The sequence below is a fragment of the Lacerta agilis genome, chromosome 13 (genome assembly GCF_009819535.1).
Source record: "Lacerta agilis isolate rLacAgi1 chromosome 13, rLacAgi1.pri, whole genome shotgun sequence".
NCBI lineage: Eukaryota > Metazoa > Chordata > Lepidosauria > Squamata > Lacertidae > Lacerta > Lacerta agilis.
The window spans coordinates 25,359,895-25,485,084 of NC_046324.1; the positions used below are offsets into that span (position 1 = coordinate 25,359,895).

The 125,190-nt window shown below is 46.1% G+C and overlaps 3 protein-coding genes and 1 long non-coding RNA gene across 5 annotated transcripts; 3 read left to right on the forward strand and 1 right to left on the reverse strand.

Annotated features, from left to right (window-relative positions):
• The first annotated feature begins 8,543 nt into the window (after positions 1-8,543).
• On the forward strand, positions 8,544-81,276 carry CORO2B (coronin 2B). The gene is made up of 12 exons (XM_033167229.1): positions 8,544-8,829; positions 48,858-49,058; positions 66,497-66,613; positions 70,503-70,652; positions 70,939-71,103; positions 73,145-73,261; positions 73,954-74,058; positions 75,567-75,663; positions 76,846-76,958; positions 79,141-79,231; positions 79,896-80,035; positions 80,950-81,276. Exons 1-12 carry the CDS (start codon positions 8,815-8,817, stop codon positions 81,085-81,087), a joined length of 1,449 nt encoding a protein of 482 aa, XP_033023120.1. The 5' UTR covers positions 8,544-8,814; the 3' UTR covers positions 81,088-81,276.
• Positions 81,277-84,785: 3,509 nt separating this feature from the next.
• Positions 84,786-110,913, reverse strand: ANP32A (acidic nuclear phosphoprotein 32 family member A). 2 transcript variants are annotated; one of them, XM_033167315.1, is made up of 7 exons: positions 110,860-110,913; positions 92,846-92,995; positions 90,700-90,822; positions 88,842-89,040; positions 87,849-87,946; positions 87,575-87,635; positions 84,786-86,374 (listed from the first exon to the last, which is right to left on the reverse strand). In XM_033167315.1, exons 1-7 carry the CDS (start codon positions 110,896-110,898, stop codon positions 86,307-86,309), a joined length of 738 nt encoding a protein of 245 aa, XP_033023206.1. In that variant the 5' UTR covers positions 110,899-110,913; the 3' UTR covers positions 84,786-86,306. The 2 variants fall into 2 exon arrangements, with proteins under 2 accessions (XP_033023206.1, XP_033023205.1); XM_033167314.1 differs by lacking the exon at positions 110,860-110,913 and adding an exon at positions 104,097-104,266.
• LOC117056717 lies at positions 101,879-102,509 on the forward strand. Its single transcript, XR_004427752.1, has 2 exons — positions 101,879-101,965; positions 102,092-102,509. It is a non-coding gene; the product is annotated as an uncharacterized LOC117056717 (long non-coding RNA).
• Positions 110,914-112,639: 1,726 nt separating the features above from the next.
• On the forward strand, positions 112,640-123,764 carry LOC117056714. Its single transcript, XM_033167313.1, is given in 6 exon segments — positions 112,640-112,782; positions 120,450-120,487; positions 121,830-121,896; positions 122,206-123,436; positions 123,438-123,522; positions 123,524-123,764. Coding segments are annotated over 6 exon segments (1,656 nt in total). The 5' UTR covers positions 112,640-112,673; the 3' UTR covers positions 123,650-123,764.
• Positions 123,765-125,190: the final 1,426 nt, after the last annotated feature.

Consider the following 125,190-nt stretch of genomic DNA (forward strand, 5'->3'; position numbering starts at 1 on the left):
TAAGAGAGGTCTTCCTAGTGTTTAGTCACAATATCCTTTCTTGTTAATTGAATCCCTTGGTTTGGGTCCTGCCCTCTGGAGCAGAAAAAAACAACAAGCTCGCTCCATCTTCCACGTGACAGCCCTTCAGATGTTGGAAGAGATGGCTCGCATTTCACCTCTCAGGCTTCTCTTCTCCAGGATAAACATGCCCAAGTAAACCATTCCTCATAGAAGGCTCAGTTTCCAAACCCTTGATCATCTTGGTTGCCCTCCTATGTACAGACGTTTGGAGAAACTGTCACACAAACTGTGGCGTTCATATGCATACAGACACACAAACATTTTATATGTGGTCTTAAATTCTTCGCTTTATTTTTAAAAATATGTTTTCATTGCTTTGGGAAGCTCCTGTGATCTTGTCTATTGTTTCTCATATGCCTTCTCACTTGTTTTCGTTGGCTCAGTGTAAGGCAAGCTTCCTGTGTTCCTTTGTCATGTAGATATCAAAGACATGGCAGTCCCTGCCTGAAGGACATAAGCAGAGCCTGCTGGATCAGACAGATGGCCCATCTAGTCCAGCATCCTGTTCTCACAGGGTCCAACCAGATGTTCATGGGAAACCCATAAGGCTGAGCAGCACAGGAGCACAAGAGCCCTCTACCCTCCTGTGGTTTCCGGAAACTGGTGCACAGAAGCAATACTATCAATCAATAACAATTTATTCGACCGTCAGTCAGAACACAATCATCCATACAAATTTTAAAACCTGAGACAACTCAGAGGGGTTTACACTAGAACATACACTAAAAGTAAATTATACATAAAAACCCATATCGATACCATCAATTTTGACCTTACGCTGTTTAAGGGCCAAAAAAGAAATTTGGCCACCTCAAAAGTTGTGGTGCCAGTAAAATTATTCAGCAAAAACGAAACCTGACATTCTCCATCTACCAGGCTAAGGTGGCCTAAGAGTGGAGCTATCAGTTTCTGTCTAAGGGCAACATAAAATGGGCAGGTCAGGAGAATGTGTTTGGTTGATTCAACCTTTCCAGAGGCACAGGGACAGACTCTCAGAGCATATGGGACTCCCTTATATCTTCCCAACAAGACCTCTGTTTCCAGGACATTTAACCTTGCTGCTGTGAGGAGTCTGCGATATTCCACATATTGGATTTTCACCAGGTAAGGGGCTGGTGAATTCCGGAAGATCTGCTCCCCCAAAAACATCCCTGGTTTCACACAAGCAATGTCCTCTTGTCTTGCAATGTCCCTCAGTCTTTGAGAGATCACAGCTTTGGCATGAGAGAATGTCATGGACTCCAGAAAGAGCTGTGACAGTCCGCAAGTCTGCACTTCGTTTAAAATCTCTTTTTCCCACATAGATTGGAAGGCATCCCTTAGTATCAGGGGTGCCATGCCTACCGGGTTAAAACAAAGTTAAAGCCATAGCCAAAGCTTGGTCTTTAGGGCCACATATCGAAAGGCTTGCCAACCCACTTCTAATCTCATGACTGCACCCGCTACAGACGGGGGAATCCTGAGAATAGCTCTGAGAAATCGAGTTTGGACAGCTTCCAATCTAAGAAAGTCCCTGCGTGTTCCCAAAGATATGCCCGCCAACATAAGAAGAAGAACTTTCATTTGAAAGAGCCTCAATGCAGGCAAACCTTGTCGGCTCTTCACCTATTCCTTCTAAATGGGGCAGTTAAGTCTGACTACCCAGCTGAAGCAATACTAGAGCATAGCCTTTGTGGCTACTAGCCATTGATAGCCTTCTCCTCCACGAACTTGTCCAATCCTCCTTTAAAGCCTTCCAAGTTGGTAGCCATCACTGCCTCCTTTGGAGCGAGTTCCATAGTTTAGCTCTGTGGTCTATGGAGAAGTCCTTTCTTTTATCTGTCCCGAATCTTCCAACATTCAGTTTCATTGGATATCCATGAGTTCTGGTGTTATGGAGAGAGGGAGAACAACTCCATCTGCGCCGTGCATTATTTTATAAATTTCTATCGTGCCACCTCTTTGCTCACCTTTTGTCTAAGCTATAAAATCCCAAACTCTGCAACATTTCCCCTTAGGAGAGTTGCTCCATCCCTTCGGTCATTTTTGTTTGCCCTTTCCTGAACCTTTTCTAACTCTGCAATATCCTTTTGGGAGTGAGGTGGCCAGAGCTGTGCATAGTATTCTATGTGCTGTCACACCATATATTTGCATAACGGCATTATGATGTCAGCAGTTTTGTTTTCGATTCCTTTCCAAAGATCCCCTAGCATGGGGTTTGCTTTGATAGAAAAGCTGGCCATCCCAGAGCAAGAGACAGGACTTTCCAAATGGGCAGAGAGGAATGCTTGGCTGCTCAGGCCTCGGGTTCACAACCCTTCAGTAAGCCAGGTGGCCAATGAATGCCTGGGGGCAGGGGTGTCTTCCACCTGGGCTTGCAAGTTACACAGCCAAATATTGCAGGATGCGAAGGACATTTTCCAACAGAAGGTAAATCCCCAAATTGGACCTGAATGCAAATCCTAGGAGACAGACAGACAGACAGACAGACAGACAGACAGACAGACAGGAGAATGACACTCATGAGAATGAGAAACTCATGAGAATGACAAACATGACAATGACCATTCAGAAGCAACAGAGGCTTTGCTATGAACTTAAAACTCCTCAGGGCAGGAGCCTTTAGACATCAACGTACATAAGCACGTCTATTATATGCTAATTCATACGTACAGAACCAAAGTTTAGAATTTAAATGTCAAAGCAGGCAAGCAGGCTAATTCTCCATCCAGCTAAATTCTTCAATTAATTTGCACCCCAGATTACTTCCTCTTAGGTGCCCCCAAACCTTCTCAATTAGTTTCCCAACAGATCCTGTTCCAAATGAATTCAATTCCCGTTGCCCCCAGTAACCATTAATTATCATTCATTAGTCCTATTCATTCCCCACCCCCCAATATTTCAATATAAAGTCACCTTGAAGCAATTCATTTCCCAAATTAAAACCCTACCCAGTAAACCCCCCACCCAAATCTAAAAGCATGTTCCTTTGACATTCCTTTGACAGTCAGGGCACTTACAAAAAAGAGCTAGGATACAACCCTCTTAAGCCCATTCCTAGCAATGTCTCCGAGAGGCAGCCTTGACCTGGATATTAAGACAGGCGTGGATCAAAGTGATCACCTGGCATGGCCCCCATGCTTTGAGAATCTCAGCAGCAGAGGCCATTGAGGTTTCCCTCTGAGCTTCTCTACAGATAAATCCAATTAGAGAGCCATAAGAGGGAGCTGTAGGCAGCCCCCTTCTCCCCTCGGCAGCCAGGGTGCTTGAGACCCACATTGCTTTGCAAAGGGGTATTTAGTGCAATGCAGTCCGAGGAGATTTGGTGTCGCTGCAGATTTCTGCTCAGGCGCGGTTGTCTGGTTTGCCAGGAGGGGACACACAGCAGATGCCAAAAACTGGATTAATTTCAGCGGCGGCAGTGGCGGCAGCAACATGCTTAAAAGTGCAGCTCAGGACTCCTAATCTGCACACACAGTCCTGGCTGGATTTCATCATTCCTGCAAGGCTACAGCAGCAGCCTTCCCCAGCCTGGTGCCCTCCAGATGTTCTGGACTCCAATTCCCATCAGACCCAACTGTAGGATGGCAGGGCTGATGGGAGAGGCGAAGCAATCCCATCAAAACATTAAAACACCCTCAATTAAAATGTGCACCAAAACAAGCCTGTCCAAACAGCACAACAGGTAAGACAACAATTTAAGCAGGTGGTTTAAGCCAGAAAACCAAAGGGATGTTTACCTAAACAGGTGTGTCTTCAAGGGTCGGCGGAATGTCAATACTGATGGGGACTTTTCGATTTCAGCAAGGAAAGCATTCTGCATAACTGGTGCCACCACGTTTTTGCAATTGATTTTACCTTCTAGGTGGGCAACATTTCGAGGTTGACGAGCCCCATCTGCCCCTCATTAAACTGAGGACCAAATCAGTTTTCTCTCCAATCTCTAACTAAGGGCCCTGTACCTTTGTGTATCAGGTTCACCAGTTCTTGAAATATTGAGGATAATGGGAAGTGGTGCCGCATGGTGTAGCCACTAGATGCCCACTGTTATCCTCACAACAACCCTGTGAGGTAGGTTAGGTTGAGAGAATGTCATCTAGTGAGTATCATGGCCAAGCGGGGATTTGAACTCTGGTCTCCCTGGTCCAGGTTCAGCACTCTGACCACTACACCTCTGGTTCCTGCCCCTGACTCCATCCCCAAAGTGGTCTCAGTCCCACTGTGCCAAACACAATGCAATGCAAGCTCCCCTTTCTGAAGATCACAAACCCATCATGGCTTTCACAAAAAGAGTTGTCGTCATCTGATATTTCTTTCTCTCCCCCACCCCCCAAAGAAAAAGAAAGACAAGAAAGTAGTTTTCTTGACATTCCTTCCCTACCAGATCCAGGCAGATTTTATGAAATGCCTCAGCTCAGCAAGGATACACTTGGACCGTCTCCTTATGGAAAAAATACCCCTTTGTTTGCTGGCAAACTGAGGAGGGATTGAACGGACAGACAGAAAGGATTTCAATTTAATTTTATTATTTTCTGCCCTCAGGCACTTCAGAATTTAGCACTGACAGTAATAATAATGAAACCATTGTTCGTTTTTATCAGAGGTATTTGTAAATAGATGGGCAATTGCCAGCAATCACCATACCAGACAATGTTCATTTAGCAAGAAAAGAAAAAGAAGCCCTGGAAATGCCCACTTTACAATCGCTCTAGTTGACCTGGCGTGGCCTTGAATGTACTGGCTGGATCCTAACAGAAAGGGCATCAAGATAGCTGATACTATGAGCCAGTGTGATGTAGCAGTTAGGGCAGGGTAGTCCAACACGTGGCCCTCAAGTCGCATGTGGCCCTCAAGGCCTTTTTTTGGCAGCCCTCAACAACATTTGATGACACACACACACACCCCTTACACTGCCTTTCTGAGGCCAGATAAGTGAGGTGCTGGCGGGCTTTGGGAAGGAGGCATGAGGGCTCTGACAGGGTCTTAAGAGTTCTCCCTCCTCCTTCCCCTGTCCTAGTACTGGTAAGTGCTTTCCCAGCTGTAGGAAGGAGGTGGGAAGGCTCTAGGACCCTGCTAGAGCCTTATGCCTCCTTCCCAAAGCCCAGCACCTCACTTTGCCAGCCTACGGTAGGCAACACAAGGGCTGGGGGAGTGCCAAATGTTGGTCTTCCTCTCCACTTCCCCAATGTGCAGCCTGAGGGTTCCACGTCGACGTATTCCTGTGGCCCACTTGGCATGAAAACTTGGACCGCTGTGGGTTAGGGTGTTGGATTCGGACCTGGGAGGCTGGGGTTCAAGTGCCCACTCAGCCATGATGCTTGCTGGGTCACCTTGGGCCAATCACCATCTCTCAGCCTACCTCACAGGTGGTTGTGAAGATAATGCAGAGGGGGGTGGGAAGAGCCGTGTATGCCACCTCGGAGGAAAGGTAAGATATAAAACCAATCAATCAACCAACCTCCCCTAAGACCTTCATCTGGAGCTCCATAGAATCACAGAATTGTAGAGTTGGAAGGGACCTCGAGGGTCATCTAGTCCAACCCCCTGCAATGCAGGAATCACAACTAAAGAGTTCCTGGCAGACAGCCAAGCAACGTGTTTCAAAACCTCCAGTGAAGGAGAGTCCACCACCTCTCGTTGGAGTCCATTCCACTGTCGAATAGCTCTTACCTTCAGAAAGATCTCTTTGACATATGAGGCTGTGAGAAAGATGGGTGGGATACTACTACTACTACTATTATTATTATTATTATTATTATTATTATTATTATTATTATTATTATTATTATTATTATTATATTTTACCTTACTCACCCAGGAGTTCATTCTCTTTGGGAGCAATAATCACAAATGAAATGAATTTGGGAGGGAGAATGTCAAGTAAAATGGCCTATCTGGAATTTATTCCCTCCCCCCCCAAAAAAAAATTATCCCAATTCATGTTCATTTAATTTGACAATTCTGGCAGTGGCAAGGGCCATGGATCAGTGGAAGGGCACCTGCTTGGCTTGCAGAAGGTCCCAGCATCTCCGGGTAGGACTCCTGGCAAAGACTCTTTGGCTGAAACCCTGCAGAGTTGTTGCCAGCAACAACTGTTGATGGTGCTGAGCTAGATAGACCCATAATCTGACTCCGTATAAAGCAGTGTCTCACAGTGGTGGCCCCCCATCTGGCTTCTCCAGTAGCAGGGGCAGCTGAGCAAAGGTTCTCCCTGTGCCACTCACCACTGCTTAGCAGGGTCCAGGATCTCCCAGCCCAGCTGGTGGAGCAGCAGTCCCAGCTTTGACCTCAAAGCTACCTTGCCGATGATCCGTCTTTGCAAATATCCTGCAAGGTGCCAGCGGAGTAATTGAGCTCCGCCAGGTGCTGCCCGGAAGAGACGCACATCACATTCCCCGGCGGAACTGATGCTCTGATAACGCGCAAAAAAGAACACAGCTTGTACTTTTCTAAAGTTGGCACGAGTGATTCCTCCAAGTTTTTCTCGGGATTGCTATCTTGCAAACTCAAGAGGCCCTCTCCTCTCTCAGTCCATGACTTTGGAACCTTACAGAGATGTCAAGTTGAACAGTCTCTCTACTCAATGGGTTCAACAGCCACGGTTATCCCTGGACCAGAAAAGTTTGGCCATATTGTTCATGCATTGGCTACTTCAAGGCTGGATTGCTGCAATGCAAGGGCTTCCCTTGCAGTTAGTGCAGAATGGTGCAACGCGATTACTGATAGGAGTGGGATCTTCTCAGCCTACCTGTGCTCAGAGATCTGCACTGGTTGACAGTTTGCTACTGGGCCAAGTTCAAAGTGTTATAATTAGTCTATAAAGCCCTTAATAACTTGGGACCAGTTTACCTACAAGATCTCCTTACCCCCCAAATATGCCCCCTCAACTGCTTCTATTTATTGATGGAACTGGCCCTGTTACAGGTGCCACATAATACCCTTCCTGTTTTTTAATAAGTCAATCATTCTTAAACTTTGGAACTCCCTGCCTCTTGATGTCAGGCAGGCGCCTTCACTGGACACTTCTCACCACCTGCTAAAAACATTTCTGTTTAGCAAGCCAACCAAGATACTTGGAAATTTGATGTGACTTTTAATTATTATTTTTAGTCTATTGTTATTTCAACTTTTTGGAAGGCTTAAATCATTGATGTTGACTCTTCTTCTCTAAAATTATATTATCGGTTTATCCTTTTGGAAACCTCTTTGAGGTTTTGTGTTGTTTTACAAATAAGCAGTGCATACATTTTATGAAAATAAAATAAAATAAAATACTCAGAAACAAAAGCTTCAGGAAGTAACTGTCCGGACCGGTGAGCAGAACTCCTCGGAGCCATTCTACCCTTTGCAAACCATTCAGGTCTGAAACTTAAAAGAGAGAAGCTGGATTAGACTAAGGATTTGATGCCCTTTTCTGGGATCCTGGTTGCGATACGGTGCCTGGGAGAGATGCACCAGCAGAGCATGAGGGCAAAAAGCCACCCCCCACTGTTTGTTCCACATTGACTTTTCAGAGGTATACAATACCTGTCCTTGGAGGTTCCATTGATCTGCAGCTTGGCTCCCTCCAGATGTTTTAAAGCAGAACTCCCATCAGAACCAGCCAGAAACGGTGTATAGCAGCCTCCAGATGTTTTGTGCTGCATGCTGGCTGGGGCTCATAGGAGCTGAAGTTGAAAACAGCTGGAGGGCAATGCATTGAGGGAGTCTGCTATAGATAATCCCTTCTCCATGACTGTGTCCATTTCTAATCAGACCACAAGGATATGCATGTGTAGTCAAGGCTGGGAGGGTTGCCAGCTTTTAAAGTGTCGGACCAGGACCTAGGAAGCTAGGGTTCAAATTCCTGCTCACTGGGTGACTTCAAGGCCAGTCACTGCTGCTCAGCCTAGCCTACCTCATAAGGTTGTTGTGGGGATTAAATGAGAAGGGGTGAGCTATGTGCACCACCTTGAGGTCCTTGGAGAAAAAGGTGGGATATAAAGGTGACATATAAATGCAACAAACAAACAAACACACCCCGCCCGGCTCCAGGATTTGGGGAGCAGATGTGCCCCACCCTCAGCCTTGGCACTGAAACTTGTGGGTGGCTTGTTCCTTCCTCCCTCCCTTTCTGAAACTGCATCAGTTTTATTCTTCCATCCAACTGCATCCACCGAGGCCAGTCTGGGCCTTTGTGGCAACCCTTTGAAGAGCATCCTCGACTCCCTCTGCCCAGATATTTGGTCCATCAAGAGTTAAGAGGAGTGTGTCGCAGGGGAGGCTGAATGTCGACCCCCCCCCCCGCCCTCCTGGGCTGCAGCTTCTAGCTGTCCCCCTGGAGTTTCATTTTGCTGGTTTCTCTCTCTCTTTCTCCGCTCCCCCCACCCCACCCCCGGCTTGGCTCTAACCCCCCTTTTCTTTCTTCCTGCCTCTCTTCCTGCAGAGGAGGCTCCGTCCCTTCTTAGAGCACAGGCGGGCAGAGACACACGCACACCCCGGAATAAACTAAGGGCAGCTTAACCAGATTGTGCCAAAGGGGAGGGGAGGGGGAGGGGTGGTCCTTTGCTCTTCCTGTAACCACTGACGCTGATTCCTCTGCAGGGGAAAATCCAGAGGCGGTTTCTCCGAGCCACCCCGCCCGCGTGCGCTCTCTCTCTCTCTCTCTCCTCTCTCTCTCTCTCTCTCTCTCTCTCTCTCTCTCTCAGGAGGGGGGGGGGGAATAGCAGCGCCCTCCCGCTTCCCCGCTTGCCTGCTGGAGAGCTGCCTCACTCTTCCTAGACAACTTTCTGCATGACTGTCTCTAAGGTAAGGACCTGCCTTCCCTTGCCTCGGCTGTCATCCAGAGGTGGTGGTGAGGGTGGGGGGCTCTCTCCGTCAGCTCAGCGCCCGTGGCTGGGGTCCTCCCGGCGGCTGCCTGCCCGGGATGGGGGGTCCCTAGCAGAGGCGCCTTCCCCGCCGGAAGACCGGCCTCCAGGTCCAGAGCTGGCATTGGGTGCCTCGTGATTTTCTGCAGCTCTTTTTTTGCGGGGTTTTCTTTTTTTTAATTGCAAAATCAGGAAGGGTCTTGGGCCAGTTTTTTCCCCCAGGGAAAGCCCCCCCCCCCGTGTGAGCAAGCGAGGTGGTGTCAGTTGGGCTTCCTTGCATCAGCAGAGCTTGCGAGCGCCTTTGCACAGGGGGAGATTGTGCAGTAGATATACTGCATTTTTAACCCTTTCGGAAGCAGCCAGCGTGCCCGCTCCACAGTGGCGGCAGCTGTTGCCCGGTGTGGTATGTGCGTTTATGCTGTGTGCAAGACTTCTTTGCTGCTCTCTCCGTTTGGCTTCCCGTGGTTGCTGTGACACGTCCCGCTTTGGCTTTGCGTTAGCCCAGCAAGGGAAGGGAAAGCTCCCTGCTCTCCAAGTTTTGCTTCTGGCGGAGATCAAGCGCCTTTTCCCCATTCCTGAGAGAGCGGTTGTTTTTTTTAATATAAAAAAGCCTTCTGGATAAGATGCTTGGGGAGCCCTACAGGTGGCTGTTAGGGAAGGAAGTCTAATGGGGGGGGGGTGACATGAAAGAGGGAGGGCAAGGGAGTCTACCCTGGGATGGAGCAGCCTCTCACAGTTTAAACTAGCCTTGCCCAATCCTCCTGCTTCATTGGCACAAGTGTAAAACCTGCTCAGCTTTACATGCCAGTCAAACAATTAACCGCAGATACTTGGAGGTGAGTTCAAAATCCAGCCTTCCTGAGTTATAACCAGGGAGCCCCCCTGACCTCAGTTGATCAAAACTGCAAAATGGGATCATTCAGGGTTCTTATGATTGACGCAAGGATTGTACAGAACAAAATAAAAGAGAAAATTCTTTCCAGTAGCACCTTAGAGACCAACTAAGTTTGTTCTTGGTATGAGCTTTCGTGTGCATGCACACTTCTTCAGCAAGGATTGTAGATCAGCACACTGAGTTCCAAAATGTCTTAAGCAGTAACCTGTCGTTTCAAGGATGGTTCTGAGTTACAGTACTTTTAAATGTGTTTCGTGTTGCTGTACGCTACCTTGATGTTTTGTGTATAGATTAGTATAGAAATACTTCTATAAATAAAGACGAATAGTGTATCCCTCAAAATCTTAGGTTTCTTGGAGTCAGATCCCTTAACCTGGAAGAGGTTGCCTACATGTGTGGAATGAGAAAGCAGGGAAGGGAATTTGAAGGGAGATGACCCAGAGGTCCCTGCTTGCTGGTGAGACTTTGCAAAGCCATACCATACAAAGGAGCCAGTTTCAGTCTTGGGGATTTTTTGTCACTTTCTTTGAGAGCGTGTGGTCTCTCCTCCCTGTTTATCAGGCTGAGAATTCCATTTTCCTCTTAAGTGAAAAGTTTTGCTTGGTGTTTTGGTCTGACTGTTTACTGGTGTCTGTGGCTTTCCCCCCAACATGATATGAGAGAGGCCAGGTTAGCTGGGGAATTAGACAAAGCTCTCTCAAATTTGACAGCCTTTACAGTTCCAGTTACAGGTAGGTAGCCATGTTGGTCTGCCATAGTCAAAACAAAATAAAATAAAGAATTCCTTCCAGTAGCACCTTAGAGACCAACTAAGTTTGTTCTTGGTATGAGCTTTCGTGTGCATGCACACTTCTTCAGATAGATTCTTCTTCTGAAGAAGTGTGCATGCACACGAAAGCTCATACCAAGAACAAACTTAGTTGGTCTCTAAGGTGCTACTGGAAGGAATCTTTTATTTTATTTTGTTTAGCCTTTACAGTGTCAGCAACCCTCTGGCCTCGTGCTTCGGCATAACTCTAGGAACACCTACTGAATTTAGTAGTTTTGTAGTCTTCTCTTCCGTTTTGCAGAGCTCTGCCCTTGCAAGTTGAGAGCCCTGCAAAGCAGTACCCAGCAAGGGACAAAGAGCAGCTACTACCCTGCCATGTGCTCCGGGAAAGTGTTTTGCACATGCACAGAGGCCTCTGTAGGTCAGGAAGAGGAAACCTGTCCCTTTTTATTCCTTTGCATTTCTACCCACACAGCATCACCGATTCTCAAAGTGTGATACACTGCTGGATGTTCTCAGCTGGGCAATACTTTTTGTTGCCGTGAGACACAGTGCAAGTGGGCAGGTACTGTAGAATAGGAATAGGAATAATTTATTATTGGCCAAGTACATTTTCCAACATACTTGGAATTTGTTTCGGCTACATTGCAATGTAAACATACAGACACTGTTCCTCTCACAATACAAAGAAGTAAAGAAACCCCATGAGGGGACCCAGGTGGCGCTGTGGGTTAAACCACTAAGCCTAGGGCTCGCTGATCAGAAGGTCGGCAGTTCGAATCCCTGCCACGGGGTGAGCTCCCGTTGCTCGGTCCCAGCTCCTGCCCACCTAGCAGTTCGAAAGCACGTCAAAGTGCAAGTAGATAAATAGGGACCGCTCCAGCGGGAAGGTAAACGGTGTTTCCGTGCGCTGCTCTGGTTCGCCAGAAGCAGCTTTGTCATGCTGGCCACATGACCCGGAAGCTGTCTACGGACAAACACCGGCTCCCTCGGCCTATAGAGCGAGATGAGCGCCGCAACCCCAGAGTCGGACATGACTGGACCTGATGGTCAGGGGTCCCTTTACCTTTACCTTTAAAGAAACCCCACCCATATTTTACCTCCCCTTAAGCTATACAACTACGAATTTAACAATTTAATGGCACAAGGGAAAAAACTATTCTTGTGCCTGGCCGATTTTGTATATGAAGTCCTGTAGCGACGTCCAGATGGAAGTAAATCAAGCAGATGATGACCGGGATGTAAAGGATCTGCTACAATTCTCTCTGCTCTCTTCCTTACTCGGGTAGCATAAATTGTCTCTATTGAAGGCAAGCTAACACCAATTACCCTTTCTGCAATTCTTACAGCTCGTTGGAGCTTTTTCTTGTCTCTCTTAGAGGCTGTACCGTACCAAGCTGTTATAGAATTACAGAGAACAGTTTCAATGATGCCTCTGTAGAATTGAATCAACACTTCCTGGGACAATTTAAATTTCCTTAGTTGACGCAGGAAATACAGCCTCTGGTGGACCTTTTTAATAATACTATTGATGTTGCTTGACCAATTTAAGTTATAAGAAATTATGGAGCCCAGGAACTTAAAGAACAGGGGAAGCATTCATCTGTGATCCCATCGTGTCCAGGTTCCTTCAGCATCTTTTCTGTATATGAGAGACAGGGAGAACCTGGATGTTGGGGGGTGTCTGAGTCGTACGTTCTGCCCACGCTCTGCTTCTTTTCATCTAAGTACTGTATGGAAGCTGTGACGCGCCCTGCTGGCCAGCCTCAGTCTGGTGCCCTCCAGATATTTGGAACTAAAACTCCCAACAGCCCCAGCCATCATGGGTCCCTGTGGCTGATGGGAGCTGTAGTCCAAAAACATCTGGAGGGCACCAACTATGGGGAGGTGGTGCCATGCCTGCCATTGCAGACATTTTATGCTGCTGTTATGCTATCCATTCAATGAGGTTCCTGCAGGTGAACTTCCTGGGCAGCTGAGCTCAACGTTTCACAGTCCTGTAATGAAGCAAATTAGACTTCTCTGCAAATGAAGGCCTTGTTTCCTTTCCAGTGAGGCTTCCATTTACAATGCAGTAGGCCTGCAGCTTACACAGGGGTTACATTTTGGAGATCATATCTGAAGCCAAAATTGCATATAGCCAAAACCTACTGGGTTCAATGGCGGGTGGGATTGCCAAAGTCATTTTCAATTTTTGTTTTTTGTTTTTTGTTACCCACATAAAGTTAAACGCATGCAAATTGCGGGCTTAGTGTACCAATATGAACCCCCTCAGGAGAAATTTAACAGTTTGGCTTCTACCTATTTACTTTTTTTCATTTCTTTTTTAAAAGAGTTTACCCTGCTCATGTTCTCCCCGCCCCCTTCTTTCAAAAAATGCTTTGCAAGCATTAACTACTTCCTCTCTTGTAAGATCATCTGTAGGCATATTTTCTTGTTCTTTGGGCCCAAAGGTGATCCTTTCATTTTCCACAATCTCATTACTCCTCACATCTAATCCAAACATTAAAATGTAAGAACTGAAGCTTTTTTCTGAAGTGTGATGAAAGCACTCGCTTTATCTTCGCACAGCTTTATCTTCTATGCTTTGGTGTCTGTTAAGTTCCTTAAGTTGATGCAAATTATTAACTTGCACTTTCTTGGGTTAATTTTGACAGTTACCGCCAGTCTGGTCATATGCATGTTTCCTTGGGAGCAAGTCTCACTGCTACATAGTATGTATGGCATTCTTAAGGGGTTAAAAAGGATTGCACTTCTGCAGTCAAATGGGTGTGTAGTTTAGTATCAGGCACACAAGGTGACTCCACCTTGGAATCTTTATTTTCACTTAAAAAAACAACAACCAAGTATCTAGACCTTATGATTGAGAAACTTGAAAATGGGAGAGTGCCATCCAGAGAAGTCAAAGAATCTAGAAAGAAGCTAAGCAGGTATTTTGGTGGGTTCTGGAGTGGGGAAGTCTTTTAACACTTTATAAAGCTCTTTCCTCTTCCCTAGCAGAGAACACCTGAGAGGTGACCACACCGAGTTAAAACTGTTAAGATGTCACCTATGATTAATCCTACCTTGACCTGGTACTGATAACACACAGATGCTAAAAATAGGAGGAATCTCTCAACAGAGAGGGTACTTCTATTGATGAAGCTCATTAGAAGAAATCTCCCAAGTTAAAAATGGAAACAGCCTTGTGAGATTGTCACTTAAACTGGTGGTGTATGTGTGTTCGATGGTGAGCGGGGTTTACCAGAAGAGCAAAACAGCCAGATTATTAGTAAAAACAATTAAAACATTAAAAAAAACCCAACACACTTAAACCAGCAATAAACTAAAAACACATCCGCGTTCTAAATATCTGGATAGGCTTGTCTAAACAAAAATGTTTTCAGTAGGTGCCGAACAGAGTACAGTGAAGGCACCTACCTGATGTCAAGAGGCAGGGGGTTCCAAAGTGTGGGTGCTTCCATATAGATTTCTTGCAATGGAGAAAGGATAGAGAAGGGAAGCTCATACCCTCCAACATTTCTATGATGGAAATAGGGACGTTCTATTTAATAATAATAATAATAATAGTTTTATTTATAACCCGCTCATCTGCCCCAGCCACTCTGGGTGGCTTCCAACATATATTAAAACATATTAAAACATTAAACATTAAAAACTTCCCTATACAGGGCTGCCTTCAGGTGTCTTTTAAAGGTTGTATAGTTACTTACAGTATCTTCTTGCCTCGGGGAGTCGCATGACTCCATACCCTCCAACATTTCTCTGATGAAAATAGGGACATCAATAAGAGGAATATTCAATAAGTGATGTAATATGTGTGGTGTGTTGGAGGTCAGGTGGCGGCCATCACCTACCTCGTAGGGGTATCCCTTTAAAGGGATCCGGTGGTCGTGGATCCTGTCCAATGCCCTGCTAGTGGCTAGGGCCATGGCACAACCCCCGGTGACGTCAGGGGAAGCTACCAGTTGAATTTGCATCAACAAGCTCCTCCCACTGGTTGTTAACTCTAAAGTGACTCCCCCCATCCCGCGGGGTGGAGTCTGGTGTTGCGCTCTTACCCAATGCCTAAGCCAATACCACTCACACGCCGTAACCAGTAAAGTTGTGGCCTTATTTTACCCATTAACCTAAAATCATGTGCCTGTGTGTTTTATTTACTCCACGCGGGTGATGGGTCATTGACTCGCAAACTGGGACTGTCCCAGGGGGGGGTAAGGAACACTTGGAAGGTCTGGGAGCTTGGGGGTTCACAAAACGCCTGTCCTAGACTTTGCCTTTTCAGTGCTGGGGTTCAGCCACTGGTACAGATGAAACCGGCTTCTGATTGGGACTCCTTTGGCCTGATTCTGCATTCAGGCTCTTCTAATATTCTTGTTTTGGGGGAAAGGGGCACCAATTGCTCTTCCCCAGTCAGCAAAATGTTCCAGTCGGGACAGCTCGCGAGCTGCAGGGAGACCCACCCAGGGATGACGTCCTACGGAGCAGAGTAGGAATGGTATCAGAAATAGGAAGAAGGTTATCAGCAGTGCTCTACCTGGTTTGATACTGGCCGGGGTGGGGCAGGGAAAAGCATCCCATGTGGGTAGGAAATGCATCCAGAGAAGCTGGATGTGCTACCTAAAATGTGCCCCACTAGCGGCATTGATCCATCAATGTTTAACTACTCATTGATCCATTAAAACTGCACCATAAAAAGACCTGCGGTAAATGGCATCCCATTCTTTGGAATGCCAGCTTTCCCCTTTCCTCTTCTTATTATGTAAGATGGGCATGTATGGAGAAAGGTGTTTTGCCAATGCGTAGTTAAACTATAGGGACGCAGGTGGCGCTGAGGTCTAAACCACTGAGCCTAGGGCTTGCTGATCAGAAGGTTGGCGGTTCGAATCCTCGATGGGGTGAGCTCCCGTTGCTCGGTCCTTGCTCCTGCCAACCTAGCAGTTCAACAGCACGTCAAAGTGCAAGTAGATAAATAGGTACCGCTCCGGCGGGAAGGTAAACAGCGTTTCCGTGTGCTGCTCTGGTTCGCCAGAAGCGGCTTAGTCATGCTGGCCACATGACCCAGAAGCTATAGGCTGGCTCCCTCGGCCAGCAAAGCGAGATGAGCGCCGCAACCCCAGAGTCGTCCGCAACTGGACCTAATGATCAGGGGTACCTTTACCTTTACCCTAGTTTAACTATGGAACTCACTCCCACAGGAAGCAGTGATGGCCACCAACTTGGATGGTTTTAAAAGAGAGTTAGACAAAGTCATGGAGGGGAGGGCTATCCATAGCTACTAGCCATGCTGGCTGTGCTCTCCCTCCACTGTTGAAGGCAGCAATGCTTCTGAATACTAGTTGCTGGAAACCACAGGAGGGGAGGGTGATCTTGTGCTCGAATCCTGCTTGTGGGTCTCCCAGTGGCATCTGGTTGGCCACTGTGAGAAGAGGATGCCTGACTAGATGGGCCATTGGCCTGATCCAGTAGGCTCTTCGTATGTTCTTATAGTGGGGAACCATGGTTTGCTCACTGACCCAAAGTTGTCAATGGGAAGGACCATGGCTCATTGGCAGAACATCTGCTTGCATGCAAAAGACCCTGGGTTCAAACTCCTGCATTTCCAGGTAAGGCTGGGAGAAACCCCTGCCTGAAACCCCAGAGAGCTGCTGCCAGTCAGTGTAGACAATACTGAGCTAGATGGACCAATGATCTATCGCAGCCTAATGGAGCTCCCTATATATTGCAATGAGCAGAACAGTGGAATGGGAAGCGATGGGGTTACTTTTTGTTCTTGTACAGGGGGGAAAACCCAAATACACAAGACTGAGTCAGAAATGTATGGAGCGCCTTCTCGGCAAATTAAGATAGCGGGCAGAGGTATGTGTTGATGTATCAGTTTCTCTGAGTTTCTTGTTTTTCCAGTTCATTTCACACCATTTCTGTATTAATTAACAAACTTTTAAAGAGTGTTTTTATATGCATTTCTCCACCATATGCATTTTTGCAAGCAATGTACTCCCCCCCTCCTGCATTTTTTGTGCAGACTTTCTTCTAAAGACAGTTACCCTGATCTGTCGCTCTTTAACACTTTCAGAAGTCTGTAGGAGAAGTGAGGTCCAGCCCTTTGCTTATTTGCTTAAGGGGTGCACCATATATTGGATCTCTCTTTCAGGAGGAAGAAGAGGGAGTTAGTCCTTCAGGAACTACAAAGCAGCCTGCATAACAGCTCTGAAAACTCACCTGGTGCTGCACCCATTCCAGAGCCCTCCCATTACTCCACCACTCTGCTTACTTCTCTGATTCCTCCTGGCAGTGCTTGCTTGCACTTTTGATTTTGTGACTGGGTGTAGTGATATACCTTATAAATAGAAAAGTCAGCCCATACAGTAAATTTCAGCTGGTGCTTCTATATAGCTCTACATTGTGTCAGCTTTGGAAAGTTTGCATTCTAAGCTTTGGATGTGCAATTTAACTTCTTTTGCTGATACGTCTAACGACTAGTCCAGACTCCAGTTCCCATCAGCCCCAGCATCATATGGTCCAAAACATCTGGAAGGCACCAGGAGGGTAGAATAGTCACTTCTCCAGAGTTTCCCTAGCTACATTCTCATGTTTGCATCACATCTTCCATACCTGGCTTTTATATTCCTCTGTCGTGGCTGTGAGGATTATTATTGGGTGCACATCACCTGTGCCTTGTAGACTGAAAGACCAGAGCAAGGCAGCTTGGGGGATATTAGGGCATACCAGCAGACCTAACGTGAGCATGGTCAGATTTGCAGACAGCACCCCTTCTGTACAAAATAGTACACTCTTCTTCTTCTTCTTCTTCTTCTTCTTCTTCTTCTTCTTCTTCTTCTTCTTCTCCTCCTCCTCCTCCCATCATATATCCGTACATATCTCAGTTGTCTGAGGGGATGGCTCTGAGCTTGGGGGACCTGGTACAGTTCTCCACTCGTTGCCCCTCTTTCATCAGTCCTGACTGACCCATTGTAACTTGTCAAATAATAGGCACAGTGTCTCCCTCCCATTCAGGCTGATCAGGCCTTTTCCTACACAGCCTTTGGGCATGGGGGTGGGGTGGACAAAGATCTCTGGGTAATCCTGCACCTTTCAAATATGTTGAGAAGGATATACTCCAAGGACCCCTCCAGACTAGTGGGTGGGGTTTTGGGGGGTGCAATCCGCAGCATGTCATTGTTGACGTTCTTCCTCCTTCCTTGGAGGTTTTTAAACAGAAGTTGGCCACCTGTCATAGATGCTTTAGCTGAGATTCCTGCATTGCAGGGGGTTGGACTAGATGGCCCTTGGGGACCCTTCCAACCCTGCAGTTCTATGATTGAATAAGAGGGCATCTGGGGTGGGTTTATACTGGACCATCCACACATCAATCCACTTTACTGGTAGCTATGTGAATCGTTCCCCATTGTTACCATGTTATTGCACTATAGTGGGACAACAGACAAACTGCAGAACATTTGTAGCATACAAATTTATAGGATGGAAATCTGGAACTATACTTGACGATCAGATAACGTTGATAGTCTTTGCTTGGACTTTGTTATTTCAACTCATGAGCAACTATTTATTCTACATGCCTGTTTTATAGTTTTGCTTCTCATAATTTAATTTTCATCTGTTGTTATAATTGCTCTTTGTTTTATATACATTATAAAATGAAATAATGATAATAATTACTCCTCCTCCCTGCCCTCCCCCAGTTACAGGATTTTAGCAGGGAACTATGGGATGTGCACTGAATGGAAACAAAGTACAGTAGTGTGTCTGCCCTGAATCTTTTGCAGGCACAACTAGTATTGAAAGCAGGATCATGTTATCACATCCTCAATACTGTCATGAGCACAAATCATCCATAAAAAATCATCACCATAAAAAAGGAGGCCAGGAGGAGAGGCCCTGATTCAGCGGGCATTTGGTTCTCCCTACACCTTCCTGAGTGGAATATTTCACGGGAAATGATGCTGTTTCTTTCTCTCCCTCAGTCTGTCCAGACTTTGTCATAAGCTGCTTTGTGTAGAAATGGCGGAGAGGGGGGGAAGACAGCACCAGTTGGGGACGAACAGGTCGTTCTAATCCTCAAGTGAAGAGAACAGAAAATGGATTCAGACTAGCAGATGTCAGTTTCTAGCTCCTGCACATGACTAATGCAAGCTAAGGGTACATTCCATGCAGGAGACGGCATGAATTCATGTGTTGTCATGGGTAATGGGCATGCATGCACATCTCTCCCAGTGCGTCTCGCAAGCCTCTAAATTGCTGATAGAGTTTTTGTGTATCTGTTGTTTTCTGCTCCGCTGCCCATGGAAAGGGATTCTCCAGGTGTTTGGGGAGGGTTCTCGAGGGACTGACCCCCCCATAAGCATAACTCTGTCCTGCTTATTTTCTCCTCCTTTAAAGTGGCTTGTAAATGGAAAGTAGTGATGGGCCTTTGTTGAGGTGAAGTGTTTCATTTCTCAAGCAATTTTGAATGCACATGTTCTGCTGTGAAACTGATGATGAGTGGATGTTAAGTTCCACTAAGATCAGCCTTCCTCTACCTACTGCCTTCCAGATGTGCTGGGCTACAACTCCCTTCAGCCCCAGCCAACATGCCTGGGAGTTGTAGTCCAACATATCTGGAAGGCAGCGGGTGGGGGGAATGCCTGCCCTAAAAGTACAGTGGAAGTGTATTCATTAAATGAGGAATAATTTGTGGACGTGCTGTGAAGAGCGATCTGGCCTCCAGCTCTCTGTTGCCAGCCCCAAACAAATGCTTTGCATGATCAGAGTTGCCGCAGCTGTAAGCTGATGTATGAGTGGCAGATGTGATAAGAACGTATGAAGTTCCCGGCTGGATCAGGCCACATTGGGGGCTCATCTGGTCCAGCATCCTGTTCTCACAGTGGTCAACCAGATGCCCCAATGGGAAGCCTTCAAGCGGGACCTGAACCCAAGAGCCCTCTCCCCTCTGTGGTTTCCAGCTAGCGGCATTCAGAAGCATTGCTGCCTCCAACCAAGCAGGCAGAGCATAGTAACCATTGATAACCTTCTCCACCATAAATTGGTCTAATCCGCTTTTAAACCCATCACTGCCTCCTGTGGGAGAGGGCTCCATAGAACGGTATTCTGCATGAAGATGTGCTTTCTTTTATATCTCCTGAATCTCCCAATGTTCATCTTCATTGGATACCCACGAGTTCCAGTGTTATAAGAGAAGGAGGAAAACTTTTCTCTAGCTACTTTCTCCATGCCATGCATAATTTCCTATGTTTCTATCATGTCACCTCTTACTTACCTTCCCTCTAAACTAGAAAAAGTCCCAAACTGCAAACATTCCATCTCCTTGATCTTTCGGTTGCCCTTTTCTGAACTTTTCCAAACTCAACAATATCCTTTTTGAGGTGAGGCGACCAGAACCATATACAGTACAGTGGTACCTCTGGTTACGTACTTAATTCGCTCTGGAGGCCCGTTCTTAACCTGAAACCTGAAACTGTTCTTACCTGAAGCACCATTTTAGCTAGTGGGACCTCCCGCTGCCGCTGCGCCGCCAGAGCACAATTTCTGTTCTTAACCTGAAGCGTTATTTCTGGGTTAGCAGAGTATGTAACCTGAAGCGCATGTAACCTGAGGTACCACTGTATTCCAAATAGCAACCCAGTCAGATGGGTGGGTTATAAGAAATATTAATATTACTAGTATTATTGTTAATCATTTTATTAAATTTTTTAATAATTTTAAATAGAATTTTATTAAAAATTCTATTTAGAATACTCATTTAAACATCCTTAAAATATCAGTGACTTCCCTTCTCCTTCCATGGTTCATTTTGCATATCATAAATCCCTGCATATTTTACATAAACTAAACCATTCACCATTCCATTATTACATCCATCATAACTTATTTACACTGTTGAATTTATCTTAATGCTGCCAACATTTTCAAGTGTGCACAATTTCCCTCCATATATTTCATAAACATTTTCCAACCTTCTCTAAATGTATGTATGGGCGGGTTATAAGAAATATTATTATTATTATGTCACAACATAGCGTATAATAGCATTCAGATACTTTTATTTTCAATTCCTTTTGTAAAGATCCCTAGCACATAATTTGCCTTTTTCACTGGGTGGACATCTTCATCAAGCTATGGACTATGACCCCGAGGCCTTGTTCCTGACTTGGGGCTGGGAATCCCATTTTTCCCGTTTTTGTTTTGGTTGTTGCCACTTCTGACACACCCAGCTCTCCAGCAAGTCTGGTGGCCATTCTCTATCCTGTTGCCCCGGCAGCGATTCCAGCGACTCGCCAGACTGAGTCTTTCTGAGGGATCTTTGGAGCAGCAGATCATTGGTGCAGTTTGTCAAACCACTTCTATTTAAAAAGAGAAAGGAATGGAGAAGCTCCTCAAAGGAAAAGGCCATTTTTCTTCCTGCTCACACCGCCTGGTGCTCAGCTGCTAAACGTATCAAGGCAGAAGTTGTTCTTGGTTCAGCGTGGGGCTCACCAGCCCTCAGCTGGGCCTCTAGAAGATTCTTCTATCTGTGGTCCACCGTTGACACTTGAGCTGAATAATGGCCATCTCCTGTTGAGGCACACAATAAATACACAAACAGAAGCGAACTTGGATGTTAAATTTGGGAGAGGCAGTGCTTGGCTGAAATCGCAGAGCTGTTTGTATAGTGCAGTCATTCACAGGCTGGGTTCCGTTCAGCCGGAAAAGATGCCCTTTGTAATACTAGCCAATGTTTTAACTTTACAGAGCGAATCTCGGTAGAGACCAGGATAAGGCGGGTCTGTACTCAGCCTCCTTGTCTGCAATACAGTTGCCAGCATCTGTGAAGCCAGCACAGGGGGTTGGTTGAGCATGCAAAATGCTGGCTTCTCCTGTTACCAGGCCGTTGGCTCAATCTGTCCTGTGACTGTATGGCCACACTCACACCAAACATTTAAAGCGCTACGGTACCACTCCAAACAGCCATGGCTTCTTACAAGAATCGTAGGAGCTGTAGTTTGTTAAGGGTGCTGTTAGGACGCCCCTGTTCCCCTCCCAAAGCTACAATTCCCAGACTCAGAGGAGCCAACTCCTAAGGGCCGATGTCCCTTCACCCCCCCCCCAATACAAAAATTGAGGGGGCTGGCTCCCCCTCAAAGTTGATGAGCATTGCCATTCAAATAGGGTGTCTGTGTTCCGCATCTTGTGATCGATTATATGGGATGGGCCTTACCTGCCCCCCTATATGTTATTTATGTTGACACCCCCGCCCAGAGTGGTTTAACAATCAATCCTTCTTTCCATGGAACTCTGGGAATTGTAGCTTTGTAACGCGGGTGGTGCTGTGGGTTAAACCACAGAGCCTAGGGCTTGCCGATCAGAAGGTCGGCGGTTTGAATCCCCGCGACAGGGTGAGCTCCCGTTGCTCAGTCCCACCTCCTGCCCACCTAGCAGTTCGAAAACACGTCAAAGTGCAAGTACATAAATAGGTACCACTCTGGCGGGAAGGTAAACGGCGTTTCCATGCACTGCTCTGGTTCACCAGGAGTGGCTTAGCCATGCTGGCCACATGACCTGGAAGCAGTACACCGGCTCCCTCAGCCAGTAAAGTGAGATGAGCACCACAACCCCAGAGTCGTCTGCGACTGAACCTAATGGTCAGGGGTCCCTTTACCCTTTACCTTTAAGGGGAATAGGGGTGTCCTAAGAACTCTCAGCACCCTTAACAAACTACAGCACCCAGAATTCTTTGGGGGAAGTCATGATTGTTTCAAAAGATATCATGGTACTTTAAATGTACGGTGTTCATATAGCCTAAATGCCGTATGTGCTGGCTGGGGCTGATGGGAGTTGTAGTCGAAAACATCTGGAGGGCACCAGGTTGGGGAAGGCTGAAATATCCAGACTTGCAGGGGGGTCTCTAGGGTCATTCCTACCACCTGTTACCTGAAGACTGAATCAGGGCTTTCTACTTGCAAAGAGCATAGTTGAACTATGGAACTTAAACCCACAAGAAACAGTGATGGCCATCAACCTAAAGGTAAAGGGACCCCTGACCATTAGCCAGCAATCTAGGTGGCTTTAAAAGAGGATTAGTGGAGGAGAGGGCTATCAATGGTTACTAGCCACGATTATGCTCTGCATCCACACTCGGAGGTATTAGTGCTTCTGAAAACCAGTTGCTGGAAGTGACAGGAGGGGAGAGTGCCCTTGTGCTCAAATTCTGCTTGCAGGTTTCTCGAATCCCACAGGCATCTAGCTGACTCCTGTGAGAACAGGATGCTACACCGGATGGGCCATTGGCCTGACCCAGCACACTCTTCTTATGTTCTTAAAGCAAGTATTCTGTCCTTGAGCTGTGGCTCCTCCTCAGTAGCAGGGGACCCAGTTTGTGTGTGTGTGTGTGTGTGTGTGTGTGTAACATGCGCACAACGGGCCAATCTCTGGACCTCCTGGCGCATCTCTTGCAAAAGCATCATCAGCCTTGCTGCTGAAGGCAAAATTAAATCAATGAGTAGTTGATGTGCATTTGTGTGCGTGCGCATGAGGTGTGTTGCCATAGGAACTGGGTTGCAGAGCACCCTAATTAACTCTGTCATGAACCTCATGCAACAAGGTTAGGAGGGCAGTTGCCGCAGGGGGGTGGGCAGGAGATACATGAGTCTGCAGCACAAATGGGGTGGGGGGGAGATAGCTTTTCCCAGATACGTCTTGTGGGAGGGGGAGATTCCTGGCCTTCCGCTGCTCACCGTTCTTGCTAGAAATAATGGCCTGTCTTTGATGTATTTATTTTCCCACATTCCTTTCCCACATTTCTTCCAACACGGAACTCGAAGCAGCGTACGCATTTCTATATTTCCATGTTCGCATTTCAGTTTCCCCCTGTTTATTGCATTCCTGCCCCACTTTTTCCTCCAGTCAGTTCATTTGCAGTTCTCTCCCTCCCACCCTCATTTTATGCTCACAAGAACCCTGCGAGGTAGATTAGGGTGAGAAGTATCAGCTGGCTAAAAAGATCATCACCCAGGGAGCTTCACAGCTCCCATTGGGATTTGAACCAGGGCCCCAGAGTCCAGCACTCAAACCACTATTTAAAAGGGGAGGGGGAATGGAAATTGCAAGAAAGGAGGTTCTGACTAAACAGTAGGAAGAGCTTCCTGGTGGTAAGAGCTGGTGGATTTCCAAAAGGCAGAGTTTTGTCCTGGATCTTAGGCAAGTCAATTGAAAAAGTGTGTTTTGGGGGTTTCCTAAAAATCCCCCAAACTCATGGCCACCTCATGAGAAGAGAAGACTCCCTGGAAAAGACCCTGATGTTGGGAAAGATGGAGGGCACAAGGAGAAGGGGACGACAGAGGATGAGATGGTTGGACAGTGTTCTCGAAGTGACTGGCATGAGTTTGGCCAAACTTCGGGAGGCAGTGGAGGATAGGGGTGCCTGGCGTGCTCTGGTCCATGGGGTCATGAAGAGTCGGACATGACTGAACGACTGAACGACTGAACAACAACAACAACAACAACAAACCTCAACACCTTTCATGGTGTCCTGGTTTTTACTTTTTTGAAATATAGCAACCCTAAGTGGAATGGACTCCCTCAGAAGGTGGTGGACTCTACTTCATTGGAAGGTTTTCAACGGAGGTTGGGTGGTCATCTGTTGGGGATTCTTTAGTTGCATTTCCTGCATTGCAGGGGGTTGGACTAGATGACTCTCGGGGATCCCTCCCAATTCTAAAATTCTGTGATGCAGGCCTGTTTGCTCATTTCCAGTGGGCCTTACATGGACTGCATGTCTTCAGGGCGAAGCTGGAGAATGCTTGCCAGGGTGTTGTTTCGCAAGCCCTGCAGCAGAGCTGGCTGTGTCTGCCCATAAACTGGCAATGGAAGTGGCACCCACACCCTGTGCCCGTCTCATAGCCAGCTTGGCACAGGAAGTGGGGAATCTGTTCACTGGGTGCCAGTGGAGTGATGGAACCAGCCTCGTCAAAATGGGCACCTGTGCCTTGGTGTATTAAGAAAACAATAGAAACATCTGCCCCCTCCACACACAAAAAAGAAAGGGGGGGAGAGCCCACTATGCAGTTGTCCTCTTCCTGCTCCTTTTTGAGTTCCTAAACTGGGATACTTCTTTCCCATCCCCCCACAATCTTTGTATTACATTAAGGATTAGAATATCTTGAGTTGTAAAGTACAGTAAGCCTATTTGGCTACATCCAAATGCATTTGCAAGGGTGTAGATCTAGCTCATTCCTATTTCAGGGATCATTCCAACCCTGCATGCACACCATTCATTTAAATCACATGACTTTAAGGAGGATATTGACAAGCTGGAGCATGTGCAGAGGAGGGTGACCAAGATGATCAAGAGTCTGGAAGCCAAGCCTTGTGAGGAACGGTGGAGGGACTTGGGGGTGTTTGGCTTGAGAGAAGATAGTGATCTCCATCTTCAGATATCCGAAGGGTTGTCACGTGGAAGATGGAGCAAGCTTGCTTTTTGCTGCTCCAAAGGGTGGGTCCTGAACCAATGGGTTCAAATGACAAGAAAGGAAATTCTGACTAAACTTCCCGACAGAGCCATTTGTCAGTCGAATGGACAAGCCTTGGAAGGTGGTGCACTCTCCCTCACTAGAGGTTGTTAAGCAGAGGTTGGATGGCCATCTGCATTGCAAGGGGTTGCACTAGATGATACCAGATGCAGGAAACCACAGTGAGGGGAGAGAGGTCTTGTGTTTGAATCTCACAGACATCATGTTGGCCACTGTAAGAACAGGATGCTGGACTTGATGGGCCACTGGCCTGATCCAGCAGGCTCTTCTTATGTTCTTGGTTTTTAAAAATCCCGCTATTCAGCTGAAAAAGGTTCTCAAGTAGCTTATGCATATCCATGAGAGAGAGCCTACCCTCAATCTATTTGAGATTGTTTGTCTCAAGATGATATGTACCCAGTACTAATATTTGCCTTCTAATATTCCCTCTGGAGTGAAATATTAAAGAGGGAACTGGGTAACTTACAAAGCAGAATAACAAACCAGAGCCAGCCTCCTGCAATGTGGATCTTGTTGTCTTCTTTTAATATTTAAATGGTTGCAGATCATGAGAGCAACACACATCGGCCTGCCCAAAGGACTTTGCACCCTTATAAACCTGCATAGTTCCCCTCTGCCGAAAGAAACATCTTCACGAAGATGGGATGACTAGTCAATATCAGCCCATGACTGGGGAGGCTAGTTCCTTAGCCCCATGAAGGCCCATAGATGGTATCTGGCGTTTGCCCAGGAATCGGGGCCTCTCTCCCTCAGGCTGAAGGAAGGAGTGAGGGAGCTTGAAAATAATATTTTCCACCATCTCTGTCTCAAGCTGTATACATGTTTTATTGTATAAAAGGTAGAAAGATTACAGTGAACTGCTGGAGCTGTAAATGCCTGTCAGACTTTGAAAAGCTGGTCTGACTGCATCAAGTTCATAAATTTTGTTGAATTAATTAAACTAAACAGTTTTAATTGGGTTTTGAACAAATGTTGAAATAATTGTTTGAAATTTCATTGTGCTATTGTCTTCCATAGTGTGTCGTGCAAACTGCTGTTCTGAATAATGCTATTTGTAGAGTAGGGGGAGCTGGGGAACCCAAGGGGCAGTGATCCAAAAGAGTTTGCTCCTTCTGAATCTATTGCCCTTTAGTTCTGTGTAGACCCTGAATTCCGGCCTGATGAGAGAAATAAATCCCCCCCCCCGCACTGTTCATGACTTTATGGACCTCTTTAGTTGTATATTTTTCTAATCTAAAAAGCCGCCACGCTTAGATCAGCCTTTGCCAACCTGGTGCCTTCCAGATGTTTTGGACTACACGTCTCCTGAGCCCCAGCCTGCATGACCATGCGCTTATCTGCCCCAGCATCATGATCAGTGTTCGAAACTCCCATTGTTCTAGGCACATTTTGTGACAGGGAATTTCATTAGCATGAGCAGTTTCTGAGCTCTGGGCGCAGTACTGCACCTAAGATTTCAGATTAAAACTGCAGAGTGGAAGGAAAGGAGGAGCTTTTTCTGCCTCCCCACTTCCAGCTGCTCTCTGAAGACTGGAGAAGAGACCCTCTTAAGAATATTAGTGGGTGGGCAGGAGAAGGACTAGACCATGTGAAAAATGAACATAATACTTTAGCTTCAGTTCATTCATTTTCAGCTTTGTATTCTTGTTATAAAAAAGGCATGCCTAGACATTCCGTTGTTGCGCCCGTAACCTAGGTTTAAGGTGCCATTTAGCTCCTAGCTTTCATATCTCAATTTCTAACACAGATTATAGTGCAAAGTATCTGGAGGGCATGAGCCTTGCTTAAGCAATGGCTTGCTGGACCCTGGGGTTCCACATCTTCTGCTTGCTCTGCCCTAGAATTGCTATCAGGTCATCCTGAAACCTTCGCAATCCGTTTTCACAGGTTGATCTTTCAAAGAACATCACAGCTGCACCAGGGGTCTCTTCTTTTTCCTTGCGGGGTGGTGTGCATGATGCTGGTGGCCTCAGGGCTCTGTCTGGGGGCAGGGCGGGTTTCTACAGCAGATAGAGGGGGCAGTTGCATCAGGTCCACCCAGAGAGTCGGTTGCCTTTGCCCAGGCGTCTCCCATCTGTCGTTCAAGGTCGCAGCATCAGATGGTGGAGACGCGGGCATTGTTGCGCAGACTGCAGAGCCAGCTTGGCGTGGGTAGAGTCACGTCGGCTTCCTGCCGACAGAGCATCTGGCTGTCTGTCACATCAGGAATGGTGGGGGTTTCCTCCCCCTCCTCCTCTGCTGGGGCATTGGAGGCTGCCAAAGGATGCTTAATTGCTAAAAGGAGATACAGTGCAGCTCAGCGCTGTCTGGAAACAACAGAATACTCCACCCAGCAATCTCTGCTGTGTGATGACTCTCTCTGCTTACTCTGTGGCATTGGGGAAAGACCTTTGAAGCTCTCTACAAGGCCCCTTTTCATCCATTCATATCCTCCGGAGTTCAAAGACCCTGGTAAGCCCAGGAACTGGAACTCTGCTGCCCCAGACCAGGCAGGTATAGTCCGCCTCTGCCACTTAATGGATCCAAATGGTTTCCCAGAGTGGCTGGGGAGACCCGGCCAGATGGGCGGGGTATAAATAATAAATTATTATTATTATTATTGGTAGGGGATGCTTTATCCCATGTTGATGGCCTTTCAGCTGATTCCCTGATGGCCCGCTGGAATGTGGAGAATGTGGAGTTAACCAGGGCTATTGACTGTTTGGCTCCGAAGTGCCCTCTCCGATTGCATGGAGCCCAGACAGCCCCGTGGTTTTCCACGGATTTGAGGGCGATGAAACAATCATTGAGTGCCAGTGGCAGATAACTCATTCTGAAGCTGACTGGACACGGGTTAGAGCTGAATGTTGAGCCTACCAAGTGGCGGTAGCGATGGCGAAGAAGACTTTCTTCACCACCTCTATTGCATGTGCAGAAAACAGCAGCAGGAGACTTTTTAAGGTGGTTCGCAATCTAGCGGAACCACCTGCTCCATCGGGGCCAATACGGGCCACACGATCTTCTGCAATGATTTTGCAAAGTTTTTTGGAGATAAAGTCGCTCAGATTCGGGAAGTAGTAGACTCCACCATGGGAGCAGGGCCAGGGCAGGAGAGTGCTAGAGTCCTGTCTAGTCAAGTTGCGTGGGATCAATTCCAATCTGTTACCTCCGAGGATGTGGACAGGCTGCTTGGACCACCTGTCTCCTTGATCCTTGCCCATCCTGGCTTATAAAAGCTAGCCGGGAAGGGCTGGGCGATGGGCTTAGCGGGGTGGTGAACGCTTCTCTCTGTGAGGGAGCCTTCCCAGACCTGCTGAAAGAGGCAGTTATTAAGCCGCTTCTTAAAAAACCATCTTTAGATGCGGCCAATATGGCCAACTATTGCCCAGTCTCAAATCTTCCATTCTTGGGCATGGTGATTGAGCGAGTGGTTGCTGAACAACTCCTACGCCCCGCCCTTCCTACGCCACTGATGGTGGGTGTTGGGGAGAGAGGCCCCTTCCAGAGGACCTGTTTATTGAGCATCCATCCTGATCTGCTTGTGGGAAGGTTAGAAGATACTGTACTGTAGCCAGCAAATTTCATCCCATACTTTCCAATGCATTGACCTGCCCCATTGCTTAGTGCAAAAAGTCGGATATTTTGAGGAAGACTTCAGAGTAGATGTTGATCCCTGTGACACTCTTAAGCAACTTTAGCTGTGATTCCTGCATTGCAGGGGGTTGGACTTGATGACCCTTGGGGTCGCTTCCAACTCTACAGTTCTATGTTTCTATAAGTGCCATCCGGCAAGCTATGTTTTCTTTTCTTTTCTTTTCTTTTCTTTTGGAGGGAGACAAATCCAGTAGCCCTGAGTTGTGCCTCTTTCCACACTGGCTCTCCATCACTCATCTCTCTTAAGTGGCAGGCATAACCTGAATTCAATACACGCAGATAAGCCATCGGTTTGCATCCACCTCCCCTGGGCTTTCGCTGCTGCTTCCCTCTCTGCTCCATCGGCTCCCACCCCTCCCCCGATGGTGATGAGATAATCCTTCTGGAACGGTTTGCCCTGCCCGCCATGTCAAGCCAAGTGAAACAACAACAACAACATCAACACACACACACACACACACACACACACACACACTTACTTTTTATTCGATTTCTTACTCCACCCCCTGCAGCCTTCCCTGTTCCCTGATCAGCTTATAACATAAGCATGGGACAAAAGCAGGCTGGAAGGAGCTTTTCACAATCAGTATGAATGCAACTCCCGTCACCCAGCGAGCGACGGACGAAGTGGGCAACAATCTGCCTTGCCTGGCAATAGGAGAGGACCCATGACTTGTTGCTGGCTCCAAATCTAGCCAGAGGGAAAATGTCTCCATGGGAGAGCTGTGCCAATTTGGGGAGGAGGGCCAGTTATTGGCCTGGAAGGTGACGGTTTTGCAGTGAATTTATCCCTTAAACATAAGGCAAATTGGAAGACTTTGCTACGAAACCTGGCTGGCTGGCATGCATGCCCCCTTGATCTTCCACTTCATGGAGCTCCATGGGAATGGAGAATTGCCCTTTTCCCACCCTGAGAATATTATCCTTTGTCCACCCGGGTTGGTGAGAATTCCTGTTGCCTGCCAGCTGAGGCCTTTGTATACTTAGGTCTTTTCAAACCAGGTTTTTTGATCTCTCTTCAGTGCAGCCACAGTGAAGTGAGGCTGACAGAATTCAGAGCATCCCAAAGGCAGCCGTGTTTGGTGCCTCGCCCAATGCAAAAGGCCAAAGTGACTTGGATTTGTGAAGCCAACCTCTGTGCTACTTTTTCCCATTGATGACAGCAAAATTTGACAGGGTTGTGTGTGTGTGGGGAGGGATAATAGCTTGCCCTTCATAGCCTCTTTGTGGATATTTTCATCCTTATGTACACCAGTGTGGTTTAGCGGTTAGCACATCAGACTAGGACCTGGGAGAGATCAGGGTTTGAATCCCCACTTGGCCATGACCTTGGGCCAGGCACTGTCTTTTGGCCTGACCTACCTCACAGGGTTGTTGTGGGAATTAGGTGAGGAGGGGAAGAACAATGGACCCTGCAGTGGCCTCCTTGGCAAAAAGGGTGGGATACAAATGCAATAAACAAATGAAGTGCATAAGGTTCTAGAATAAGGGCAACCAATGCAGTTGGCGTGGACATCTTTGGCCTGTCAGTATGGCCAGAGAAGGTGCAGACAATACAGCCAAGCTTGACAGCGACTGAGGGGAATTGTAATCCAATATACGGTACCAGGAGACCAACAGGTTAAGAACAGAAGAAAAGTCTGCTGGATCAGGCCAATGGTCCATGTAGTCTAGCATCCTGTTCTCACAGTGGCCAACCAGAGGCCTGTGGGAAGCCCTCAAGCAAGATTCAAGCCCAAGAACCCTCTCCCCTCCTGTGGTTTCCAGCAACTGGTATTCAGAATCATACTGCCTCCAACTGTGGAGAAAGAACAGTAACCCTCAATGTTTCTCTCCTCCATGAATTTGTCCAATCCTCTTTTAAAGCCACCCAAGCAGCTGGCGGCCATCACTGCCTCCTTATGGAGTGAGTTCCATAGATTAACTACGCACTGCGTAAGGCTTTCCTTTTGTGGGAATGTTTAGGAATGTGGATGAGTATATATTATTTTATATATATCATCCCAGCTTGTGTGAGCAAGCTCCAAACTTAGCAGAGTTACATTCCCTTTTAAAACACAGCAGAAAACGGTTGCATAGGCTTGCTAAAGCCTCTATAAGAAATATATATTCCTGGTATATTCCCCTTCTTCCCTCTTAAAAGCAAAGACACAATACAGTACTGATTATAAGATATAAAAGTTTACTTACAGTAATCGTCTATGAGATACAGTACAGGCTCAAAGAGGCAGATAAGCTTAGATAAATCTATTTACATGTGGTGAAGCTGCTTCCATAGGGGAACAGGCTTCACCTCTGCTTCTCTCAGCTGCAAGCTGAGAGAGAGCATCCTGCTTCTTCAAACGACGAGGCAAAAAGGAGAGATCTTTGGGATCTTGTTCCCAGGTAAGACCACACTTACTTCTGGTTCCTGTAACTCAGTCCAGGTAAACAGGAAGTTAAGCCTGGAGGACTGAGTTACCTTCATGTCCACTCTAGCAGTGTTGGGTTTGGCTGCTCTGTGTTTACATCCCACACCTTTCTCAGTTCTGACTCTTCCACCATTCAGCTTCATTTATGTCAACAAGTTCTAGGTTTATGACGGAGAGGTGTGCAAACTGTTCTCCATCCATGTTCTCTGTGCCATACATAATTTTATAAACTTCCATCATGACAACTCTTACTCACGGGCTTTTCTCTAAGCAAAGAAAGTCCCAAACGCTGCAGGCTTTCCTCAGAGGGGAGTCACTCCATTCCCTTGATCATTTTGGTTGTCCTTTTCGGAACCTCTTCTAATTCTGCAATATCCTTTTTGAGGTGAAGTAAGACAAATGGCCATGCTTGGCTGGGACTGAAGGGGGTTGTGGTCCAATATGTCAGGGAAAGGCTGGTTTAAGCTCCAGCCCTGTTCTTAACTGGCTTCAAGAGGGAGTGGTTATTGTATGCTTCCATGTTAGACTCACAGAATCATAAATTGTAGGCTTGGAAGGGACTCAAAGGGTTATCTAGTTCAACCGCCTGCAATGCAGGAGTCACAACTAAAGAATTTTGGCAACCCACTGCAAATCTCTTCAACCCCAGCAGTTTTACATAGCAATTAATATAGTTCTCTTTCCCCCATCAAAATTAGGAAATGTCCCTTTGCACAAGATGCAAATATATATATTTGTTCGGAAGTCCCATTCAGCCATGTCAATGTAACATCTCTTGCTGCTGCTGCTTCTTTTTTTTAAGTGGCTAATTAGTTTCTTCCTGTTCATTTGCCTTGCTGTGGTCTTCCTGACTTGTTGCTAATTAGTCAGTTTCTCTTCCTTGCTCAGGGTAGGGGACCTTAATTACTGGTTTCCTCTTTTGCAGCCAGAACAATTGCTTGCTAATTCAATGTATTTTATTTTGTAAAATTGCACTCATTTAAAAGGGGGGGGGTATTGCTGCAAGGAAGAAGCAAATAATTAAAGCTAACCCCCCACCCCCATGGAACAGGAACTGACTAATTAAGGGAAATTTGGAAATGCTGCAACAATTGCATAATAAGAAGCAACTAAATATCTACGGTAACTTAATGGAAAGGGGTAGGCAGAGAACTACTAATTAAAGCAATAATAACCCTGAAAAGTCTCAATAGCAATTTGGGCAGATAATTGTGTTTGAATTAAACTAATACAATCACCACTACCCAGGTCGGGAAAATGATGAAAAGTCAATGTGGGAAAAGAGGGGCGGGCAGTGATTGTTAGAGATGGCTAGTTCAGATGACAACCTTGAGTTAGGTTAAGAAGAAATGTCACTAGATCCAGGGACAGTCCACATTTATAGTGGTCTGTTCTGACCTCTTTTTCTGAATGTGACATGGACCATTCACAACGTAGGGATATTATTCACAACTGTGAGCAGGGCAGGGGGGTGGGGTAGGTGAAGACAAACTACAGTTAAATATAATGTTCGCTCCTGCTCCTGTTCAGGTTGCAGAGAAAAAGCAACTTGGTTCCTGAAATTCATTCTGATTGTGCAGATAAAACATGACTGATAGAATTCTACAGGATGTGGCATTAGTGTGTGAAAACAGTCAAGATCCAATGATCCTCGGGCATGACGGAGATGTCAGGTGCCATCCTGGTGCCCAGGCATCTTCACTTGTTCGCAAGGGGTCAATAGGTAAAGGTAAAGGGGCCCCTGACCATCAGGTCCTGTCGTGTCCGACTCTGGGGTTGTGGCGTTCATCTCGCTCTATAGGCCAAGGGAGCCGGCGTTTGTCCGCAGACAGCTTCCAGGTCATATGGCCAGCATGACAAAGCTGCTTCTAGTGAACCAGAGCAGCGCACGGAAACGCCGTTTACCTTCCCGCTGGAGCGGTCCCTATTTATCTACTTGCACTTTGATGTGCTTTCGAACTGCTAGGTGGGCAGGAGCTGGGACCGAGCAACAGGAGCTCACCCCGTGGCAGGGATTTGAACTGCCGACCTTCTGATCAGCAAACCCAGGTGCAAAATCCACCTGGTGCCTGGCTAATTTCGAACACTGGTTTTCACTCTACTGTGGTCTTTTAAGTCAGCCCTCCACAGCTGCAGGGGCAGGAGGCAAAAAACCTGGCTTCAGCCCTAGCCAGCAGCACTCCCTTGGCCAGAAGAAAGGTGATGATGGGCGCCCGCATCCTTGTAAGGAGCAATATCTGTGACACGCAATAGAGCAATGCACAATCATCATCATTATTAGTAGTAGTATTAGTATTATTATTAATTTATTTATACCCTGCCCATCTGGCTGGGTTCCCCCAGCCACCCTGGGCAGCTCTCAACAGAATACCAACAACAACAATAAAAAGCGATAAAATGTCAAACATTAAAAACCTCCCTAAACAGGGTTGCCTTCAGATGTCTTCTAAAAGTCAGATAGTTGTTTATTTCCTTGACATCTGATGGGAGGGCATTCCACAAGGTGGGCACCACTACCAAGAAGGCCCTCTGCCTGGTCCCCTGTAGCTTCACTTTTCACAATAAAACAAGGCCTACACATTGCCTTGAAACAGCTGTATAGAAGGCAATTAATAAATCAGTAATCACGGTGATAACGACAGTAATAAGCATCTGAAGCAGCATGATCTTAAACTGTCAGTTACACCCTCAGGATTGAGTAGCACCCTCTTACACCAGTGCAGCAAAATGGAACAGGAAAAGAAAATCCCCTGCTCTTGTGACCCCCGTGTGCAAGTGGGACTCTGCCAGCACAAAGGAGGGAAACGGGTGGAGCTGCTGGACTGTGTGGTGAGACAGAGTGGATTTCTGACTGCCTTCTCCCCACCTCCTCCCGAAGGTGACCAAATGCTACGCTGTTCTATTCTGAGTGATGGCCACAACAATCTGAGGGTTTTAGCTCAAGCAGGAGTTCACGGCAAACTTTGAGGGCCCAGCGAAGCAGAGTCAGGTGAGACAGAGCCCAGATTTCTGTGAGGCTGAGCAAGGTTAGGCCAGACAAAGTCCAGCTTCTTCTGATGAAGCAAAGTAACTACTGTAAAGCAAGGCAGGTACCGGTATTTAGGATGCAGGTAGCACCCTGGACAGCTCCTGAAAGAGCTCAAGCCCAAGACTCCCAAGAGCAAGTCTCAAATATTGCTTCAGCAACACACAGTCCCAGGTTGAGCCTTAAACAGAGCTGAAGTTATCCTCTGCCTGGTCAGCTAAAGAGGTGTGGCCTGCTTCGATACCTGTTGACTCTTACGGATGCAGAGGAGCAGGAATTTCACTGGGGTTTCTGTGCTTGGCTCTTTGGGAATCTCTTGTGCTGGAGCTACTGGGGCCACGGAGGACATCCAAGGCCATGTCTGATGCCCATACACTCTCCCAGTTTGATACCTCCTCTGCATCCACAGCCTCTTCTTCTGAAGATGGTGAATTGGACTGCAGGGTTATGACATATAACCTCATTGGAGGTTTTTAGAAAGAGGTCAGAGATTCTTCAGATATGATTTCTGCATTGTGGGGCAGGGGCTCTTGTGCTCGGGTCCTGCTTACAGGTTTCCTGCAGGCATCTCATTCGCCATGTGAGAATAGGATGCTGGGCTACATGGGCCATTGGACTGGTCTAGCAGGCTTTCTAGATGTTCTTAAGGCACCTTCCTTTTTCTCACTGGCACCTCTAGTCTAACAGGGGTTTAAAACAATGCAAAAACCTGCCGGCTCATTTGCCCAAAGCTGAAAATGGGGTGATCTTAGATGCAATGAGCAAATATTCCTTTCCCAGCTGCTTTCAATTCGGTCAATTCCAGGATTGATTTGGTACCTGCCTGTGGCTTTATTAACTCGCAAAAGCATGATAAATGTTCCGTTCCTCTCCATTTTGTAATCTGCACAGCTTTTAAAGCCAGAAGGAGGGCTTCGTAAGCTGTGCTTTCTGCAAGTCTGCGTACCTGAGAACTAGAGAGAGACCCGTGCTGTTCTGAGGTTGCTAATGGTTCCAGTTCTGGTGGTTCTTTCTGCCGGAATTGCTTCCCAACCTGTTTGAAAAGGGAAGTGGGTGGCAGTGGTGCACAATTACAACACTGAAGTAGTCGCTGAAAAGCTGTCTCTCACCCAGGATAATAATGCAGTAGGATTGAGAGCAATTTCTGCCTGCTGGGAGGCAGAGTTGGCTCCGCAGGCTCCTTAAGAGCTTGCAGGCTTTGGCTTCGCTTCCCTGCCGATAAATCTGATTCAGCTAATGTGACATTTCCCTACAAAATGGCATTTGACAAGGTAGGGTGGGGCTCATTCAGCACTCACCATCTGATCTAGAGAGCCAGCATGCATCAGTTGGGCTGTTCATGTCTTGGAAGGCCCATGGGCAAGTGCTTCTCCATGGGCCCTGCTCCCTTACTGGGTCTACTTTCCTACCACCATTATCTCCACCTGTTCCTCTTCTTCCTCATCACTGCTGTCACTCACTTGCTTGTCAGCCAGGCAGAGGATCAAGGAGTGAACAAGCAGCGGCATCTCTTGCTCATATGATCTGGGCTAAGCCTGGTTGTCAAAAAGAAAGCTTTTGATTGGCCTAGCCCCCTAGCCGCCCTGGTCCCACAGGCTCCGTGCCCTTCCCAGTTTTTTTATTAAACAACCTTTGTTGTTGTTTGGTTGGAGGGAGGTTTTTTAAGGGTTGCAGCCTGCTTTGTATCTGTGTGTTATTTTTTGCGATGGTGCAGGTGTTTTGCCTGCCGCTAAAGGAGTGTCTCTGCATATTGTCAGTTTTTCTTCTCTGAAATGGTTACTTTGTGGTGCCCATGACATTTTCTTAGATTTCCAAATATGTGCCTAGGCCTAAAAAGTTTGCTGTAGTAGGAAGCCATGCCAGCATCTCTGTTGTTGCAGCAGTTCTTCTAATCTACAGGTCCGTGTGCCAAGATTTGACTGTTCTCGCAGCCTGCTTTAATTGGAAGCACAAGGCATTGATTGGTCTCAATTATTTTTGGTGGTGTTTGGAAGGTCTCTCCTTCCAGGGAACACTGGAGAGGAGCTGGCTACTCTTTAGAACATGAATCCCCACATTCTACACCTTCCTTTCTTTTCACACAGGATGCCATTGGTATAAGAAAGAGCAAAGGAAAGAAAATGCTGTTAAGCTGAACACAGAGGCTGTTCCCTGCTGAGGATGCAAAAAGCATCCTCTGTGCTTTAAAAAGCAGCTTCTGCTCCCAAGAGCTTGCAACTGACCTGAACCCTAGAGGGGCCTTTTGGGGTTTCATCAGTGCAAGGGCTTTTCACAAGGGGGATTTTTTTAAACAAAACAAAAACTCACAGGGTTTTATGAACTCACTAAGCTGTTTAGCAGCTGGCTCCAGACAATGAAATACTTACAGACAGTTGCCAGCTTTGGACCAGGAGAGCATCTGTGCCTTAAGTTAATGAGCCTTAGCCATGTCTTGTCTTAAGACTGGAGTTCAGTCTGAATGACCCACTGTCTCCAACCCCCAACCCTATAATCCAGTTAATAGAAATGGGTGGCTAGGAAAATGCCCAACAAGTGTGCATTCTCCCCTACCTTGCAATGCCGATAATCACATAATCATATAATTGTAGAGTTGAAAGGGATCACAAGAGTCATCTAGTCCAACTCCCTGCAATGCAGGAATATTTTCCCCAACATGGGGCTTGAACCCATGACTGTGAGATTAAGAGTCTCATGCTCTACTGTCTGAGCTAATCGTACCAGGACTGTACACTTCTTTTTGAAATATTAAGCAATTTGTAAATGCCCACACACACACAGAGAGAGAGCGAGAGATGAGAGATGATAGAGATAGATAGATAGATAGATAGATAGATAGACAGACAGACAGACAGACAGACAGACAGACAGACATCTATAGAAAGAGCTGCCTGTCTTCCACTCCAGAAGTGGTCAGGGACTTATTTCACAACATGGGCTATGATGTCATCTCCTGAGATGCTCCTTGCCAATCTTCTGCATGCCAAATGAATAAACTTTTCTCAGAGAGAAACCCATCAAATAGGCTCAGCAGAGGAAGAGGCAGGTTACATCAGAAGGCATGGGTCAGGGCTGAAGTGGCAATGGCCATTTTTGTTTGTTTGTTTTAAAAATCTCCACGTCCCTTTATGACGACCAACCAGAATGTCCCAAGCATTGGGGTCTGCCAAAATGCAAACGATAAGACAATCAAAACTTCTAAAATCAATTCCAGGACAGACACAGACCAGGCAAGTGTTGGACTAGGACCTCAAATCCCCCACTCAGCCATAAAGCTCAATGGGTGTGACCTTGGGCCAGTCACTGCCTCTCAGCCAAACCTACCTCACAGGGTTGTTGTGGGGATTAAACGAGGAGGGGGAGGAACCATGCATGCCAAGGAGCTCAAGGTGGGATATAAATGCAATGAAATAACAAACAGAGGTGGAGCCTGCCTAATATTTAATGGGAGGAAATCGCAAAGGGTAGGAGGTGCCACAACACTAAAAAAAAAAAAAAACCACTATGGCATTTTGTCCAGGACAGGTACAATCTGTGCTGTGTGAGTATTTAAGACCTCAGTGGCTGTGGTGTTGTGAATGTTACGGCAGAAACAACCGTGGGACGGCATGCCTCACCCATCCCTCTCGGTCACTCTCTGCTGAACATCACAGCAAATGTGACTTTTGCAAGGGAGGGTTATTGAGCGCCCCCACCATCCGCCTCCATTGGCTTAGCGGGTCAATCGATATCCCCCAATGTCACTCCGAGACGAGGCTGACCTTCCTCTTGAATGGAAAGTGGCTGGGATCCATTTCCACGGCCTGCGCGGGAGATGCCCTCCAAACTTGTCAAGCCCTCTCCTCTGCAGACCCAGACAGACCTCTCAGACTCAAAGGCCCCCCCCCCTTGGTTCAACGGAGCCGGGCTCTGCTTTCCGTCCCCCTCCCTCTCTTGCTTTAGGAATCGGATTGCACGCCCTTTGCTTGCCTTGCAAGGAAGGCTGCCCATTGCGGGAAAGCACTCTGTCTGGCGCAATGAATAATTGAAGCGGTATAGATTCCTTAAAGTGCTTTTCTGGAGGGTGGGGAGGCCTTTGTGGCGAGGTGGCAGCCGCCTGGCTCTTTCTGCCTGAAAGGTTTCGGTGGAGAGCACCGCAGTGAGTCGTGCTGTCTGTCCCACAGGCTGGAAGGTGAGCTGCCTGCCTGCCTGTTTAAAACGGGCAGATGCTCCGAGTTTCTTTTTTAATTTGCCTTCCCAGACAAATCCAGAAGCTGCAGTGTGTCCCCAGGGCTATGGTTCTGTCAATATCCAAAGCCGCCTCCCCACCCACCCCGACTGGTGTGTTATTGTGGGTTTCTTGTACAACATGTTCCTGACACAATAACAATGCATTAGCGGTGAATTTATTCTGCTTTATTAGTTGATCTCTGATGTTTCCCCAGTTATGCTACCATGTTACTGTTGTCTGGAGGGGCTATCAAAAGTCAGCCAATCCCAACTCACTCTCAGAACATATGTAGTTTCATATAATTGTAGAATTATGGAGCTGGAAGGGACCCTGAGGATCACCTAGTCCAATCTAGTGCAGGAATATGCAGTTGCCCCATATGGGGATTGAACCTGCAACCTTGGTGTTATCAGCACCATGCTCTAACCAACTGAGCTATTGTTCCAGTTATGGGATTTCAACAGGAAGTTACAGAATATACACTAGCTGGAAAAGAAGCAGTATGACCAAAGTGGTTAGAGTGTCGGACTAGGAGCTGGGAGACCAGGGTTCAAATCCTGCACTCAGCGGTGAAGGTGACCTTGGGCCACTCTCAGCCTAACCAACCTCACTGGGTTGTTGTTATAGGGGTTAAATGGGGACAGGGAGGACCATGTCCACCACATTAAGCTCCTTGGAGAAAAAGTAGGGATATAAATGCAATAAAGAAGTAATAAATAAACATTTTACAGGCACAAACAGTTTTGGAAGCAGAATTGCATTTGAGCACCTTGATAGCATCATAAATGCTCAATAAAAAGAATACCTGGAGGGGAACTCAGTACTTGGGACATGGTTACCTGAGCGAAGGCACCTTCTTCCCTCCTTACATGAATATTCCGTGGGATCTACAGACTTGTTGTTCCATCAGACTGGTTGTTCCATCAGCTGCATTGTGTCTATCTTGCCCCCACTGAAGAACTGGAGTCTTCTCCATTGTGGTGCCCAGCTTTTGGAAGCCCCTCTTGCTTGAAGTATGGCAGGTGCCAAGCACAACAATAACAGTTGTTGTTGTTGTTGTTGATGATGATATGCTGCCAATCTGACTGGGTTGCCCCTGGGCAGCTTCTAGCAAATGAAAACATCAAACCCAATAAAACATCAAAGATTAAAAAAAAAAAAAAAACTTCCCATACAGGGCTACCTTCAGATGTTTTCTAAAAGTTGTGTAGTTCTTTATCTCTTTGACATCTGATTCAAGGGCATTTCACAGGGAAGGGTCGAGGTCATTTAGGGCTTTAGAGGTCAACACCAGCACTTTGAATTGTGCTCAGAAATGTCCTGGGAGCAAATGTACGGTAGATCTTTGAGGACCAGTGTTGTTATATGGTCCTGGCAGTTGCTCCCAGTCGCCAATCTGGTAGCCGCATTCTGGATTAGTTGTAGTTTCTGAGTCACCTTCAAAGGTAGCCCCACGTGGAGCACATTGCCTCTGAAACATAGGAAGCTGCCTTATACAGAATCTGACCCTCGGCAGACCTAGGCTTGTCTATACTGACTGGCAGCGAGGGCTCTCCAGGATTTCAGGTAGTGAGTCTTTTCCAGGAATGCACCAGGAATTGAACCTGGGAGCTTTTGCATGCAGGGCAGATGTTCTGCCACTGAGCTATGGCCTTTCCCTGCAGGAGTGAACAAAGGGAGGGACTCGCTGCTGCAGAGCATGAGGGGATGGAATGATACCAATTCTGGGGGCTGCCAGGGGCCCTTTTGCTGAAACCAGCCTGTGGGGTGTGGCTTCTTACATGGCACTGGATGAAGCAGCAGCATGGTGGTTGTTGCTGCAGCGCATCCTCCAACAGTATCTCTCCTGGGTCCAGACTGCTGGAAGATTCTGAACAGAGAAAAGAAAATCCACCAACTTGGATGGCTTTAAAAGAGGGTGAGATGAATTCATGGAGGAGAGGGCTAACCATGGTTGCTAGCTGCAGTGGCTATGCTCTCCCTCCATGGTTGAGACAGCAACACTTCTGAATCCCAGACGCTGGAAGCCACAAGATGGGAGAGAATTGTTTTTGAATCCTGTGTTTTGAATCCTGTGCCACCCAGCAACCCCCAGGCCACCCTAAGGTCCCCTGTGGCACCTGGTGCACCCCTCCCCTCCCCCGCCCCTGCCTTCCTATGCTACTGCTTGCTCCTTTCCCACAGGCATCTGGTTGGCCACTGTGAGAACAGGATGCTAGACTCGATGGGCCATGGGCCTGATTCACCAGGGCTCTTCATATGTTTTTATTAAGGGGAATCAGGCCTGCTGAGACAACTCCCAACAGCTGCAGCTCTTGCCAAGCTGAACAGAAGAAGCTGCCTTGGACAGAGTCAGATCCTTGCACCAGCCAGCAGCAAATTGTCTCCATATTCAAAGCTCTCCAGAAAAGAAAAGCTTCTCTCTCTCTCTCTAACGTGTGGTGTATTCACAGTCCTCCCCATTGCCCTTTCCACCTTCCTCTGGTCATCCAGAAAGCTGAAGAATGCAGTGTGCAACAATATAATCTGTGCCAGTGTTTCCTTGTTGGCAAGAAGGAAATGGTAAGAAAGTATTAGCTGGAGAGAGAGAGAGAGAGAGAGAGAGAGAGAGAGAGAGAGAATAAGTGTTGTAAGGCCACAAACATCCCTTAATTAACATTCCTGAGTTCTGAGGTGTTTCTTCGGAAACAAAGCACTCTGGACTCTCTCTCTCTCTCTCTCTCTCTCTCTCTCTCTCTCTCTCTCGTCCAAGCCAAAAATGAGCCAGGATCCCAGAAAAGAAGGCCTTGTGATGTGCCTTCAATGTGGAAAACGGCTGTTCCTCTTGGGAAATGGAGAAGGGGCAAAAAGGACAGAAACACCTCCCAATCTCACCAGAAAGTCTGGCTGGAAAACTCAGTGCAAGGAGGCGAGCGATAAATTGTACTATCATGCCACCTCCAGAATGTCCACATATTATCAGAAGTATGTTTATCACGACTGAAAAGCCCCAGAAGTCGGCCAGGTACCAGATGGCAATTCTTAAAATATCAATGGGTGTTAATATAATCTCATTCCATTAAAAGAATCCATGGAAACCTTCTCTGTTGGGGTTGTGGGGAAGTTGGGGGGCCTTGAAGTGAAACAACAAAATCTTATAAAAGGGAGTAAGATTACACTGTGGGCTGTGAATGGAGATATTTCATGCCGAGTCTGTTCTGGTTGTGGGATCTCAGGTTGCCTCCAAACTGGCACTGTTTTGAAGGAGACACTCAAGCACATACCAGAAATGTGGGGGATGTACAATCAAAATGGGGTGGCACAAATCCATGTCTTTAAACAATCCAATTCTTAAAAAAAAACCCAGACTTTTTGCAAAGAACAGTGATGGAGCAATGCATTGAAAAGTGTGGGATGAACAGGTGATTGATGAGAAGACTTATAAAGAAATCGGAATGAATGCCCATCATCATAAATCAAATCAAGAGGAATGCTCAATAAAGATAGGACATTGTCTAACCTCAACGTAAGCTCTGTGAAAGCAAATCAAGATGAATGATGCCCAAGAATCAGGCTGTCTAAAGAAACCCTCAGCAAAATGATCTTTGAGGTTCCTCTCCCACCTTTCCCCCTACCTTATATTTCACCCTGTACATACATCAGCCTTCTCCAACCTGGTGCCTTCCAGATGTTTTGGACTACAACTCCCAGACACCATGACTGAGGAATGCTGCTAAAGAGTAAACAGCTTGCTCTGGGTGTGTGCAACTGCCACATTCTGTATTGGGTGCCAAAATACATGTCTCAGCGTTTGGAAGTTTCTAGTCCATAATGACACCGGGAAAATGAGCTGGAGAAAGTGTGGACAGTGCCTGTTGAGCTCTTGGGGCTGTGCAGACTTGATTCTGTTCAGCTTCTTGACCTTTCTAATGTTTCGCAGAAATAAGCTATGCATAATTTTTAAGGGAGGCTTTTAATGTTTAATAGATTATTGCATTTTAATGTTCTGTTGGAAGCCGCCCAGAGTGGCTGGGGAAACCCAGCCAGATGGGCGGGGTATAAATAAATTATTATTATTATTATTATTATTATTATTATTATTATTATTATTATTATATTTGCTTCATATGCATAAACTCTTCAGGTTGCACAATCAGAGGCTTTTCTTGGCGTGCATTTTGGATGTGCAGAAAGTGAATCAGTCCAGCCCTGCCTCACAAGTGGCCAAGAATCCTGGTGGGGAGGTGGCAACAGGCAGAACTGGAAGGCTTCTATGGAGTTCTGCCTTCAGGCTCCTTGCTGTACATTCATATTTTTCTTATATAACGGGGTGGCACTGGAGAGAACAGCTTAGAAATCTGCCAGCCTGATGGAGCTCCTTTGTCCTCAGGCCCCTGCTGACTCACTGATGACAACTGACTTAAATGTCCTACTTCATAAAACTCCTCTGTGTCAAGTAAGGACAGCTTCCTCCCAGGATGGTATTACTGATGCATGGTGTGATTTGGGAAATGTTTGCAGCTGAAACATGGCAGGCAAGGAAGCTCCCACTTTTGCCTCCTCCTGGCCACCAGAGAGTGCCTCAGAATCTCAGTTACTTTGGAACAGAATTTGGGGTTTTTTTAATTTAAAAAAATGCAGACCTGACACGCCCAAGGGCATGTGAAGAAACAAAGTACAGCTCCCATATTTGCAAAGAAAGGAGCATTTTAGCAGATTCAGCTTGCCGTGGATGGGTAAGAAATGTGATTGGGTTGCTTGGTTCTATAATTTCCAGCCTGCCTTTCCAAATTAAGCTATTTTTATGATGATTTGCAACAGTGGATACAAGCCCTGTGTTGTTTCCAGCAACTGGAAGACTCAAGACCAGACCTTATATTCTGTGGCTTCCCAGACTGCACCCTGAACCCAGCTGCTGGTAAAAAAAAGGAGTTCCAGGAATTGCTTACTCACAAGTAGGCACCTTACTCATGAGTCACATGACAACTCTGGGTTGGAAGGTGCATGTTGTGCCATCACTTTGGAGCCTGCGTTCTTGAAGACAGAGGGGTGGCTTCAGTTCATCCTCTGACAGCTCTAAGGCTTCTTCAGCAAATCTCCTGCTAGAGGGACCTCCCATGGGATCCTCAGCCACTGGTCCAAGTGGAAGCTCTGCCTCTACCCAAGGCCTTTGACCTCTTGTCTGGTTTGTCCTCCATGGACTCAACAATACATGTGGAAAGTATCTAGAGGTCTTAACAGACCACAAGCTTAACTTGAGCCAACATTGTGGTGCAACGGCAAAGAAAACTAATGCAATTCTAGGCTGCATCATCAGAATAGTGACCAAATCAAAGGAAGTCATAGTTTCATTCTATTCTGCCTTGGTCAGACCAGACCTGCAGTAATAGGTCCAGTTCTGTGCACCACAATTTAAGATGGATATTGACAAGCTGGAACGTTTACAGAAGAGGGCGACCAAGATGATCAAAGGTCTGAAAACCCAGTGTTATGAAGAACTGTTGAGGGAGTTGGGTATGCTTAGCTTGCGTAAGAGAAGACTGAGGTTGATTTGGGAACCATTTTCAAATCTCTGAAGAGCTGTCACATGGAAAATAGGGCAAGCTTGTTTTCTGCTGTTCCAGAGGGTAGGACCCAAACCAATGGACTCAAAGGTGGTGAACTCTCCTTTATTGGAGGCTTTTAAGCAGAGGTTTGGTGACCACCTGCTAGAGATTCTTTAACTGTGATTCCTGCATTGCAGGGGGTTGGAATAGGTTGCCCTTGTGGTCCCTTCCAGTCCTACAATTCTATGATTCTATGACTTGGTGTCAGGCATCAGGTCAGGTCGAGGCATAACAGGTGGGTGGCAAGCCACCAGTGGCCTGGGCAGAGCCATGCTCCGTTCACCTTGGGAGTGCAACAGGTTTACAAGGCAATGTGGATGAAGTTGCTGAATGATGAGCAACTTTTGTTCATTCCCCCCTCTCCCCATGACAAGTTGCTTGTTTTCTGGGCAAGGAGGGGGCCTGTGTTGGCTCCAGGGTTGCAACAATATAGGCCAGGTGTTTCAGCACCATGGAGAGCTCTGAGGGAGCCACTTGCTCCAGCAGAGCCTAGAGGACCAGAGCCTCTGTCTCCCATCTGTTGCTCCTAAGCTTTGTGAGGACAGCAATCCTTAATGGGCCAACCCTCTGGTCTACAGATGGGCATTTCTTCTGTGCTTCCTGGCCTTCCACCTGGCACATATTCTGTGCCATGGAGTAGACTAAGAGACCAATGGATTCAAATGACAAGAAAGGAGATTCTAACTCAACATGGGGAAGAACTTCCTGACAGTAAGTGCTGTTTGATAGTGGAACAAGCTCCCTCAGAAAGCGATGGACTCTCTTTCAAATGAAGCTTTTAGGTAAAGGTTCAATAACCATCTGTCAGGGATTATTTAGCTATGATTCCTGGATTGCTCCTGAATTGGAGGAGAGTTGCAGTCCCTTCCAACTCTACAATTCTGTGATTTTATGAACATGAAGAAGCTGCTGATCTGGAGTCAGGTGTTTCCATAGCGCTTTGGGCAGCTGACCTCCCCCCCCCCCCCCAAAAAAAAACACACACACACATATATGCACTCCAAGCACTTAACTGGATGGAAGTGGTTCGTGGAATCCCTGGTGTTACACTACCGATGTGACTTTCTTCAAGAGTCTCTACCACCACCTCTGCCACCACTCAGTTAGTTTTAGAAACTTGATTCCTGCCACCAAAGAGCTGGGAAACCTGTGAGTCAGCTCAGACCTTTGAGCACGAAAAGCTGAACAAAACAGGCTGTCAGAATTTGAGCTACTTCATATGCAAGGCAAAGGAGGAAGCAGAGGAAATTGCTTTTGATATTATAATTTTTCTGAATGTGGATAAGACAGGCTTGGAATGCACCATTCATGAGGCTGGATTCAGCAAAATCAGGGGATAAATAGTGCTACATTACAATGGACTTAAGATTCTTGACATGCAGTTAGCCTGCTCCTAGACAAAGTAGTGTATAAAAATGGTAAAAATTTGACTCAGAAATATCACCATAGTGTAGAACTGACTCTACTCTCTTACACTATCGTTAATGCAACGAAATCCTTCTTTGTTGACTTCATCAGACGAGTGATAAATGGATAGAAGAGGGAACTATATTCCCCCCTGCCACTTCTCCCAAGTGATGTTGCATAAATGAATTTGTTTCTGCATATCCATAATAAACAAATGCATAAGGCATGGAAGTCTGCCAGTCTTTAATGTGCCACAAGGCTCTATTGTTTAAACTCCATGTAAAGGTAAAGGGACCCCTGACCATTAAGTCCAGTCACGTCCGACTCTGGGGTTGCGGCACTCATCTCGTGTTACTGGCCGAGGGAGCCGGCGTACAGCTTCCGGGTCATGTGGCCAGCATGACTAAGCCACTTCTGGCGAACCAGAGCAGCGCACGGAAACGCCATTTACCTTCCCGCCAGAGCGGTACCTATTTATCTACATGCACTTTGATGTGCTTTTGAACTGCTAGGTGGGCAGGAGCTGGGACTGAGCAACAGGAGCTCACCCTGTCGCAGGAATTCGAACCGCCGACCTTCTGATCGGCAATCCCTAGGCTCTGTGGTTTAACCCACAGCGCCATCCGCGCATCATTATTTTGAAAGCACCTAACAGTCTCCTAATAGGTAATTAGTGATTTTAATTTAAGAAGTGATTAAAGTGCAATGACTAAGTCCTCTGTTGTGAGTGTACAAGCAGCGTGTACTCTGGACTACCCCCTCCCTCCCCCCAAAAAATCCTTATTTTTGCTGTTATTCCCAAGACCCTGAGAATTTTCTGAAAAGTCTAAGTGGTGAACCCAAATATTTCGCAGGTTAGAAGCAAATCAGTACAGATTGTCTTATCTTTCCTCATTTATCCTGGAGTCTCCTGTAGTCTTGGCAATGCAAGACTGAAGCCCCATCAATCTCTTCCACAGGGAGACCTCCTCTGGCTTCTGACCTTTGGCTTTCAAGCTTACCTCTTCCCCCATATGGACTAGAACAGGCATAGGCAAACTCAGTCCTCCAGATGTTTTGGGACTACAATTCCCATCACCCCTGACCATTGGCCCTGTTAGCTAGGGATGATGGGAGTTGTAGTTCCAAAACATCTGGAGGGCCGAGTTTGCCTATGCCTGGACTAGAATCTTGCTGAGTTCTATACTGATCATACTGACTTTGGGAGTTTCACAAAGCAGTTGCAGCACTTGAAGGCACAGCCATTGTGTGGGTTTGTGCATGGACTTCCTTGGATGGAGGCTGCTCTTCCTTTCAGCAATTCTTTGATTCTTTTTACCATGGTGTGTGTGTGTGTGTGTGTGTGTTGGAATCATGAGTCACTCCCCAAAGTCTTGGAAACTGCTGGCTCGATGTGTGAGAGCCTCTGTCCTGAGACTCTCACATGACGCCAAGAACCCTTTTTGTGCAGGATGAACTTTCTTCCCATTCAGCCCCTAAAAGGGCCATTCATCTCTGGCTGCTCCAAGGGACTGAGTCTCCTGCTGTTTCTGCCATACTGAGCAGCCTTCCAGGGGACCCGGTGCAAAAGTCACATCCAGCTGCAGCTGCAATCTTGCCTTTCCCAGCTTATGGCAGGCGCAGAAGCTTCAGAGTTGTTTACAGGAAATACAGAGGGGCGAGGAAGGGCCCCCTCTCCGCAACCCTCCTCCCTCCCCTTTCTCCCTGCTCTGACAAATTCACATGGATTGCTTATGGATGACTTCCGCTCTTTAGAATGGAAATCTGGGAGAGAGCTTGGCTGGGTGACCGAATGCATGGCTGTGTATGTGTACATGAGACCACACATAATAAAAAGAGGGAATGAACTGCAGGCTCCTTGCTATCAGCTTTGCAGGTCAAGTGGCTGCATTGGCCGGCATTCTGAATATATACATTCACAATATATATGCGGGTGGCGCTGTGGTGTAAACCACTGAGCCTTGGGCTTGCCGACCGGAAGGTCAACAGTTCAAATCCCCGCAACGGGGCGAGCTCCTGTTGTTTGGTCCCAGCTCCTGCCAACCTAGCAGTTTGAAAGCATGTCAAAGTGCAAGTAGATAAATAGGTACCGCCCTGGCGGGAAGGCTCCCTCGGCCAGTAAAGCGAGATGAGCGCCGCTACCCCAGAGTTGTTTGTGACTGGACTTAACTGTCAGGGGTCCTTTACCTTTATATATATATAATTGTGAATTCCACTTCCCACCCCATACCCATTGGCTTGAGGTACATCTTTGCGAGAAGAAAATGATATGGAGTAAACCCTTCACAAACCTGGAACAGAGTCCGTAAGATGGTTAGATGGCATCTTGTACTCCTCCTCCCAGCAACTGCTGCAGCCAAGTTGGTGCCAAACGTATTGCTCTGCTTTCCTTTGGACCACATCAGTGAGGCTGAGAAAGAGATCTTGTTGTCTGGGTAGCCCAGGTCCTCTATACAGTACATATTACCAAGGCTTGTACTCCATTGTCTCTCAAGACAGACTCATGCCAATAACAATTACACCCCACCCCAATCTCAATGACACCCGAACAGATTTGGCTTCCCGATTAGTCACAGCTCTTTGGACCCCAGCAAAGAGCAAGGATGTCTCTGCGTCTCCAGCTTCCAGCCTGCTTCCAGCTCACTCACTCACACCACTTTGGTCATATTTCTCCTACCTGGTAGTTAAATAAGGGGTGTGTGTGGAAGAAATGCCCTCCCATTAGCCTGGATGGTACTATCCCCTAGTTTTAGCTCTTGCAACCTAGCTCATTTTTTGGGGATGCTGAAGAGGACTCTTAAGTAGCCAGTTAACATCTTACATTGTCTTACAAAGAGTAGCCTAAACTCCGTCCCTCCCTGCATCTGGTGGGATTGTTGTTCTTGGCAGACATGCAGGCTTGCTCTCTGGTGGGCAGCCGAGCTGTGAGTTTCAGCAGGATGTGGAGCCTGGTTTATTCTCCCCAAAGGCTGGGATCTGGCTGACACTAGATTCCCATAGACCAGAGGTTGGGAACCTCAGGCTCTGGGGGCCAAATGCAGCACTTCAGGACTCCCTATCCTGTGTGCCCCTCACAGGCCCTGTGCTGCACACTCCTTGGGGGCATTTGGCCTGACTGGGGAGTGTCTTTGAACTCTGACACAATCGCCCTTGCTTGACTGGATGAAGGCTGCAGAGATTTGTGCATGGCTGAAATATAAGAGTCCCGCCTGTTGCTCTATCTCCTTTTTGCCTCCAACAAAACCCACTATTGACTCTGGCATGTGGCCCCCAGGAAGGGTCCCCATGAAGGAATGTGGCCCTTGGCTCCACACCCCTGAGACAGGCTGTGGTCTGACCTTTCTGGTATTATTTAGGGTGGCTCGGTGCAAAAGGGAGGGTGTACTTCTGTATCTTGTTGGGTCTCCCTTGTAGCCTTTCTGCTTTAAGTGTGGGAGCCTGAGACACCCATTGTAAAAGGTGGCATTGCTACAAAAAAACCCAAAAAACACTCTATGTTTCCCCCTTTGTAGATGTCATGGCGGCCGCAGTATCGCAGCTCCAAGTTTCGAAACGTCTATGGCAAAGTGGCCAACCGAGAGCACTGCTTTGACGGGATCCCAATCACCAAGAATGTCCATGACAACCACTTCTGTGCAGTGAATACGAAGTTCCTTGCCATAGTAACGGAAAGTGCCGGAGGGGGCTCCTTTCTTGTCATTCCACTGGAACAAGTAAGCGACTCTTTGTTTGATTATGATCAGCAGCGCTACATGCCTCCACAATCTCCGAGCGTTGAGAGACTCTAGGGTTTCCAAAAGCTTACCACGGTTCTGTTTCCTTTGGAAGGAAGGTCAGAGGAGATTGTGGGGTCTTCAAGATAGATGATTTCATTTACACATATATACAACCTTAGCATCAGATGGAGGGGCTCACAGAATTAACACCTCAACAGATCTTGCTTCTCCTTGAGTTGCAGATTTGGATCCAGCACTGAACAAGCAGGTCTCTGTGTCTCCAGCTTCCAGCCTGCTTCCAGTTTAGCTCTCTCACACCTCACTGGTTAGTGTTCTCCTAGCAGCTAGTAGCTAGATGAGGGAGTGGAAGAAAGGCCCATCCGCTTGCCCTTTGGCACACAACAGCCTCTTTGGTTATGCTAATCCATTTAACTAGTCAGCCACAATTTTTGCCAAACAAAAGGACTGGTTTGCCAACTTTGCTTCCATATATTCTACCCCCCCCCCCACAAATATAGGATCCCATGAATTGGAAGGGACTTAGGGCATCATCCAGACCAGACATAGGCAAACTTCAGCCCTGCAGATGTTTGGGACTAGAATTCCCATCATCCCTAGCTAACAGGACCAGTGGTCAGGGGTGATGGGAATTGTAGTCCCAAACATCTGGAGAGCCAGAGAGTTTGTCTATGCCTGATCCAGACTGATCCCCCAATGCATATCATCATCATTATTGCTTAACAAGCTTATGTTAACCCCAGTTTATTGTCCTTCAAACATGGGGGAGGGACTTTCTTTGTTTTGCCTTCTGTTCTCCAGCTGTTGCCAACGGCAACTCAAGTGCAGAATCTTTCTGCATGGGAAAAAGTGGAACCAGCATCTTGAAAACATAAAACATTGGGGGGGGAATATTGCACCCCCACATTTTCCTGCAAATGATTGCATGTGCTGACTTTGCCCTGTGGGATTTCCCTAAGATGCTTGTGTGGATTTTAAAAATTAAACATGAAAGTCTGGGTTATAAAATTTTAAACACTGAGTAATTTTAAACCGACTTCCTGGAAATGGGCCTCAGGGAGGATGCAGGGGCACCTGTCAGTCATATTTATTTATGGTCCAAGGCTCTCAGGCAATGCTATAATAATTGCTATTGGGTTCAGGGTGTGGCTACAGTTTAGACAGATGGAAATGGGCTTGATTCCCTTTCCGTGTAAAGGTGTTGGAGAGAGATTGATGCTGTGAACCAGCACTGCATTCACCCACAATCAATAGTGTGTGTATGTGTGTGAAAGAGACACATGGGGGGGGGAGAAAGAAAGAAAGAGAGATAGAGAGAGCCAGTGTGGTGTAGTGGTTAAGAGCGGTAGACTCGTAATCTGGGGAACCGGGTTCGCATCCCCACTCCTCCACATGCAGCTGCTGGGTGACCTTGGGCAAGTCACACTTCTCTGAAGTCTCTCAGCCCCACTCACCTCACAGAGTGTTTGTTGTGGGGGAGGAAGGGAAAGGAGAATGTTAGCCACTTTGAGACTCCTTCGGGTAGTGAAAAGCGGGATATCAAATCCAACCTCTTCTTCTTCCTAGAGCTGATAAGCCCATCAGACTCTACTGGCTGGTCTGAATCTAAAAACAGCCAAATATAGCCCTGGTGGGGGTGTTCTTTGTCCCATTTCAGCTGGGACTGTGCACCTTTCCAGGTGCCCTGCTTATCAAACATTCATCCTGACCTATTTGCAAAACATTTGCAGGGAAATTAGATGATGTTAGTTATTCATTGAGCATCTAGCCTCTATTGTTTGCAGAGAAGTTACACAATGTTACATTAACAGTGCACATTCCCATCACTTCCCATATCATAAAAAAATCCAGTGTGTGTGTGTGTGTGTGTGTGAGAGAGAGAGAGAGAGAGAGAGAGAGAGACAGAGAGAGAGAGAGAGAGAAATAATTTGCCCCAGGGTGCCAAATCAGGGTTACAACCTAAATTTGCTGGATACCAGGGTTGGACTGGATGGCCCTTGTGGTCTCTTCCAACTCTGATTCTATGATTATTTCGAGGCAGTGCACACCTATGTTTGTGGAACTGCAAACCTTTCCAATCATGTGTTACTCCAGTCAAATCCCACATATTTGTGTAGCTTGGTGTAAATTAATTTGTAGCCTGGGGGGAGTACCACGGCGTGGAGAACCGTAGACTGTCCCCGGGACAGGTGAGGGTGCTGATCCCTTATTTTCAAATCCGAAACTTGACAGCTATGGTTCAAATCATCACTTGGCCATGAAGCTCGCTGAGTGACCTTGGGGGTTGTTGTGGGGAGTCAAGAAAAAGGGGAAGAAAACCCTGTGTGCCACTTTTAGCTCCTTGGAGAAAAAGGTGAACTTTCAATGCAATAAATAAATAAATAAATAGAGCCTTCTTTTGCACAGTGAGTTTTCGCCAGTGCAACTGCTGTTGTGCAACATTAAAGCTCACCCTTCCACTTGTGTTAGCAGACAGAGAATGCTGGATTAAGTTCATGTTCTGGAAGCACCCGACATCTTTGCCATGACATTAGCTATCAGTTATCCATCTGGTTTTCCATTGTCTGTGTCAAACAGCCATCACAATGTAATACACAAAAACAAGACAGTCCAAGAGTCGGGGTCCTCCAGATGGCCTTTCTCTTCAGATTTCATCCTGATTTGCATGCTGAACGTTTAGGTGGCAGTTAGATCATATCCAGCCTTCAGAGAGTATTTGTTCCGATTTGTTTGCAGGGAGGTTATATGACAACGAACATTTGTCCTGCATTCATTCTGATTTGCTTGCAGGTGTTTATGCCTTGTCACTGGCCATTCACTCAACCTGCATTTTTCAAAGCATTTCCCTACCCATAAAAATCTTATGTGTGGATGTGAACACCTTAATCCACTTTAAACCTGGAAACCAGAAGTTCCATTATGTGACTGAATCACTCCCACAGAACACAGGGTCTGGAGGTGACCTATGTTAAACATGTAACATTTCAGAAATGCAGATGGTCAAAACATGGAATTGTAAAGCTTTCCTCCCAATTTGTTTAGGGCTTAGAACAATCGTCCTGGCAGTCGACATGGATTTGCATAAAAAGCAGTCCATAACTTTCTCACTGCTGGTGTATGTGAAGCTACCCTACAGGCAACAAACCAATCTACATTCATAGAGTCGTAGAATTGTAGAGTTGGAAGGGACACAAAGGGTCATCCGGTCCAAGTGGCCAGCAGCCATCTAATTTTGAAATCAACTGAATGACCACCTAAACAATTCTGGGATGAATGCATTGCTTCAAATCAGCCATGCTAGATCCAGCCCAATTGCCTTCTCAATCCAGCCCGCGGATGGTGCAGGAATCAGTGTGTTTTTACATGAGTAGAATGTGTGCTTTTATTTAAAATGCATCTCTGGGTTATTTGTGGGGTATAGGAATTCGTTCATCCCCCCCCCCAAAAAAAATAGTCCGGTCCACCACATGGTCTGAGGGACGGTGGACCGGCCCACGGCTGAAAAAGGTTGCTAGTCCAATGCATCTGAAGGGCACCAGGTTGAGGAAGACTGATGTCCTCTGTCCCTGCAGCCCCTGCCTGCGTGAACTTTTAATTCCACCTGAGACACATTTGCAATTGGACTGTGCTAGCCCACCACTGTCCATAAATTGTACTGATGGGCTGCCAGACTCCGCCCCTAACCCCACCCACTCATGTACAGGGAGTGGCCTTATGTGCATCTGTGAAATGGTGGAGGGAACAAGGTATTTGAATTCACTTGCAGAAGGGCCATAGTTCTGTGCAAAGTCCCAGATTCAATCTTTGGTACTTCTAGGTAGGGCTAGGAATGTCTTGTAGACAGTATTGAGGTATTTGGAGCAATGGGTCTGACTTGGTATATATAATGCAGCTTCCTAGGTTTCTAGTTGCTGGAGCCAGATAAAATCAGGGGCGCACCTTGCTGCATTTGCATAATTAACAGGTGGGTTGGGAGAACAAAGGAGGATTGGATTAGTTTCTTTGCAATCAGCTGGAGTCTTTTGAAATGAACAGACCCCTAATTAATATGCTTCTATATTTAGCAGAAATAAATTGAGGTAGCCTAGAAACTACCGAGAGCAGCCGCTTCAGCTCAGGAGCCTAAAGTCCTTGCTGTGATATTCTGGCGAGCTTTTATTAAAATGACTTTCTTCCCCCTCATCCAGTACATTGCCTTCTCTCGGGGGACATATGTTCCCCTGCTGGCAGATCAGAAATCTTAGCTACTTATGATAAAAAAAAACCTGCTTCCCTGTTCTTACTGGAAGCCAGAAAAACTCCCACTCAGCAGACTGCAAGGCAGCTATTGGGGGGTGGGGGTAGAGGGAGGCCCACATGAGAAGTCTGGGAGAGAAAATGCGAGCTGCAAGAGACCTGCCAATTCCTAAACCTAGACACAGCCAGGATCAAGAATGAGAAGAAGGGAGATTGGGAATCTACTGCAGTAGGCTGCTGAGCGTTTCAGTTTTCGGGCAAGATCCAGTTTCACAGCAGGAAATTCAGGTTGCAGAATGTTAGGTGATTGGGAGGATAAACGATAGAATGTAAGAAAAGCCTGCTAGGTCAGGTCAAAGGGAGCCCAACTAGTCCAACATCCTGTTCTCACAGTGGCCAACCATTTGCCTGTAGGAAACCCACAAGCAGGATCTGAGGTTTCCGGCAACTGGTATTCAGGAGGCAGAGCATAGCCACCATGGCCAATAGCCACTGAGAGCCTTTTCCGTGAATTTGTGCAATCCCCTTTTAAAGCCATCCAAGTTGCTAGCCACCACTGCTTCTTGCGGGAGTGAGTTCCATAGTTTAATCCTGCAGAGATTTCCTGCAACAAACCTGACTCCCCCTACCTCCAATTGGCTTTTTTGGGAAAGTGATTCAAAACTGTGCAGCAAAGTGTGGAATGGCACTTGCCTTGATGCAACCTCACCTGACCTGCCGCGCAAGCAGCCCAGAACGAATGCTGATGAAATAGTCAATGTCATCTCATCTCCCTGCAAAGAAAGCAGTGCATGCATTCCCATTTACCAGCATCCAGTGTGTTCCCACCACTGGTTTGGGAAGTGATTTAACATTACGCCAGCTGCAATCCATATCTGCCTTGTATCTATCTTGTCTTATGAAATGCTCGGTTTCAATGTTTTTCCCCACCCCACCCCACCCCACCCCAAAAAAACCCAGCTTTGATCTGAGTTGAGGAAAAGAATGACCTGTCTGCATTTTAAGATGGTAATCTGTACACAGCCCAATTCAGGTTGAATTCTCCGTGAAACTGCTCAACAGCAGCAATAAGGAAACAAGTTTGCTCTCCTGAATTAGACTGCTGAAATGAAGGAAGCTTGGTTGAGGGGGGAACAGGAGCGGAGTTCTGTCTTCAAGGGTATGAGCTCTGTTCAATTCTGATCCACAAACGAAACTTCTCTGGTTCAGAAAGTGCTATGAGGCATCCCTGTTCTTTAATTCTATCTGTAGGCCTTTTGCACCTGGCTCAGGGTTGTACCATTGTGGAGTGTTGGGGGGAAACAAATCAGACAAGCATGAGAAGACATTTGGTATGAATTTCCCAAGGAGAAAAGGATGTATGAGGAGAAAATACTCCCCTGGGTTGCAACTGTTTAAGCCCTGAGGGATTTCATTAGAACATAAGAAGAAGAGTTTGGATTTGATATCCCGCTTTCCACTACCCGAAGGAGTCTCAAAGCAGCTAACATTCTCCTTTCCCTTCCTCCCCCACAACAAACACTCTGTGAGGTGAGTGGGGCTGAGAGACTTCAAGAAGTGTGACTAGCCCAAGGTCACCCAGCAGCTGCATGTGGAGGAGCGGAGACGCAAACCTGGTTCCCCAGATTATGAGTCTACCACTCTTAACCACTACACCACACTGCACTACACCATCAAGAAGAGTCTGCAGGATTGGACCAATGGCCCACCTCGTTCAGCATCCTGTTCTCATGGCGGCCAAGCATGTACTTGTGGGAAACCAGGAAGCAGGATCTGAGCCCAAGAGCCCTCTCCCCTCCTGCGGTTTCCAGCAACTGGTTTTCAGAAGCATTGCTACCTCCAACTGTGGAGACAGAGCGATGGCATCCTGCGATTAGACATCGATAACCCTCTCCTCCATGAATTTATCCAATCCTCTTCTAAAGCCATCTAGGTTGGTGGTCATCCCTGCCACCTGAGAACTGGATCCTTTGCCTAGAATCAGATGGAAAAGGCACCTCAGTGAAATTATCCGGGGGGAACTCAAGACACCATCTTCTTCTAAGAGAAGGCTAAAACAACCAGAAGTCATTGTTCTGTCTTCTGATGGCGGCACTGAAATTAGCAAGTTGCATCAGCGGTGAGGGAACGAGGCCAGCGAGAAAGAGAGAGGCAGCATACTCGTTGAGATCTCGTAACTTGAGATTTCAGGCAGGGCAGCGGGGGGGGGGGAGCAGTGGCAGAGAAGTGAAAGCAGGGTGCCCCCTCAAGCTCGGCAGTGCCCCCCCATTTCCTAAGCATAAAGGCCCATTTCATTTCCCCAATTAACTCCCCCGATGAACCTCTTCCTAAGCTGCCGTCTTTAATTGGGTTGACTACAGATGGAGGGAAGTACAATCAGCGTTCTAATTGTGAGACGCAGCTTGATTCTGATTAATATTCCAAAAACAAGGTACATGAGCTGCAGTTGGGAGTGACTCTCCTGTCTCTTTGCCACTGAATCTCAACTCCAGGGCCATTAATATACCGGTAGCACTTTAGTATCATCTTTTGTTGTTAACCCCTTGTGGTCAGAACAGAGCATCCATCTTGATCATTAGGATGTCCCAAGCATCTTTGACTATTTGTACATGGAGATGACATCACATGATGCTCATTCAGATCTCCATAGGGAGAACCAAACTTGTTGGCCCTTCGCTTTAAAAGCAAACCATTGGTTCACTGTGCAATTTGTTGCCCCAATGCAGAGTTTGGTTCTAGGCTACACTCCCAGAAAGACACTTGAATGTACCATTTGGGGGTTCTGGAGCAATGCTTGTAAACACTTAGAACCATAGTATTGTAGAGTTGAAAGTGATCCCAAGGGTCATCTAGTCCAACCCCCTGCAATGCAGGAATCTCAGCTAACGCATCCATGACAATTGAGCATCCTGTTCTCACAGGCGTCAGCCAGATGCCACAGATTCAGAGTGCATACCTGGAGAAGAATGTTTCTTTTCAATCAGCCTTTGGCATTTCTATCTCCTCAGAAGTCACAGCACCAGAGGAGCCCATAATGCCACCACCTTTCCAGTCTTAAGACATTATAGACACCAGCTCAGATGCCATAATAGACACAGGAACTTCCTTTGTAGCAGGGCAGCCAGTCAAAAGAGGCATGATCATAGCCATTGATTGTACAAGTCCTTCCTTGATGCGTTTGTTTGTCGGATGGCTTCATCAGGGTTGGCATACATCCTGGTCATTACCATGATTTCAAAGGTGGAAGTGACATTCAGAGAGAATTTCTGAAAGGTGGCACTGTGTCCTGTATCTTAGGCAAGTCAATTCAAAAATCATATTTCTGTTGTTGTTGGTTTTTAAAAAAGCCAAACACTTTCAGGTTTTCCTTTAAAAAAGCTCAACAATTTTGGGGATGTCCTGGTGCAACTTTTTGAAATATGGCATCCCTAGCTTCATGCTTGAATTTTCATTTTCTGGTTAACACCAGGAAAGGCTAATGGTGGAAAGTGTTCTACTGGTGCCCAGCTGAGTCACTGGAGAAGAGATGGCTTTGCGTGCAGACTATGTTCTTGGCTTGAGGCAGCTAATTACGTTCCATCGTGGTGGGGGAAATTGGAGGGAGGGAAGGGCTGTTGCTGAGAGGCAGGTCAGCTGCTTTGCATGCAGAACTTCCCAGGTCCAATCCCCAACAGCATCTCAGGGACTGAACCTGGGAATGTCCCCTCCCTGAAATCCTGGGCAGCCACATGTCTAGTCAGTGTAGACATTACATAGCTAGATGAACTGGTGGTCTCTGTATAAATCAGCTCCCTCTGTTTCTGATGTGCATCCTATCAGCTTTCACATGCTTGCTCCTTGCCTCTGAACAAAATCTTCAGCCCCTCTTTTCAGAGACACGTTGGTTCACGTGCCCCAAATGTCTTAATTGCCCCACAAATTCAGATCTTGGAATCAGCATTTTGGAGCCATGGAGAGATTTGAAAGGATCCTGCAATTAGCTATGTACTCTCTGTGGACTGTTTGACCTCTTCCATCCTGTTTTAATGTGTAGGCAGTGCTATTAATAACACACCCAGATGGGATTATATTTGCGGCAAGCTGAGTCAAATTTGGTGCAACGAAGAAGTCGTGTGCCCCCCTTCCAGTCTCAAACATTCCGTATCTCACTTTTAAAACGGTTTTTTTTTTAATTTTAAAAAATGCATTTTATATCCCACCTTTTTCCTCCAAGGAAATCAAGATAGCGTACGTGGTTTTCCCCTTCCTCATTTAATCCCCACAATGACCCTGTGAGGTAGGCTAAGCTGAGAGGCAGTGAATGGCCCAGAGTCACCCAGCGAGCTTCATGGCTGAGTGGAGATTTAAAACCCAGTCTCCTAGGTCTAACACTCTAACCACTATGTCACACTATCATGATACAAACTGCCTTACACATGGCATTCAGGCAGCAGGTGCTACTCTTGCCCTTCTGACTGCAAAAGCAAAGTGAAATATGTCAGTTGACCCCCATGTCAGAAGGCCAGACAAACTGAAACGAGTCTGTTAGCCTTGGTTACTGAATTGCGAGGGGGTGAGACTAAATGCCCCTTCAGCTCCCTTCCAAGTCCATGATTCTATGAGTCACGTCACCACTGAAAGGTGTGGCAGTTCTTCTTTAGTCTCACAGATAAGAAAAACAGACTGATGGCAACTTAGAGGTTGTTGTGAGGGAGAATCATAGAATAATAAAAGAATTGCAGAGTCGGAAGAGACCCCAAGGATCATCTCGTCCAACCTACTTCAATGCAGGAATACGCAGCTGTCCCATACGGGGATCGAACCTGCAACCTTTTCAGCACTACTCTCTAACCAACAGAGCTATCCAGGCTGTCAAAGGCGAAATTAGATTGGGGAAATTAGAATATTTTAGGCAGCAGCATGCAAAGAGAAACAGGGTCTGTCTTGAGCATGTAGGCTGAATGACTGACAAGTGGGGATCCATTTGGATGACTGACGTCCACCCACGCAAGCAGCTCAGCACTAGGAGCTGGAGGCAGAGGGGCATTTTTTGACGACATTTTGTAGCATAAAATGTGCCATCTGGGTAAGAGAGGGGGATTGCTTTAACTTCTCAAGGTATGGCTTGTCTGTGCCAAGTGATGTCAAAGATAATTTTGTGTGCGTCCAATGAGGGTTTCCATAGCAACATTTAGCATTTAGACGGATGGAGTGGGTACCCAGAATGGTTGTCATTATGGAAAGAAAGAGAAAAAGAAAACCTGGCTGTTAAGTGAGAGCATTTTGTTTTTAACCATTTTAGTCTCCTTCCCATACAAGGGGGGTGGGGGGTAGAGGGAAACACAACCCTAACCTGTGGTCAATGTGATGTACAAACCATCACTGAAGAAGCATAATGGTAATTAATGGGATCACATGTTATGTTGCAAACCATGTGTGGAACGTCAGCATGCCTTACAGGGGGTCACTAATGTCTTTGGCCCCAAGGTCACATTTGGAATTTGGAGACCACCCTCTCCAATTCCTTCTCCAACACAGCACCCTCGCCAGGTCATGTTCTCTCGCAGACTAAAAGAGAGGAAGCACAATCCACTGACTCAGCTTCTCCAAGAAGTCTGGGTAGAAGTTAGAGCCAATAGAGTTTGCTTGATTTTACATGAGATTCTTCTCCCCCTCCTAAGAGGCGACATGATAGCCGTCTTCAGATACATGGAAGCTTGTTTTCTGCTTCTCCAAAAAGAGAGAATCCAAGCCAACAGATTCAAATGACAAGGAAAAGAGATTCCGGCTAAACATTTGGAAGAATTTCCGGAGGGTACAAGCTGTTCAGAAGTGGAATGGATGACCTTGGAAGGAGGTGGACTCTCCCTAGTCAGAGGTTTTTAGGCAGAGATTAGGTGGTCACCTGTCAAGGATTCTTTATTCCTGCATTGCAGGATGTTGGACTAGATGACCCTTGGGGTCCCTTCCAACTCTACAGTTCTATGATCTGCCTGAGATGCCATGTGAGCCACAGCCTTGGGCCTCTGGCTGTGTCAGGCTGGCCAAGTGGGTTTCCTGGTGGGGGGGCAGGGATGCCACTCCATTGTGCTGGGATGGGCATGACCTTTCCCATAGGGCGAGGAAGATTCTTCCCCTGCTCTTCCTGTTGGAGCTGTTCCTGAAATTTAACAAAGGTCAATTGTTCCCAGCACAGCTGCTGAAGAAATGAAGCTCTATCTCCTATTGCTGCTGTGGCTCCATAGAAAAAGAGGCTACAAGTTTAGAAGATGTTTTACATACACTGCTCCCCTCAGTCACTAAATTCTGGGGGGGGGGGTGATTTTAAAGCCTTTTTGAAAAGCTAAAATGCTCTTTGCCAACTTGGTGCCTGCCAGATGTTTGGGACTATAATTCCTATTGGCCCCCAGATGGATGGGAGTTCTAGCCCAAAGCATCCAGGGGGGTATTTTAAACTTGAAACCAAAGTTCCAAATTTGAATTTTGCAACAGAGTTCTCCAGCCAACCATGGTGTTCAAAGGTGTGTCTACGTAAAGTACACAAGCAAGAAATGCATATATTCATGGAAATAGCACACAAAGTTGCATTATATTAGGAGGAAATCTTTTGCAAAAAAAAAAAATGTGTACATTGGGAGAAGTTTGCTGATGAGTTTTCATAAGGACCTCTTTTAAAAGGGGAGAGGGAGGGGAAACAGATGTGGAGAAGCAGGAAACTGAATATCAGGTGGGGGGGGGAGAAACTGCAAAAATCTGAAATGGAGAGCTCGGACCAATTCCTAATCCTAGCCCACTACCTTTTAAATACCCCTTATCAAGATCCCTCTCCTTTTAATCATATTTGCTAAGAGGGGCTTGGGCACAATTGTCCAAGTTTAGCAACACACACACAAACACCCACCCATCTTGACATTCCAAGAGGAAGAACTGCATGTCCAGGAAAGCAAGAAATAAAAATGGACTGAAATGCAGCAAGGAGGTGTGTGGCTAGTGAAGGCACGCCCTCTTTCCTTCTCGCACCATCTCTGTAGTGCCTGCACAATTGAAGGGCTTGTTCTGCATGAAATGGTCCAAAGCGATTCCTCCTGGGTGTGCCGAGGAAGTCAGCCTGATATGTTCCATGAGCTTCAGTTTCCGTCGCCTGCTGCCATTGGCCTCCTTCCGTTGCTGCTATGCTCCTAAGAGAATAGGAGAAGAGAAACAGAACATAGGAAGATCCCTGCTTGATTAGGCCACTGGGGGCCATCCAGTCCAGCATCTTTTTCTCACAGTAGCTGGCCGGATGCCTCAAGGGGAAGCCCATAAGCAGCACCTGAGTGCAACAGCAATGCTCTCCCCACTTGTGAACCCCAGCCAGTGGCATTCAGAGGCATTTGCTGCCTGCAATCAGTAGGAGTCCTTTGCACAGTGCCTAATTAAGCTCTGAAACTCACTGCCGCAGGAGGCCGGAGTGGCCACTGACTTGGGTGACTTTAAAAGGAAGATGAGACAAATTCATGGAGGAGGAGGAGGAGGAAACCATCCATGGCTACTAGCCGTGATGGCTATGCTTTGCCACCGCAGGTGCAGCAGCAATGCTTCTGAATACCAGTTGCTGGAAATGCCAGGAGGGGAGAGGATGTTCTTGTGCTCAAATCCTACTTGTGGGCATCCGTCTGCGGGCATCTGGTCAGCCCCTTTGAGGACAGGATGCTGGACTAAATGGGCCATTGGCCTGATCCAGCAGGTTCTCCTTATGGTCTTAAGGAAAACGTCTTGTGGAGGAGAGGAGTCTTGGGTGGCTGATATTTATTAGGGTTGTACCAAAAGCATCTGTCCAGCCTCTTTGCAGCAGGGCTGGAAGGTGGCTGTGGCTCTAAGCCAGGGGTGGCTAACTCCAAGTTTGGGTCCTTGTTTGGCCCCCAGGCAAACTCTTCTGCCCTTACCCAAGGCAGAACCAATTTTCATGAGCTGAACTGGGGTGGTGCTGCTGCTAGCTTCTTCAGCTGGTTTGCATGGATCAAATTAGGAGGGAGGGGCTGCCTTCCTGTGTGTGTGTGCAACCTGTTTCTGTGTGTGCCTAGTTGGCTCCCATTTCTCCATTTAAAATGCCAGTAGATCCATCTTGCCATTTCCCCTCGTCTGCCCCCTGTTTAGTCTGAATAACACACAATATTTTATTCATTTAGATATACATTTGTTCTCTTTACTTATTCTGTTTGAAAGCATGACCAGCATTTTTAAATGGGCACAAACTGCTCCAGAAACATTCCCCAGAAGGGAGGGAGCTCATGACGTCGTAGACAACAGCCAATCTATGCTGTACACAGCCAACTTTGGCTGAAAATTTGCTGAGCTTCTTTTCTCTACACAGGTGGGGGTCCAGTCCACTTGTCAAGGTTGTCCCATGCTGGGGGGAGCTGCAGAGTTGGTCATCTAGGCCAAGAAGCTTCTTCAGCTCTGCAGCCTGATGCAACAAACCCACTTTTGTTTTTTAAGGGCTATCTGTGGTTTGGAAGGTGACAGGGAAATAAATGCATTGAAAAGTGTGGGGTGGAGGAATGATTAACAAGAAGATGGATCGGAATGAATGTTCAATATAGACTGGATTTAATCTCACCTCTGCTCTGCATAAGCTTTGTACAGGCAAACCAGGTTGGATACCCAATAAGCTAGCCTGGAGGATCCCTTTGTGTTTACTTTGGCCCTGATTCTGCTGCTCTCTGCAAGAAGGAGAAGCTTAGACTCCTTCCTCCTGTGTCCGTTTGCCAGGCTCTGCAGCGAAGCTTCCTTCCAAGGCAGTAGCAAGGCAGCTGCAGAGCATCTTGAGAGAGAAAGAACAGATGGATGTAGGCTTCTGCTTTCCTTTCTGATGGACACAAGTCATGAAATAGCAAAAAGGTCTCTCCCCCCCCCCCTTGCAGCTGCACTTGGAGCCCAGTGGAGGTCTGGAAAATAATGTGCAGAATTTCAGGGCTGCTGGAAGCCAGGTGGCGGTGGTTTGCTGCTTTCCGGCAAAGGCTCCCTCTGCCCCTGCCGATCAGGTACTGCAGGAAAGAGGCTCGCAGGATAAAGAAGGACTTGCTTTGATGTGTCCTGAAATCTCCCAGCATGCAGCAGCAGCATCACTGAATGTCCACGACTTCTAGTATTAAATTAATAAGCAAACTTCAATACAAAGTGCTTAGTTTTCTCTCATGCGGCTTCCATTTGTGGATCATCATCTCCACTCCCTAATAAAATGGAATTAGCTTGTTAAGGGAGCAAGCGACAGAGGGGAATGAAGGTCAACGAAATGTGCCAAATGTTTTCCTGCAACGACGCAGTCAAAGTAACTTGTTTAATCCTTTAAAAGCAAGCTGAATTCTGCACCAGGGAGCCAATGTCTCATGTCCACTGCACTGCACCCTTGGGGACCTGTGGTGTTGTTCACACAGGCCTGCCCTTGTCATTCTGGAGTGGCTCCTAAACCAAAGCATCTCTGAGAGAAACGAGCATCTGCAAGAGGTTGGGGGTCCTCTTGGCCAGGGTTTGGATTTAGGTTGCTTGGCAGCGGACCTGACAGGCCACATGGTAGACGGGCTAATCTCTCGCCCCTTATCTCTGCTCCCCCATCTGCCAGGCATGTCCTCCTGTGTGACCTTGAATGCCTCATTTTAGGGGCAGGGAATGAAAAGCACAGACATCCTCAGCTAGCAACTATTTTAGCCTCTGCTGGGCTCTGCAGCACTTTCCTGCACTAGATTGAAAAACGAAGCCACCCGTCAGCCTCCCTCTCTTTTCACCAGCAAGGCTGAAAACTGGCAGTAATGCTTCTGAACACCAGTTGCTGGAAGCTGCAGGAAGGGAGAGTTGCTGTTGCGCTCAGGTCCTGCTTGCGGGCATCTAGTCGGGGGCATCTGGCTGGCCACTGTGAGAAGATGCTGGACTAGTTGGGCCACTGGACTGATCTAGCTGCAAGGCTTTTCTGATTTGTGTAAGGCTATTGCATTTCCCAACATCTGTAAGCTGGTTGAAAAGGCTGCATTCCCATGCAGCTTAAGAAAGGCAATTGCACATTTCTTCTCTTCATTCCAGCTTACCTGGTTTCTTAGGCTTTGCTGGTAAAATTCTTGCTTGATTCTTTGTGACTGGGCTTGGATACCCAAGAGGAAAATCCAAGGTGAAGGGTTGGCACTTATGCATTCCCAAGACCAGGCTCCCCCAAGATTTAGACAGCAGGGTGCCCCCACCATTTCCATGCAAATGATGGAAGGGAGGAACCAGCCATTTACTAATTTACTAACTGAAAGTTTAGCCTTTGATTCAGTTTTGTGGCTACCAGCAGGTCAGGTCACCTTTCCAGGCAGTTTATCACCTTTCTGGTGAGAGTGATGAATCCACAACTTTTGTGATGACAAAGCCTGCATTTCACACGAGAGACAATAACAAGTAGGTTAGATTTTCTCCTGATCTTATTTTTGCAAAGACACTTTCCTGGAAAGGCTCAATGGACCTTGACCTGCAGGTGACTTTCCCCCTTGTCTTTTTTTTTTAAGCAATCTAAAAACAGGACTACCATTGAGGATTAAATGAAAACACGACCGACCTTTTCTTGAATGTAACAGGATAGCTCAGTCGGTACAGCATAATACTCTTGATCTCAAGGTCGTGGGTTCGAGTCCCACACTGGGCAAAAGATTTCTGCATTGCAGGGGTTGGACTAGATGACCCTCAAGGTCCCATCCGACTCCTATGATTCTATGATGCTGTGATTCAGGAACGGTAGCTGTTCGGTGGCCAGGTACTGTATATCCTGTCAAAGGAGCTGGAGATTGTAAGGGTGCCTAATGGCACCCTCTGCTGGTTAAAACCTTGCTTAAACTATCCTCTCAAAAATTGCTTCTCTGTATACATTTATTCAAGCAAATAATCCAGTTTAATGTGGATTAAATCTCTCTTTCTCAGCTTTTGAAAATAAAGCTTGAGTTTGTTTGAAATCGCTGCCACTCCAGCCCACATAGGACTTTTCAGGACAGATAAAAGAAAGTCTTTCTTTACATGGCGTACAGTTGGTTAGAGCATGGTGCTGATAACACCCAAGGTTGCAGGTTCAATCCCCGTGTGGGACAGCTGCATATTCCTGCATCGCAGGGGATTGGGCTAGATGATCCTCAGGGTCCCTTCTGACTCTATGATTCTATGTCTGTGGAACTCGCTCCCAAAGGAGGCAATGATGACCACCAGCTTGGATGGCTTTAAAATAGAGGATTAGACAAATTCATGGAGGAGAAAGCTATTGACGGCTACTGACCAGGATGGCTATGCTCTCTCTCCACTGTCGGAAGCAGTGATGCTTCTGAATACCAGTTGATGGGAATTCCAAGAGGGGAGAGTGCTGTGGCACTTTTGTCCTGTTTGGGGACTTTCCATTCACGCATCTGGTTGGCCATTGTGAGAAGAGGAATTGTTATCTCTGGCTTGCTTCTGTAGGGAGATTTGAGGACCCGAGCCTTGAAGAAGAGCAGAATTTAGCTCTGCAAGTGGATTAAATCTTCCAGATGCCCCAGAGGGAATCTCACAAGCTCAGCAGGAGGGGAAGAGGCTTCCCTCCCTTACCTTCGCAACTGGGAGTCAGAAGCATTGCAATGGGACTGGACAGGACAATAGGAGGGAGGGAGAGCCGTGCAAGGCTGGGGAGGAGAAAGAGAGAGTATTCCCCATGCTCCTTGCTCCAGAATAGCTTCCTAATTTAATACCTGGCCACTGCACCACTGCTGTCACCAACTGGGCTGGCAGCTTCAAGAAGTTTATCTTGATGCAGAGCAAGCCCCTGATTCTGCATTTCCAGGGAGCTCGAGCATCTGCCGCTGGCTAGGTGTAGCCCATTTTGTGGTTGCGAGAGGCAGTGTGGTGTAGTAGTTAGAGTGTCAGATTAGGACCCTGGAGACCAGGGTTCAAATCCCCACTTGGCCCTGGAGCCCTTGGGGGCCTGCCACTGCCATCTCTCAGCCTAGCCTACCTTACAGGGTTGTTGTGGGGATGAAATGAGGAGAAGCCACCTTTAACTCCTTGGAGGAAAAAGTGGGATATGAATGCAGTAAATAAAACAAAGTCTAGCTGTCTTAGGGGAGAATATGCATCTGTGCAGCAGCAGCAGCAGCAGCAACAGGGTGGGGAACATCAGGCCAGGGAACAAAATGCAGTCCTCTCCACCTGGCCCTCCGAATTTACCCAAACCTCACCCCCTCTTTGCAGGCCTTGCCCCTCACCAGCCTCAAGTGCTTTTGCCTGGCTGGAATTTGCCCTTGACTTCTGAGGGTTCCCCTTGCTTGTCTAGAAGGATGAGGGGGTACCAGCATGTCTAGAAAGTGGCCTATGGCACAAAGATAAGATAGACATCAGTTGCTCCACCCACTTTGTCCTCTGGTCCCGCCCACAACCGCCATGTGCCCCCACCCCGAAGGTTGCCTAGTACGGAATGTGGCCCTCGGGTCCACAAGGCTTTCCCATCCCTGTGCTAGAGGGTTTTGTTTTTATTTTTCAAAAAGGAGAATTGCGGGAAGCCATGTGGTGTCGCCGAGAGGGGAGAGACTATTCAGAATCTGTCCCCCCCCCCTTCCATCCACCCACCTGGTCTGGTTTCACCTCCCTGCCTGTCTGCTCTCTTCCATCAGAACAGCACACTTCTGTGTATTTATAGATGGAAAGACGCCCATCCCCGGAACGAGGGGAGCTAGGGAACTTTGAAGCGGTGAGATGTGAAGCGATGAAAGGGGGGCCACATCAAATGAGCCTCCCAGTGAAGCAGTGTCAAAACAGGATCCCCGGCACACAGTAAAAATTACCTGCAAGTCTGCCACTATCTCCAGCGAACCTTTGAAGCTCTTGACATTGACTCAGCTTCAAAGCAGCCCTCTCCTTGCAAGGAGGCCACCTCTTTCAAATTACAATGCAGCCTCTCCTTTCGCCATGACCTTGTTTGTGCCTCAGCCAGACTTTGTAGAAATTACTGAAAAAGAGCCCGCTCAGACACAGGACTTTAAACATTTCCAGACTTGTAGCACATAGTCTGGATGAGACCCCAGTAACAACGACAACATATATGCTTCTAAACCGAGTACTCCCAATGCCTTATTTGGGTCACAGATGACTCCCCGTTAACAGCAGGCGGCGGTCTTAAAACATTTGTACTCGAATTGTTGAAAAGTTGCTGATCCGAAATTCTTGCTTTGTTTTTGCAGACTGGCCGGATTGAACCAAACTACCCCAAAGTGTGCGGCCATCAGGGGAATGTGCTCGACATCAAGTGGAACCCTTTTATTGAAAATGTCATTGCGTCCTGCTCTGAAGACACCTCGGTAAGTAGAAAGCAGCAGAATGTGCTGCCTGCTTCAGGGAAGGGGGTTCAAAAGGATTATTGGGGACCCTTCAGACTGGTGGAATTTCTGCAGGTGTTTTCTGCAACACGTAATCGATGCAATGAGAGGGCTTTAGTGGTGGACTCATACTGGACCACCCATACGTTCCACAGCATTGCTGTGTGCAGAGGGGCACTCATGTGCAGCACCACAACAAAAGCTGGACATTAGAACGTCAGAAGAGCCTGCAGGATGAGACCAGAGGCCCATCCAGTCCAGCATCCTGTTCTCACGGCATCCTGTTGCCAATGAGAAACCCACAAGCAGGAGCTGAGCACAAGGATACCCTGCGCCGCTGTGGTTTCCAGCAATTGGTATTCAGAAGTATCGCTGCCTCCACATACAGAGGCAGAGCCATCCTGCCATGAATTTGTATTTTTCTCTTTTAAAGCCATCTAGGTTGGTGGCCATCACTGTCTCCTATGGGACCGAGTTCCATAGTTGTTGTTGTTTGTTTGTTGGTTGGCTGGTTGGTTGGTTGGTTGGTTGGTTGTTTATTGAATTTATATGTTTATTGAATTTATATTGAATTTTTTTCCAAAAGAATTTATTGGATTTTAATAACAAAAATACACAAAACACAAATACATACACTACAAAAACCACACAAAATACACACAAACAAAACAGTTATTTACTCATCCTTATCCTCTTTATAATCCTAAGCTTGGGACTTCCTCACATCCTCTCTTTTCCGTTCATTTCTAATCTTCTTTAGTAACTTTGTAACATTGTAAAATCTACTTTCTTACATCTAATCTTAGTCTTACAATTATAATCCACATATCTTAAATCCTAAATCTTATTCTTATCAAATAAAACATCAAATTCCACATCTCCACTTCTTTTATCCTCTCTTCACTTAACTTTGTTATGCTGTAGCCTATATTTCTTCTGATTCCAATTTCAAATATAGAATTTATATACCCTCCTATACCCGGAGGTCTCAGGGCAGTTCACAGAACAAACTATAAAACCACAAAATATATAATCAAAATAAAAACAACAAGCCAGTAACCACCACCCCACTTCCTTTTACGTGTCCTGAATCTTCCCACATTCAGCTTCATTGGATGCCCACAAGTGCTAGTGTTATGAGAGAGGGAAGACAACTTTTCTTCAGGCTATGCATAATTTTTATATCTCTAAGGTGCTACTGGAAGGAATTTTTTATTTTTATTTTTTATATCTCTGTTATGTCACCTTTTCCTTGCCTTTTCTCTTAACTTGAAACTCCCAGAGGCTGCACCCTTTAACAAACTACAGCTCCCAGAATTCCTTGGGTGTTTAAAGCGTTATCACGGTGCATTAAATGTATGATGTGAGGGCTTGTCTACATTTCCTCTTCTCCCACTGCTTTCCCCCAGGGAAAACAGCTCTTTAGTGCTCATTTGGAACAAATGGCAATTCAGGTTTCCCCCAGATTGCCATTTCTTCTGATCCATTGCTAAAGAGTTAGTTTTCCCTTGGAAAGGAGTGGGGCAAGTGGAAAAACCGCTCAGACCTGTGCTTTCCAGACATGGCACAAGCACAAGTGTGGATGAGTTCTGAACATGGCCAGTGACACCTCTTTTTTAAAAGAAAGGCGGTGCTAGGAAAGGATAAACTATTTCTACATTGACATATAGCACTCACCACCAACTTTGCCTTTCAGAAGTCCCCCCCCCCGGTCACCCCAAATTCTCACCCCAAGCTCTAAGCAAGGTTTCTGTGGGGCCAGCCCATCCCATTCCATCCCTTCCTCTCTGCCTGCCTTCCTGTCTGAGCTGCCTCTGCAGTTCTGGAGTCTCCTCTCGACCTTCTCAAGGTCACCTGCATCCCTGCAGCAGAGAGAAGAAGGTGGGGCTCAGAGCAAGTGGCTGGCGCAGCAGGCAGGCTGGAGTGTCTTGTGCCAAAGCAGATTTTCAGTGCTTGAGAGCGAGAGGGAAAGAGGTGGTGGAGGAGGAGGAGACAGGGGCAGAGGCAGAGGCTACAAGGGGCCTCCAGGATACTTTGCTATGGCAGGAACAACCCTCCCCCCCCCTCTCTCCCTAAATGGGGTGGATGCATGCCAGGACAGGGTCAGTAGAGCCTTCTGTCCATGCACAGAAAAGTTGCATCATGGAGGGGTGGAGCCGTCAAGGGAACATTTGCATTAAGGAGTCTGTTGGGGTGAAGGACCCAGGGGGATTGTCTTCCCTATACATTTCTCCTGAGGGGCCAATAAGCTGTCCAGGCAGGAAGATTTTTTTTGGGGGGGCGGCATTTCTTTAAAAAGCTGTTGCCAGTTCTGATCTCCAATTCGAGATGTGTGGCCAATGGATCTGAAAATGCCTCTTTATCCCACCAGCCTTTGACAGATAAAAGTATCTTGTTTTGTGTGACCCACCTCTCTGGCTGAGTCTATCCTGTTCTCTTTTGGTTGGAGCAGTTTTACTTGTTTTGCTTGCTTTTATAAGTGATTCCCTTGCTTTGATATCCGCATATGATATTGTTGTCACTCACCCGGGACCTTTTATCCGCTTGTGCTGTGTTAAGCTTTGTGGGCCATGTTTTCTGGAACTCCCTTCCACATGGGGCCACTCTTTGCCTTGTTACCAGCCAGACGCATCTTTCTTGTCGTGTATCTGAGAATCAGAGTCATACTACTTCTAAATGTGGAGGCTTCATCTGCCTCCTCCGTTATGTTTGTCGGACATAGAGGCACTTGCAAAAAGGTCCACAGCATTGACAGATGTTAAAGACTGCTTCACATTTTCATGCAAAACTTCAGCTGCTGTCTGGGGGCGCCTCTGACTCTCCCTCCCTCCCGTTTCATGATGTCATGCATCTCCGTCATCAGAAAATGCTTTTTAATAGCCTGGTGGCTGCTGCAGTTGGGAAGCCATACAGCTGCAAGAAAGTGCATCCCCTCCACAGCAGGCAGCTCCTGCCTGAGCCTCCCACTTCTCCAAAGACCTCAGGGACTGCAGATCTTAGCATGTTCTATATGTATCAGGCATATATATATATTCACTTCATTGTACTAAAGGACCTAGAACTCTGTCCTTAATCTGCAAGCTGACAACAACTCCATGCAGCTTCATACCAGCAACAGAAACTGGTGTGGTGGAAACGCTGAAGAAGGGTGGTTGCCAAGATTCAATCCCCAACAGCTTCTCCAGGTAGAGCTGGCAAAGACCCCTGCCTAAAATCCTGGACAGCTGCTGCTGCCAGTGAGAGCAGACAATCCTGAGCAAGAAGGACCAATATAGGAAGGCAGCTTCCTATACTTAATGTGTGTTAAGGGGACAGTGGTGGCTCAGCGACAGAGCCCCTGTCTTGCAGGCAGAAGGCCCCCAGTTCAATCGCCAATGGTATCTCCATGTAGGGCTTGCCTGAAATGTTGGAATGCCTTCCCATCAGATGTCAAGGAGATAAAGAACTGCAATACTTGAATAAGACATTTGAAGGCATGTATCAGGAAGTTTTTAATGTTTGACGTTGCATTATGTTTTTATATGTGCTGGAAGCTGCAACCCAGCCAGATGGGCTGGGTGGTAATAATAATAATAATAATAATAATAATAATAATAATAATAATAATAATAATAATAATAATAATAATAATAATAATAATAATAATATTGCCACAGCCAGTCAGTGCTGACAATGCTTAGCAGGTTCTTTGGTTCCCATTTTTTGTTAATAATAATAGTAATAAAGTATGGTGTGAGTGTGGCCCATTTTACTGTAGCAGAACGTCTCAGTTGTGTGTGTACTGTATAATGAACCTACCTCATCCAGGCAAACCGCTGAGTTGACAAAGACATCCTCCTCACAGCATCCTTTTGCTCTCCTGTCCTTCAAGGTTCGGATATGGGAAATTCCAGACGGAGGACTGAAGCGCAACATGATGGAGGCTGTCCTGGAGTTGTACGGGCACAGCCGGCGTGTCGGCCTTGTTGAGTGGCACCCGACCACCAACAACATCCTGTTCAGTGCTGGCTATGACTATAAGGTGAGCTGGGCAAAGACGCCCTCACGCATGAGAGCCAGTGTAGTGTGTAGGACCTGGGAGACCAGGGTTTGAATCCCCACTCAGCCATGAAGCTCGCTGGGTGCCCTTGGGCCAGTCATTGCAACTCAGCCTAACCTACATCACAGGGTTGTTGTTGTTGTTGGGATTAAATGAGGAGGGGAAGAACCATGGAGGAAAAAGGTGGGGTATGAATGCAAGAGTAAGCAAAACGTTGCAGCCAGTGGTGGGAAGGCTGACCTTTGTTTTGCGTTCCTGTCCTTGCTAGGTTCTCATCTGGAACCTGGACATCGGTGAGCCTGTGAAGATGATTGACTGCCACACCGACGTCATCCTCTGCATGTCCTTCAACACAGACGGGAGTTTGCTGGGCACCACTTGCAAAGACAAGAAGCTCCGCGTCATTGAGCCGCGCTCCGGCAAAGTCCTCCAGGCAAGGAGCTTCTTATAAGGGTCAAAAGAGAGAGGCGTTGGCAGAGAGCCACCATCCAACATCCTGACTGTTTCGTTTTTTGTTTTTTAAATCAGCCACAGAAAGGGTGTGCATGCCCAGTTTTTATCAGGACAACAACTCTGGGAGGAGGGGTTGCAGGATGTAGCAATGGACACCAGCCTGGGTTACTTTAAAAGAGAATTAGGCAGATTCAAAGAGGATCAGGTTGCCCATGCCTACTGCTAGCCACAATGGCTTTGCTCTGCCTCTGCGGTAGAAGCAACATGACTCTGAACACGATTGCTAGGAGGTTGCTCTGGTGCTGAGGCCCCAACTGGATACTGGCTTTGTACTGGGACATCTGGTTGGCCACAGCTGGACATCTAGAAGGGCTACTGGCCTGATCCAGCCACCCAGGCTCTTCTTATGCTTTTATGTTATTTGTTTGCATTTATTTATTTATTTATTTCATAAAATTTATACACCGCTTGGTGGCAAAAAAAAGAACCCTCAAAGTAGAGCAGTTTACAAAACAGAAAGCGCAATAAAAATATCAACAAGAGGAATCGGCAACAATTTAAGACTTTCGAAAAGTTAAACCAACAGTGAAACTAGAAACAGATTAAAACTCACATCAGCTTTCTAAATGTCAATCCTCCCCACTCCTATTTTCCCAGTCTAAATGCCCCACCAAAACAACAATTATACCTGCAGGTCAGATAGCAGCTTCGGGGGTGGGGGGTGGGGATTTAGATTAGAGAAAAAGCATAGGGGTGTAAGAAACTGCTCAGAAACAGAGGGGCTCCCCTGAGCACCTTTAAGATGGTTGTTTTTTAAGCCAAGAAATTACCGATTACAATTAATTCATGTCCTGTATGTTTTGCAACCTCCACCTGAATTGCAACCTCGTTGGTGTAAAAATTGCCTCCTCTCCTAAGGCAGGAAAAGCAAGTTGGTCCCTGTCCTTGTTGGATACGTTTTGTTGGTAAGAATGCACAGCTCCTTCTTCCGACAATGAAGTTTCCAAAAGCAATCTTTTTATAAGCATATGCCTATCTCCTAAGAAAGCAGCCTTTAAAAAAAAAAATTAAAAAAACGTATTGATCTTTTGGTTAGAATATTTCCCACCACCCCCAAATGTCAACGTGCAAATTTTGACTTCAGAAAAGCACAATTTCAACAGAGGGAAAAGAAAGAATTCACTGTCTGCCATGTTTTTATGTCTAGCTTTAATCTTTTATTAATCACAAGTTGTACTGGATAAAATGAAAAGTGAGGCTTTTGAGAGGCGTATTTGAAAGAATGGTAAGCCAGCCTTTCCCAACCTGGTGCTCTCCTGATGTTTTGGACTACAACTCCCATAAGCCCCATCTGTGTCAGCTGGGACGGATGGGAATTGTGGTCCGAAACATCTGGAGCACAGCAGGGAAAGCTGCCTTAATCAATTGCCTACAGAAGTCTAGTGTCCAGATCAAAGGAAGTCATAGTCTATCCTGTCTTGGTCAGACCAAGCCTGGAGTCCCTGTGTCCAGTTATGGGCACTACAATTTAATAAGGATATTGAAAAGATGACCAAGGGTCTGGAAACCAAGTCTTATGAGGAATGGTTGAGGGAATTGGGTATGTTTAGCCTGGAGAAGAGAAGATGGAGAGAGGATCTGACAGCCATCTTCAAATATCTGAAGTGTTGTCACATGGAAGATGGAGCAAGCTTGCTTTCTGCTGCTCCAGAGGGCAGGACCCCAACCAATGAATTCAAATTACAGGAAAGGGGATTCCTTTCTGACTTTAAGAGCCATTCAACAATAGAATTGACTCCCACAGAAGGTGGTGGGCTCTCATTCACTGGAAGTTTTTAAGCTGCAGTTGGATGGCCATCTGTCAGGGATTCTTGAGCTGTGATTCCTGCATTGAAGTGGGTTGGACTAGACTTTTGGACTAGGCTTCCAACTCTACAATTCTATGATTGATTTGAAGAGGGGAGCTGGAGGCTACCAGGAGTGTAGCTGCCTGGCTGGGTAAATCTTGGTTGTCTTTCCAGGAGGCGAATTGTAAGAACCATCGCGTGAACCGGGTTGTCTTTTTAGGAAACATAAAGCGGCTTCTAACGACTGGAGTCTCGCGGTGGAACACGAGGCAGATTGCCCTCTGGGATCAGGTCAGGCCATGATATTTATTTACTTATTCTGGAGGGTGGTAATGCAAAAACAGGCCTTTTCAGTGGTGGTTCCCTGTTTGCGGAATGCTCTCCTCAGGGAGACTCGCTTGGCACCCTCATTATATATCTTTAGGTGCCAGGCAAAAACTTTCCTCTATAAGCAGGCCTTTGGCCTCTAACTATCTGTGGGCTTTTTGATGTCAGAGGGATGTTTTTGGTTTTAATATATCTGTGGGGGGGTGTTTCATTTCAGTTGTAAGTCACTTTGTAATTTGCCGTGGGCAAGATAAAGCAACTAACAAATATAATAAATAATTATATAGTTTAAAAAATATTATTTTTCAATCATCCCTTTTTGGGACGAAGCGCTGAGAGAAGAAATCTTTATTTATTTAAATCCCAACTTTCCTCCAAGGTTCTCAAGGTGGCATACATATTTATTTCTCCTCCCCATTTTATCCTCACAACAACCCTGGGAGGTAGGTTAGGCTGAGAGGCAATGACTGGCCCAAAGTTGTAGTCGGAAAGCATATTGAGGGCAACAGATTAAGGAAGGCTGGCCACAGCTTTTTTTAAAAAATACACCTTTCTTCACATTTGTAATAACATTCCTAGTGTCAAGGTTATAAATGCAGCAGGTTTGAAAGCTTTTTTTTTTTTTTAACCAACAAGAATATATCTGATTTCTGCAGGAAGATCTCGCCATGCCCTTAATAGAGGAGGAGATTGACGGGCTGTCTGGACTCCTCTTCCCTTTCTACGATGCTGATACCCACATGCTGTACCTGGCTGGCAAGGTGAGTGGGCACAAAATGCTTATGGCATGGGGGAGTGGCCTTTGGCGACGGAATCCCAAAGTTTCTGTATCTTGCCATTAGGTACGCACTATGAACCAACGTATATCTGGAGTCACTCTCTTGGAACTAAAAAAAATTAACAAACCATTTCCCTCAAAGTAGATTTTAAAAAGGCACTCATCAGTTCATCTAGAATCTAGATTGATTCTAGATGCTTAGCCAAAGCAATTTGTGTTGTTGTAAATTTAAATCTACAGCCAAACCTCAGCTCCCGAACGCCTCCATTTTGGAATGTTGCGCTCCCGAATGCCAAAAACCCGGAAGTAAATGCTCTGGTTTTTTAATGTTTTTCAGAAGCTGAATGTCCAATGCGGCTTCTGCTTGAGTGCAGGGAGCTCCTGCAACCAATCGGAAGCCATTGTCGAACATTTTGGAAGCCATTCCGGAACAGATTGTGTTCAACAACCGAGGTTTGACTGTATAAAGAGAAGATTGAGAGGCGATTTGGCAGCCATCTTCAAATATCTGAAGAATTGTCAGATTTTATAATTATTATTATTACTATTACTACTACTATTAAGATGGAGCAAGCTTGTTTGCTGCTGCTCCAGAGGGTAGGACCTGAACTGATGGAGTCAAATTGCAAGAAAGGAGATTGCAACTAAACATTAGGAAGCATTTTCTGACAGTAAGAGCTGTTTGAATGGACTTCCTCGGAAGATGGTGTATTCTCCTTCGCTAGTGGTTTCTAAAGAGATTCTTTTGTTGTGATTCCTGCATTGCAGGGGTTGAACTAGATGCCCATAGGAGTCCCTTCCAACTGTGCACTTTTTTATTCTAAATTTTGGTCTTTTAGGGTTGAGATCTTGAGCATGCATACTCAGAAACAGGTTTGAATGAAATCAATATGCCTTGTTTCCATTCAGATGTGTGAAGGATACATGCTCCATTTCCCAGCAGACCTAAAACCAGCCCCCTTCTTTTCAGTAGATGTAGCTGAATCTGGGCTGACTGGAAATGGATCCCAATTTGAGCACTGTGTAGATTATAGTGTGTCAATTGGGGCTCCACCTAAGCCACTGTCCTTCAACCTTCAGTCCTTCTGCCAGAAAATGGGGATAAAGGCAGAATACCTCACAGGGTTGTTGTAAGCAAAAACAAGACATCACACAGAATCATAGAACGGTAGAATTAGAAGGGACTCTGAGGGTCATCTAGTCCAATCCCTTGACAGAGGGCCATCCATGCTTTTAAAGGTGGGCCAAGTCAGAGTTGCTATGACAACCACCTCAACCTGGGGCCCTCTAGATGTTTTGTACTACAACTGCCAACAGCTCCTACTGGCACCACTTTGTTAATCTGTGGCTGATCAGAGTTGTAGGCCAAAAAACCTGGAAGGCACCAGGTTGGAGAAGGTTCTGCTATGACCTAACCTGTGCAATGCTCTCTCCTCCCACCCCAATATTCACAAAAGTCCCACTGTTTCACATCTCTCTCTCTCTCCCTAGGGAGATGGGAATATCCGCTACTATGAAATCAGTACAGAAAAGCCATACCTCACTTACCTCATGGAATTCCGTTCTCCGGCTCCACAAAAAGGCCTCGGTAAGGGGTGCTTGCCATTTGCGCTACAGCCTCAAAGGGAGGCCGCGTCTTTCCTTGGACTAGTCAGTGGCTACTAGCCACGATGGCTATGCTCTGCCTCCACAATTGGAGACAAGTTCCACATTGGGGCTTCTGGTTGGCCACTGTGAGAACCAAATATTGGACTATTGAGATCAAGCAGGCGTCTTTGCTGTGCTCTTTTTGGCGCCTGCTAAAAACATTCCTGTTTAGACAAGCCTGCCCAGAGGCTTAGGAAGATGAGGCAACTCTGATCTGTTTCTGTGTTTTAATTTTCAGATGTTTTAAAGGAGCAGTGTACATTTTTCTTACATTTTTATTTTTGTAAACTGCTTTGAGGGCTTTATTACAACCAAGGGGTGTGTGAATTTTTATGAAATAAATAGATGGGATATCGGCCTGATCCAGCAAGGCTCCTCTGGTGCTCTTGTGAAACCTCCAGACCTAGAGGCAGTCTATCTGGATACCTAGGTTCTTAGGGTCATTTGGCCACTGTGAGAACAGGATGCTGGACTTGATGGGCTACTGGCCTGATCCAGCAGCCTCTTCTTACGTTATTTCATCTGCTCTGCCCTCTTTCCCCCAGCACAGTCACAGACTCCCACACCTCCTCTAACCACTCTGCCCCTTTCTTCAGCCTCCTCCTGCAGGTCTGCTGCCTCCTGGACGGTCTCCCCAGTCCTTGCCCTCCTTGCCTTTCCAACATCTTGGCCTGCTCTGCCCCAGACTTCCTTCCCTCACCCCAAATAAAGTTCTGACAGCCCTTGGTTCCAGTGCAAGGTCTTCCCCTCAGGCCAAACTGACCCTTCCTCTTCTGCTGTGTGTGATTGTTGTGCGCCGAGCCCTTTCCCCTCTGGAGACGGAATGTTTATGAACATTCCCAGGATGCTGGATCCGAAGGCCAGTAGCTAAGGACAGTGGCTGGCACACTTTATAGAAACAGAGGTTGGTGCAAGGAGCAGGGGTTTTGCCTAGTTGGGGGGGGGGGAGCAGCAGGAAGATCTCTGAGATTAAAAAAAAAGGAAACAGAGAAAATCGTGCGGAACTACTGTGTCACTCAGATGCCATGATAAAGGTTCTCCTTGCAACCTCTCCAAGGATTTGATTTTCTCTGTTACGTACAGGACAACAAGCAACACTTCTTCCTATTCCTTGTGTTTGCAGGAGTGATGCCAAAGCATGGCCTGGATGTCTCTGCCTGTGAGGTGTTCCGGTTCTATAAGCTCGTCACGTTAAAAGGGCTGATTGAGCCCATCTCCATGATCGTGCCAAGGAGGGTGAGTAATCTGGCCCTCACAGGAAGCAGGTTTGCTCTCTAAGACTGCGTACATGCCATACATAGGAATTCAAACACACCCACACACCCAAGAACTGTAGTTTGTGAAGAATGTGGGAACTGTAGCATGGAATGGGGGAACTATAGTTCCCAGGATTATTTGAAGGGAGCCATGTGCTTTAAATGTGTGGGTCCAGTTCACACAACTGTGGTTCAAGCAAGAGTTAGCTCCCATTTTGCAGGGCGTTTCATTGCCACTTCCCAATTTTACTGCACAACAACACCAAATCAGCCCTTAATGGCACAGCCTGAAATTTCTTACGCTGTTAAATTCCACCTCAAACCTCAGCAGCCTAGAAGCTCCCTTGGCTGATGTGCTGCCTCCAGGTGGCCTTGGCAGGTGAAAAGGAGCCATGTGGGATTTGCCAAGCTCTGACCACCCTGCTCAGAGATTGGCAGGGGCATGGGTGTTGCTGCTACAGGGTCCCAGGTTGGAGAAGCCTGCTCTGCCTCAAACTATGGAACTTGCTTCCACAGGAGGCAGTGATGGCTACCAACTTGGATGGCTTTAAGAAAGGATTAGACAAAGGGGAAGGCTATCGATGGCTACCAGCCCTGATGGCTACTAGACACGGTGGCTATGCTCTGCCTCCATAGTCGGAGGCAGTAAACACTTCTGAATCCCTTTTGCTGGCTTCCCTCATCCATCTGGTTGGCCCCTGTGAGAGCAGGATGCTGGACTAGCTGGGCCGTTGGCCTGATCCAGCAGGCTCTCCTTGGGTTCTTATGCCTTAAAACATGTTGACCTTGTGCACAAGCTCTTTTTTCTTTCCATCAGTGTGTGCTCAGATGCAGGAGTGCCGACATGGCACCCGCAACCACGGGTGCCCAGGGTTGTGAGTGCCACGCAATGTGCATGGCCCTGGCACCAAAATTTGTGGGTGCCCGGCTCCTTCATGGGGAATTTTGTGGGTGCTCAGGCAACCCAGGGAGTTGGCACCTATGCTCAGTTGTCTTTCCCTATGTTTTGGTGTGGTAAAGGAAAGTTGCGATTCTGTCCCATTATTTCCACACAAAGCCCCACAGGTCCATTGCCCTCACTCGTAGTCATTTTCCCCCACACTCCGCAAGCCCAAATGCCTTCTATTAAACCTCTCCTGCCTTGATTGCCTCTCCTGCAAACACACCGAGCTGCCTGCTGCATGGGCTCTTTTTCTGCAGCAGTGTGGAGCCAGATCTTCAGGGCAAAAGGGATGTGCTTGAGAATGCTCTAATGCAGCCTTCATCCCAAACTGCAATCCGACAAATGCGGTTAACCTGCTACGTTTGCAATGCTCATAGCTTCGCTTGGCTCAGAGAATGAGCCAAAAGTTTGTGCTGCTCCCGAGATAAATGTCCACTCCTCGTTTGGGGGATGGGGGGGGGGGAGTGTGTTGAGTAGATTAATTATTGCCATAGCATCAAAAATCTTATTGATTTTTTTTTGGGGGGGGGAGGGCAAAATGGAACTTAATGGCTTGCAGACGGGGTTAATATTGTAAAGCAGCAGTTACCGAAGTGGGTGGTACCACCCTTGGGGGGGGCAATGAGGCCCCAAGAGGCAAGGGTGCAGAAGGGGGGCACTGGAAGTGGGCCATTCCAAACACACTGATTGCTTATTTACGGTTGGCAGGGCTAGAACCTGCAACAAAAAACCTTCCTTGTTTTGTATTTAAAGCTTTACTGCTCCTATCACTTTTAAATTGGGGTGGGGGGGACTGAAGATGAGATAAAATAATAATAATAATAATAATAATAATAATAATAATAATAATAATAATAATAATAATAATACTCTGCCCATTTGGCTGGGTTTCCCCAGCCACTTTAGCCAGCTTACGATTATGGAACCAAGGGGGTGGGTGCCCAAAAATGTTCAGGAACCACTGTTAAATGATTGCTTGCAACTGGGTCATTGGTGTGTGGGTGTGTGTGTGTGTGTGTTACTCGTTGATTTTTTTCTTGGGAAAGAAAGATCTAGATTATATTTGGTGGTGGTGGGGATACAGGTTGGTATGCTGATGCCAACAGCATTATGTGTTTGCTGCCTGCCTGGGGGCATCCATCCCAGAACACCACCACCGCTCTGGAAGTCCTTTACTAATTATTTCAAATATGCTGTTTCTCTTCCTTCTGATTTCTAGTCGGAAACCTACCAGGAAGATATTTACCCAATGACTCCAGGAACAGAGCCTGCTCTCACACCGGATGAATGGCTGAGTGGAACGAACCGGGGTAAATGCACTAGCTCTGCAATTTTGTGATGTGCAACTTGGTAGAAAATCACACAACACCTAGGTTTTTAAAAAGTTTTAAAGTGTTCAGAAATTTGACTTCAAGCAAAACATGGCTAACACTGCTTGAAATCCCTAATATCTCCAAATATTGAAGTCTGGGCATCTGTTCAAAGCCTTATAGAGCTAGGCAGATCTCTGTAGGACCCATTTTGTCACCTGGGCACACCTGAGGTTGAAACTGCAGTACCACTTTCAGACCAGCAGCCCTGGTGGCACTAAAGCTCAGGCTCTTTTGGAAAGCTGGCATAGTGGCAGGCTCTTTTGGAAAGCTGGCATAGTGGCAGAGTAACAAAGGTGCCTGGGTTCCCCAGCCTAAGAACCCTGACATTTGCAGTAGCTTCACTTGCGCCTCTGAGATTCTGGGCTGCTTCATTGCCACTCCAATGCAGCCTCTTGGGTTGTGTGCGATGTTCAGCAGGAGTTTCACAGGAGGCTGCAAAGTAAAATGCAGCTTCACAAAGTTCCAGCACTTTGTCCCAAATACAGAACACAAAAGTTCGGTCATTTAGCTAAAATAGTGGAGATTAGTTGCTTGTTTCCAAAAAGTGTCTCTGTAGCCCAGTTAATTTTATTTAGGCATTTGTTGTCTCTTGTTTTCTTAGATCCCATATTGATGTCTTTAAAGGAAGGCTATAAGAAAGCATCGAAAGTAGTTTTTAAGGCGCCAATGAGAGAGAAGAAGAGTGTTGTTGTGAATGGGATCGACCTCTTAGAAAACGTGCCCCCCAGAACAGAGAATGAGGTAAGGGAAAAACAGCTACCTTCTGTCCAGGTTGAGAGTTGTCATCGTTAGGCCTGGGCGATGTATCCATACGTTGCCCAGAACCAGTATGAGGGGCAGACCACAATGGCAGCTTCACTTGGAGGTAGAGCACAGCTTGCTCGCTTGCAAGCCAGAGAAGCATCAGGACTCCCTCGGCTGGGGGGTGGGGTGGGGTGCACTTTAACAGGCTTTTCTCTCCCTCTCTCATAATACTAGAACCCAGTGTGGTCATTCACAGAAGCTGAATGTTGGTAGGATTCAGCACAGACAAAAGAAAATACTTATACACACACACAGCACACAGTTGAAACTGTGGAATTTGCACCCACAGGAGGGAGGTAGTGATGACCAGCTTTAAAAGAGACTAATTCATGGAGGACATATCTATCAACCACTACTAGTCATGGTGGCTATTTATTCCTCTTATCAGAGGCAGGATGCATCTGATTCTGCAGATCCTAAGTAGGAAATACTGTTGCATTCATGTCCTGCTTCCAGGCTTCCCATATGAATCTAGCTGGCAACTGTGGGAAAAGGATGCTGAACAATTTGAGCCTTTGGTCTGACCCAGCAGGGCTTTTTTGTACATGGCCCCCACAAATACCCGCCAGCTATGATACACCAAAGTACCATAATTTTTTGAGAGTCAGAAAAACAGGGTTCAAATCCCCACTCAGCCAGGAAGCTCACTAGGTGACCTTAGGCCAATCGTTGCCTCTCAGCCTAGCCTACCTCACAGGGTTGTTGTGGGGATTAAATGAGGAGGGGGAGAACCATGTACACCACCTTGAGGTGCTTGGATAAAAAGACGGGATAGAAATGCAACCCATAAATAAATGAAGCAACAGCACGATACAGAGGCCAACTCTTTCTCTCTCTTTCTCAACTTCAAGCTTCTCCGAATGTTCTTCCGGCAACAAGATGAGATCCGGCGGTTGAAAGCTGATCTCTCGCAGAAGGACATCAAAATCCGACAGCTACAGCTGGAACTGAAAAACTTGCGCAACAGCCCGAAGAACAATGAACTCTAAAGGACATTTTCTAAACAAACTCTTTGTTTATACCCGCTCTTTTAATTTTACTGTATCCACTTAACACACGATATGAGCCAGAGACCCCCTTGGCCAGACCCCAGGGAGTTCACCCGCTAACTGGAACTGTGTCCTTCTGTGGTCCTTTCCTAGCACTAAAAGAAAGACGTGTTGTCTGTATGATGTTAACTGAGAAAACTACTGCATGAAACGAGCAAAGGGACCCATGTATAGCCCGAGCTTCCCTTGGAGGAAGTAGAGGAGTCAATGCGTTTCCTGATGCCGCCAAGTCACAGGATTAGCTAAACGGGGCATCCAATTTTTCATTCCATCCTTGAGCAGTTGAGGGGAATGAAAAGGGAAATCTGCATGTCCTGCAGGAAACAATGGCATTGATTAGTATTATTAATATTCTCTCCTTTTTTCCTATGCAAAGTGTGACTGACAATGCACACTGGATACAAAACTGGAATTCAGGTCCATGAAACTGGAAGGTACATGGGAGAGCTGGACATTAATTCATCCCCTAGGACATTAATTCAGAACCCCCAGGATCCCTTTAATGCTTCAGCGGATGCTGGGGGTTAATGTCATGCACAGCTTTCTCAGTATTCCTAAAAATACCATTCCCCACCCCCCCACCCCATAGCCACTGGCATCATTTGTACCGTGGGGCCAGCTCTGCTTTAGCCATAGCTCAGTGGCTTTTCTATGCATCAACCCCTTGGTTGGTTGTCCTATCGAAACAGGTGGCGCCGGCACCAGTTTATAAGGGATACCCGCTCTTTGTATCTCTGGTTCCTAAAAATTAATCCCAAGCCTTCACATCTTATAGAATTTCATATTTTCTCCTAGAACCATAGAATTGGAAGGGACCCCCCAGGAGTCATCTGGTCCAACCCCCTGCAGTGCAGGAATCACAGCTGAAGAATCCCTGGCAGATGGTCACCCAACCCCTGTTCAGCAACCTCCTTCATGAAGGAGAGTCCACCACCTTCTGAGGTGGTCCATGCCACTGTCAAGACAGCTCTTGCTGTCAGACAGTGGTTATGAACACATGCCGTAACACGAGACTGCAAGGAAGGAGGAAATCTTGAAGGCAGGAGGAGGTTCCACTGTGGACTGATGCCAAGGCTCAGGCTGCAAGATGCTTCCATCTGGCTGGATCCTGCCAGCATCTTCTGATGCATTTGTTAGCTCAGTTGTCTGCTGCCGCCAGTGAAGCTGTGCCCTAAGCCGAACCATTGCCAACTGCTGTGAGGCAGAAAAGGGAGGGACCAGTCCCCCAACCTCACATTTATATGCTGGGGGACGGTGGGGTATTGCTGCTAGCACCACCCAAATGTAAGGTTGCCCAATGGGTGTTTGCTGCAAAAGGGGTACTGCGAGTCACTCAGCAACTGGGACTTTCAAGGTGCTGGCTGTCATGCCCCTGCTGAGATTTATAGGTAAGAAGACTGCACCCCCCCCAAAAAAAAGTTCCCATGCAATGAGCCCCTAGAATTACCTAGCAATCTGCCTTGCCAGCTATTGCTGTTCAGGTTGGATTCCTACAGTCATCTGCTCCAAATTGGTCAATGGTTTGAAGAAAGAGCCCCAGGGAAATGGGTCCTGGGGACGGATATTCTAGAAGGTAAATCTATCCTGAATTTGGCACCACAGGTAGAGCCTCCTGCCAGTGGAGTGAGCCGAAAGCATTTCACTTCCTTGCTAGTCATTAATGAAAATGGGACTTGCCACTGTGGGTTTCAGTGAATGATGGGAGGGGATCCAAGTGGCAGTAAGATTGCTTCAGTATTTAGTTAGGGGTATTCCCTTCTGAAGACAATCGCCTTGCTGAGAAATTACGTAAGGGTAGTTTTCCTGACCCCTAACATTCCCCGGCAGGGGGTGAAGAGAGAGGAACCCATTACTCAAATTCCTTTGCCCGCAGTGCAACTATCCTGGAATAAGTTCACCATTGTGGTCTTGAGTGCAGGAACCCTGTGATGAGGAGCTTATCGTGTATCTGGACCCTAGAACGGGAAGATAAAAAAAATAGGTGAGCCATTATGTCTGCAATAGGGGGATAATATATTAGGGCCTACCTTACAATTGATTTCACAGAGTTTGAGGCAATTAGAACACTCAGAAAGTGCTACTGTATATAGAATTGCTATGCTTAAATACATACATACATACATACATACATAGAGATTTGACTTCTGGGCCCAGAACTGGTAAAAAATACGGCCTCTGAAAATGTAAACACCTGCAACTTGGTCCAAGATAATCCTCAGAGCTATACTCAAGGTAGATCCTGTTCCGAGGGTCATATTTGAACATTTTGGATTGTTGGCAGCAAGAAATCATGTGTCTACCAAGACTGTCTTGAAACCACCCCAAATTTGTCAATCGCCACTGCCAAATGGATGTAGCAAATGTTCCACAAGAACGTTGTGGCCGTAGAATGAGCCAATCGAAACGGGGAGGCTTTAGGTTGTAATGCGTCGCCCACTTCAAGTTCCCTCTTGGACGCAGCGGCATCCAAGTCCTGCTGAGTTCATTCTGCGTCCCAATCGGCTCAAATCTAGACCCGAGTTGCTAGAGGTTCTGCATAGTGCTCATTCATGTGTGTGTGCCCCCACCACACATGCTTTGACCGCCAAGCATCGCCCAAAAAGACAGGTGTGCTTTCTCTCCACACACACACACACCCACTTCCCCATGTTCCGCCACCAATGTTTACATTGTGTTCTGTGCCTAACGCTGACCCCACCCTGCTCCATTTCAGTGTTCTCTCACTCGCTTATTATTTATGCTGCCATAAAAATAGTGACAAAATAAAAAAAAAAGTTACCAAGATACCAAAACCAAATTTGGTGGTTAAGTCTCCCTTTGTCTTCGGTGGGAAGCTGGTCCTCAGTAATGGGGATTGGGCAGGTGTAGAGATGATCATGATGAATCTCTAAAGCAGTGTTTTCGAAACTTGGGTCTCCAGATGTTTTTGGACTACAATTCCCATCATCCCCGACTGCTGGTCCTGCTTGGTAGGGATGATGGGAGTTGTAGTCCAAAAAAAACAGCCAGAATCCCAACTTTGGGAAACACTGTTCTAAAGTAATTTCTCTCTACACCTGGTGTCCTACAATTCTTATCATTTCATGGCCATGCTGTCTGGGAGTTGCCGTTCAAAACACCTGCAGGACACCAGGTTGGAGAAGGGGCCTCTATAAAGTTTTGAATCCTCAAATAAGAGAGTCTTGTAGAATAAGGCTAGCTATTTCCTTTACACACATTAAATGCACACATGCACAAAGTCAAAATCCAATTTTAAGAAAGCTGCCTGAGTTAGGCACCATAAAGTCAAACACCTTGATGGAGTCTCTTGTACCTCCACAATACTCTAGGGATTACTTTACCTTGGCATGGAAAATGAATCTGCATCACCTTGCCGATTCGGACCGAAAAGGTCTGTCCCATGGAGATGGGTGCACACAATTGTTCCGCGGCATCTGGCACTCGAGAGGTATCATCCTCCTGTACGTGGGGGATCCTCTTAGGCTGTCATGATTACTTTTGAAATAATGCACTAAGTGTTGCTAACAATGAATCAGAATGAGGTTCTTCAAAAAATGAAAACAGAAAAACACCCGTCTTTACAAGCGAGGAATGGATTCTGACGTGGCCCGTTTTACAGCAATAAGCCACAGGGGGAAAAAATTGTATAAAAAGATTTATTGAAATTCATCAATGACAAACAAGACATAAAACTGAAAAAGTTTGGCTCTTTGGGGAGCAAGAGGGAAGGTTGCAATATTGGTTTTTTGTTTTTTTTTGCTTTTGTTTTTTATACACAGGTGAGATATTGACTAGGAAATACAAGTCACTTCTAACTATCTTTTTAAAGAGGGATATGAAATTAAAACTGTACATTCAACTAGGAATGTTGCACAGTCAATTTAAATGACTTCGCAACATGGTAAGAAAATACAACTTTTGCAATTAGCATTCCGTGCTTGAGTGTACGAAAGGAAACCAGCCTAGGCTAGACATGCGGCATTGTCCGTCTCCCCCCCCCCCCCCAGTATTTAAAGGTTTGTAAAAATCTTCAAGAGTATTACAGAGCACAAGTGGAAACAGATTCTCATTCACTTATCATTAAGGAGGTGTTAATATATCTATATATATAATATTTTACAGACCAAAATAGTACACACCTTAGTTAAAAGGGTTCAAACATTTTCTTTTTTATTACAACTGTCAGATTCATTTCACCAGTTAACTCAGGAAATTAGGAACACTTTTTTATATATATTTATATATATATTTCAATGACTGCCGTTGACAGAGAACTTTTCCATATACCTGAAATAAAGCAAGGGCACAACTCAAGGGGAATCAATGTCTGCCAGCCATCTCCAAATCAAGGAGGATTCCCCTCGGGGTGGTTTGTGCTCTAAATAATGATAATAATAATAATAACAAGTATGGGGGAAACCCACAACAGAAGATTTGCAAAGTCACCACCCCAAACCAAATTAAATGGTGGTAAAGGGCCAGGAATCAGGGAAAGAGATTACGTATTTGGTCACTATTTACAAACAGCGAAAGTAAAAAGATACCTACAGGAAGTGGAGGAAATAGTGTCTGTGTGTGTGTGTTTGTGTGTGTGTGTGTTTTCTCCTGGGAACGGCAGCCATTCACAAACAGGCAACAAAGAAAAACACTTTATCAAGATGGTGCTTGCACCCCCCCTGCTGTGGCTGGAATGCTTTCACCGCAAAAATTTGCTGCATCCAGAAGAAAAAAATGCTCAGAGACTGGCAAAAGCCATTCTCAGGACCCCAAAGATCTCACCTTTCAGATCACCTTTGCATCGCATATGGAAATTTACTCGCTCGTCTTTTCAAAAACAAAACTCTGGTGTGTCCAGAATGATCCACTCCAAGAAACAAATTCACCACTTGCTTTATATTTGTTATTGCATTAACAGGAACTAATAATGGGCACAAAAGGAAATTATTCAGGAACAAAAAGTAGAGTGGCAGGTTGTTGTTGTTTTTTTAAAAAATGATATTTCAATTCCCTCGCCCACCCAATTATGCATGTCCCGCTCGATCCCACAGCAACGTTACACTCCAGGGAGGGGGGGGAGAGGTGAAATACAGGGTAGAAACAGTCAAATCACAGTAGGAAATTTATTCCCCCACCCCCTCCCACAACAGATTATTTTGAGTTTAATCATCTTCTTCTTCTTCTCCTTCATCATCAGGTTCTCGTTTTCTCTTCTGTCCTTTTTCTTCTTCTGTGAAAAGAAATTAAAGGCTGTGTTATGGTTTTCCCAAGTGACAGACCTAACACCTCCCAGGCCCCATGGTTTTGGCACTTGTTCCATTGCAGGGATATTTTTGGCAAGCGCACTGAGCCGGTATGTTGAAGAAGTAGCACTGTAAAATTCTCCTTTCTGTGCCAGAGCATAGAATGACCTTGTTCCACATCAAATCCAGCACAGCTCAGGCCTGTGCTGGTCTTCGCATTTGAAGCAGGAAAACCTGAGCAGCAACTAGAGCAGGCGTCCCCAAACTTGGCCCTCCATATATTTTGGGACTACAATTCCCATCATCCCTGACCACTGGTCCTGTTAGCTAGGGGTGATGGGAGCTGTAGTCCCAAAACATCTGGAGGGCCAAGTTTGGGGGTGCCTGAACTAAAAGGTCAGTCAGAGGGCAGACTGAGGATGGGGGGCCAACAAATCCCAAATAGCCATCTACCAGCAGTGTCTCGGCAACCCACACTCAGATCCAGCCACTGAAGGGCCAAATGGCGATAAACAGGCAGCTCAATTTCGTCTCAGGGCTTTCACATCCTAAGGGTCCAGAGCAGTTTACATATAAACAAGCACGTACAAAATAATCAACAAACAAAAACATAGAACAGCTAACAACCATACAGGGAAGGCAAGTAAAAATTTCTGTTTCTTTTCCAAAGGCCAGGATAAAAAAAACCAACAAAAGACACCAAGTGTCGACACAGATAACACACCCCCATGGGAAGGGAGTGCCACAGTTTGGGGGCCACCAGAAAAAAGACCCCATCGTCCTGTCTACCAAACGCTTATTATTAAAAAAACAACAACTGTGCACCACATGATGTATGTGCAAAGAATAAAAACATCTGCACAAAAATGATTTATCATTTATCAAACAGCCACAACTGGCAGGGGGAAGCCAGCAGCCTCTCTTCAGGGCTTGAGTGGGGGGGGGGGACACACAGAAGATCTGAAGTCAAGAATCTTGAAGGAATCTCTGTGAAAAGAGCCTCCATGTGAAATATCTCAAAATCTTATCACACTGCAGTCATGGATTTTCCCCCCAGTGGCATTTTATATCTCTTATTGGGCACAATGGCAGGAATGGGCTATTCAGACTCTTAAGCTTGCGTTGCTGTAACCCTTTGACCATTCACAAGGAGGTGATTATTTTTCCTATTTCAGTTCTGTGCTTACCAGCTTCTTCCTCCTCCTCTTCATCATCTACTTCACCATCATTGAACCCTTCTTCATCCTCCTGTGGGAAAGAAAGCCAAAAATGCATGCTTTGTCCTTGTACAGAACTTTTTCAAGCTGGCAAAGCTATTGGCAAACAGAAATTTCAAAGGGGAGGGAAAGAATCCACAATGGCGCCTAAGGAATCTCAGGACTTGAGTTCCTTCCAGCACTGGTTCAGCAGCAAGAGATTCTCAGCTCTATCCCCGCCCCTCCCAAATGACAACACTCTTACCTCATCTTCCCCGCTTACATCCTCCTCTTCTCCTTCCTCTTCTTCATCCTCATCTTCCTCATCTTCTACTACCTGAGCATCTTCGTCATATTCCTCTTCTGCAAAAAGCAAACAAGGTCACACGTTCAATTTGCTTCAAGGACCTACTGGGGAGCAGTGCGGGTGTGCTTGAGAGCAGTTTGCCATCAAGTCTTCCTGCAGCCGGACATGCGCAAGCTGAGTAGGAAAAGCATTTCCTGGGCATGGCGAGTCGCATTGGGAAAAGATGCCACCTGCTTGATTTCTGCCTGCCAGGCTCACGATAAAATTCACAAGAGCTACAGCCAAATAAAGCCAAGTGGCAGCCGGAGGTCCTTCTCGTGCCAAGAGTTGGTGTAATTGATGGGATCTGGGAAAAGACCGTGATGCTGCGGAATCAGGCTTTCTGCTCTTGTGACCTGATACGCCACAGCACTCACTGTCATGGGATGTGGCAAACCTCAGGCTCTTGTGGTACTTGAATGGGGAGGGAGAGGGACTAAAATACAAGAATGATAAAGAGCTAAAGTAGGCGACGCCGCAGAAATTCAAAGGGAGCATCTGAAAAAGCGATGTGCAGCTCACGAGGCTAAGAAGCCTGGGGTAAATCTGGAGGATGATGAGGAAAAGGTCTGTATCAGTGGCCATGACAGCTTAAGTGGAGCCTCTAAACAGCAGGTGTGAGCAACAACCAGCAAAAAAGGCTCATTGTCCTGTCTGGGGAGCTTCCCAGAGGCATCTGCTGCTGTTGGGACACAGACTAGTCAACTAGATGGATAGTTTCTGTCCAATCCAGAAAGTCTGTTCTTATATTTTACCAACCTTTTTCGGGATAAAACTAGAGTGCTGTTAAAAAGTACTGAGTTGCAGCAAATTTTGCCAGAGGTTCTTAATACAGAAATAGCACAAGGACATTTGTTTCTGCTCTTGGGAAACTCCACTAACAAGACAGAGGTAAGGAACAAAGTGACCTACCATCTTCCTCCTCCTCATCGTCATCAAAGCCTTCCGCATTGCCCTCAGCATCTGAATCAGGGGCCTCTTTGTCATCCCGGTCATATCCGTCGAGATACGTGAGTTGCGGGAGGAGTTTGAAGACGTTGTCTCTGTAGTCGTTCAAGTTAGTTACCTCGCAATTGAAAAGATCTAAACTCTTCAGGTTTTCTAACTTTTCCTGAAAGGCAAATGAAGGGTTTCACTTATCAGAATCAAACCTTACCAAAGACCAAAGCTCACCAAGTATGTATTAAAAAGCGAAGATGTCCCAGAACAGGAAGGAAGGTCTTCTAGCTGACACATCAGGAGACGCCTAGGACATTTAAGCCACTGCAGAGACCAGGATGGGCTTGGTTGGGCCCTGGGAGGCTTGGGAAGGAAGAGTCCCAAATCTCTCAGACACACGGAAAGAGAAATAAACTTGCTGTGTCACCTGTGGCTGCCCTGAGAATTCAAAGCCTCACTCAAAGGAAGAGGCCTTGTTTCCGGGCAATGGGCAACATCAACCCTTCAGGTGACCACCAGAGGGAGCTGTGGAAACAACTCTGCATGTCAATCAAGAGCAAAAAGGAGCAAAAAGGCAGCAGTAGTAGCTGCAGCTAGAAGATTTGCACCACTTCTGGAGTTTTAAGAAGGCTCTCTCAGCTTTTGGGTTCAGAGGGTAGCAAACATTTTATTGGCTAATAAAATGATGGGAGGAAGGAGAACTTCAGGCCATCAGCTGTGGAATCAAGGGCCTGACATCTACTGCATCAAGGACCTGACGCAACTCTACTGTTTTCTTGTTTTGTTTTTCACAAGCTTTATCTTGTGTTTGTTTTTAGTTGTAAGCCCCCCCCCCCCCCCGGAAGAAAAGCACCATATAAATGCAGCAAACCAAGTGCAGCAGCAGCAGCAGATGGAGAAGAAATTCTGATAGTGTGGTGATGTTTGGGGGCTATGAGGGTGAACTACTGTTCAAATCTGGTCTTGGCCATAATTAGCTCATGCAGCCACAGGCAACCCCCCCCCCTCCCAAGTTACAGGGCCTTGGCAAGGATGACTTGACAGAATGTGTGGTGTTGAATCTCTTGCAATGCACCACACACTATTCCATCCCCTTCCCTGTGCCACTAGCAGGCACACACACTCCACTGCTGAAGAGGCACCAGGAAACAAGGAAGGTAAATATGACAGGAGGATCCTGGAAGCGGCAATGGCAAAAGGTAGACCAGGAACACCACTGGCTGGATGAGGAAGCGACCACTCATTGCTAGGCTTTCCTATAAGACAAACTCTGATGGGGATGGGCTAGAGGGCCACTGGAACAAAACTGGGTGGCAAAGAGATCATGGGGTGTAAGGTTTGGGCACCCACAAGGCCAAGCAGGAGAGGAGAAAAGGGCATGAGGCACCCAAGAGGACTCCACCCATGCACACAATTGCTTTGTCGCTGTTATTTGTAGTCCCACCTTTCCGTCAGGGAAAAAATTGTCCCCCTCCCCACTTTGACCCCCACAACAATTTGGTGAAGTGGGTTAGGCCAAGGACAGTGATGGGCCCAAAGTCAACTTCATGGCTGAGTGGCATAGCTGTCAACTTTTCCAAATTTTTTTGCGGGAAATTCCCTTATTGTAGCATTGGGAAACAGCAGGGAGGGTTGACAGCTATGCTGATTAGTGGTGATTTTGAGCCTGGGGTGCCTCAGTTCCAATCCAATACTCTGGTGACAACATCTGCGCCAGGGCCCCAAATGCAGCAGGCAAGGAAAGCCCCACCATGAATCACAGGCATTAGTGTGGGCCATTGCATCAAAAGCTGGCCTCAGGTGGCTCTCTGACAGCTTTGCACTGACTTACCAGAGGTTCTATTGTACTGAGATCCTTTATTTTGTTGCCACTTAGGTTTAGGTGTGTGAGGTTCGGACATTTTCCTGCCAATACTTCCAGTCCTCCTGAGATTCTATTGTCGCTTAACTCGAGCTGAGGGCAAAAATATATATATAAATGGTCCACACATTTTGCAACTGCATGCATGCATAGAGTTTTCAGGATGCAATCACATTTTAAATTTTGGGGCTTTAAATGGCTCTGTGGAATGGCTTGCACTGACCTAAATTGCCTGGGGACAGCATAGAGAGCAGAAGTGGGGGGGTGCCTCTCTGTCTGGCCCTTTGAACTCTCCTCAGGCCACGCCTCTCAAAGGCCCTGTTTCACACCCTTAAGGTTTCTGCCTGGCTGGAATGTGCCCTTGCAGAGTGTATGAGTGTGTGTAGAAACAAGCCTACTATACAATACAGCTTTTGTTGCTCCACCCGCTTTTGCCTCTGGCCCCGCCCACCACTGACATGTGGCCCTTGGAAAGTTTCCCAGAGAGGACTATCAGGCTACAAAAGAAACCCAACCCTTGTTGTGGAGAGAGGAAATATAGCAGAGGACCTGAAGGACACAAACAGAGAGAAGGGAAGCAGAGGAAGAGCTCCCACCAGTGAAAACACTGAAGGAACTATTAGGACATGTAGGAAAAGATCCAGCAGGGGACAGCATCATGGAGACCCAGGGCATAAGGAGGCAAGCCAGGAGCAGAGGGTGGGGGAATTGACTGTATCAAAGGCAGCAGAAAGTCAAGAAGAACATGGCACCTTTAGATCTTGCAATGATTTTTTGAGACTGTAGAGTCAGTAGCATTCAGGGGGCAGAAGCCAGACCGGAGGGTGTCAAGAGCAGAGGTGAGGCAATAGGAGTAAGCGGCATGTGCACCAGGAGTTTGAGGGTAAGAGGTGGAAGGGAGAGGGGGTGGTACTTGGGAGAGTAAAGACGGGCCAAGGGAAACTGCAGGATGTTTGAGCACTGTGGGGGAGAAGGAGAAAGCTGTGTATGTGGAGGAGGGATAATGGTGCTGGAGAGGACAACTCCCAAATGGGAGAGGGTCACGGAAGCATGTGCTGAGGGGGGTTACAGGGCAGTTAACTCATCAAGCAATAATGGAAAGCAAAGAGGGAGGTGCAGGATGAAGGGCAGCCGAAAGAGGAGAGGCGGCAAGTAATCAGAGCTGTTGGTTTCCATTTCAGCACTGAATAAGGAGGGAAAGTCTTGGGCAGGGAGCAAGAAGGGGGTGGGGTGGGACGTGCCCGAGGAGGGCATCCAAAGGAAGAAGATGGGAAGTGAAATTTCCTGCAGCTGGTGTGAATCAGAGAGGCAAAATGGTGCTGCTTGGGCAGGTAGACAGCAAATAAAGATGCAGAGGAGAATATGGGAGCTTATCAAGGACAATGTTGGTCCACTCTTTAGTTCTCCACAGGTAACTCAGCTTCACAAGGCCATGGAGAGAGATATCAAATGGAGGGAATGAGCTAGGAAGGCTGAAAGGGGCAAAGAAAAACGCTGGGAAAGGGTTAAGGGAGTCAAGAGCAGATGAGACAGATGAAGCGAAGGTGCAAACTGCAGGAAACACAGGTGTCTGGCAGACATGGGGAAGAGGGGATACTGCCGGGAAGGCCACTGGATCAATAGACTGGAGGTCAGGCAAGGAGCACAAGGCAGATCATGGTGGACAAGGTGCAGTGCTGAAAGGGAGCAGGTGATGAGTTGACAGAGGGAATTTTACAGCAGACACAGAGGAGCTCTTGGTGAAGGCAAGAGCAAAGGAGCGTCCAGGGCAGGGCAGGAGAGAATCAACCCAGAGGCAAAGATGGATGGAAGAGGCAAAGGAGGAGATGAGAAGCAGTTGGGTCACAGGGGTTTATGCTGAAAAAATTAAGGAGAGAGGCGGGGTCGGCAATGTCAGAGATGAAATTTATGCATTAGGAACTCTCATTACATAGAAATATGTGTCCTACTATTAATAACTTAAAATAAAACACCACAATTTTGCTTTCCTCTTTTGCCACAAGGAAATCTAAACATCTGATGTAAAAGTTCCTCTTTGGCAAACTCATTCCATGCTTGAATAATAATGCCTTTCTTTTCTTTTTAAATAAAGAGAATGTACCAGACATCTACCTACCTTCTTAAGCTTGTTTAACTTTGGTAAGTTTGCAACTGAGGTGAGGCCTACGTTGATTGTACTTAAGAATTCAAGCTCTTCAAATTCATCTGTCAGACCTTCAATTTTGCCTTCATTTGATCTACAGTTGTCGAGAACAAGTTCTTTAACCTGCAGATAAAAATTAACAACAAAAAGTTATATTTAGTTGCAACCACCACCTTAAACAAACATACAAGCTGTTTTGAAGCAAACTGCAACAGCACTTCAAGAATTATTGGCCTGAGTTTACCATAACAAGCTACTAGGAAATGTCTCTGCATCTAATTGAGCTAGTTTACACTGTAGATCAACAAATGACTTGGCCCATTCACTCTTCTTTTCCATTCACTCTGTAGATTTCAGGGTACTAGTTACCTTATGGAAGGAGACAACTTGCTATTTATGTACACTACGGTATAAAAATGAATAGAGAGGTGCGGGTGGCGCTGTGGGTTAAACCACAGAGCCTAGGGCTTGCTGATCAGAAGGTCGGCGGTTTGAATCCCCGCGACGGGGTGAGCTCCCGTTGCTCGGTCCCAGCTCCTGCCCACCTAGCAGTTCGAAAGCACATCAAAGTGCAAGTAGATAAATAGGTACCGCTCTGGCGGGAAGGTAAACGGCATTTCCGTGCACTGCTCTGGTTCGCCAGAAGCAGCTTTGTCATGCTGGCCACATGACCCGGAAGCTGTAAGCCGGCTCCCTTGGCCAGTAGCGCAAGATGAGCGCTGCAACCCCAGAGTCGGACATGACTGGACCTAATGGTCAGGGGTCCCTTTACCTTTACGGTATAAAAATGAATAGAGAGATTGAGAGAGACAGTAAGTGCTGTCGGCAGCCTGTTGGAAGTGGGCTCAAATCCTGGTTCAGCTGTGAAACAGGTGTCCTTGAACCATTCACACACTCGGCCTAACATACCTCACTGAGTTGTGAGGATAAAATGGAGTTCATCCACAAATATGCTGCTCTAAGCTCCATGAATCAAACACATCTTCCCACAGCTGAATTGCTCCAGGCCCTCTAATTACACCAGAGTAAAACTATGGCCAAACTGCGGGAGGCAGTGAAGGATAGGCATGCCTGGCGTGCTCTGGTCCATGGGGTCACGAAGAGTCGGACACGACTGAACGACTGAACAACAACAAAAAACTATGACCCTAAACACACCAAAATCAATAGTGCAAGCTTACAAATAAATGTTATGCATTTTAATGTTGCAGCTAAGCAAAAACTGTTTATTTGTAAACAGCTGTAAGTTTCTACAAAATTGCACTGTTATTTTTTTCCAGGAGTAACTGTTCTTAAGGTCCTCAGTGCAATATAGTATGAATCAATTGCAGGTGGTGGGAGCGAGGAACATCCTACTACCAGGAAAGAAGCAACAGGCAGTGTTAGCATCACTCCAAAGCCTGAGCGTGCCCAATATCCTCATCATTCTGACATGCATCTTCAGCTGGTTTTGTTTGGCAGATTTGATATGGAGCTTTTTTATTCTTGTAACTTTAACAGTGCCAAGCCAGGCCCCTGTGTGACCTCAGTAAATAAGAATACCCCCAAGATCAGCACACAGCTGATCAAGACTGTTGTCTATCTGACCATATGCTGCCAGCTTGTGCTCAAGATAACAAAGAAGAAGGCCTAAGCAACTGATGCCGATAAGGGGGGGGGGGGGAGATTAAGAGCCTCAGAAGAATATAGCATCTTTTAGCAAAGACAGGGAGGCAAGAGAAGGCAAGAACCCTGCAGCAAAATGCATCTGCCACAGCCCCACTCCTTCCCCCACCTAAGCTGGGGAAGGAGAACCACCTGTGCCCCTCCAGATGTTGTCAGACCCCGGACCATTGGCCATGCTGGTTGAGGCTGATGGGAGTTGGGAGTCCAACAACATCTGGAGGGTGACAGTTGGTTCCCCCACCCCTGCCCTAGACTGACGCAGCACCTATTGGAATCACAGAATTGTAGAGTTGGAAGGGATGCAAGGGGTCGTCTAGTCCAACAGCTTCAATACAGGAATATCCACTAAAGCATCCATGGCATGGAGCCATCCAACCTCTGCTTAAAAACATCCAAGGAAGAGAGTCCACCACGTCTCATGGGAGTCCTTTCACCATCGAATAGCTCTTACCAGTGCTTTTTTTCTTAAAAAAATGTTTAGGGGTAGGCCTACTCTCATTTCCCTACTCATATTGAAATACTGCCCCTCAATGAGGCCAAACTTAGATTCACAAAATGTTTAGGGGTATGTGTACCCCTGCGTCCCCCCCCCCCCAGAAAAAAGCACTGGCTCTTACTGTCAGCAAACATGTTTGTGCCATCTTCCATTTGACAGCCCTATTTGAAGATGGCTTTCATATCTCCTCTGCATCTCCTCTTTACCAGGCTAAACTCCCTCAACCATTCCTCATAAGGCTTGGTTTCCAGATGCTTAATCAACTTGGTTGCCCTCCTTCACACACGCTCCATCTTGTCAATATCCTTCTTATATTGTGGCACCTAGAAATGGACACTATACTCCATGTGTGATCTGACATTAATATTCAAAGGGAGAAAAGCAGACACGAGCTATGTCTGCAACTGTATCTTGATCCTCTATTATGCCTTACTACTTATATAAAAATGTATTTTCCATAACTATAAAAGATATCCTGTTCTTCCATTATTATTATTATTATTATTATTATTATTATTATTATTATTATTATTCCCACCTTTTTCCCCTGACAGGGACTCAAGGCAGCTTACAGCCATACTTTCACTGCCACAATAATTGCTTGGAAAGGACAGTTAAGCACATGTACCAGGGTTTTTCAGCAGGGCCCAAATCAAACCATGTGCAAATATTCTACGCACAAGAAATCTTCCATCAAATATAAGCTAATTTTATTCAAAACTTAAGGTATTTTATATTGTTTAATAATTATGCCCAAGAAATTCACTTCTGGGCAACTTTCCAGGCGCCACGTGCCAGTGTTGGGTGGGGCCAGAGGCAAATGTGGGCAGGGCAACAAGTATAAATTCTACCTTTGAACACCAGGCTAGTTTCATCACACTCACACCCCTTCCCTGTCCTCCATCCAAGCAAGCAAGAGGCACAATCAGATGCTAGCCTCTTTCCAGCCAGGTAAAAGTGCTCAAGGGAGAGATGAAGCAGGAGTTGCCTGGAAGTGGGTGTGTGGCTTTTTCATAGAGTGCCAAGGAACACAGACAGCCTGAGGTTTCCCACCCATTCTGGTGGTTTAAAAGCCCCAGTGAAATTAGATGGCTGCTTAAAAAGTTGTTTTTTATCATGTCCCCTTATCACGGGTCCTTCTCCAAATGATACATCCTGTTCCTTGAAACTGTCCTCAGGTGGTTTTGTGCTAGTTGCATCAAGGGCAGCTGAAACAGGCCTTTGCAACTTATTACAAAAGTGCACAGGGGAAAGAGCAGAGATCTCTAGTCAGCTTCTCTGCCTCCGCTTAAACCTTCTTTCAAAAGCACAGATCACCACACCCCTGCACTGCTGACGAATCCTGGCACCCCACAGCTTTGCTCTTCACTGAACCCAAAACTGCTTTCCAAACTGGTTTCTCTGGATCTTCCTTGCAATATGCCCCTCAGCTTCCTCCGTGGAAGTTTGCTTTTGAAGGTTGCTGCTACTTGTCCCAGGAGGATCCCTGTTGTTAGTGTTCTGCATCAATTAAGTGCTTCACATAGCAAAAGTATCCTCCTTTTATAGCATGGGGGGGGGGGCGAAATATGGTACCACGCTCTAATACACAATCCTCCCTACATGAATGGCTTGCTGATAAGCTATCTGAATCCACCCACTGACCCTGCATGCCTGAGCCCAGCTGTGGTCCTGCAGTGCATTTCAGCCTAACCTTCCATATCTCCATCGCCCAGGGCCCAACATCTTGGCTATGATCTTGCATCTTGTGGATTCAAAATGGCACTCTTCGCAATATATATATATTTGGCCAGTGTAAGTATCTACACAAATAAATCAAACACCAGGGAGCTTTCTGTTCTTCCAGCCTCCTGGAATGGCCTTTGACTGGCCCTCCTAGCTTACAGAAGCCCCAGCAACAGACAGCCAGGGTAGTTCAGTTGGCAGAGTATCTGACTATGACTGAGAACTAAGTTCAAACCTGCCTCCATCTGTGCAGCTCTCACTGGGGGCACTCGTTCTATCTCTGTGTGTGTCTAAGCCAGTGTTTTTCAACCACTGTTCCGCGGCACACTAGTGTGCCGCGAGATGTTGCCTGGTGTGCCGTGGGAAAATTACTTTATATATAGTCAATATAGACACAGAGTTAATTTTTTTAACATTTTCTAATGGTGGTGTGCCTCGTGATTTTTTTCATGAAACAAGTGTGCCTTTGCCCAAAAAAGGTTGAAAAACACTGGTCTAAGCCATCTCACAAAGGGGACGGGGAGGAATTAGGCTCCTTGGAAGAAGGGTGCAACAGCAATTTAATAAATGAAATGGCATTTATTGTAATTTCCAGAAGGGTAGCAGGGTTAGTCAATTGCAGCAAAAACAGCCAGAGCCTTGCGGTACCTTAGAAAGGAACACGTTTATTATGCCGTAGGTTCTTGTGGGCTCAGGTCCATGAAACCTTTTGCCATAATAAATGTGTGAGAATTTAAGGTGTGGTGAGCCTCTAGTCCAAACAGGAGGACTACCTTCAATGGCTAATTCACAGATGTGGACATCCCATGAAAGTCTTTTTAGGCACCCTCCCACTTTTCCCAGCCCAAATTAGGGAGGGAGGGAGGTGGGGAGACAAAAGAAATATCCAATGGTCTTGGTGCAACCTCAAAGCTGGCTTTACAACCACAGAGGGTATCCTCTGTTACTGGACAATCCACAGCTGTTACTTTGGGATGCCTGTAGCTTTCTTAATTTATGTCAAGTAGGAGGCATTATGTCTCTGAATCCCAGTTGCTGGGGTTTACAAAGAGGGAGAGCGCTGCTGTTGCACTCTCGTCCTGTTTGAGGGCTTCCCAGAGGTATTTAGTCAGTCACAGTGTGAGAACAGGGTGTTGGGACTAAACAGGCCTTTAGCCTGAACTAGCAGGACTCTTCTTATGCCAAATTATGACTTAACTACAGATGGGATAGCTCAGATGGTTGCTCTGGCACAGCTCTTATTCATGTCAAGGGATTTGTGCAGGTGTGCTATTTAGTACCAGACAGGGCACATAAAAGGGCATGTTGGGTTTTTTGAAAACATTGTGACCCATAAATAGTACAGTTAAGCAGAATAATGGGTGGAAAACTCGGAGTCCTCAAATAAGAGGTTAGTACATGGAACAGAACGTTTCCAAGGGTCCCTCACATGAAAAACACCAGGCCAGTGACTGGAAAAAAAGTTGAAAGAAAAACAATGCAGAACCAAGGTCAGGTCCTGTTTGAAGGCCTCTCAGAGACATCTAGTTGACCACTGTGAGAATAGGATGCTGGATTACATGGGCCTTTGGCCTGATCCAACAGCCAGGCTCATGCTGCTCAGATGTCAGGTAGACAAGACCATATAAAAACACATGGTGTGTGTTTGACTATAAAGATGTCACCAGAATATAGTTCACCATTAGGCACTTTATAAAGAGATGGGGGTGTACCTCCTTCTTCTCCATACAAAGCCAGCAGGTTATTATACTTCTAAAAAAAATAGTGAATCCACCATTTGCCTTTTCAGACAAAGTCTAACCTCTGTTCAACAATTACAATGAACCAACATGTTCTGAAATTGTCTCTGTGGGGTAATTCCCTTTGCAGAAACTGAGTCCTTCAACACTGCTTACCTGGCTTACAATGTGGAAATCACATCAGATAAAAACAAGCAGCAGCAGCAGCAAAGAACTACATCTTGCAGGAATACTCTCCCTACAGAGTACCAAAGGAACCCCTCCCATCAAAGGCAGGCAGGCAGGCAGAGCCTCTGGGAGCCAGATGGCTGAAGAACTGCATTAAGCAAAGCCAGCACCTCCTTGCTGTCTCAGCAAAAGGAAGGTTATTGGAGAGAAACTGAACAGCAAGAGCATGTGGGCAAGGACTGAGCTCCCTGCTAAAGCACAGAAGTGCCTAGTACACATAATTGTATACTTAGGAGCCATCAGCCACTCAACTGCCCTCCCTAGCAAGTGGCACTAGATCCTCCTTGTTGCACCAATATTTCCCCCCACCCTTTCCTCATACTCTATTACAGCCAAGCTGGGGCTGAAGTCCAGCAAACTCTTCTCCACCAACCAGGCAACAGGCTCCCAGGATTTACCATACCAGATTCTGGGATGTGGAAAGAAAAATGGAAAGCCACACAGCTGCAAGATCAGATATTTTAAAAACCAGAAGGATAAAACGTCTGAACAATTAAAACATGCAGTGCAATGTTTTTTAATAGAGGTTGGATGGCCATCTGTCATGAATGCTTTAGCTAAGACTACTGCATTGCAGGGGGTTGGGCTGGATGACCCTTGGGGCCCCTTCCAACTCTACAGTTCTACGAATCTACGATCATCCCATATTTCCAGGCTCCCTCTTCTTCAGGGGATCAACTGATCTCTTGACACCCCTTCTTCTCAAAGTTTCCAGTTGGGATACAAAAGACCTGCAACTAATTGTTGCAGTGTCCTCCTGTTCAGTGTCCCAGTCAGTCAGCCAGCCATGCCCTTCTCCACAATACTCCATTCCATTAACCCTCCACCTAGTTTTCAATCCCCCCTACCCACACCTAACAGTAAGGGAAAGGACTGAGAATATTATTTCTTTTGTTACACAGAGCTCCAGACATGTTGCTGCAAGCCCTTCATAAGTAAAATACCAGATTGAAAATCATCTAGCCCAGTTCCAAATAAATGAGGGCAGAGGACTGCCTCTCCCCATGCACCTTTAAGATCACCCCCACCCCAGCACTCCTCTCCAGTTCCAGGCTCAAGTAGCTGAGGCTCATCTTGCTGACCAGGGTGAGTTAAATTTCTTGCTCCTTGATTTTGCTATGAAGTAGATATCTTAATAATGGAGTGCAATAGTCTTGCCCACTATACCTGTGTAAACAAACGTCTGTTGTAAACCAAAAGGATTACCAGATCTCAAAAGTAACCGGCTGTGTTACAGCGTAGGTAAGCATGCATGTACTGTAGTTTTTCCAATAAAGCCAACTCCTATTTACAGAGATCCATGGAATATTGAGACAAGTGCAGAAACAAAAGGAAGTTCTGCTAAATTAAACATTTCAGTTAAACGGTTCATATAGAATTGAAATTCACCAGGTCCGGGGCATAAGGAGTTAACATAAAAAACATCATGACAGCCTTCCCCAGCCTAGTGCCCTCCAGATACTTTATGTTAAACTACAATCCCCATCAGTCCCAGGCAGCACAGCACAGCTGTATTGTGTTGGGCTGATGGGAGCTGTAGTCCAAAACATCTGGAGGGCACCAGGTTGGGAAAGACTGGCATATGATACATCAGGTTAAAACTATCAACTTTGCCCTGGACACAATCCACTGGGCTCTTCTGCTATAGCTAAGCTCCCATTCATATAATCAAGGCAAGAGAACAGAATCCCCAACAGAGGATTTGTTTGATTTTTAATGGACTCTGCTTGCATAATTTCAATCCTTGTAAAAGAAAAAAGAAAAAAAGAAAACCACCACCAGCAACCCAATAAACCACACAGACTACAGTATTCCAAATACATCACCCTCAACAAAAAATTTATTGGAAGTTAATCTGCCTTGCTTTGGACACATTTGTAATCTATTTCCAAGCAAGAGCCTTTAATAAAACAAATCCAAATGCTTGGCTTGAACTTCATGAATAGCAAATATTCAAATGTCTAGCAAAAACCTAATGAATAGTAAATGAACAAAAGGTAGTTAGGTATAAAGCCACTTTTATACATGTTTGGAATGCCACACTATAAATAAATCCACTATATTCCAATGAATCAGCCAGATTAACAATACTTGCTTTCATTTTAACTGAGACATTTTTAAATAGATGGTTATCTTTTGCATGACAAAATGTACCTATCTAGAAGTAATCTGATATTATTTTAAGAAGTTGCAGAATACTGTGAAATTCTCTTGATAAAATTATGTGATCCCATGGCTAAAATTCTAGCTTTAAGCTATCATTGTAGTGGAAGACAGTAGCCAAACCTACAAGAAATCCTTTAAGCAGTAGGCTCTGCTAGGGACATAAAGTCTAAAGAATTCACCCACTTATTTCTCTTCAGCAATAACTAGGATACAGTATAAATGATAGTTTTGCAGCACTGCATTCTCTTAAAGTGGAACTGTTGGCAATCAATTGCTTTTTCGAAAGGAAAGGAGCTCCACGGTTGTTGCTGGTAACTCAAATACAATAAAGTAAAAACCCAGAGCCAGTATTTTTGCCGCCAAAGAGAAAAGGAACCTTCCTGTCTCACTAGGAAAGATGGCCTTGAGTCTGCCTTCCCACATCTTCCACAATTCAAAGAAAATCCACTGACAACGGACGGTGGGAACGACTGTAGAATCTATAGGGCAGGAGCCCCAGACAGATCCCCTCCCCAAATAGGATGGAAAACCCTCGTTGCGTTTCGCCAGAGCCCACCCTTCCTCCCTACCCAAATATTGTCTCTGTCGGGAAGCACTTTAAAATGACTGGCTGGTTCCAAAAGCCCCCCCCCCTTCCCGCCAACAGCAAGCAGATGGGAAATTCCTGGGCCCCCGAAAGCAAGATCGTCCTTCAAAATATACCCCGCCCCGCAATCACCTTGGGTGCAACTTCCGTAATGCTTGTGCAAACCTCCTTTTCCTGGCCGTTTTGCCCGTCTAAACGGCGCGCCTCTCCCCCTCCCGCTTCAGTGACACCAGTGACAAAATGGCAGCCCCTGGAAGCTGGCAGTCATGTTCGGCTCGCTCACACGCACGCACGGCGGAGGGAGGCAGGCAGGCGGGCGGCTGCCCCCTTTGGCTCCGAGGCGGCTAAGCGCCACCGTCCCCCTCCCGTCCGTTCCCGTGATCGGAGGCCAAGCGTGCGCACGGGGGAGGAGGGCGCGGGGTGGGTGGGGGCGCTTCCCTGCTTCTCGCTCGCTCGCTCCGCTGCTCCCGCCGCCCGGGAAGGAAAAGGTAACCTTCTGCCCATGAATTATGCACCGCGCGCAGAGATTCCTGCGGGCGGGCGCCGCGATCCACAGACACTCCCCCGCCCAGCTAAGAACAAGCATGTCCCCCCCCCCTTTTTTTGTTTTCTAGGCGTCCGTGCAGATTGCATTCTCCTCCTAGCTCCAGACCGGCGTGGATCCAGAGGGCTCCTCCGCTTCCCAACCCAGCCTCTTCTCTCCTTTGCAGTTCGACGGGGGGGAAAGATGGCGCCGTGTCCTACTTCGGAGTGAGTGTGTGTGGCCAGCGCGAGCGAGGAGACCCAAGTTAGGCAGAGGCTTTCCGCGGGGCGGAGGCAGAGAGAGAGAGAGAGAGACCGAGGAGTGCGCTCTTTCGACGGAGCTCCCGACCCACAAGCAGGCGGCTCCGGCGTCCCCACGAGCGCGCACACAAACACGCCCGCGGCCAGAGACCCGTCTGCCCGCACAAGCCTTAGTCAACACCCGCGATGGAGCGAGAGGGAGAAGCAGAACTGCGCCGGTCTGTGTGCCATAAAAAGCGCCCCCCCCTTTCCAGACTTCTTTCTTTTAAAGTTTAAAGAGCACGTTACATAAATCTGCAGGTCAGGTTCTTGTGCTTGTCTAGGGGCCCGAAATCGCAGAGAGCTCTGCTGCTTCCGAGGCAGGGGTAGTAACGGAGATGGGGGCGAAAGGAGGCAGGTGACAGATCAATTTCCCCCACTACCGCCACCAGCACGGTGGAACCAAACTGCGTTATGATTTTAAAACCTTACGTAAATGCCCCCACCCCCGCGTTAGCGGAGGAAAACATCTTTAAAGAGGGTGGGGTTGGGGAGGGGGGGCACTTGCTTCCCCAGGCACAGGCGAGTTCTTGCAAAGAATGGGAGGGGGAGATGAGAGCTCGCACTCCGGTTTCGAAGCCATCGTCTTTACGCAGAGTAGAAGCCACCCAAATCTCTCCCCACGAAGACCAGCCTTCTAAACGGGCAACCTTAATTTCTCCTTGGGCGGCGGGGCGGAAAGGATGCAGCACCTCAAGTTCTCCCCCCAATCCCAACCTTACACAGGCTGAAGTGTTTTCTTCTGTTGCAAATGTGCAGGGGGTGGGGGGAGGACGGAGCCCTGGCAATCGCCCGGGCGAGGCTGGGAGACTTTGCAAAATGCAGCTCCAACCTCTTCCTCGCTCGGACAAAGTTTCAGCTTTATTTAGAGGCAGAAGCAGAACAACATCCCAAGTCCAGCCCCGAGGAAAAGGGGGGTAACCCAACCAGTCAGCAACCCCCGCTTCCTTTCGCCCGCCTTTTTGTGTATCTTATGTTTGCGTGAGGATGGTGGCTCCATCAGGGGCTGCTTTGGCCGCCAGCTTCCTTGCCCTCTTCGCTATATCGGAGGGTTTAAGCCCCCCACCCATCCTCCAACACTTGTATTGAATGCAAACTCCCCCTACCCTCCCAAAAACTATGCCTGAGCTTCGCAACATCTGGGGAGGGGAGGATGAGAGGGAGAGAGAAAGGGCGCGTTCATGAGGACTACAAAGTTGCAAATATGGCTCCCCAGTCACCCTCGCCTGATCCTCTGCGAAGAGGCAATGGAAACTGGTGATCGCCCCCCCAATTCGCTCGCAGACCCCCCATCCAACCTTCCCGGCTTCAGAACCTGATCCTGGCAAACTCCGCCAGTCCCCGCCGGAGCGCAGCGCCAACTCGACAAGCCATTATTATGCCGAGGCTTTTGCGACGCGCTTTCCCGGGGCGCTATTTTCCCTGCCACCCGGGCAACCAAACACGAAGGAGCCTTGCCTTGGAAACCGGGTGGTAATTTTTCTTACCCCCCCCCCCGCCTCATCTTTGGTCAGACTCGAACGCGTGAGCTTTTGGGCACCCCCCCCCCCATGTGGGTACACACAGCCACGCGCGCGCACACATACACACCGTGGGCACCTCAAGGGCAGCAAAAGCACCCACGACGGCAGCTGGCACAGACGGCGCCCACCTCTCCCCACGGCAAGCGCGCCCCCTTACTCCTAATGTATTAGCTTCTCTCTTTTTTGCAAGCTGCCCCCCGTACCAACACCTTCTCACAAAGCCCCCCGCCCCACATTACAAAAATAAAATAAAAATCTCCTTGCACTGGCTTACGTCGGAGGGCGTCCTGTTCCGCAGCTCTAAGTGGATCCTTTTCTTCATGTCCATGTCCCTGATTCAGCAGGAGGCTCGCTCCGTCTCGCTGCGCTGCGCTCGGCTCCCTCTTTTGTATTGACACCAATGGAGCAAGCCAGGGACCCCCCCTCCCGCCCCCCCGACCAAAGCCAGCGCGCGAGGCAAGAGGGACTTTGAGCGCTCAACCAGCTCCGCTCGGAATCCCCCAACGCGGCCAACAAGCGCGCACACTAACCTGATAACTGCGGGGGCGGGCGCTTGCCGAAAAAAAGCTCCTCCGTTACGGACGTGCGCGAGAGCCAACCGGAGTTCGAGGAGCGCACACGAGATCCAATGGGGAGCGACCAAGGGCGGCGGGGGCCAATGGGAGAGTGCGGCACGGTCGGCCAAGGAGGACAGCCCGGTTGGGAACCAGCGAGCTGAGGCGCAGTCGGGACTAGCCGCGGAAGGCGACGGGTGGAAGAGCCGTCGGAGGCTGGATTCGAAGAGCGAGCAAGCGAGGAGGGGGCCTTTCCCGCGCCGGGGTGTGCGTGTGCGCGCATTTGCGAGGACGGTCTGGGAGGAGGAACAGCAATGGGGAGGGGCTGTTGAGACAGAAATGTGCGCGGTGGGGTCTGTATCAAAAAGTGAGTTAATGGTGGGTGGGTAGGAGCACTGCTGACCCTGAGATGAAAGGGGTGGGGATACGAGGGAGGGACGGACGGAAGAGGCTGGGGATGCGATGGGAGCACTTAAAGGTTGTGGGGCGAAGTTGTGAGTCTGCGTTAAGGGTTAGGAAATGAACGGATTCGGGGAGGGAGGGAGGGTGGTTAGTTTGGATTTGGAAGGAGGGCTGCCTGGGAGTCATGGGAAGAGGATATAAGTGATCTGGGAGTTATTTAAAGCTTAGGAAGCATAGGTCGTAATTTCTAATGCATGAAGCCTGTACTTTAGAGCACCGGATGCTCTGAAATTGAAAAGATGAGGCTAGATCCAGAATGGGGCTGGGCGTTGACAGGTGGGTTAGAATTTTTGGCAGGGGAAATAGTTCAGGGAGGTGTGTTGTGAAATGGGTTGCTCTGTTGAAAGGAGTTGAAGGAAATTAGATAGAAGACTGAGAGTTTCTTGAGGGGGGATCATTGTGACGGGGAACGGCTGGACAAATCCTAGCTTCATATTGCCCTAGCATCTAGAAATGTGGCGCTGTCTCCTAGAAATACAAACATTTCTTTTCCAGTTGCAGGGTGGGTGTGGCTCCTGAAATTTGAATACAGGAGTCAAGTGGGAAATGATGAGTAGAAAGCATGCAAGAAAGTGACAGTCTTCCCCAAGATAACAATAATTGCTGTCAAATGCTGATAGTTTTCATGGAATATAAACTATCTCAGAAATAAGAGGTGGGGGCACTTGTTCTTTCTGTCTGATGAGGCTAGGACAAGAAGCAATAGTAATCAACTGCAAAAAAGGTAGAGCATGTGTTTAAAGATTAGGCGGTATCCTTATATGAATAGTTCAGCAATGGTGTAAGCAAGGGAATGTGAGGAAAAGGCGGTGTTTTAAAGTTGTTGGTGGTGTCATACAGTCAGCAGCACTTTTGGGTATGCAGGAACTGTGCCTTGGAAGTGATGCAAGTAGGTCTAGGCAGAATTTCTATTGGGGCAATGAGCAACAGTATAGGAAGGTGTTTGTTAAAGTTGGGGCTGAATATAGGGCTTGTACTTCAAAATAAAATAATGCATGCCAGGACTGAATTGTTTACATTGAAGAAGAATTTGGGGCTGTCAAATGGGAATTGCTGCAAGAGAGCTGTAACTCAACTATGGTGTCTGATGCAATAATTTGTGCAAGTTCCTTTCCCCTGCAAAGAAGAAAAGAAGACAGAATCCATCAGAAGAAATTTTGAAGCAACTGAAGGGGTATTCTCCGATGTGACTGCATTTCCTCCCCTCATATCCAGGCTTGTTTGCAAAGAGGTGTGGTTGGTTTGGGAGGGTTGTCTTTTGTTGGCACCCTTGCTGTTGGCCTATCTTGTTACACTTCTGCTTTCCAAGCAGTGTCACACGTCTCTTCCCTTTCATTGCACCTCTTGTACTACTCCCCAGAATGAAGAAGAGATCTTTTGGTAATCACTGGGGTATTTATAAAAGGAATGCTTGGTACTTGCAAGCTCACTTTCTTTGGAGGACTTCCAGGTCTTCAGGCTGCAGGATCAGGAATAAAGTTCATGTGGGAATGCTATTTAAACAGGGTCATACTGTTATGTTAATTGCTCTTGTCACACTGACGAACCTTCAGGTATGGACTTGTGTCTCTTCTCCTTTCTCCCAAGGCTTGAAATCTTGCTCTTGGTCCTCCCAACCAGCAAGGAGCCTAATCAAGCATGATAAACTAGGGTGCTAAGTTGGATTTCTTCTTGAAATCTTCTTAAGTTTCATATGTTTAAAATACTGTAATGGGTTTTAGTGGAGGGCTGACTTTCTATATTTTCACATGCGATAATTCAGGAAAGATTGGCAGGATGATATTCACCCTTCAATGACCCCTCTAAAGATCCAAATAAGTTGTATCAGTGCTCTTAAGTTGGTCTCTGTGTTATCCTTTTAATTGTCAATATTAGCATATTCCAGTGGTAGAACTTTTAAAGTTCAATGGTTCAGTCATCATAAAGTGACTTTGGTATTCCAGCATTCTCCTTTTCAGGTAGTGCATCAGGAGAGGTCTGCTGAATTGTCTGGCTATTTTAACTGGAATTGGCATAGTCAACAAGTCAAGGGGGGGATTTTCCGTAAGACTTCCTAAAGATCAGTTGACTATGGACCATATCTTTTATCTAGTCTTGTACAGAGGTCAGGGAGGTCAGATCGGAGGAAAAGAACATAAGCCACAAGGACATGTGGAGTTTGTTGGCATTTTTAAAGGCCCCATGAGTGGGCTTCAAGAACCATGAAATACACAGCACTTGAGGACAAACATTTACTTTGCATTACATAGAGAGTGTAAGAGAGGTGACAGCCATGATTCTGGGGCCAACTGATTAGATGAAAAGTTCATCACTGCCTCCAAGGCTAATCTAGCAAGTGCTAATATTTCTGCCCAGCCTCAGTGCTTGGGAACCCAAGCTGTAGTGCAGAATCACTTGCATTACTGCTGCTCTTTCTCAGTTTTCAGCATGCAAAGTGCTATATAGTCTTCAGCTGTTAGATTCAAAGATTCAAGTACCCACAAAATTTAAGTTTTTTAAGGAGGATGGTATCTGGCATTGAATCTCTGGAAAATGTTAGCACAAATTAAGCACTTGCAGAGCTGTAGGCATTCTTGTCTTCCTCCCCGCCCCCGCTTTTCTGTTTTTGCAGGTATGAGGAAAACAGTGATCAGAAGATCACTGTTTTGCAAGCCTTGTACAATTTCATAAGGTTCTGCTGTTTTGCCTCTGCAACCAGCACTGCGAAATAACAGCTTTTTGTAAAAGTGTGATCACACCAAAGTTCAGTGAGAAATACAAATGGAAATGGTTGTTCTCGCCCTTGCTGCAGGAACCTCTGTTATTCCAAAGGGAATTAAAAGCACATACTTCCAACTTCTTTTGGCACTCCCTCCCCAACTGGAGCATAAGTGACTTCAAAGGAAAGTGTATGTACTTTTTCACATCTGTTAATGCATTTCAGGCTGCTGCAAGAGGATAAAGGGGAGAGCTTGTTTTCTAAACTAAATTGGACTGAAGCAACAGAATGGGTAACATAATGTGGCATAGGGCAACTTTTCATGACAATTGTGCATTTTTTTCATAAAGCAAAAAATGTATAGCATAGTGATCATTTTCAAGTAGGAGCATTTGATATTGCACGTGTATGCACGTGCACAGCCAATCGAAGTACTTCTATTAGAACATGGTGTAATCTATTTTCCTTTTTGTATTAAAGGAGAATTCTAAAGTTGTGTTGTTAAATTAAGGGTTCTAAACAAAATATCTTAAGATTCTAATGTAATATAATTGGACTGAAAGACAAGAAATATATCAGTTTCCTGATTCCATCTGAAGGTTTAATATAATGCTCTTTTCAGATTCAGGGCAAATGACATGTTTTCTAACTTTTAACAAGCAGCTTGTGGGTATAAACCACTATCTTCTAGCTTCCATTTCAGTGGAGGTCTCCTGGTTTGCTTTTGGTGAATGTACTCCTATCTGCTGTTGTATTAGGGCAGCCCTTACTATGCTGGTTGGGGCTGATGGAAGCTATAGTCTAAAACGGTGTTTCCCACACTTGGGTCTCTGCCTGTTTTTTGGACTACAATTCCCATCATCCCTAGTTAGGACCAGTGGTCAGGGATGATGGGAATTGTAGTTCAAAAACAGCTAGAGACCCAAGTGTGGGAAACACTGGTCTAAAATATGGAGGGCACCAGGTTATTGTTAAGTCATCATCTGAGGCCCTTCTTTGTGTGCCTCCATGGGAGGTATGGAGGGTGGCAACACGAGAATGGGCATTTCAGTGGTGGCTCTCCTCTTATGGAATGCTTGCCCCAGGGAGGCTTGCCTGGCACCATCATTACATATAATTAGTCACCACTGCTTTTTAATCAGGCCTTTAGCTTTTAACGTGACCTTTTTGCATGGGTGGTATGTTTTATTATGGGGTGTTTTATTTTTATTTTTGCTGGTTTTAATGTATTTATTTATTGCTTAAAATATTGTATGTCTCTTTGAGTTGCTATGGCCAAAAAAGCAACTGATAAGTGTCAATAATAATAGTCATTAGGAACATTCATTTTTCCCACTGGTTGCTGAGCACCGCTACTGTTTGTCACGTATACTAGTGCTCATGATGCAGCATCCTTTCTGTGATGCTGCAGCACTCTCACTTCAGAAAAATCTGTCAGACCAGCTCAGTTTTTATCGCCAACTTTGGTATTAATATGGAAGTAGCCTTTCAGGGAGGATGATCTGATGTTGTGTTTGCTGCTTTATCTTTCTATTGTTATAGGGTTGTTGTTTTAAGTATTACCATTGCTATATGCAATATAAGGTGTCTAGAACACAAATGATTTCTACACGAAGAATGAAAGTTTTGTAAGATAAGACTAAATACTTCGTCAAACAAAAATCTATAATGGTATACTCCTACAAATATTTACTCAGAAGTACCACTGTGTTTGTTCAAGGGCTTACTAATGTTTTTAGAATTGCAGACTAAGTATCTTGAAATACCTGTGACTTGTTTATTACCAGAGGTGCATGTGTCATTCAGACTTCATTTAAAGTCATTTTTTTCTTCCCTCTTATTTTTACAATCCCAGTTGATTTTGAAAATTGCACTATTTTCTATATTTTATGAAGGCATTTTTTAAATAAAAACAGTTATTGAAGAGCATAATTTGAAAGCTGTCATTATTTCAGTTGTAGTCGAAATATTACACATGAAACTATCTTTATAGAATTATAAGGATAACCCAAAGGAAATTATGTTTAATATTGTTTGTTGAAATATTTCTATCCTGTCTCTTAGTCAAAGCCACTGTAAGAGTCTTAACATAATTTTGAAATGATAAAAAAACTGAATAAAATCCAAAAGAGACTAGTGTTATTAGCAACTATAAGAGAGAGTAAAATGATCAGCTGTATGTAACCTAGAAGCCATGACAGTGGGATAAGGTGAGCTGACACCATCCACCTCTATGTTGCCACCCACCATACTGCATAAGGTAGAGCTCTCCCACCCTGACCTAAAGATCTTCATATCTTATGGGAAATGCTGCTAGGCTATTTGGGGATTAACTAGGGCTGCCATATTTCAGAAAGTAAAAACCAGGACACCCCAAAAGTTGTTGAACTTTTTTTTTTTTTTTACAAAACCGCAAAAACTTTAATTTTTTTATTTTATTAATTTACCTAAGATCCAGGACAAAGCATGCCCCCCTCTGAAATTCTGGTAATGTACGGGAAAATCTGGACATATGGCAGCCCTACGTTTAACGAGACAAGCACTTTGAACTGTGCCCAGAAGCAAAGTGGCAGCTGGTGTAACTGTTTAAGCACTAGCAGAATATGCCCTTTAGCTTGTTCAAGTGAGCCTAGCTGCTGGATTTTGAACCAAATGAAGTTTCCAAACAGCCTTCAAAGGCAGCTCCAGGTAGAAGGCATTGCAGTAATCTAAGATGGATGCTATCAGGAGTATGAATAACATGCCAAGTTTTCTTTCTCCAATAAGGCTTGTAGCTGTCATTCTATCTCAAACTCTTAAAATATTCTATGAGCTACAGAAGACACCAGGGCACCTGTCTGCAAAGGTGGATTAGCAAGAGCACACCCAGGCTACAAACCTGATGTTTTAGAGCAAGAATCTGTAATTTTTCAATTGGGCTGGGGTGCGGGGCAGGGTTGGGCAGGCCTGGACGCAAGTGTAGATGGAGCAATGTTAACTTTGCACAGTATACTATATTCCTGCCACGTCAGGTTTGTAGACACACAGACCACTCCATCAAGACAATAAGTTGTTACAACAATTCAAGGAAATTCTAGCAAGACAAAGGCACGCAGAACCACACAGTGCCAGGGAGGGGCAGATTGCGAAACAACAATGTTCTTTTCAAAGTCAAAAGCAGCATCAAAACAACGTCACTGAAACCATAGAAAATATGTCAGAGGGCTGCATTCAGCTCCATAGGCTTGAGGTTCCCCATCTCTACTTCACAGAATGCAGCCTCATCCATAACATGTCAAATTCATATATCTACAGTATAGTTGGCTGGCCTGGGAGCTTCTTACCTGGCTTGAACTCAGTGTATTGGCCTTCATCCAGCCCATTATTGATTCAAGAACCTGTTGAGGGCATCAACCTGAACAAGATGAAACAGAATTGTGTGTCACAGGCATGTTGGTGACATTCCAAATCTTAGCACTTTAATGTAGACGTTAGAACAGTGTAGAGGACAAGATGGAGCCCCACTTTACAGGTGCTATGGATCAGAGCAGCAGACCTCCAACCATCACCTAAAAACCAATCTGAACAGCTGTAATTGGTACTAGCCAACTAGTTCACAAGGCTACTTAGTTGATGGTATTGAAAATCACCTAGAAGTCTGATAAACTATTACCTTACTAAAAATAGATGACTGCATGAAACAATGAAGCAATGCAATAAACTTCACCTACCTTGAAAGCAACATCCTGGACTGCTAGTGACCAGTTCAGCCAGGCCAGTTGCACAAATGATGCTGCAATGGATAGGAATGAATTGGGAGGTCGAATATAGCTAATCCTTCTGAATGTGAGGAAGGGGGCTCTGGGGAACAAGGGGGAAATGGTAAGGGGGTGGGCAGGGTGCTGAAGGGGGTAGCCTTGGAAGGGAGATCTTGAATGAAGGGGTGGGTGAGATGGGTTGGTAGTATGAGAGGAGGGATGGAAGAAAGGGTTTGGGCAACCGCTGCTTGTGTTTGAGGAGACAGGAATAGAGGTGAAATAAAAGATGGCAGTCAGGGTGAGAGACTGGGGGTATAATGCCCCCCTGCACAGCCTTCCCCAGCATGATGCCCTCCAGATGTTTGTGTACTCCCAATTCCCATTAGCCCCGGCAAGTGTGGCCAAGAGTCAGGGATGATAGACAATTCCAGTCCAAAACATCTGGAGAGCACTAGATTAGTAGAAGCATGACAAAACAGTGTTGTGCATGAGGAAATATGTACCAGGACAAGTGGCATAAAGAGTGAAGATTAGCCAACCCATGGCATCTTCCAGGTGATTGGACTCCCAACTGCTCCCAATCCCTGCCAGCAGGGTCAATGGTGGTCAGGTGTGAGTTAGAATCCAACAACATCTGGAGCAGGGGTCCCCAAACTAAGGCCTGGGGGCCGGATGCAGCCCAATCACCTCAATCCGTATCCGGGAATAAGCATGTTTTTGCATGAGTAGAATGTGCTTTTATTTAAAATGCATCTCTGGGTTAAATGTGGGGCATAGGAATGCGTTCATTTTTATTTTTATTTTTAAATAATGTCTGGCCCCTCACAAGGTCTGAGGGACAGTGGACCGGCCCCCTGCTGAAAAAGTTTGCTGACCCCTGATCTGGAGGGTACCAGGTTGGGAAGGAATAATTATGGAGAGGGCACAACGGGGGCAGTGTTTTGTACGTGTGTGGCGAATTAAGTCAACAGGAGGGAGGGCGAAATTCCTTCCTCTCCGCCTTATCAGAGACGGGGGAACGTGCGAGCCTTCCAGGTGTTCGGACTCCCACCCACCAGCAAACATCTGGAGCGACACAGGGGAGCCACCCGCCTCCTGTTGTATAAAAAGGCCGTTTTAAAAGGGCGGGCGACGGTGGTGGGGTGTCCGTGAGGAGGTGTCTGTAGGGGGGCGCAGGAGCCCCGGTTGGGAGACGAGATATTTGGGTTCTCTCAGGGGAAGGAAGGCGGCTGAGGGGGAAACAAAGGAGAGCCGGCTCAGCGGGTTCCTTCCCTTCGCTCGAGGAGGGGGGGGAGGGGCGGGAGAACGGTCGACGGTTGCTCTGGGCTTCCCGCCGCCGCCGCCTCCCGCCATGAGGAGCGCACGCCCGGAGGCCTAGTAGTCGCGCGCCTGTTGGGAGAATGGTGGGGCGGCGGCGGCGGAGCCGGCTCCTCCTCCCGCCGCCGCTGCTGCTGCTGCCGGCCCTCCTCCTCCTCCTCGGCTTCCTGCTGCCGGGAGCATCGGCCCAGCGTGAGTGAGTTGAGGCAATGGCGAGCGCCGCCTTCGCTCGCGGCTTCTCTGGCCAAGCATGGAGGGGACTACCCCACTCCCACCCGCACCCTGAAGAGGGAAGGGGCGCCCCCCCCCCCATATCGGCCCCCTCACCAGCTCCTGGAGCCCCTGAGTATGGCCTGCTCCTGCTGACTCGAGAGGTTGCCTGGATGGGGTTAATAACCACAACGAGGATTGTGGCACCTTAAAGTCTGATACTGTAGTTGTTATTATATCTGATTCTAGTCCTCCGCAGAAGGGACCTATCATTAGCTTCAGTGGGTCTACTCTGAGACGGGCTAACCTTGGCTATTACAACCCGTTATTATTAGTTTTAGTTTTTAAGATGCCACAAGACTTGCTGCTCTTTTTTTATTCCCCCGAAAAAGATGAGCAGGGTTACTCCTCTGGAAATTATTTCACTTTCTGGTGTGCTGCTCACTCGGTGGATGGCGTACCATATGCGTGTATATATTGTCGGCATCCATCTGTCTGGAGAGACAGTGGAGTGCGCCTCCAGAGTTGGAAGTCAAACCACTGTGATAGTAGCACTGAAGTGATATCCTCAAGGCGCAAGCCTGGGCAGTGTGTGTGGAGGTCCTGGGTTGTCCAAACAACAAGATCCCTCTCAGCCTCACTTATGTAGTGCAAAGGAAAGCAGACCAATACGTTTTGGCATCAACTCTGCTGCAACAGTTGCTGGAAGGAAGCAAACAAAACACCATCCAAACGCCCTTGGTCGCCACTCTGGATTTGTGAAGGGTTTACTCCTTAGCCTTTTCTTCTCCCGAAGATGTCCCAAAAGACAGCAGAGGTTTAGGATTCCTTCTCCTAGATCAGGGGTGGCCAACTCCTAAGAGACTGTGATCTACTTACAGAGTTAAAAACTGGCAGTGATCTACCCCTTTTTTGTGGGGTTCAGGTCAAAGTTGTTGAGCTTTTTTGGGGAGGAGGAAAGCCCTGTTTTTTAAGCATTCAGGTCAAAGTTGTTGTTGAGCTTTTTTTTAGGAAGAAGGAAATCCCTGTTTTTGGGTGGTGCAGGGCAAAAAAATTCAGCTGTTCTTGTTGTTGTTGTTCAGTCGTTCAGTCGTGTCCGACTCTTCGTGACCCCATGGACCAGAGCACGCCAGGCACGCCTTTCCTTCACTGCCTCTCGCAGTTTGGCCAAACTCATGTTAGTAGCTTCGAGAACACTGTCCAACCATCTCATCCTCTGTCGTCCCCTTCTCCTTGTGCCCTCCATCTTTCCCAACATCAGGGTCTTTTCCAGGGAGTCTTCTCTTCTCATGAGGTGGCCAAAGTACTGGAGCCTCAACTTCAGGATCTGTCCTTCTAGTGAGCACTCAGGGCTGATTTCTTTGAGAATGGATAGGTTTGATCTTCTTGCAGTCCATGGGACTCTCAAGAGTCTCCTCCAGCACCATAATTCAAAAGCATCAATTCTTCGGCGATCAGCCTTCTTGATGGTCCAGCTCTCACTTCCGTACATTACTACTGGGAAAACCATAGCTTTAACTATACGGACCTTTGTCGGCAAGGTGATGTCTTTGCTTTTTAAGATGCTGTCTAGGTTTGTCATTGCTTTTCTCCCAAGAAGCAGGCGTCTTCTAATTTCGTGACTGCTGTCACCATCTGCAGTGATCGTGGAACCCAAAAAAGTGTAATCTCTCACTGCCTCCATTTCTTCCCCTTCTATTTGCCAGGAGGTGATGGGACCAGTGGCCATGATCTTAGTTTTTTTGATGTTGAGCTTCAGACCATATTTTGCGCTCTCCTCTTTCACCCTCATTAAAAGGTTCTTTAATTCCTCCTCACTTTCTGCCATCAAGGTAGTGTCATCAGCATATCTGAGGTTGTTGATATTTTTTCCGGCAATCTTAATTCCGGTTTGGGATTCATCCAGTCCAACCTTTCGCATGATGAATTCTGCATATAAATTAAATAAGCAGGGAGACAATATACAGCCTTGTCGTACTCCTTTCCCAATTTTGAACCAATCAGTTGTTCCATATCCAGTTCTAACTGTAGCTTCTTGTCCCACATAGCTGTTCTTAGGGGAGCCAAAGTTGTTGAGCTTCTTTGGGGGAGCCAGTGATCTACCACAGACATCCAGTGATCTACCGGTAGATCACAATCTACCTGTTGGACGTGCCTGTCCTAGATGAGCTACCTTCCCAGGCTGATAAGCCTTGTATGCCTCCTTCCAGCAACTCCTGTAAGCCAAGCTGGTGCTAAATGTATTGCTTTCCTTTGAACCACATCAGCGAGGCTGAGAGCAGAGTCTTGTTGTCTGGGCAGCCCAGGACCTCCATACACACTGCCCAGGCTTGTGCCCTGGGGAAGTCACTTCAGTGTGCCCAACACAGTGGTTTGACTTCACCCCTGGAGGCGCGCTCCATTGTCTCTGAAGACAGACGGATGCCAACAATATCCATAATTCTCCTGAATACAGTGGTGCCTCGCAAGACGAAATTAATTCGTTCTGCGAGTGCTGTCGTATAGCGAAAATTTCGTCTTGCGAAGCACCAACTGGGGAAGAGCGGTTTGACAAAAAAAAAAAACCGGAAATTTTTCGTCATAAGGCAAGCCCATAGGAAAATTCATCTTGCGAGACAGCCTTTCGCTAGCGAATGCCTTTCGTCTAGCGAGTTTTTCGTCTAGCGAGGCATTCGTCTAGCAAGGTACCACTGTAATCTTGACCACCTTAAAAGGCCTAGAAAAGAAGCTGAGCAGTTTGTGAATACAGTCATACCTTGGGTTACAGACACTTCAGGTTGTATGTTTTCGGGTTGCGCACCATGCTGAACCCGGAAGTACCGGAACGGGTTACTGTGCTCGCACATGTGCAGAAGCGCCAAATCACGACCTGCCGCAGGTTGCGAACGCTGCGGGTTGCGAACGTGCCTCCTGCACGGATCACGTTTGCAACCCGAGCACCCACTGTATATATCTGTGTGTATAATTCCAGGGTAGAAATGATAGCATTTATATAAGTGGGAACCCAATGCCCAATTAATGTGGGTGTGCAGTTCTCTCAAGAGGGAGTGTTGGGCATTAGGTTTCCACTTATATAAATGCTAGCTATCATTCCTGCCCTGGAATTATTTTACATTTTTAAACATATGTTGTCAATCAGTACAGTGGTACCTCGGGTTAAGAACTTAATTCGTTCTGGAGGTCTGTTCTTTACCTGAAACTGTTCTTAACCTGAGGTACCACTTTAGCTAATAGGGCCTCCCGCTGCCGCTGCGTCGCCACCACACGATTTCTGTTCTCATCCTGAAGCAAAGTTCTTAACCCGAGGTACTATTTCTGAAGCGTCTGTAACCCGAGGTACCACTGTATTATGTATGCAGGCTTCCTCTAAAGAAGTAAGCCTCTTTCCATTGTGCCTATATCAGAGATAACTAGCCTGGCTTTGATTTCCACCCAGGTATTACAGAAGATTTTTTTAAGTGTGTGTGTGTGTTATTAACACCATGTAGTATCATTGCCACCTCCTAGAATTTATGGACTACTAGCTATTTTTTGCTTCAGCAGTGCTGCAAAAAAGTTTAACAGAAGGAGCCACATCAATAGGGTGACTGTGATCAAGTGTAGTCATTGGCACCAATTACTCTTAAGAGCATATATACCTTTGCCTTCCTGTTGTTATTTAAATGAAACACAACTTTTTGTGTTGCAAACCACCTTATCGATCAGCAAAAAGCAAGTGATTAAGAGAGACAGGAACAGAATATAAACATTTTCAAAAATTTCAAGGAGCATAAACAATCATCCATTTGGCAATCCAAATTCATCTTGAAAGAAAGTAGATTTTCACAATATTGCAGCAGAGAAGGCCTTTCCCCTGTGTGTTAGTAAAACACAATTCAGATGTTCAAGGGGTGAGGAGAAGAACCTCTCCTTCAGATATTCAAGAGCAAGCAGGCTCATAGTAGAGGGGGTGGTTCACATCATTTAATTAATGGAAAACAGATCACTAATTTCCCTAAAGAATAATGGGAACTGTAGTTTGTTAAGGATACTGGGAATTTTAGCTTTGTGAGGGGTAAACTACAGCTCCCAGGATTATTTGGGGAAGTCATGTGCTATAAATGTATGGTGTGTATGAAGTCACAGTCCAGTTCAGTGCTTAAGTTTTCCTTTAAGTATTTTTCAGCTCTTCACCTATATGAATTGTAGTTAATAAGCTTTACACCAGGTGTGAAATATGTCTGCTGCCATAGCAGCTCTAAAGTTTTCCTACTATTGAAAGATGCTTAAGCCAGAATAGATGCAAAAGTCTCCAAAGAAGTACCATAACTGTGGACCTCCAGTAGGAAAAAGCCTCTCCATATGCCCTAGTGTTTGAAATTGGTTGGTTTGACTATTGTTGCGTAGTGGTCAAGAGTCTTAACAACAACAACAACAACAATAACAATGTTATTATTTGTACCCTGCCCATCTGACTGGGTTGCCCCAGCCACTCTGGGTGGCTTCCAACATATAAGGTGGAAGGTAAAGTACAGTAAAGGGAAAGGGGGAAATACAAAAAACTGAGGAATCTGTTTCTTTAACATTTTTTTTAAAAGGGGATACTCCCTCTGTCTTCCTATTGTAGTACATACTCAAACTTGATGACATTGGTTGGTTATACCATACATTCAGTTCTGCATATAGATAAATAGATACTGCCTATATATTTTTTGACATTTGTTAGTTTAAGACTTTTTTAAAAAAGAATTTGCCTCCCCTTTCAGCATATAAAATGACTTTCTAGACTAGAAAGTTAGGAAGGTTGAATGTCAAGTTGCAGCCGATCAGGCTGTTCATCCAACATTATTTGTTATTCCACAGCAGTTTGTGAGAAATTTTCAAAGACGACAGCTAAGTACCAATCAATTTTCTTGACAACCCAGGTCATCTTCTCTTTCTTCCGTTTGCATTTGTCCCCCAGAGGCAGCAAAATACAAGGCAGCCACCAGAGACTTCCTGTTTTCTAAGTGTGTGTGTGTGTGTGTGTGTGTGTGTGTGTGTGTAAATTGACCTGGTTCCAGCATTACTAATCAGCTAACTCTTTTAATGATACCTTTTAATGATACAAATGCTCTGCTTGAACTTTCTTTTTATCCATTTGGGCTTTCTTTTTATTCTTACGGTGTTATGTCAGAGATGCTAAGCAGTCTGTTTTCCATTCACTGAGAAATTTAGAGCATTGTCTAGACATGGGTAGTGTCAGATTTCTTTTGAAAAGCTAGTTTTATGTTTTATTTATTGCATTTTAATAATTGTACACTGCTATAAATCCTCCCCCCCCCCAAAAAAATTAGTAAATCAATTGCACATACACTTAAAATCAAGAACATAATTTTCTTCTTTGGGGAAGATTAGAATTTTCTATTTTTGAGAATCTGTTCCTAAAATTCTCATCCATATTGCAATCCAGATATTTTCCTTCCAGAGTGGAATACAGTGGTACCTTGGGTTAAGAACTTAATTCGCTCCGGAGGTCCGTTCTTAACCTGAAACTGTTCTTAACCTGAAGCACCGCTTTAGCTAATAGGACCTCCCGCTGCACCGCCAGAGCAAAATTTCTGTTCTTATCCTGAAGCAAAGTTCTTAACCTGAAATGTTATTTCTGGGTTAGCTGAGTATGTAACCGGAAGCGTATGTAACCTGAAGCATATGTAATCTGAGGTACCACTGTAGATAGGAACCTGCTAACTAACTGTTCACATTAGAGAAGGAAACAGGAACATTTGCACCCATAAACACTCCATTCAGAGGCTCAATGTTTCTGTTATCGGTGATGGAAACTGGGCCTTATCCTACCAAAGTATACTCAGAGTAGACCTACTCAAGAGTATGATTTGGTTGGCTATAACTCTCCTCTTCCCCCATCTTTTCCCTTCTTCATTGATGTGCATATGTGTGTGAGAGAGATGGAGACAAGAAGTTTTCTTTTTCTTCACTGAGAGTATTTTCTGAACTTCACAGACAAAATAATCTAGATTTGATGCCTATTTTGCTTTCATTGGCCTAAAACTTTTGAGTGTATTTCATTACCTTTCAAAGTTCTAAATATCCTTTTATAATTTTGTGCATGCTGAATTTGTTCACCATGTTTGTATGTGTCACCATGATGTGTATGTGTGAGTGGAGGCTGTTGCAGGATGTATGGTGGTTAACGGATTGAGGATGAATCCCAACAAGACAGAAGTATTGTTTTAGGGGGACGGGGTGGGGGTGGGGGACTCCCTGGCCCTGAATGGGGTAACTGTGCCCCTGAAGGACCAGATGCACAGCTTGGGACTCATAGCTCTCCATGGAGGCGCAGGTCAGTTCTTTGTCCAGGGCAGCTGTCTACCAATTCCATCTGGTATGCCAGCTGAGACCCTACCTGCCTGTGCACTGTCTCACCAGAGTGGTACATGCTCTGGTTATCTGACTACTGCAATACGCTGTACGTGGGGCTACCTTTGAAGGTGACTCGGAAACTACAACTAATCCAGAATGCAGCAGCTAAACTGGTGACTGGGAGTGGCCACTGGGACCATATAACACTGGTCCTAAATGATCTACACTGGCTCCCAGTACATTTCTGAGCACAATTCAAAGTGTTGGTGCTGATCTTTAAAGCCTTGCATACTTGAAGGAGCATCTGCACCCCCATCGTTCAGCCTGGACACAGAAGTCCCCCTCTGAGGGCCTTCTGGCAGTTCCCTCACTACAAGAAGTGAAGTTACAGGGAACCAGGCAGGGCCTTCTCAATAGTGACACCCTCCCTATATGGAGGGAGATAAAGAACTATACAACTTTTAGAAGACATCTGAAGGCAGCCCTGTATCGGGAAGTATTAATGTTTGATGTTATATTATGTTTTTTGTATGAGTTGGAAGCCAGCTAGAGTGGCTGGGGCAACCCAGCCTAATGGGGCAGGGTAATTAATAATAATGAAGAAAGATTCAAAATGTAGCTGGACATCAAACCACAATATCTGTGTGATCAATTCATATATTAAAATTATTTTCTAAAGTTTCTTTTGGCAATATTGTTCATTAATTGTTTCGAAATGTTGAATAAAATTCTAGTCCATCTCCTTGATTCTCTCTTGGTATCCCTCCATTTGAAAAATATTTGTAGTAAAAGCAAGCCATTTTTTGTCCTGCCCTTCCTGTTTTACTTCACATATCCTTTTACATCTTTGAAAATTTAACATATTTGTCTTCTTCTTCATAACCATAATGTAAGGTAGACCTTGCCAATATTCAGCCATAGTGTATGATGATGTCACTGTAGGTTGCCATTTTAAGTAGCTTCTAATGGGCTTTGTGAATGCTTGATGTGTGAGAAGAAATCTGCAAACTAAGTTGGAACAGCAGTGTTGTTGGTTGTTAATATGTCTACAAACCTTTTAAATGAAGGTCACTTCCAGTCTGCCTTTCTATTGGGGTTTTTAAAAAGTTTTTTTTTTAATCATTTGTGTGTTTGCTACCCTGGCTCTTTTGAGTGGGGGAGGGGGATAACAACAACAACATCCCAAGGACTTTCAACCACATATTAAAAATGACATGTGTTTGGCCCCTTTGAGAGTATCAGCATTGTAAAATTAATCAAAATGTGGTGAAAACTCTGGTGTTTAATTTTCTCTTTCTTTTTTTTAGGTGTGCATCATACTTTTGACAATATTAAAGAAATGCAGGTAACATTAATTTTAGTATTTGGGGAAATGGCTTTGGTCTGTCCATGAAGATTTCTGGAAACTTCAAGTCATCTCAAATTCTTCTCAGGGTTTTGTCTGGGACCAGCTGATGGGTTGACATTACACTGTCAGCTTCACTTTGTCCTTTTTTCTGGGCTCAATGCAAAATTCTGGCTTGTCCTTTACAGCAAGAAAAAGCGGGTGGGGTTGGGGGAAGCACCTAAAGTGAACAAACAAACAAAAAGGAGAACAGGCCCTGGTGCTCACTAGTACAAAACTATTTTAGCTCAGTGCATTTCAGAGTGTAACACTGCTTCAGGAGATTTAAAAGATTGCAAGGTCCTAAAATTCAGAAACATCTTAATAAAGATGAACTTAAAAAAAAAATCAGAAAATCTCATTCTTAAAATCTGAACAGCACAAAAACCAGCTTGATAATGTGGTATCAGAAAATTGTATTCTATATATACATGTATGTAATCTCTGCAAACTTTTCAAGCTTCTAAGGAGTAGGTGGATCATTCTGAAATGTGTTGAACTATCCAGAGTCTTGTACCTATGAGCCTCAAAGCTTGTTCTCCCTTATGTTTTGATCTTTAAAGCTCTGAGCAATCTAGGAACTGAGTATTTTAGGAACCTACTTTTCCTGTACAGATATGCCTGGAAACTTCCATGTCTGAGACCCTTCTCAATGAAATATAGGCACAAGGACAGTTTTGATGAGGTTGTCCAGATTGATTAACTGACGGGTAATTTGTTGCTCACGTTGAGGCAAGTTTTTTTAAAAAAAATCAAGTCGTCGTCGTCGTCCCAGTTCCAATCCTTAGAGGATGTGTTAATTGGCCATTCCTTCTTAATAATTCCTGTTGTTTTTGCTGTTGTAATTTATTTTGCCATTTTATAAGAAGCTACACCTGTTGTAATTCCCTCTTCTATGCGACTATGAAAAGTGCAGGAGCCCTGACTTCTCTTTTTCCTGGGAACCCTAGTTCAGGATGTGGCAGAGAGGTTGTCTGGGAGTGAAGGAAGGCAAGGTGTCTGTGAGGCAAGGTAATTCAGGTTGTCTTAGGACTGTTGAGGGCTCTTCCATGGTCCCAGCTGTGGTGAGATTTTCCACAAGGTGTCATGCCTCTCCCTCTGAGAAAGTCTCCCTGGGGTTTTAGTTGGGCAGAATCCTGACACCTGGCCATAGTTTTTATTTTCTTCCTTGCTAAATATGTGGATATCAATTACACCCTGGCACTTGGGGCTTATTTGGACATATGCCAAATGATGGGAAATCTTGCTGTTGCAGTGAAGTACAGTCATCTGGGAATGACTAGGGTTCTTATTTATTTTGCAGATTGCTCTGAACCCAACTATGACTGTGCAGATTTCATCAGAGACAGCAGACAATCTTCAAGCTCTAGGTAAGCACTCATCTTTTACTTTTCCACAACACCTTTGAAAATCCTTGCTACAGAATCATTTTGAAAGGTCTGTTTCAGAGAAGTCAGTCACTAGAGAAATGGATTGTTGTCTCTGTTTCCATGTTCTAAAACAAGGAACACCAGTTCTAGGCAGAACAAGACCTATGACCCAACGCTGTGCAACACATGGGTTGTGGTTTGCTGCAGTGTAGAGTGGGCCTTAGAAACTGTTGCATTTATAGAATAGGAGAAAGTGAGCAAGAGATGGGTCCATTTGTGGTTTACATGACCTCACTTTCTGCTTTACAGAACCTTCTCATATATTTGAAGTGGAAACAACAAACGAAGAAGAGAAGACTTTGAATAACCTTGTAGGCCTTTTGCAAGATATGGTGAAAAATATTCCAACAGCGCAAGCACAAACACCAAAACCAACAGAAACAGCAACTATCATACTATCCCACCAAGAGCCTTCCCTCCCAGAGCCTTCTCCATCTGAAGCAGTTTTGCTAAACTTGAATCCAAAGACTGAGGGAATACAAGTAGAGTCATTGGAAACAGTTGTCCTGACCAATGAAAATACCCCAACTACCTCAACAGCATTTTGGGAGCTCCGAAATGATGCAGGTGCATCAGTCATTTTACATTCTGATACAGCCACTTCAGAAGGAAATACTGAAGAACAAACAAGTGTATTTTATTCTGCTGAAACTACTCCAGATCAATCACTGGTCAGTATGTCATTTTTGTTGGAAACGGATACTACCACGCAAAAAGCTATGACTTTTGATCAGCTAACAAATGGAGCTTTGGCAAGTCTGGTGGAGTCTCTAAGGAATGTGAGAAAAATGCATGTGGAACTAACTCATACCAGTAATGAACCAAAACACAGTGAAATTGCTGTGACACAATCCCCAGAGAAGTCTGTAAGTGCAGAAATCTTGGAGTTGATTGACAGACTCATTGAAACCATTAAGAATGCACCTTCCGCAGTTATAGAAGATCCAGCTCTCAGTACCTATCTTGAAAAAGCAGAGAGCTACCTAAAAAGTGCTCTGGAACTAGCAGGAGAAGCAGAGAAGAGGTTGAAAAAGGGAAAAGCAGAGTCGGTGGTGGAAGTAGTGATTCCTTCCACAGAGTCTGAGAATGTGACAGTGGTGATTCCTTCAATGGAGGCCGAGAACGCGACAGTGGGGATTCCTCCCTCAGAGTCCGAGAAGGTGACAGTGGTGATTCCTGCCTCAGAGTCTGAGAACGTGACAATGGTGATTCCTCACACAGAGCCTGAAAAAGTGACAGTGGTGATTCCTCACACAGAGCCTGAAAAGAAGGTGGAAGTGCAGGGGCCTCCCTTAGGCCAGGAGTGGGTGGAGACAGAGAAGAATGTGGAAGTGGTACTTCCTCCCTTGCCATCAGAAACTGTGCCCGTATCAACAGTGGCAGTCCAGTTGTCTCCATCTCCACCTGAGTCTGTAGCAGAAAAGGCAGAAGAGGCACAAGTGGAAATGGGGAAGTTAAAAGCATTCATTAACTGCTATATGTTTTAGTCCCCACCTAACTGCATATGCACAGAATTCGGCTAATAAAAAAGTTGGTGAGGACATTGTTGATAGAGCAATGGCAGTCCCTTCATGCCATAAAAAGCATTTTCTGTGGAGATCCTGAAGGGCAAAGCAAACTGATGTTGCAGCAGTTGTTAAAGGAAGACATGGAGCTTGTAAGACAAGCCATGAAGGAAAAAAGAATCTCTTAAGAAGACACATTTGTTTCTTGGTTAGGGTAGATATTTTCATCCAAGTTATGTATCACTAGAAATCAGTTTTGTTGTTTGTAACAGCCATTTACATATATATCCATCGTTTGTAGCCCTTTCCAATCTAGAATTAAATGCTTATTTTGAATATTTTCGTTTTCATTTTTCATCCTCAGTTTGAATTGATATTCAGGATGCTCACTGTGGAGTGTGAGTTTATATTTAAGATAATTTAAGTCACCAGTTAAGGTTTAATGTGAAAGGTTATTCAAGGGACCACCTGAGTTAAGGCAAAAGGTTATTACAGAAGCTGGTTTTCACCAGAGAAAGGAGTATATGTACTTCTTTTTAAATGTCCTTTTCCCTCCCATGTCTAAAATAATGTTTTAACAGTGCAATCCTGTGCATGTTTACCGGTAATTGATTGCTTTTTAACATGTTTTTAAGCTGTTTCTATTCCAGCTGTAAGCCAACAGGAGAAAAGGCAGGTAATAATAATAATAATAATAATAATAATAATAATAATAATAATAATAATAATAATAATTGTTACCTGCCTTCTTCTTCTTCTTCTTCTTCTTCTTCTTCTTATTATTATTATTATTATTATTGTTGTTGCCTTCAGAGGTCACCATAGCAGTGTGGTGGTGGTGGTGGTGGTGGTGATATAAAAAGAGTTTTCTCAATGGATCAGAGAAGGTCCATGTAGTCCAGCACCCTGTTCTAGCAGTGACCAGATACTCCAGGAAGCTCACAAGTGTTTTTGCTGGTAATGACCATTCCTTGTGCTTGCCCCTTGTGTTTGGAAGTGAGGTATTCTGCTTCTATATATGTAGGTTCCATTTTTAGCTTTACTAGCCAAGAGTCGTTGATAGATCCAGTCTCTGTGGATTGGCCTCATGGTTCATTTCTTTTCTAAATAATGTTGCTAGTGGTCATTGCTACATCTTTCAGCAAAAATCCCTGTAAGAACTGTGCATTATATGAAGATGGTAGAGGAGAGTGGAAGGATATGGAAACTAACAAATTAAAATGTAGCGCAAAGGCAATAAAATTCAGAAGAATGAAATATTCCTGGCAGTAATGGAAAAGCTATATGATCCCTCTCCCCCCCAAAAAAAGTCTGATCATGTGGAATTCTGATTGTTTAAATTCTTTCTTCCTTTGTTACTCAAATGAATAGTGGAAACAAATAGATTTAAATTGTCAAAACAAAATAGAAAATTCTTTTCAGTAGCACCTTAGAGACCAACTGTGTTTGTTCTTGGTATGAGCTTTCGTGTGCATGCACACTTCTTCAGATACACTGAAACAGAAGAACTGGATCATTACTTGGCCATGAGTGTTAATAGTCATGCTAAGCTGAAAGAAAACAACTTATTTGATACTTAAGTCAGAAGATTTAAATAGGTAACAGTTTGTCCTACTACAGTACTTACAAAAGGTTTCATGGACAAGGAGAGGCTAGTCATTAGGCTTTTGTTTCTGCATACAACTAGTCATAAACACCTGTTTCTGGGTTTGTTGCCTAAATTAGAGCA

Coding starts and splice junctions, on each gene's coding strand:
- CORO2B (XM_033167229.1), top strand. Junction 49,059..66,496: donor TTGTCATTCCACTGGAACAA/GTAAGCGACTCT, acceptor TTGTTTTTGCAG/ACTGGCCGGATTGAACCAAA. Junction 75,664..76,845: donor GGCTCCACAAAAAGGCCTCG/GTAAGGGGTGCT, acceptor TTGTGTTTGCAG/GAGTGATGCCAAAGCATGGC.
- ANP32A (XM_033167314.1), bottom strand. CDS start 104,150: ATGGACATGAAGAAAAGGATCCACTTAGAGCTGCGGAACAGGACGCCC. Junction 92,996..104,096: donor GGAACAGGACGCCCTCCGAC/GTAAGCCAGTGC, acceptor TTTTATCTGCAG/GTTAAAGAACTTGTTCTCGA. Junction 86,375..87,574: donor AGAGGAGGAGGAAGAAGCTG/GTAAGCACAGAA, acceptor TTCTTTTCACAG/AAGAAGAAAAAGGACAGAAG.